The sequence below is a fragment of the Musa acuminata genome, chromosome BXJ3-11 (assembly GCF_036884655.1).
Source record: "Musa acuminata AAA Group cultivar baxijiao chromosome BXJ3-11, Cavendish_Baxijiao_AAA, whole genome shotgun sequence".
Classification (NCBI taxonomy): domain Eukaryota; kingdom Viridiplantae; phylum Streptophyta; class Magnoliopsida; order Zingiberales; family Musaceae; genus Musa; species Musa acuminata.
The window spans coordinates 5,191,962-5,334,257 of NC_088359.1; the positions used below are offsets into that span (position 1 = coordinate 5,191,962).

Sequence of the window (142,296 nt, forward strand, 5' to 3'; positions counted from 1 at the left end):
CATCAAGAGACATTTTCATAGAGGATAACTGATTAGTGATACTATGTATTTCATTTAAATGCTCAACAATAGAAGCACCCTCTCGATATTTTAGGTTCACAAGTTTTCTAATCAAAAAAGCTTTGTTACCAGTTGTTTTTCTTTCATAGAGACCTTCCAACTTTTTCCAAAGAGAATATGCAAAACTTTCAGTAGAAACATGGTGAAAGATACTATTATCAAGCCACTGTCGGATAAACCCAACTGTTTTTCGATCTAACCTCTTCCACTCATCATCTGTCATAGTTGTGGGTTTTACACTATCCCCTTGCAAAGGTCCATATAAATCTTTATAATATAAGAGATCTTCCATTCTTGATTTTTATATCATCCAATTGTTTTCATTCAAACTAATCATGCGAAAATGACCTCCATGTTCAAATATAAAAATTAAATCACCATAACCCTGCTCTGATACTAGTGATGGGATATAAAGATAAATAAACTTTTGTATATGAACAAATACTAGCAGGCCATAACACGCAGCGGAATTAAATGGAATCACAATAAAATAGAATACTAAGATATACGTGGAAAACTCCTCCAATGTGAAGGATAAAAATCACGAGGCAAACTAGAGATAATCCATTATGAGAATAATGAATATACAAATCTCAATCTCTTGCCCAAAACCCTAACAACAATTGCAAGAGAATAATTGGGATACAAGGATCACGTCACTATACACAATATCTAAATTCTTCCCAAATAATCAAAGTAAGAATCTACTATAGATATGATCTAACCTGAGATGAAAATACTGCTAGATGATTGAGAATAGTCTCTCTGCATTGTCCTTATCTTCTTCCCTTTCTTTTTCTTATTTTTCTACCTTGTTCTCCTCCTTTTCTTTTGAATCACATGGCTCTTTTTCTGCCTCTTTTTCGTAGCGACCACACCCCTCTAATATGATTTAGGGTTAGATATTAGAGGAGGTGGACTATTAAAGGCCCCCATGAGCTGAACCGGTTGTCAGCCCAACATCCACCGTCGTTAAGTCATGTTGATGCAATAGGAACCTACGGAGGGCAAGCGAGAATACGAGCGGTCTCGGTGTTTTGAATGAGCTTGTGATTGAGGTCATCGACGGTTAATGGCCTTTTGCTCAAGTGAGTGTTGCAGTGGTTCTTGATCTCGTTGTCTGTTCGTCCAGGTAATCTTGCGGCTTTGAGTGACCATCTGCAGCAAACAAGGAGATGGTTATGATTGAAGAAGGCATCTCAACGCCGCCAGACTCCAACCTTCTTTCCCGTCATGTACGTTTTGTAGGAGAAGCCTCTTTTTATTGGCAGCTGCGACCTATTTCTTCATTATTTTACAGTGATACTGTGATTCATATCACTGCTAACCATTGTCAACACCTATCTATGATGCTCTTTCTCTCTCCAAAATCGACATTTGCCTGCTTCTCTCACTTCCAGACAATCGACGTTAGGTTAACTTATTTATCACAGTGATGCATACGTGATTGAGGTCAGCTACTAATGTGGATGGCTACCCACCTTTCTACAAACACGCCAAAACAGTGAGCTGCGACTTGTAGTTAACGTTGTTATAGCAGCACTCAATGATTTAGGCTTCTATTAGTGGGGATGCCTTTGCCACACTTAGTTATTAGCGATGAGATGTTCGAAATGAATTGATTACTTACCGGAGGGGATAGGCCTTCGCCGGGTATTTGACTTCCGCTTAGCTGCTTAGCGAATGCCCTTGTGAAAGGATGAATGAACTCCTACCTGATAGTTACCGTTCCATCAACACTATGGTAATCTCTATTTACTCAGCTGCTCTTCCCCGATGTGTACTACTGACCTCCTCTCGTCATCAACTCTAGGACTGTCAATCAGATCTCGGATCTAGGTTCGAATCCTACCTGATGCTCTTCCTCCCTCGCCCTCGGGTAACTGAACTACCTATAGAGAAGACTCCAAAAGAAAGTGTCGAGTGGCAGAAATCGATGGTAAAGGTTCCTGTCCCACCTCCCACTGGAAAGTCAGCCTGTCTTTTTCGACTCAATGCCATTACGTCCAGTGGTCCTTGAAATTGTTGGCCAAACGCCGTTGGGTCGAGGGAAGGCAGGCAGGCCAAACAAAGAAGTATGAATGACCAGTAGCAGTGAGCTATCGATCCATCGAACAAACTGCTTACTTCTGTTTGTGTTTATGCATGCATGCATGTGTCCTCTCTCAGTACGCTGGAATGTCCAAGCAATTGCAGGAGGAGTTGAACTACCAGAGATCTTGAGGGAAGACGAAGAATCAGCTTCAACATCTCCTCCTGCTATTTGGTGATGATATGTATTATTTGAGACTCAATGTTCCTGAAAGAAACGTAGTTAACTCAAGCACATGTATGCACAATCATACCTTGGCTTTTTCCTTTTCACGCGTATGTCTATGTATACAAATCTGGAGCACAGCTCCCACAACACACTGTCGCGTACCCTCATCGTTCCGAAAGGAACCACAGTCCAGCTTTCGCACAACACATGTCAGTGTGCCCTCCGTAGTAGTAGTAATCCAAGTACATCACATGTAATTAATGGTAACAACCACGGTACTTTGCTTGTTAGATACATTGGACCTATCTTTTGACTTCACCAACCAGGCAATACAATGACATCGGCTGCTGGGAGGCTCAACTTCTTTATTATTATTATTATTATTATTATTATTAAGAGAGAGAAGAAAATTTTGATATTTACTGGATTTTGTAATGAGTTTGCATGTAAACTAAACATTGATCAGCACAGTAATATAGTCTTTGTAGTACACATCAACACACCACATGATGTGTTTGTGCTCCTGTATTAGAAAAGTGTCACTCCGGCTGTATCACCCATGTTTTGTTTATCTCTCAGCCATCGACCAAAACTGTTTGCATTCACCTGTGATCGCACTGGGCAACCCAAGCTTTACGCACCAGAACGTTCATTGCGTGACATCATCCGCAGATCTCTGATGCTTTCGCACCACGAAATCCCCCCCCCGGGCAGCAGAAGAGGCTGGGTGAAGACGTTCTGCTGCTTGTGCCAGTGGAAATGGAGAGGTGAAAGCAATCCTTCATGATGATATTACCGGGTTACTTGAGGGAAGAAAAATGCAGCTGCCAGCTTCGAGACAGGCCGAGGAAGATGACCTTGAAGTACAAATTATGTTACGTTGGAGATCAGTAAACATAGATGACCCAACAACATAATATTTAATCCAAACAAGGTCTTTCTTCTCTTCTTTAGTCGTTCCTCGAGTATTCAAAGCTTTGAAGCTTAAGAGGAAAGAGCTGAGGCCCCCGTCATCGCTGCAGCAATTCTGGGAAGCGCTGTCTTGTCTCATATCAAGCACGAGAGTTTTTCTGTGTTTTATCCGACAATTGATCTATAATATTTGCGTTCTTAAGAGCGACATCAAAGCTGTCCTCAGAGAACATCCATCTTGCAACATCTGTCACGATGTGCTCTAAGAACAGATCCCAACTCTTTTGTCGACTTCGGTTCTGATGATCATTGGATTCTATTGTTGTCTATGTTCAACACGACACAATGATGTAATCCTAATCCAACACGTCATGATCAATCATTTACGACTCAACGACACGTTGATTTGGGTTGATACGGAGTCAGTATAAGCGGTGATTGTTCACTAACTCCGGGTGCTGTTTTGACTTTACACGGACAGCTAACTTCTCGTGCAAGAGCAGGATCCACTGACGTGGTGTACACGTAACAAAAGCTCGAGAAAGACGGAAAGAAAAATTATGATCAACTCCTGCACTCAATCTATTGTTATTGATGCTTGCGACATCTCATCAAAACTGTCGTTGTTCCATTTCATTCGGTTGCTTTACGTGGCTATTTGTCTGTTCCTTCTACGTGGACAATTTGGCAGCAGATGAGCCAACAACGTCAGTCAGAACTGTCCTAGAAGGAGGATTCCCTGCTCTGGCTTCGCTGGCCCAACGCACAGAGAGGCTTGCAATGTGTGGAAATAGGAAGCAGGGGGCCCCTCGTCGTTCCATTGCTCCATACGCTTCTCCCTTTGCCAAACCCACTCTAAGACTCCATACTCATTGGTGAACTGCTGCTGCTATATAGTTGGAAGACGAGCTGCCTCATCTTCCTCACCCTCGTTTGCTGATGCTTTTCGGAGCAAACATGGGATCTCGATGGATCCTGTTCTTTAGGTGAGGAGACCCTTGTTGGAGAAGCAGGTCACGTGCAAAGCTTCGTTCCAAACCCCCCCCTCTCCATCTCTGCACGTGCTCCTCTTCTCCAACATGGATTCCTCACCTCTCCCCTGCACCTTTTCTCTCTGTGTCAATGTCATTGGAACTCGACAGCACGCAGTGCTCTCTCCCTCTCATTAAAATTGTTGATGTTGTGTTTTGGTCGGAGGTTAATTTACTGGCAGAGCTCTCATTTCGATTGTTGATCATGATCAATGCTTTGATTGTTTCTTTGTGCATGACCAGGCGGCGGCGGCGGCTATCGTCGAGCTAATGTTGCTAATGCATGCCCGCTCGATTCTCTGCTTCGGCAACTCATGAAGGTGCCAACTTTCCGACGTATTCTCTAACAGGATAATATTTCTTATATTTATCGATTATTTGTCATCAATTCTGCTTATGTTGCATGGACTCAATAGTCTGAACTAAATTCTGTTATTTATCGAATTTAGGAATAACATATCAAATAAATTAACAATCTTATTGCAATCAAACTTCTGTTCCTCTTTGACTTGAAAGGGAGTAAGAATGTGACTGACTTGACTTTTTTGGTTCGGCTTTCATATTGGAAGTCATACCTTTGAGGCGGGTTCAGGACCGAATCCTTCCCTCCCACCCCACCAATCATCTCTTCTCCGTTCCAATTTGATGTGGTCAAAGTTCCTGAGCCTGTCAGATCTAGTCAAACTGCATTACCATTTAATTGTGATGGTCAGAGAGTGAGTGTTGGATACGTTATGAATAGAAGATTACCGGTCTTCTATGGTGGGCTCGACTCGACCCACCCGATTGTATTAGAACCGTTGATCTTTGGATGTCAGGACTCATCCATCGGCTCAGCCACTCCCATTCGCTCGTCCTACTTGTATATATACATATTGCTCCGTCTCAAGAATACCGTTGGATCGGAGTGCACAGAGCTCAGAAACAAGCTCCGTCTCTTCGTGCCGTCCCAATTCTGTTCTCCCAACACTCGATGGCCTCTCCTCTGCTCCTCCTCCCCGTCTTGATGGCTCCCGTCGTCTTCGCCGCCGTCCTCGCCTTCCTAGTACGCCCACGCCCCGTGCGCGTTCCCATCAAGGGCCGCCATGTCTTCATCACCGGGGGTTCCAGCGGCATCGGCCTCGCCCTCGCCCGCCTCGCTGCCGCGGAGGGCGCCCACGTCTCCATCCTTGCTCGTAGAGCCGCCCAACTCCAGGAGGCCCGCGACGCCATCCGCCTCGCAACCGGCCTCGACGTTGCCATATTCAGTGCCGACGTTCGGGACGCCGACGCCGTCGCGAAGGCGGTGGAGGCGGCCGGGCCCGTCGACGTACTGGTGTGCAACCACGGCGTATTCACGCCGCAAGAGCTCGAGAAACAGGATTTGGAGGAAGTGCGGTTCATGGTGGAGGTCAATCTTATGGGTACCTTCAACCTCATCAAGGCTGCGCTGCCTACCATGAAGCAGAGAACCAAGGTCACGGGACTCCCTGCTTCCATCGCCATCATGTCCTCTCAGGCCGGCCAGGTACCGCCGCTAAATTGTTCGACGTTTGACCCCTTATAATGATTGAACTACTTTTTCGAGCATGCTTTTCTTAATGGCCGCCCAACTTGTTATCTACCGATCTGCAAGTATTTGGTCCCCTCGACGGTCTAATCTTTTAATCAGTATCATCGTTCTTCCCTAACATTCTTGGAACTCGAAGATTTGTGATCTTTTGGTTACCGTTCCGTGCTGTAGGTGGGTGTCTACGGTTACACAGCGTACTCCGCTAGCAAATTCGCACTTCGCGGCTTGGCGGAGGCTCTGCAGCATGAGGTCATTGCTGACGACATTCATGTGTCCATGATATTTCCTCCGGATACAGAGACTCCAGGTTTTGCCGAAGGTATGCAACGAGTCCCTTGTGATCTTCTTGCACTGTTCATTTGAAATGTCAGCAGAGTTCGAATTACCAATTGTGGACCACAGTGTTCATCAATATGAATTTGTGAAGTCAACACGTTTGACAAATTTGAAAAAAAGGGTGTTTGACCAGAAAAGCCTTACCTGAAAAAGTGTTCATCTCCTTCCTTTCAACTGCTGTGCATCATATCATATAAATGAAGAAAGCATGCTCACCTTAAGGTATCTTAGTTTCTGCTTTATACCAGTTTGATTGGTAGAAGAAATGTCAATGGGCTTTATCCGCAGAATAAGTACTAGAACAAGCATCATTATCATTGTTATGCTGAACCTTGTGGTATTTATTCAAATAAAAGCAGTAAAAGTTTGGGATGGTTCTTTCTACCTTTGTTGCTAGTTCATCTGCAATTACTAGTTTGAGCTATTATTCTCTTTATATAAATCATGTGTTGTGTCTTAACATATGACAATGGACTCGATGTTCTCTGACCCATTTAACCATTGTTAGCATTGCGACAATATCATAGCATTTGATCTCAAACGTTTTCCTAAAACAAGCTATTATGATTACATGACTTCTCTTGCTGAATACAGAGCACAGGAGGCGGCCAGATCTCACCAATATCATAGCAGGGTCTTCTGGTGGTATGAAGGCCGATGATGTCGCTAAAAAAGCTTTAGATGGCATCAAATCTTCAAGGTTTATTGTTCCCTGCAACTTCGAGGGGACTATGCTATCTATAGCAACAGCTGGTTTGTCCCCACAGAGCTCATTCTTGACTGCATTAGCTGAGGTGCTTGGTGCCGGATTCATGCGCTTCATGGGTTTATGTTTCCAGTGGAATTGGTTTAGTAGTATCGAAAACTGGCATTCCAAAAAGAAGGGCTTGTAATAAGCACCACCATTTTGGAGAAAATAAGGTGGTCCCCTTTCACAGCTCAAATTTACTTCTCAAGCAATCCTATTGTACGAATAAGCTTAAGCCTTTAGGTTTATGCTCTTTCTTGGTTACCTGTTTATTTACTAATTGGTTTATGTGACAATCTGCGCATGAATTGTTGTCGGAGCAATTTAGTTAATTTATTAATAAAATAAATTTAATTATTTTTTTAAAATATTTTGTATATATTATATTAATTTTTAAAATTAAATTAAATCAGAATTATTATCTTATTCAAAGAGAATCGCTATTGAAACTTTTAAATGTGGCGTGAGACACGTGTGAAACTCTCCATTCTCCAAAGTTCCCTAATACCTCAGCGAGTAAGTTTCTTTTAGTCGAGAATTTGTCGCAATAAAGAGCACATCACAAGATTTTGCGAATACTGTGTTCACCAAAAACAAAAAATTGCGAGCATTCCGGGTCGCTTTTGCGCCCGTGTCGAGCCAGCCATTCTGGTAAGCATTCCAAGGAATTGTTTGAATGCACATCGGACGATGACATGGCCGAAATGCCAATGCTTCCCCGGCTACAAGGGAACTAGTCGACGTGGCAGTCATCTGTTGGCACGTTCCCCTGTTGCTGTTCCATAAAGCACCAGCAGATCCCCACCACCCTGTAAGTCTCTGCCTCTGGTTGCGTATAATAATAACAAATAGTAAGTGTAACAGTGACAAAATGAGAGCGTCGTGGTGGCCAACTTGGCGCCACCGCAAAGTGCTGTACGCTCCGCGTTTCGAGATCCATTCCTGCATTTAAATGTTTTTAAATGGAAGGGCCGTAACAGCTCCCAGCAACCAAACAACAGTCATTAATTCTAAATCCGTCAACGAAACAAAAAGAACACTTTGCACTGGAACACCACGCGCTGCATCTCTCACCGTCACTCACTGATCTGACGGTCCTCATCCATCCGCCCACCCCCAATACCCTTTTAACATCGGAACAAATATATTCTCGTCGTTGTCATTATAAAGCGAGATATCGTAATAGCGAGAGGAGGGTTCGGCTTCGCTTCTGGATCGAGCTGTTTCTCTCCTTCGCTTCCTCTTCCCCTCCGGTTCTTCACTGTTCTTCTTCTTCTTTTGGGGTTTGGTTGTCGGAATGATGGGGATTTGGTTCGCATTGGGCGGATCTGAGTGGCGGCAGTAACATCGGATTGAGGGAGGAGGAGGTAACTGATGGGATCTGGCAGTAGCAAGAACGCGGCGGCGTCGTCTTCGTCGGGTGGCGTCCGGAAGCTGAGATCGACAGGAGTTAGGGTCTTCAACTCCTCCTTCTGCTTCGGTCTCTCCTCTATTCAGGTGGGCGATCGCTTCTTCCTTTCTCTGCCTTAGATCTGTTTAGATAATGGCTCTTGATCTGTGTTGCGAAACGCCGGATCTGCATTACTTGTTGGCGGATCAGGGCGCTTTTATCTATTTAATTTATTATCTTTCTTAGTTTGAGGCGATCTGTGCTTTACGAAAACCAATTCCAAGAGACACTGCAACAAAAATGCTCTTGAATTACTTACATTTTCCTTTCTTTTGCTTGAAATCACAAGAGAAGTACTTGCTGATTCTATTAGTGTATCAAGGCTGACAAGAATCTGTCACTGCTTCTCTTGTACACTATGAAAACGTGCTCTTCTATTCTGCTTCCGGTGGGAATGATCTAGGCAAACGTGCTCTCTATATTGACCTGCCTGCAATCGTTACGTGTTTGAACAAATCAAATTCTTCTATTCTTCTACGGCATTATGACATGATGGAGATCTTTTAACTTCATGAATGTGCGTCTTTTACTTGGCATATTTTGATTGTTTTTCCTCTAAAAATATGTACATTTTTCGGAAGTTTGTAGCATTACCAACTTATATTTTCTGTTCAAAATGCGTCAATTAACTATGGTAGTCAGGAAGTTGATACCTCTCTGGCTTTTTCCCCTTAACAAGATTCTGGAGCAGATACATTGCATCTTCATTATACTTGGTGCTGCCATTTGTCACTCAATGCTGGAAAATTTTCAGAAAGCTTTGGACATGGAGAATTATAATTCTAATTTTTGCCAGATTAACCTATTGTAATGTTTTTTTCCTAGATTTCCTCACCCTTGTCCTTTTTCTTTATTTTTTGGAAAGAGAAGCAGTGGAAGAGAGATTTTGGCACCATATTTCCATTATTTATGCCATGATTGTTAGGTAGCACATTTATGATTTGGTCCTTGCTTTTCTGGTGCAGATACCATTGTCCATTTTTGCCTCCCATTGAAGATATACTTCTAGTCAATGGTTTTTGCCCAATGCATTCTGTAATAAGCTAATCATGTGGTGTGTTAACTGGCGCATAATAAAAGTTCTTTGCAAAGCGAATCCCTGTGAGATCCTGCAGGACTTTCCTTGCTTGTTGATCTCAAATCTTGTAGAACATACTATTCATCTTCTTTTTTATTGTTTTACTCAATTTGGTATCTGAATTATTCTGTCATAATTATGTTATGCTATTCTAGAGTCTTTGTACATGTCTATAAGTTGTCACTTTTGGGTGCAGAAGATAGAAGAGAATGGGAGGCCTAAGCACACTGTTTGTGCTGAAGTAGCGAGCAAATCAAGCGGTGGAAATGATGATGGTTGTGACAAAGTTGAACTTGCTTGTCATGGTAAGTTGCCCTGCTCACATTCTTCTGATGGTGAACAATGTGGAGGAGATAATGGGGGTATAGAGCAGATTGATTTGGTTCCCAGCAGCAATTCTGAAACAAATGCTGTAGCTGATGCATCATCAAACACTTCAGTTAGGTCATGTTCTCATTTGAACTTTGTCCCAGATGATATCAACTTTAGGCTCAACAGAGCAGTCAGTTTGGGTTCATCCGAGTCCCATCCTCTGTTCTCTGCTGCTGTCTCTGACCTGAGAAGTGATGCAGGAGAACATGCTTTAGTAAATCTTCATAGTTCTATGAATAGAAATGATACACAATCTCTGGAACCAAGCTCTTCCCAAGATGCAGCTCGAATTAATGCAGGCAGAGATGCTACAATTAGTCTATATTCTAATAGGAGCTTTGTAGAATCCAGAAATACAAGGCATTCTCATAGAAGGTTTGGACCTGAAGAACCTTTGGAAGGTAGCATACGATTTAGTAGAACACTAAGTGTTGGAAGGCTCCGAAATAGAGTTCTAAGAAGGACTCCATTCTCTGATGGCTTGTTTGGTCCTGCTTTTCTGGAAGATAGGCCTGTGTGGTCCAGCGAGCAGGCTAGTGGAAGACAAACCTCTGGTGGTGCAGGAAGAGCACCTTCTTCTTCCCGGAGGACTAGTGAACTGTTGCCTGATTCCTCTAGTAGTGTACCTTATCAAATTGCTCGAACTATGGATACCAACGATGATGATGCCTCAGATACTCAACGGAGAGTTGGTAATCATGATGTGTTTGAGCACAGATCAGCTTTCCTCGAAAGGAGAAGAAGAATAAGATCTCAGGTGGGACAATTTTAATTATATCTTTGTACTTGTGCATATTTGTGTAGTAATCCCAGAGAGAATCAACTTTTCTTTGCAGGTTCGTGCTCTTCAACGACTTGGTAGCCGATTTGAGAGTTTGTTAGGTCATGATAGATCATGTATATTATCTGGTCAGCATCGAACAGGTCACTGCACATGCAGAACAAATAATCAAACTGCCAATCCTGATGATAACACAAGCACAAGGGCGAGCATATCAAGGATAGTTATGCTTGCTGAAGCATTGTTTGAGGTATAGTGGAATAGTGAATAAAACCATGGACAAAAAACATTTGTTGGTTTCTTGATTTTCCTTCTTGAGGGCAACATCAATTTCAGTTATGCATCTCTTTTAGGTTTTGGATGAAATCCACCAACAGTCTGTAGTTCTATCTTCTCGACCGTCTTTTTCGTCCATCGGATCAGTTCCTGCACCAAAGGAGGTTGTAGAGTGTTTTCCAGTAAAAATATATCGCAAGCCATCAAAAACCCAAAACGAGGAGGTTGCACAGTAAGAGTCACTCCCTTGCTTGCTCAGGCACCTTTTTTACTTTATCCCTGAAAATGTTCTACTGCTGCTGGTTTAAAAGGTTATGAGTTTACAGGTTTTTTCTTATTGTAATTGCTCAGTTGTATCCTCTATTTGGATCGATAGGTGATTGGTTAAAGGACTTGAATTTGCATTACTAAATATTGTCATCACGCTGACCCTGAAGCTTTTAGAAGCTTAGATGCAATGGCATACTTGTTCAGTTTATCAGCCTGTGAATAATACTGTATGTGTTCTCTGTCTTCAATCAGCAGTAGTTTGCAGTCCAAGCTGTTCATAATTTTTATTGTTAGTTAGTAGCTCCATATATACTTGTGTTTGAGCAATACTTGGTAGTTTGCACCTCTCATCAAATGCTAAATAATTGTACAACAAAATTTTCTCTATGTTTTTCTTTCAAAAATATATAACAAACAATTGTTGCTCTTAAAGTTTAAGCTATTATGCTTATTACATATTCTCCTGGTTGCTATTTGATTAATAGATGTTATATTTGCCTCGTGGAGTATGAAGAAGGGGATTGCATGCGGATGTTGCCTTGCAATCACGAATTTCATCGAACATGTATAGATAAATGGTTGAAAGAAATTCACAGGTATCCTTCTAATGTGTCTTTCTCTTGTTCATTTATAATTTATCTTTGACGAACAATGTTTAAGTTGATAGCATAACCTGTTTGCACAGATTTGGAATTTTCTTTAAGATACGTTGCTAGTACACATTCTTTCTATTACTGTGATCTCACAATATAGTATTATTTGAATATGGAGTTTAGTGTGCTAGCTAAAAGAGGAAAAATTCAAAAGGGAGAGTAATTAGAACAGTAAGAAAACCCTTACCTCTTTAATTTCCAGGAGACTAGATTGCTGTCCCTGATCGAGGTTAGAATGGTAGAATGAAAAGTAAAAAACATTCATCCATCTGTCGTCCAGTGTCCACCAGCAGTCAGGCAATAACAATAGTGAACAAATGGCAAGGAGTAGATACAGAAATAAAATGTCCCTTCTCAGAACCGTACATGCCATCGACATAACACCCAGAAGAAAAAAAAGGAGCAAAATTAAAATCCTGTTACCAATCATTCGTCGAGTCGGTTGCATATAAATTTATATATAAATATAATGTTTTCATAAGCTCACTGTTAAGCAGTCGACCGTGTCTAACCAGAGGCAGGATATATGTTTATGTTATGCGATTCATTTCCTGTGCAGGGTATGCCCCCTTTGTCGACGGGATGTTTGCACAATAGATGCATCAAGCAAGTAGATGCTCAGTTAAAGGAGTCTGAGTGTCCTTCATGCAACACCAATCCCTTCTCAGCTACAAATTTAAAGTGACCTCTATTTTTTCTGCCCCTTCACTGAACATTAGATTATATTCAGTGTGCATCACCTTCAACTTTGGATCTCCATTGGCTCTTGTTTTGGTCAAATCTGTATGAGTATCCAATTATGAGATGTACAACGGCACTGTCTGTATGTACAAACATTTTGTAGCCAGCAGACCAAGAGATTCATTGATTAGCGTTTTCTGTAAAACTCTCTCTACAAAGAGATTCCTTGTATATTATTCGTAATATTATGTGAAGGTAGCTTTTAATTTATCTAATTAGTGCGGAGCATAGGGGTTTTTAAACTCAATTAGAAATCTTTAAAGAACGTGAATTTTAGGAATTTTTTATAAATATGTTTTTCTGAGGTTAACTTTTTGGTGATTTTATAAGATGCTTCTGGGTCAGCTCAGAAGACATTTTGATAATGATTGGATTGAATTGAAGTTTATCTTTAGCCAAATTAAAGATGGATAGACTCCCGGTCAAGTCGGATTCAAGTAAAATACAGGTGTAATCAATTAAATGATTGGTTTTTTTGCTACTTCTTTTAATGAATTTTCACTTTATTTTTTATTAGCATTTTTGGAAATGTGAAGCTGCAGATTAAATTAGAATTTTAACATAAGTATTGATTTAGAATATATTAACGATGAATCAACATTCGACATATGCATTAAGAGACCATTCGGGGTTATCTCTCCTCTGTTGTTCACGGGGATAAAATGTCAAGAGGAGGATATTAAGGTGATTATAAATTGTCCCCTTCAAGATAAGGTATAAAAGCTAATCCTCGATATTATGAGTTTTTTTTTCAAAAAAAATTCACACTCATTAAGAGACCTTTCTTGGTCACTAACTTGAGCATCGGAGAGACCGAGTCAAAAAATTTCTCTCGACATTAGTCTTAATGCAAATGGCGCCTTGGGAGCTCGACACTTCTAGCTTGGAGCCATCACAGTCACCACCTTGGACACTCCTACACCTCGGGTTTAGACCATATTAAGTTGACTTAGATGTCGATGATGATTTCCCCTAATATTTTGGCTTTAGGAGTGTCTGATGTCTCAGGAACGTCTGCTCATTAATCCTCTCAACGAATGCTCCAGTGAGAAGGCCCTATCTTTGACCCATAACAGTTTTACTCAAGGAGGATAACTACCATTCTTCCCTCACGTGGATTCGTCCACTTTGACATAAACGCCAATGCAGTATTAACATTTGTTCAATGACCTAGGCCTTTCGTCCCGAGGGATGACATTGAGCTACATATTTGTCCTTATCGAGGTGTTCTTAAATCTCACCCAATAGGTGTAGACGCTAACAGACATTATGCAAGCTATCGCCCCACTCCTACCTTAGCTAGCTCAACAAGTAATACCATCATTTCAACCGCGATTAATACCTCAATTGCTAGTAGCATTGGTGCCCATTAAGATCCCCCTGCCCGACATGGTGATAGCATCTTAGGATCACCCAAGGTTCATGAAACTATTGGCTGAGAGAGTGTTGTTCCCTAACTATGGAATTCAGTACACTATTGCACCACCGCTTTGCTCTACCCGACTCTGAGACCCAGTTAGTAGATTCGATGGATAACTAACTCCTTGATGATATAGTTATGGTAAATGAACCAATGCTTAGAAGAGATGCGGCGAGAGTTCTAGCAATGTAGAGGGGAAAGTTTGGATGATCCCACTTCGGGCCGGTCCCCATTCACTTAAAACATCTAGAAGGAGCCAATCCCAACAAACTTTTGCCTCCTGTCTTTGGAGGTCTTTGACGATAGCACCAATCAATAGAGTATACTATTGCCTTCTATGCCTAGATGTCACTATATGACACCTCAAAAGCCTCAATGTGTTATGCCTTCCTGATAGTGTTAAGAGGCCCAACACGAGAATAATACACTCGCTTGGAGCCACTCTTGATTGACTCTTTTGCATAGCTCTCAAATGAGTTACTACTTCCTTGGAAATGTGCGTTACAGGCCATCGACGATAATGGTTCTTAGACTCAAGCAAGAGAAGGAAGAAATACTCTTCGACTTCATCGTTCGATTTACTAACGAGATCCAAGACATGCAGGTGCTTTAGAGGGCCAACTAATACATTATCGCGGAGCCAATAGTCTTAAGTAAACACAAGGAGATGTGCAACAGGCCGAGATAGGAGTGACAACCGTAAGGCCCAAACTTGAGTCACCATGACGAAGAAGAAATGACTGACATGAGTTGTCTCGCTTGAGTTTTGAGTTGACTCTCTTAAAGATAACTAGAATTGAAGTCTTTTCATAGATAAAAAAGGGACTCTTGAAACACCCTCAACTGATAAAGAAACTACTAGAAAGAAGGGATAAATCCAAGTATTATCACTTCCACCACAATTATGGTCATGACATGAAGGACCGTCACGATTTGAATGATCAAATCAAAGAGTTTATTCATTGGGGACGCCTTGGGAGGTTTGTCCAGAGGCATTGGGAATCTTCGCCTTGACCTAGGAGGCCGATGAAGAGGTAGATCGATGTCATTATTAATGGACCTACCTTGGGAGGAGACAAATCCTTAAGTCATAAAGCCTATGCCCGAGCTAATATTAAAAAGCTCCCAACGACTGAAGATGATTAAAAAATAATCTAAAAAAAAAAAGAGATAGAGTACCTTGACCCAAACTATGATGATGCTTTGATAGTCTCTGTAAGGATAATTAACACCCAAGTGAAGAGAGTCATAATTGACACAAGTAGCTCTGTCAATATCCTCTATTTTGATACTTTTTAAAAACTTGAGCTCTCGGCGAACAATCTCACCCCTATGACTTCTTTGTTGAGGGGGTTCACTAACAACTCCATCTCCCCTCTCGAGACTATGAGCTTACATGTCACATTTGGGAATGAGCTATGCTCCAAAACATTGACCTAATTCATGGTGGTTAACATCCCCTCAGTGTACAATGCGATCATAGGCCAACCCACACAACAATTTGAGGGCAGTGGTGTCGACCTATCACATGGTGATGAAATACCCAAGAAGGACCAGTATCAGAGAGCTGAGAAACAACCCGAGGGAGTCGTGCTAATGCTATATAATAACGATCTCCTTACCGAAGAAGGCTCAACTTGAGACACCGTCGATGGACCCTCAAAATTTTGCTAACTCCCTCCCACATCTGGAGATGATGGAGTCGCTAATCAAGGCATCCTTGAACAAAGCTCATCCTAATGAAGTTGTCAAGATGGCAGCAACATTTCCCGAGGAGAATCTAGTATAATTCATCAATTTTCCTAGGAAGAACACCTAAGTGTTTGCATAGTTGCCGAGAGACATGCCGGGAATCAACCCAGACATGGCCCAACACTACTTGAACATCTCTCTTGAGGCTTGACTAGTAAAGCAAAAGCCTCACAAGTTTGCTCTTGATCGTTAGTAAGTGATTAGCCATGAAGTAGACAAGCTTTTAGGAGCAAAGATTATTACCAAGTTACAGTATCCTCAATGACTTGCTAATGTTGTACTGGTTAAAAAGTCTATATATTACTATCGAGTCATGCCATTTGAATTAAAAAATACAGGGGTGATATCAACCTAGATAGAGTATCACATGTGTAGTGGAAGACCAGAAAAATAAAATCCTAGATTTTCCAAAGAAAAATGTTATTATCATCGTGCAAAGATTGGTACATAAAATAAAATGCAAAATCGAAATCGCACGTATCAAGTGAGATTTATTACCTAGGGAGGTTGTATATCCCTGTAAAATCCCAACTCTATATAAGTGGATGAAAGAGGCCAACTGTCCTCCTCCCTGGTTGTGATTCACATGATAGATATGGTGATGCTCCTCAAATTGTCGTATGATCTTCCTCTCTATGTGCACCACGTGATCAAGAAGGGGTTATCCCTTCTTGTTGTCCACATGCCCCAAACTGGGGCTGTCGACTAAGGAAGAGAGAGAAAGGGAGAAGAATAGGAGGTAGCAGTCAAAAGGGGTCTAGCCTATGCCCCTTTAGTTTCCTCCTATTTATAGAGGTCTCTATCAATTTAACTATAATGGATCATGTCCTATTGGATACTGTATCTCTATTCAACTACCAAAGACTCATGGATTAATAGATCTCTACCCAATAATCTCTCATTGACTCTTATTGGATTTTATCCATAAGATCCAATAATTCATAGGCTTATTGGATATCTAATAAAATAGGGGCTCCAACGGATATTTTATATCTGAACATTTACTCATCGCAACACTTATTATATGTGTGTGACTCTCTAGACTCAATATAGAACTGGTCATTAATCATACTTACTAGAATTCCTTCTGACTCAGTAAATTATCATCTCTTATAATAATTCACTAACTCATTGACTATGGACGTACTAGACCACTACGTCGTAATCCCTAAATGATATAGAGGAATCCAATCTATTGGACTTATTTATCCTTAGTTATCATGTATCTATCATTCTTCATCCATCTAATATCTCAAAGACTATATATCGGGCATGATGCTATCAGACATAAATGGAATCTACTCGAGTCTTGCTCTAATCAGATTCTCCCGGAGAACTCTTTCTCTCTCAATTTGAATGACCTTGGCCAGGGATTTGCTTGAACAAGAACATATAGGATATTCCTCTCATGACACTGAGAGCGGATGATCCTCTATCGATACTCAATTGTCATTCTAAGGTTGGTTTCCACTCTCAATTCATGTTGTGCTTAATCTAGAACTTCCAAACCTATAAGTTTAGTATCAAAGAGTAGAGTACTTATATAGGACATTCTTGATGTCTCAAATCTAAGGACCAAATATATAAATGGAATCACAGAATCGTTGTTTGACAATGAGGTATCATCAACCATTCAGCATTCTGTGAGCGACTCAATCAATGAACTCATTCTCTAATAAGCAACTGCACTATATCCTTAGTGCCCATACACGAGCAGCTATGAGACTAGTCATCTCCATTATATGGATATGTATATAACACACTAGTTTGTCCGGTCATCTTGATGCCCCTCTCGAGTAACCTATCACCGGAATTATTTAAGGTATGTGTTTAAATATGAATCGGTCTCATTATCGTGATCTTATCATGATCCAATTCTCATTGTATAAATCTATGGATATCACAATATATGTAACATGTAACATAAAGTAAGAAAATATCAATAATAATAATAAATAAAAAGACTACGTAGCGTGTCACACGTGTCATCACTCACATGATTGGCTTATAGAACACCTATGACTAGCACAATATACCAAAAGATGAAGAATAAAATATTCAAACGCTAGATCGAAAGGAATGTCAAAATGTAAATGGACGACATGATAATCAAAAGCAGAACAGTTGACTCATATCTAGCGGACTTAGTTGAGACATTTCAAGTTTTGAAAATGTTCAACATGCACCTTAATCCTACCAAGTGTACTTTTGGAGTCAACTCGAAAAAATTTCTCGGATTTATTATTCACCAGAGAGGAATAGATGCAAACCCTGAGAAGATGCGAGTCATATTGAAGATGTGCTCACCTCGGTCGGTAAAGGAAGTATAATAATTAAGAAGGCAAATAACAGTGCTTAGTCGAATCATCAAATGATAAGTGTCTATCCTTCTTCTAAGCATTGAAGAACATAAATGGCTTCCTATGGATTAAGGAGTGTTAGGAGACATTTGAAGAGCTGGAGCTCCATCTCGGCTATGTCTTGAATAGACATAAGCCTATTTGTTATGTTACTCATGTCTTGAACGGACCCAAGGAATGATACCTGCCTATCTAGAGGTTGGCATTTGCATTAGAAGTGGCATCAAGGAAGCTCCGTCCTTATTTTCAAGCATACACCATACAGGTGATCACCAATTAACCACTCATACATATTCTTTCTTGATTCGTTATCTCGGGGTGACTATTGAGGTGGTTAGTAGAGCTGGATGAGTTTGATATTCGATACATGCCGAGAACTGCCATAAAGGCTCAAGTGTTGATAGATTTTATCTCATACCTAACTCTCTTGCCCGAGGCCAAGGCCAACAGTCACACCCTCTCAACATGGACTCTATTCATATATGGTTCTACCATATTAGAAAGGGGCAACATCAGACTTGCCATAAAGGGTCCAAACAAATAGGTGTACAAATAAGCTCCTTGATTCAAATTCAAAATATCTAACAAGGAGGTCAAATATGAAATACTTCTTTCAGGTCTTCGACTCGCCCAAGAGCTTCAAGTTCAAGACCTAATGATGTTCAGTGACTCACAACTAGTTGTAAGCTAGGTAGAGGGGAGCTACAAAACCCAAGATGCGACTATAACAAAGTACCTCATTGAGGTGCGACGGTTAGCTCGCAGCTTCTTCTGACTCAACGTGTTATGGTCCCTCATATGAAAAATCCCTAGGTTGATGCACTCCCCAAGTTATCCTCCACTCGAGTTTTGAGGGAGGGCTGGTCATTGGTCAAGACGTTGCTGACCTAAACCATTGAAAAGCACAGCATATCCACCGTCGAGGAGGAACCAAGTTAGATGGATGAGATATTATGCTATAAAAGAGACAATGCTCCTGACTAACCCCATGATAGCCCAAGGAGTTGAACATTATTAAGTATGATATTACATAATTAACAACCAGCTATACTGCAAGTCCACCAGCTAACCATTCCTCAGATGCCTGACACCCCAAGAGGCTGAAAGGGTAGTTGTCAACATGCATGAAGGCGTTTGTGAGGAGCATATAGGTGGGTGGACTTTTGCATTCAAAGTATTTCAATAAGGTTTCTATTGGTCGATGTTGCAAAACGATGCAATCGCTTATGCCCAGAGGTGCCATAGGTGTTAGAAGTTTGCTTGAATATAACACCAATCGATGGTCTCTCTTAGCCCGATTGATTACACATGACCCTTCACCCAGTGGAACACATACCTCCGAGAACCCTTTCTAACAACCTTGGGCTAGCGGAGGTTTCTCATTATGGGAGTGGACTATTTTACAAAGTTGGTGGAGGTTGAGCCACTAGCATCGATCATCGAGAAGCAAGTTGAAGGATTCATGTGGAAGAACATCATTACCCGCTTTGAAATCCCAAGGGCCCTCATAGCCGATAATGAGACTCAATTCAACAATACAAAGTTCAAGGAGTTCTATCAATCTTACAAGATTCAAATAAGGCTCAACTTGATTGCTCATCCCCAAACTGTTAGTCATATGTGCCTTGCAAGCCAATCACGTTAGTGATGACACGTGTGACATGATATGTACTCTTTTTGCTTATTATTTTGATATTTTTCTTACTTTATATTGTCCGTTACATATATTGTGATGTCCATGTATCTATGTAATGGAAATCAGATCGTGATGTGATCACGATAATGAGATTTATTCGCATTTAAACATAGACCCTAAATAATCTCGATCATAGATTACTCGAGAGGGACATCGAGATAACTAGATAGACTAGTGTATTGTATACTCATCCATATGATGGAGGTCGTTGGTCTCATAGTTGCTCGTGTGGGGACATTAGAGATACAGTACGGGTGCTCATTAGAAAATGAGTTCATGCTTACGGAATGTTTGATGAGTGATGGTATCTCATTGTCAATCAATGATTTCGTCATCTCATTAGAAAATGAGTTCACTAATCGATTGACTTGAGATACCAAGAATGTCCTATATGAGTACTCTACTATTTGATACCAGACTAATAAGCCTAAAATTTTCAGATCTAGCATAACTAGTCATCGAAAGTGGTAACCAACCTTACGAGGACTATTGAGTGTCGATAAAAGATCATCCGCTCTCGGTGTCATGAGACGAATATCCTATGTGTTCTTGCTCAGGCAAATTCCTAGCCAGGGTCATTCGGATTGAGAGAGAATAGTTCTATAGGAGAATCCGATTAGAGCAAGACTTGAGTAGATTTTGTATGGGTCTGACAACACCATGCCCGGTATACATTCTCTGGAATATTGGATATATGAGAGACTATATATACATGGTAATCGAGGACAGACAGGTCTAATGAATTGGAGTCTTCTATATCATCTAGGGATTATGGTGTAGTGGCCTAGTACATCTATAGTCGATGAGTCGATTAAATTATTATAGAGATAATAATTCATTGAGCAAAAAAGAGTTTTGATAGGTATGACACGAGTTACACACATATAGTAGATGTTATGACGAGTAGAGGTTCGGATATGAGATATCCGTTGGAGCCCCTATCTTATTGGATATACATTAAACCCATAAATTATTGGATCTATGAATAAGATCCAATAAGAGTCAATAAAAGATTATTGGGTAGAGATCTACTAATATAAGAGGCTTAGATAGTTGGATGGAGATCTAGTACCCAATAGGTTAGGATCTATTAGTGTTAAGTTGATATGAGACCTCTATAAATAGAAGAGAACTAAAGGGCCATAGGCTAGACCCCTTTTGGTTGCCACCTCCTATTCTCCTCTCCTCCCTCTCTTCCTCAGCCAGCAACCCCTGTTTGGGATGTGTGGACAATAAGGGCCACCTGAGATAGTCTTCCTGACATCTCGAATTGAGAGCTTTGACGAAGAAACCTTCGAAGAGAGACTTCAAGCCGAGCTTGACTTGATCAGTGAAGTTATAGTTAAAGGAAACCTACAAGCATTAAGATACAAAAGGGTGATGGCCAAACTCTACAACTGAGGAGTCCGCTCTCGAGGGGTTAGACTAAGGGACTTGGTGCTTCAAAAAGCTGTGGTTAGTGACTCGATCATGTCCCAATGGAAGTTAGCACCAAACTGGAAAGGGTCTTATTGAGTCATCGAAGTCATCTGAGATGAAACATACTATCTCATGACAACATAGGGTATGGTGTTGCTAAAAACGTGGCACATTGAAAACTTTAAAAAGTTTTATCCTCAATGCCTCTCTCGGGATTAGGCTAGGGAGGACAATGCCTTTAGCATCGGATGTTGGCCTGCTAAAGCCTAGGGTGTTGGCTGTAGGATGTATATTTAAAGTGCTAGATGTGAATTAAGAAAAAAAAATTTCATTACTTCGAAAAGGATTACATCAACTAGGTCGGGCTTTTAAATTGAAGATGAAGTCTTGACCTATCAAAATAAAGCATTGATGAGGTAGTGAGTCAAGGCTATCATTAAAGAGCATCTTGGTCGGTATCGAGACATTCTAGTTCTCGAGGTAGTCTATGAATGGATCCTCCTTGAGCTCCAGCTTGGAGTACCTAATCTTGAAACGAGCCAAAGCGATTTGGTATTCGAATTAGTGTGAGGTGACCCTCATCCACTTTAGACCCCTCTTGAATTTGACAAATGCTTTGTAGTCAATGATCGCTTCCGCTCGATACACTAGTATCCAACATCGCTCGACCTCCAAAGGTAGTAGTGGATTTACTTCACCCCATCCCCAAAAATAGAGACTCGCAATAGTACTACTCCGTAGTTGTGCCCTCACCCATCACCTTCTACATCTCTTTTAAATCTTTCCACCTTCACTACAACATTACATTTGAGGGTCAAGTCTAGTAAATTAGCTATTTGTAAAGCTACGAAGGGCGGAGGCTTTTCCTTGCACAAGTCTAACATTGACCATGATATGCTCGTCATTTTCCCTAAGAAAGACCTGGAACTTCAACCTCCGGGAGGTATTAACGTTATAGTGGTTGGAAACTCCCTCTCCCGAGCTAACTCCTTAAGTGTGTCTTTCCTTTGAGGGTATAGGACTTTCCTCACAATGGCCTCATATTTCTTCCTTAGTTTATTGGCGTTGCTATGATGATCAAATCGAGGCGGGTCTATTGACTCTACCAATGGCTCACAAGTAGTAGTAGCTTAGGCTGAACAAAGCTCCGGTATGCCCGATGAGGAGCTAGGTGTAGGGAAATCTGGGGCAACATTACATGCATAATGGAAGAATATAAACACAAATCTTATATTTTCACAGAAAATTAATCTTTTATCGTTGTGCGAAGATTGGTGCGCAAAAACCCGCAAAATCGAAAACTACACGTATAAGAAAGTTATGTTACCTAAGGAGATCATATATCCATAAAATTCTCTAGATCTATGGTAGAGGAAGAAAGAGGTCAACTGTCATCCTCTCTAGCAGTGATCCACATGACAGGGGCTACGAAGATGCTCCTCAAATCTTCTCGATGCGCGCACCACGCAATCAAGAAGAGGTCAACCCTTCTTACTGTCCACATGCCCCAAATAGGGGCTACATGTTGAGGAGGAGAGTGAAAGATAAGAATAAAATGTGGCAGCCAAAAAGAGTCAGCCTATGACCCTTTAGTTCTCTCCTATTTATATAAATCTCATGTCAACTTAACCCTAATGAATCATGCCCTATTGGGTATTGGATCTTCATCCAACTACCCAAACCTCTTATATTAGTGAATCTCTATCCAATAATCTCTTATTGACTTTTATTGGATTTCATCCACAGAATTCAATAATCCAGTGGCATATTGGATATCTAATAAGATAGGAGCTCCAACGGATATCACATATCTGAACCTCTACTCGTCGTAACACCTACCATATCTATGTCTTTCTAGGCCCAATATCTAGCTAGTCATAAGTTATACTTATCAGAACTCTTTCTGGTTCAGTGAATTATTATCTCTATATTAATTCACTTGACTCATCGACTACGGACGTACTAGGCCACTACGTCGTATTCCCCAAATAATACAAGGGAATCCAATCCATTGGACTTGTCTGTCCTCTGTTACAGTATATATATAGTCCCTCATCTATCTAATATCTTAAAAACTATATACTGGGCATGATGCTATCAGGCTCATACGATTTCTACTCTAGTCTTTCTCTAATTGGATTCTCTTAGAGAACTCTTTCTCTCTCAATCCGAATGACCCTGACTAGGGATTTGTCTGAGCAATAACACATGAAATATTTTTCTTATGACACCAAGAGTGGATGATCCTCTATTGATACTCAATAGCCCTCGTAAGATTGACTGTCATTTTCGATGATCGATTATGCTATATTTGGAACTTCCCGGTCTATAAATTTAGTATAAAAAAGTAAAGTACTCATATAGGATATCCTTGGTATCTTAAGTCTAAAGACCAAATACACCACTGGAATGATAGAATCGCTATTTGACAATGAGGTATCATCAACCATCTAGTATTCTATGAGCGGATCGATCAGTGAACTCATTCTCTAATTAGCAAATCTAGTATATCCATAGTGTCTCCACATTAGCAACTATGAGACCAACCGCCTCTATTATATGAATGAGTATATAACACACTAGTCTATCTGGTTATCTCGATGTCTCTCTCGAGTAACTTATGATCGGGATTATTTAAGGTCTGTGTTTAAAGGCCAATCGGTCTTATTATCATGATCTTATAACGATCTGATTCCCATTGCATAGATCCATAGACATCACAATATATTCAACGTACAAGATAAAGTGATAAAATGTCAAATAATATAATAAGAAAAAAGCATGTGTATTATGTCACATGTGTCATCACTCACATAATTGACTTGTAAGACACATATCACTAGCACTAGGCACCTTCCTCTTCAAGAAGTGTAAATCCATGCTCGTAGAATATTCAAATTACAAGGCTGAGAACTAAAAAAAGAGGTGGAGTGAAGCGATGGGAGGTTCGATCGTACCCCATCAATTAACTAGTTCTTGTCTATCTTCCAAACTGTCTCGGAGGAAGAGAGTATGTACCTCAGTTGAAGCACTTATGCCAATTAGACAATGTTGAATCTCTAGCTTCAACTTGAACTCATAAGGAAGAAGCACTCCTTCCAATCTTTGTAGTTGGAAGAGGCACCATTAATCTTGAAATCTCCCCAAATGATTAGGTAGTAGCCACTTCTCCCCTTGCATAACAAAAAATAAGCGACGAAAAGGGTGTGAGTTGGAGTAATATCAACATATCGGCATTCTCTGATGAATACTATTAAGTAGCGACATTAGTTGGGCACCATTTAAAAAGGCGATGTCTCCCACTATTGGAGGTAGGACACTATCACCGGGTGGAGGGAAAGATGGAGTCCCAACTTAAGGGCATCGTAAGATGAGTAGAAAGATACGAGGATGGGTCAAAAGGGCATTGATCGGGTCGGGAGACTTGTGTAGGGAAATCTAGGGGCGATATCACATGCACAATGGAAGAACATAAAATAAAAATCCTAAATTTCCTAAAATGTGTTCATCGTTATATGAAGATTGATGCGTAAAAACCCATAAAATTGAAAATCACATGTGAGATAGTTGTATTACCTAGAGAGATCATATATCCTTGAATTCCTACAAATATGTGGGAGAGGACGAAGGTGATAAAGTGTCATCCTCTCTAGCAGTGATCCGACGATGATCCCAACAATGCTTAAATCAACAGGTTTTATTCGATGGATTTATAAAATAGAAAGATAGTATTTTACTCAAATAAAACCAAAGATGCATCGGAACCGTCTGATTGAAGTGGAGGTTAATTTACGAAAGAATTATACAAAATTATCAAACACGACCGCCAAGTGCGCTTGCACCGATAAGTGGAGGGTTAATTACGGGAGGATCATACGAAATTATCAGACACGACTTATTCTAACACCGCTAAATGCACTTGCACGGGTAAGTTCCTGCTCCAAAGTTGACACCATTGTAAAATGGTCATTTAGTTGACGTGTCAAACTAACTAAACGCAAACGCACACCAAGACATGACCATGTCGTTGGGTTGCCTGCATGTTAGAACCCAAGAATGTCGAATCTTGATTGCCTACATGTGGGACGGTCCAATTTGACTTGTGTGCCCTTTATAGAGGGCAGGTAACTCTGATTGCCTCCGGCTCTCACCCACCCACCCGACGTTTCTGGGCAATAAAGTGCCCGAAGCGACACCAGCAAATGGACGAGCTCTCTATCTATCTATCTATCTATCTAATAGGGGGAGGCTGAAACGAACACGAACGTCATCGGCGGCCACCACCACTTTGGTCAACCAAGGCAGCAAACAACCGGCCACAGAGGCTGTTCACAATACATAAGATTACGGAAACTTACTTTTATAGGTCGCCAGGTTGAAGCTCAGTTAAAATGAAATCCTGTCTAACGGTATAGTCCATCACGCCCCTAATCTGTTATAGCCGCCTCTTTGTCGCACCTGTCAGTGCAGGAAGAAAACTCAGATTATGTCAGACAAATCCATTTATACAATTAATCACCTATTATGCAATTTGGCAGCAAAAGTAAAGAGACAGTCGCATGGAGTTGAAACATCAAGGTCATATAAAATGCAATGTGTTCCCATGACCATAACATTATATATTTGTGAAAAGCACAGTGTATCAGCAACCCCATCAAGGACTGTCACAAGCAACACAAGCAAGGCAAGGCAGCTGGAATTGGAATTTCCAAGTAGAAATTTTCAGTTCCGGGCAAACGGATATGGTTGACAGCCTCAGATCTTTCCATAGTCCTTTTTCGAATGGGATGTCGGTAGGGTTGTCGCCATGGAATGTCCAACCCTTCCTCCTGTAGTCCAACCAGCCAACAAAAAAAAAAAGTTAATCGTCAATAGGAAAATCCAAATCAGAAGCGACTAAGAGGCACTGACATACAAAAGGGTACAAAAATGTCAGTAATAAAAGCTGTTTTCTAGCCATATGGATTAAAAATACATGTAAATTTCATTTCTAGTGATATCCTATTGGTGTCACCCGGACGAGGCAAAGAAAAACAGATCACACTGATTTAACATCAACATGGGCATATATAGCTAGTTGCTCCCAGTTTACAAGAATGGGAGATGAGATTCAAAGTGAACCATACAAAGAGGATGTACGTTGGACAACTTGATCGAATAATAAACTACGTCCTACTGTAATTAACATGCGCTAATGGTTACAATCCATAAATAATCCAACTCGCAATCGCTTCAATGACCAAAGTGTATCTAATTGTCAGGACTCTGTACAACTAAAATAATGCTCACTCTCAGACATGACATTAAAAAAAATTTTATAAGAGGCTTGGTTCATCCAAAAACTAAAGAACTCAACCATGTAGCCTACTGTCACATAAATCTTAAATGTGAAAACCCATATGTTATACAAAATATACAATTTTTAAACTAATATATATTTGCTAACAACTTTGCCAGCTGCAAAATTGTCATAATTCATTGCCTTATAGTAAATTAGTAAAAGATTAAGAAAAAGAAAAGGTCACTCATCTTTTTGTGACTATTTTCTCCAGAACATGACAATGCCCCATCATCTCAGAAAGATGCATATACCTGGTACAGTTCAAAGGATGACAAGCCCTCTAGTAATCAGAAAAAAGTCTGACAATCCATAGGCTTGACTGATGAAACAAAGATTGCCCTCTTCATGTAGACACCATCCTCATATGGATTGGCTATATGTAGCAAAATTTAAGATCAAGAAAGCTCCCGAAATTCTTTCCCAACATTAGGCAAAAGAGGATGGTCAAAGAAGCTTACCTTTTTGTTTTTAGTGATCAAGAAGCAACTCCTATAATTACTCTAGCCATGGTAAGAGTCTAGAAAGAAAATAATTACAAACAATTATAAAAAGCAATATTACAATGAAGGGTACACCCTGGGTACTGGTGGAACATCTAAAATTAGTTGCATTCATGCAAATACTGGCCATGTGTAAGATATGCATGAAAAGCCATGATGACTATATATGAAATAACCATCGTAATTTGTAATATCTAACTCTACTGTATTGATTAGAGGAGATGATTTTCTTGTAAGTTCCACACCGGACTTAAATCAAGGTTTATATAGACTTCCCAGGTGGCGATCAAAGGCTATAAGCTTCAAACATGGTTTTTTACTATCAAATAACAAAGCCAATGTAGTATAGACTTAGATGTGAAATATTATGTACCAAATGATGCGATGATAAATTTATACCTTACATTAGAAAATAATAGTGGTGTAAAGCAGGTCAGTATACATGCTTGAAGTTTTTGCCACCAAGATTATGGAATTCAAAACCCCTAACCAACTTCCATTAAGGTGCCTGAAGTTAATTGCTTACTCTGTATTATTTTCCTTCTATTAGACATGAAAATTTTCTTCTCATTTCATAGTGGATTAAAATTCATGAAGCATATGGGATCAGCTGCCTTGTTGAGAGTTCATCCACAGCAGAGGTCAGCAGTGATACAGTCTAACAGCTTGAAAATGCCAAAGGTGATATAACCAACAGACTGAAAATGCCAGTGTATTCTAAGTTAGTGTCACCTTTCCACCCTCCAAGAACAAAACATGGATCAAGTGTGGCAGCCTACCAACCAGATCCAATTTGGCTAGGTTTTGGTTGAAAGCAGATTCAGGCATTCCTTGCCATACTATGATTTTGTCAAGTTGGGTTAGATCATCAAGAAACTTTAATTAGACACTCACTATGATCCTTACCTACAATAGTACAGACTTTTCTATATATAACCTCCTTTCTTTGTGTACCAATTCTTTTATATCTAATACTATCAATCTTCCCATACTTCTTTGATACCTGCTTAGTTCATGTAAACAAATTGTGTTAATTCTCCTAATCATCATATCTAGTCCCTTCTCTGAAAGTGTTCCTATATCCAATTTGCTAGCGTAATCCTACAGTCAACAATATCCCACACCAATATATTGTTGCAGATATCTGCATGTTACATTTCCTATCTTCAGAAACAACAGAAGTATCCTGCTGCACTTTGAATGGCCAATTCTTCAAAGAAACCAACTGAGATGTATAGCAAATTGCACAAGAAGTTTCATTTATAAACAAGCAACATCAGAAAGCAAGAAACCAGTGGCAATGGTATCAACTTGAAAAGAGGAAAACTTTAGACTAAGCTGTATGATTACCCCATGGCATACTATTGCTAAACATAGCATTTGCAGAAGAATGAGAATCTGCTCTGTTGTAATTTGAATAAGCTGGCTGGCCATATTGATGACTTCTTTCACCATGCATAGTTGAATTCATGTAATTGTACCTATGAACAGATTGCTGGCCAAAACGGCTTGGAAAGTTTTGCAAGAATTGAGGTGGACGACCATTCCCACCTCGTATTTCATGGGAAGTAGAAGGGTAATTCTCAGCAAATGAATATGTCTGACGAAGACCATCTGTTCTGTAATCAAACAGGAAAAGACAGAAATGTATTTCATTTCATTGAGGAGAAAAATTAAAAGCAGATGGTGGAGAATATAAAACTATGATTATACCTAACAATTCATACCAACCATCAAATTACAAAAATAAGATACAGGTGCACTCTGACACAAGTGGCACATTGCACAGGATAGTGTTGTCGCACCCTTATGCAATGACACCAAATAATCAAATACATAATAAAATATGCACTAGTAGCATCTTAAGATTTAACATTTTTTCACTCCCCTAAGTCACCAGTAACTTTGCCACCAATTTTTCTACAAAGTGTAGCACAAATGATAAAATGACATGAAACTTGACATAGACCACTAGATGACAAATCTGAATCACATTATATTTTCAACATTTTTTAATTTTCAAACTTCCAGGACACTAATCCATGCTAGGACAAATGTCAAAATGGTTTGAATCATATCAAATGAAAAATGTTGATGGCTTACCTAAACCATGGGTTTTAGTAAACCAAAAATCAATGAGAATAGGTCCATTTCTGTATCTTAATTGGGGTTTCTATTCCTGCAATATTGAATTTGTAGAAGCATGGGAATGAAAATAAGATAGAACAAAGAACCAATAACGAAAATGTGTGCTAGTGAGCAAGTCTCAATCTCATCAAATTGTTTTGTAATTGGCTAAAGGCAGGAACTCATTACTCGGTGCCAGACGTTACAACAGATTTATTGAACGGGGATAATAGAAGGAAAACTAGAGTATACGTGGAAAAGAATATCTTCCTCCTAAAAAATCAAGAGCCATACAAGAAAAAAATCTGCCACTTAAAAATTAAGTTCATAACTTAGCAACTTCTTCCAAACAATAAATATTTTCTTCATAGATCTAAAATTTTAAATAATTTTACACATGAAATTGACTAGCCAAGATTCAATTACACTAGAGTCAGGCAGTGTCTACAAAGAACCAACATAAACCATTGCTAGGTGATGAGGCAACTTCAATCATGGACATGGTTTATCTGCATCTGAGCATCCCTACATGCAGTGACCAGTGACTAATACATATTTTGGTGCAGAGAAGTGTGGGAGCCACATGTGATGCTACTAGATAAAGCCAGGGAGCACGACCGTGTCAGGCATGACATGATGCAGTAGGGGTGGTACTGTGTGGCACATGTTGCCCTACTGAACTGCAAAAATCATCTGAATCCTTGCTTAATAATCAGAGATATTAAATTCAAGATACTAATCTTTCCAACTAAAATATCCTTAACTCCAAAAATGCATATAGATGACAACCAAGGGAAATAGATGGTGTTCATACCTTTGATTTGATGATAAGAATTTTGTGCTTGGATAAGCTTGGTTATGGGCATATCTGCCAATTCCACTAGTTAGTACGGCCTCATCTGATGGGTCAGTAAGACGTACACAATTTGCAAATTCTGAATTCAGGGAGCTGACTTCTGCATTATCCTCTTGCAAAAGGGATTCATCACTGGAATAAAAGAAAAGGGACATTGAAGTATATGAAATTAAAAGAAAAACATGCATAGGTTAACTGGATATGACAACATGCCAAGATTATTATAAACAAAGCAGACATAACTGAACAACAAGGCAATCTATTGACACGATGTTTGACATAAATACAAAAAATTGTTTGAAATGTATATATATAGAAGTTTGTAAAGTTAAACTTGTCCAGAAACATAAAATGAAACATAATATAATCAAGTTTATGAATAATATGGGTATGTTACAAATTCAGTCATACTAAAAGAACACCGACTATGCATTTTAACAAAAGAAGCCAGGAGACAGTCTTTAACTTAAAGAAAACAGTTTCTACAGAAAATAAAATAAGTAGGATTCTCTAAATCCTCAAAGATGAACTATCCAATTCTTGTACTCAGCAGCTGGTAACCATCTTGTCATAATGATTTTTCTTCTAAAGGTTCAGTGATACTATTATCTTCTAGTAAATTTTTTGTCATTTTTCTTCCATGCAACTTGCACATGTATTGAACCAAAGCTTACAAGCCAATGAGGAGGGTTAAGGAAGCAAATGCTCAAGTTCTGGAATGCACTGTAAGTAGGCAATACAAAACAGGCATCCAGGTTGCAACTTACCTATAATTGGGATCCCAATCTGCAGGATCAGGCAGCGATGAACTGCCTTCTGGTTTATCACATGGAACTTCCAAGCTGTGTGAAGAGACCACAAAGGAATTTTGAGCTTGAGGGGCTGGATAACTCTTCTGATTGGCTGAATTGAGGCTCGAAGACAAGCCATTCCCTCCACCCATCTGTTGCCACCAGTTAGAATGACTGGAAGATGAAATTGCAGAATGAGGAGAACCACCGTGTCCTCGGAACTGAGCATCAGGTTGGCTACAACTCATACCATCACCACAAAATCCTGGTCCATGATCGGCACTTCCAAAAGGCTGCATGCAGATTGTTGGGTAGCCCCAAGTTCTTTTATTGTACTGGCCAACCGCAGCTGCTTTACCCAAAGAGATACCACGAACACTGCCTCTCACAGGAGAAGTTGGACCATACTTTCCAGGAGAAGCAGATGAAATCTGCATCTGTGAGCTTGGAGGAGTGAATTGTGAGGGACTGGCTCCGAGAGACATTGGTCCCAGACCTCCGTAAGGACTAACACCAAACCCAGTTCCATGAGACAGCTGAGATCTATGTCTAGCATCTGGACTAGATCCAAGGAATGGTCCGCCAACTTGCACATGCATATTGAATCCACATGGACCTACCGGTGAATTATAGGCATGCACACTGTTAATGTCACCATAGCTTCCGTAACTGCTCCCAAGACCTGTATTATCATTATAGCTACCATGGCTCCCCAAGCTGCCATAGCTACTGCCATAAGACATGGGTACCTTGTGAAAGTGAGGGCTATTGAGTGGTAAATACTTGTTAACGCTCGAAACCTAAAAAGTGGAAAAATTGCAAGCTCAGACAGGACATCAAATGAAAACAAACAAATAGCATTCACAAATGACAAAATGGTTTTACAATGACCTGGGGTGAAAGACCAGCAGCCAGCCAATGACCACCTCCTGGATTGTGGTCTACTGTTACAGTATGAATGACAGGCTAAAAAAAAGAAAGCAAGGTATTAAGCTCAGTATCTGACAGTCAATTCCTGTAAAATGTCTCACATATATTTAGTAGCATGGAGAAGCTAGAAGCATCAGAGACTCATCACTAAGTTCCTAAAGATTAGTTACCATAGTCACATAGATAAACAGGTGAACATACTAAAAAGTGCTAATAAAACTCTAGCATCAAATTAATAGAGTACAAGCATCAGATCATGCAAAACTTTTATAAAGGAAAGCTAGGTGGCTTAACTTAAATATGCAGGGACCTCAACGAATGTAGATATCGTAAGGTTCTAAAAGAGTTCACTTACAATTCTTGGAGACTCAGGGGGAGGCTTATAAGGACATCTGAATGGTTCTCCAGTGACAAATGGGTGACCTGAAGCCTGAGGATGAGCATATAATATACATAATTGCATCAAATTGGAGTAGATAATTTAACTCTATAAGCTAAATGGCATAAGCAAATTAAATTTAGATTAAGAACCTGTAAGGGAGACCACCGTTTTCCCGGATCAAATTCAACAAGGCCCCTCAAAAAATCAACCAACGCCAAGCGAGTTAAACTTTCTGCAGAAAAGTTACTTATTTAGATAAAAGAAGATAATGCTATTCGGCATTTGCAAAAACTCTATGCAGTAATATAAATTGTGAAATTAAAAAAAAATCAAACCTCTTATGATTTCTTCCTCTGGCAAGTTTTTTCTGTAAGGGTAGTTGGCGATGATATCTTCCAGCTTTACATGATTAAAGTAGTTTTTTCCTATTGATGGCCTTTTTGATTCTCTCTTTAGAGATATCAGGAGACAAAAAGAAAGCATGAGAATAGAAAAGAAACACAACATTATTTATTATAAAATTTCCATAACTCACTGCTTCAAATTCCTCCTCAGTTAAAACTCGGTAAGCACTAGTAACTTCCTCGGATGTCTCTTCATGCTCCAAACGATAAATACTTCCAACATGCTTAAAAAACTTGCTGGTATTTTTTGCATCCCTAAGCAAATTATCAGGTGGTTGCCCACTGTGGAGATAGCAAAATACCAAATACACCATTAGCAACTTGAGGTCTTGAGATGATTTCAGCTATCAAACAAAAAACTACACAAAGAACAATTGCATATAAAGTTAAATGAATGTCTAACACCAATTTGTTACATCCTTTTTCAGATGTTCCCTATCTACAACAATCTTCAACATAGGTGATGATAGAGCTAAATGGCTGGGAGAAATCAGATTAAGAATGAGGAAAGATAATTAAAATACCTAAAACAGAAAAGAATTTTGAACCAAGAACTCATTCAATTTAATCTGAAGACTGAAAGAAACTAAACACAAAACTAAACCTGACACACTCAACTTAAACCTTAGCTGTCTTACTGTCACGGACAAACTTCGAAACAGGATGTTTGACGTAATGCTTATGTATGTCCGTGTCTTTTGGCATGTTCATGCCTTGTACAACATGTAGAGGGGCGGCCGAAGGCATAATAGTCCCATTTTAGTTGGGTTGGTGGCCTCTTTAGGCTTGTAAAAAAAGGTTGTGTCATGTGGACACGTGCGAGAGCTTTTCGGTCTGTAATGGACCATTTTACCCTTTGTTGTGCCACTGTTCAGAGCTTGTAAAGTCTGTTTGTAATTTGCATTGTCTATGAAGTGTTTTTCGGAGATGTTTGCTTGTGGATCCCGATTGAGGCGTTCTCTCTAACCCGTTCTCTCTTTTGGTGGTCCTAAGGGACAGTGGGAGGCTTCGGGGAGGCTGACCTTTGCGGACGGACACGCAAGGGTGCCGCACGACTTAGGCAAAACCAGCTAAGTCCGTGTCATATGGTATCAGAGCGGGACAAGCACTCATAGAAACACTTAGCATGCAAACGTGGGGGGCCTAGCGGGGCTGCGTTGAGGGCAGTCAGCACACGCGCGACCGTTTGGGGGAAAACGGACATGGAGATGTAGGGAAAAGAGTCGCTCCGAGGAGCGGGCATCTGAGATTGGCATTCAGAGGAATGGCCAACCCTTCGCGCAAGAGGTACCACGAGAACAGGCAAGCTTGGAAGAATGTGGAGCGCACAAAGGTTGGGATGGCCGAGTTTGAGCTACGGCTCAACGTTGACAACTATACTTGATGGTGCTCTAGGCAAGCGAGGCGCTTGGCAAGAATGAGACCATCCAAGGTGGAATGAGTTGCTCAACGACCAAAAGAGTTATGCAAAGCTCACCGAGGTGAGGGGAATTGCTAACTCGAAGAATTTGGTACTCATGCATGGGCATGTATGCGGACGATGGAATGTTCGTGGCCATCCCAAGGCGACCGAAACTCGGCGCCATGGAGCATTGAAACTTTCTCTTCGGCATGTGAAGGATACGTCCGTAGGAGGCTGAAGTGTGCAACGAGTTCAGCATGTTGCTAGGCCTTGAGGGGTGCAGCGGGGGCTGTATTGACGGGGAGTCGCAATCTAGCAAGTGCGTTTGCAGGAGGCAGAACAATGCACAGTTTGTTCAGCAGATCGGAGTAGTCCAAGGGGATGGTGGTCTCCGAAACGAAGAGAGATGTTGCTCCAATGGGACAGTTATCCAGGAGGGGTAAGTCCCGGCTCTCCAGAGGGAGAATCATGTGAGACGGACCTCACAAGTTGAGGAGGAGTACCTCAACAAACAACAACTCCATGAAGCTCGATGGACTGAGCAAGCGGCGAGGAGTCGTCGAATGATCTCGCTTGAGAGAATGCATTGGTGGATGCATTGCGAGATCAAGTGGGGGAGCGACCTAAAGCAACTTAAATGAAGGCACACTTGGAGTCGATATGGAGATCGGACTCAAGGGAGGGCTGACCCGTGGAATGGTGGGCGCAAGGGCCACCATCAACTCAATGTAAAAACGAGGAGCGGAACAACTTGGGTGTAACTTGGCGAAGTACTCAAGCCGCATAAAGGGAGCCAGCATAGAAGTTGGAACGTGGAGCAGAGGCACAGTGCTTTCCTTAGATAGAAGTCAAGGACATGAACTCTTGCAGAGGCAAGAGTAGGATCATGTTGTTCCATGGGTCCTTCATTCTGACGGAGCGGACTCATCTTGCATGGTGCCAAAGACGAAGGGAGCTTCGGGGCACATGCACCTTATCTCGGAAAAGCATTTGATGGAGGAACTAAGGCGACTCAATTTGCGGAGGTGAAGTTGGGTACAGAAGGCCTTAGCACGGGGCAAGAGGACGCAGAGGCGGGTACTCTTGAAGAATATGCCACAGTGTTGCCATTCAAGTTGCCATAAAGGAAGCAGTGCGCAGCGGAGATTGTGCTGGTAGGGGCAGAGGCTCAGGATCCAGACAATGGTGCACAAATTACAGTGAAGTCGGTGGACTTCGGGAGCTACTAGGTGACGGACTGTCCTAGAGCGGTGCTTCATCTAGGTGTGACCCAAGAGTGGGTAGATGAAGGTCGATTGCCAAAGGAGCGAACAAAATCGAAGGTGGAGGAGACCCTGCGATGTATTGGCAGAGGCCACACATGGAGGGTTCACAATTCGAGTTTATTCCACAAGGATCAGAATGCAATGGAGATGTCACCAGGAGGCGACATGGTGCAGCGGATCGTGGTGGAACAGTTCGTGGCAATGCGACACACACGACATAGTCCCGGGAGGGACTAGATCATATGGAGGTATGATCGGGAGCTACTGGGAGCTCCACTTCGGTGAACAACACGACGGCAAGAAGGGCTATGGATTCAAGGAGTGAAGGCCATGGTACCGCAGAGGCGGGTCTTCCGTGCGTGCATCGAATTTTGCTTCGGATGAAAGCCTTGGTCATCAGCATATGGGGGCTGGGTTCCACCAAGGGAAAAGTTCGAATGCAAGTACCAGTGAGTTCCATGGGAGGAACTTGATCATGCAGAGGTATGATCGAAGCAGCTGGAGAGTTGGACTGCTCCAGAGCTCATATTCGCTTAAGGGAGCCCGACAAGTCAGGGGACAAGGTCGAGTAAGCGAACATTGCTACCAAGGAAGCTAAGGAGAACAGAATCGGTGCAAACCCTACAATGTGATGGCAGAGGCCATGCATGGGAGTTGCAGTCTGTCTTTCCATCGACCAAACAGACTGCTTGGAGAACACAAAGGTGTTGAAGCAGGGGGTCGAAAGGGGCGAGGAAGCGACGACGAGTCCAGAGGGACTTAGCTACCCAAAATCAAGCATCAGTCAGAATGGAGGTGGACTCAGAGGAGTGCCACGGAGACATTTCTACTGATTGTGAAGAAAAGGGATTCAGAGGCGAGGCGACGGATAGTAGTGCCATGGGCATGGCAGCGCCATGGTACCGCAGAGGCGGGACTTCCGTAAAAGTCATTGATCCCTTGCTCTCATGGAGGGAGAGCGCTTGGTCGTGAAAGGGGCCGAGGAGGTGGAGTATACAGAGGCAATCTCCAAGTACCGAGACAAGGCTGAAGGGCAGAGGCCAAGAAACTTCGTAAGACCGGTGTCAACAAGTTTCTCATCAAGATAGCCGTAAGTGAAGGACTTCGGGTCATGCAAGAGTGCACGACCAAGGAACGAAGCAAGCAGTACGCGGTGCTGTACCTTTGCTACTCAGTGGAGTAGGCGGCAGGGTTGATGGAGAAGACGGTACAATCCCAGAGGCGACCTCATCTATCAGAGAATTACTCCAAGTTGGGGTGAAAACTTCCCGCATTCCAGAAGTTCGATGGCATTGAGAAGGTGAATCACAGTAGCTAACTCAACGCAAGGAGTGCAAACACTTCAAGTGCTTCAGAAGTGTGAGCAAAGAGCAGGCGAAGGCCAGTAACCAGCTCGATGCATGAAGTACAACCTCGAGCAGGCGGGCGAAGTCAAGTAACCTTTGCCTTCTCAACTCTTAAGAGAATGGGCGAAACCGAGTACCCCAATTCTCTTATCTATCCAGTAGAGGAGCTCTGCACAAGTTCAAAGACCCTTCGAAGATAATGGAAGACAATAGTTGTCAAATCCTCACCAACGGTGATCAGTACTATTGAGAGTAGATTGTCCGCTTCATTTCCCAACGAAATGCCAATCGAAAGCGGAAGTGATGCGAACCTACTTGGATGTGACAACTAACTGGAAGAAGAGTCAATGAGCAGATTTTGTGGAGGAAGAACCCAAAACTTCAGAAGTTTGCGAGGCGATGCTCGTTAAAGCTCCAACAAGCATCCACCCAGTTCAAGCAGCATGTGGAAATTTTGAGAAACTGGCGCAGTAAGGATGGTCTTTTCCTTCATTTGGTGGATCCGCAGGAATCAACGAGGATCAACACAACTCAGCCAACCCCACACCAGAGTCAGAGTCATTGGCGAGTTGAAGCAGCATGGCGGATCAAAGGTTCGACTACTCAAAAACAGCAGCGGAGAGCAACTGGGAGCCAGGAGGCGCATTGCAGCTGGAGCAGAAGATTGAAAACTCAGCAAAGGCGAAGAGTTGCAGTGTTCACAAAGGCTTCGACGAGGACGTCGAAGGAATAAGTGGGGGAGAATGTCACGGACAAACTTCGAAACAGGGTGTTTGACGTAATGCTTATGTATGTCCGTGTCTTTTGGCATGTTCATGCCTTGTACAACATGTAGAGGGGCGGCCGAAGGCATAATAGTCTCATTTTAGTTGGGTTGGTGGCCTCTTTAGGCTTGTAAATAAAGGTTGTGTCATGTGGACACGTGCGAGAGCTTTTCGGTCTGTAATGGACCATTTTACCCTTTGTTGTGCCACTGTTCAGAGCTTGTAAAGTCTGTTTGTAATTTGCATTGTCTATGAAGTGTTTTTCGGAGATGTTTGCTTGTGGATCCCGATTGAGGCGTTCTCTCTAACCCGTTCTCTCTTTTGGTGGTCCTAAGGGACAATGGGAGGCTTCGGGGAGGCTGACCTTTGCGGACGGACACGCAAGGGTGCCGCACGACTTAGGCAAAACCAGCTAAGTCCGTGTCATTACGTTGGATCATCAATGCACAAGACATGAGGTTTGATGTTGTTACCAGTTCCAACGTGAGAACAATGACTCATCAAGTGTCATGACAACCCACATCCAATATAAGGAACATGCTGATGTACACATGAACCTGTCAGCCTAATTTTATATTCTCAATCCATCCAGTATATACTTCAACCACCTAACTCAAAACTTAACTTGACAGAGTGTCATATTAGAATAATCAACTCAATTCTGTTCCGCACTTCAATAATCAAATTAATAAGACCAATTTAGGAGGATAATAACAACGCAAACTTGTTATAAGATCCTGCAAATTTGGCAATAACTTGTTATGACTTCCTATGAAGATAACAACCAGTAGTCCATATAAACCAAATATGAATTTAATCAGCTAATACATATGTGGGCTTGTTAATCGGTCTAAAAAGAATTGCCATTTGCAATCGAGGTGTAGTAAGTCTTTTTACTAATATGATTCATAATATATTCAAATTCCTCTCTATCATCACAATCATGAATCATGCACCACCGCCACAATAAATGAAAAAACAACAGTTGTCAAGATATTCTTATAACAGTGTGAAAATGTATTCAACATTGCGAAGAGTCCTACTGCTTAGCTACTAGATGCTTTAAACAAAGAACTTATAAGACCTACCCCAGTATCTGTATCATCCGCTTCAGTAGATCATATTCGGAAGCTCCAGGAAATAAAGGCAATCCTAGAAACAGTTCAGCAACAATACATCCGAACGACCACATATCAATCGAGCTTGTATATCTGACAGAAATGTTAAGCATGATACTTTTTACACAATGATTACAAGCAATTAACCAAGATGATATTGATGAAGAGCCACATACACTTTGTCAAATAGAATTCTACTGCCACCTACATATATCATGAATAATCCACAGAAGAATAACACTCACAATCTGGTATCATCACTCAATAAGAAAATTAAGCTCAATATTGTGATGCAAAAGGAACAAGGAGAAAACCGAAATGCAAGATCAAACAATTTTTTCCCAAAAATGAAAGAATAGTAACCAAATTAAGTAGTATGCCAGAAAGGATACGGATAACCCAGAAGAACTTCCGGAGACCTGTAGTAACGACTCTGCAATACACAGGAACAAGCCTTGCATGATAAGCACACATATACAGTACTTTTTATATCTGTAACTCTTCAGATAGAAAATTGCATGTAAGACTCTGATGAGGCAGCAAGAGCACCTGAATATATGAGTACACTGTCCGACCCTCCATACAGGCTGATCCAAAATCAATAACCTTTATTTCTGTTGGCTTCACACTGTGGAATTCAAGAATTAAGAGTCAAGGTTCAACAAACAAATAAAATCCAAAAAAATCCTGCCCTGGTGTTACAATTAGCAGCTCACCTTGTAGATATAAGTATGTTTTCTGGCTTCATGTCACAGTGTATTATGCCAGCATCTTTCATGACAACCAATGCGCGCAAAATCTAAGGATTGACATAAAAGGGCATGAATCAATAATGAGAAATGAATTTTATAAACCGAAGCTGGAAATGTTTGTACACTTGACTTGAAATCAGCTCACCTGTTTTGAGAACATCTGCACAATGTTTAATGATAAACCTTTGAAGTGGTTCATTTTAATTAGCTCATACCTACAGAGATGATAAGTGTATATCAGATTCATAAACATAGCAAAATCATTCATCATTAACACCAAAATTTGTTTGCTGTATATATATATATATATATATATATATATATATATATATATCAGAGACAGCTTACAGGTTTGAGCCAAGCATTTCAAAGGATATGCACAGGTGTCGCTGAAATACAAAATAATCAAGGATGCGGACAATGTGATGTTTATCATCAGGATCAAACTTCTGATTCAACTGCATGGAGCAATATAAAGAAGCATAGTGATTATGACTTTCCATGCACAAACTCAATATGCACACACCTACTGCCCCTCATATTATTTACCATGTGCAGAATAGAGACCTCAACCACTGCCTGCCGATAATAAGCAGGCTGGTTTTTTATTATCTTCACAGCAACATAATTGTTGGTCTCCCAATCCCAGCATTTGGCAACCTGTCCAAAGGTCCCTTGGCCAAGCATATCCTTGACAGTATACCTAAAATCCAGAAAGAAAACTATAACCAAGTTTATGAAAAAATCATTTGATAATGCATTACTTTAGATATCAACAAACTAACTGGAATGCAATCATAGTGAAGGCATTAATTGCAAACTCATTGCTTGTTGAATGTCAAACTCCAAGAACGGTTCAAATTTTAGGGATTCAATTGATGAGCTAGAATTTGCACAAAGTATAGTCCCTCCTTTCAAGTAATATTCAAAGCACCCAAACACTCATATGTCTTCATATTCTGAAAAGTAATTCCTTAATCAGATTCACTTTTGGACTAATTAATCCCCTATACAAGTTAGTTTCACAAAAAAGAACCTTGATCTTAAATTTCTTTTAGGTCTTAGGATCGACCATGTTATGAAGCACTTTCTATAAGTGATTATTTATAGTACAATATCGATATTCAAAGTAAAAAACAGATAGCTGGTGTTTTTCTTTTCACTATTCTTACAGCAATAAAAAATCTATCGTTCAGATTTGTGGAACACTACAACTACAAGTCGTACCTGCTGAAACCCCAAACATAACCAGAGTTGTTCAGGGCCTTCATGGTTTTAACATCAGAGAACCACAAAAACATCTTATGAGTGTATATCAAGAAGCAAAGTTTTAATTAATAAAAGAACCTAACCAAAAATGCTATAAAATCATAGTGGAGTCAAACCTTCGTTTTCTCTCTAAATTGACCAACTCAAAGTTCACATGTAAGATAAGATCTGAATTTGCATTATCGTAGCCATCATTCAGCACTCCGATTGAAGGATTTGTTAGGAAGCGCTTTGGATTCACTGCCTCTGAATATTTAAATGTGGGATTACAGATTTGATAAGTTTCAACTAGGCCCTTGGTCAGTCTTGTCACCAGCTGCATAAGCAAATTTGCTATCAGTACTTAAAAGTTCAAACATTGATATTTGTTAGAAAGAACCATAATCAACAGCTTGCACCAACATGGTTGTAAATGATGGGAAAGGTATGATAATTCAGTAGTTACAAGATGAGGGTGAGAAACAACAGTTAACTGTAAAAACTCATAAATTCACAAAATAGCTATTCATAATATGACCACACTTGCATCATATAAAATAACATAAATGAGGAAATTATGGTTGCATTCAGTAAAGTGAACATAATGATAACAATATAGACAGTTAGAAGAACAAGAGCAGCCACAGAAACAACTTGAATCATATGAGATAGCTCAGAGTTACCCATACATGGGGACTCTAGATACCAAGGTCCAAGGTTCAGGACATATTGTGCAGGCACTTAACAAGCATGTAGAAGTGTGCTGCACAATTGTGACATTGTCAAAAATCACTTGCGTCCATAATTGGAGGCACAGCATACTGCAGGATGGGCTGGCATTACCCAGTGCTCCATGGCAGCAACCAGCCAAAACATCTTTGGCAACTAGCACCTCCTTCCTTGCATATTACTCTGTTAAAGTTAAGATCACCTTGTAGGTAATTGCTAAGTTCAGTCTAGTGTACAACACAGATCACTACCACCCAACCATTTCTACAACCATTGTATTAATGACATTCAACTCTTAAAGCACAACAATTAAAGCAAAATTGCATTATTAGCTTCCAACTATTGCCAATCCTTTAAAATTAGTTCTCAAATTCTAGCCTATGAAGCATGAATATGAATGCTTATATTACAGACTAGATACAATACAGATATGCTGACATGACAAATCTCATGAAAGTAAGATATGACACAACATGAGCAGGACAACTTGTGCACGTATATTTTTTCTATATCATTATAATTGCATACTTTGTATAACATGGGTAATTTATGATTATCATATATGAAACTTAAAAGATTTGTCAGAGGTGTTCAAACAAAATATATAAACATTATAAGTACGTCAAACTTCCAAATTATACATACATATACCCAGAATCTGTTGTTTCATATATATATATATATATATATATATATATATATATATATATAAAACACATAATACAATAAACATAATAAAAATGTATTGAACAACTGGACATATGTTGGTATGTGTCCCAAATTGGCCCAGAACAAATTATGAAATGTTACTGATTCACGAGATATAGCCAACTACCAATAGCTGCCTAAACCGTGCCACACAACAACATATTTATCATAATTTGGAAATAGTTCACCTTTTTTGCTTCTAGGCTGGACTTAGCTTTCCTAATTTTGTTTTGTGTCCTGGTATTTGAAGCAGAGTTATTAAGAAAATAAGGGAAGATTTACTCACAATCTCATCACCAAAAACATAAGCTCTTCCCCCTTTCCCATCTTAATGGAAAATATGGTCTAGTTCATTAAGTAGATCTTTTTTAAACTGCCCAGACACCAAAGACAAGGTTCTTTGGGGTCTTTAAATGGATGCCTAATGTCCTTAGCTATCTGTATAGCCATCAAACAAGTCACATTTCCTTGCAGCAGGAACCGTTTTATCACTTGCCACAAACTATGGAAGTCCAACAATACTCATCAGATAATGATAGAGATTTCTTACAAGACATGGTTATCACATGCCACAACAATAGATAAATAGCTAATTTTAATAAGGCCATTATTTGATAAATGCATAGTTCAATCTGATTAAAGCAGCCTAGACACATGCATGGAAATGTCAGAAAGCTTATCTTAGCATAGAAAACCACTTCAAAGATTGAGAAAACAAGAGTCACAATTGAAAAAAAAAGCCAAAAAAAAAGCAACCTAACTTATGTTTTCACTGCTTAGGTTTTCGTCAAGTTTTCCATTATAGCAGATCTTCTTAGTGCTCATGGTATGTTAACAAGCGTGTTGCTCACCATGTTTAATTGCTTGAAGTCAATGTCATTAGGGTCAAATGGTCTTATTTAACCATGATGCTATTATGGACAGGATATGTAACAGGGTCGTATGCATTAACTACTAGAACCAAGGTACAGCAGAACAGTAGTAGTACATTTCATGTTTCTTTCTCCCACATTGTAAAATTAACTGGTCTCTTACGATCGACAATCTCTTGAAATGCACATGATTCTCCTGTCAATCAATGTAACCGATATATGCCTTTATTCTTACAAAACCTAAGATTAGTAATTGAAAAGCAAGAACTTCAAGGGTCAATCTAAATTGTACAAACAAGTTATTGTATTAAACACTCAGTAAACAGCACCACACCAGGTTGAATCATTTCTGATGGGAATGGATTGTTTATCTTTGATATAAATGCTGATACATTGCATTTAGTTGAAGTTAAATAAGGGTTTGTTTTAGGATCTGTTTTCATATAGGAGAAATCTCTCATATGCCTTTCTTCATGATGCAAATCTACCAGTATGGAAAGAAAGCATTGTTTCATATTGGTTTTGTTAAAAGAAGACATGGAAGAAATATTTGTTCTCAGTTTTAAGTATTATGGCAAAAAGCTAAACGAAGGTTATCGACAGTGGAAAGAAGTACAGGTCTCTTGACGATCACCCGAAGTGTGGTGCTGCTGCTGCTGCCGCTGCCGCTGCTGGATTGCGTTGAGCTCGCCGTAGAAGACTGGGAAGGAGAGACATACGGGCGGAATGCTTTCCGAAGCGGATTCCACGATGAGCTGGAGGGGGGCGGCTCATCACGAGATCCATCCTCCACCACCACCACCTTGCTGGCATCAACCTCCGCCATAGCCCCCGACCGACCAGCCCTACTACACCATCAGCACACGCGGCGCCACCCGACCTAAATCTACCACGCCGAAGCGCCGCCGAGATCCTGGATCGTGTCAGCTGTTCCCCGACTCAAACCCACTAGTCGCCGAATCCCTCCGGACGATTCCAGTCCCATCACCTCAATTCCGACGACGCATCGGGGCGGAGGAGGAGGCGCCGGCAATGACCGGATCGGGAGCTCAAAGGCGTGCAGAAATTATTCCGGAGCGGACGGGAAGATCGCAGCAACACGGAATCGAGGAGGGTTAGGGTTATCTATGGCGATGATATCAATAATTAATACAGAGGAGGAGAGGGTGGGCAACAACGAAATGGTAGAGGGGAGAGAGCGGAGGGGAGGGGAGGGGAGAAGAGTACAGAGAAGGAAACCTTCCTCCCCGGGATGAACGAGGACTGGATTTCGGAATTTTTACCCTTTTCGCCTTTTTCTATTGTTTTCCTTTCGAATAAAATAGAACTATTTAATTTTCCTCCTCCGTTCTTCGCCTCGCTCGTCCATCGGTCTCTCGTGTACCGAGACTCAATAAATTGGCCACAATTTTATCCATTATCATTATATTGTTATATATGTGGCCGAACTAACCGTGGTTAACAATACCCGACGCGCCGGTTTCGTCGATGCTTGCTCCTCTGGGGTGGGCCCCCAACTTTGTCTAGTGGGAGAGAGAGGGTTGGAGCGGGTGCGGGCGGGGGAAGTACGCTTTCTCTTTTGTCTCTCCTTTTACCCCCTTATCATCATCGTTATTATTGTATATTATTATTGTGGGATATTAGATGAACGGTGAGATGGACTTGCAATCGATCACCGGAGGACGGGATGATCTAAATCCTACGGTTGGCCGACTGTTTTGGACCGTTGGGACGTGGTCGTGCCTCCCAGCCTCCGCCGTGGGATCCCGTCCGTCAGCCTTCGTCGCTGGGTCCCACCGCCGACGCTAATAAGATAAGCTGGCGAACACGTGTCGGTCCCGAGCGCCCGTGTTTGGTTTCACGCAAGCGACGCGTACAGCGTGGACTACTGACCAATAGGTAAGCTTACCTTCCGCGCTCCGTTCCTCCTCTCTGTCACCGTTCATGACGTATGCAGTTCCAAATTTTGTTGGGAGGAAAGGAGAAAATTTCGAAAAAAAAAAAAAAAAAAAATCAAAGATCAATATATATCATAAATTGAAGATCAATTATAAGATCTTGAATTATCTTTACTTCAATTCCAATAATCCAGAGAGAATTAAATTTAAAAAATTTAAAAATATCTAAAATATTCCTCATGTCTTATTCTTCCTTCATCAAAACCAAATAATATATAAAATATTTATTAAAAATAAAATCTTAATTATCAATATTTTTTACCTTCACAAATATTCTTCCTTATCTTCCTCGGACATCAATTTCGGAAATCCTAAAATAATTGATAATCCCAACTGTTAGTCAAAGGAAAGAAAAACCTTTTGATGAAAAATAAAAGCTGAAACAACAGCAAAATAGGTTCAGATGTGACAGTCACCGTTCGGTGATCAATTCAGTCGACATATTTTGCTTGAGGATCCATCGCAACCCAGTCATAGGCACATTTAATGAACAAATATACAGAGCAAGCAAACACAGGAGCCATTACATGATCACATATTATAGTGCAGAGAAACAAGTAACACGTAAATATAAAGTAGGTAGAAAGGCCGGGCAGACGCATCATCGTTACAACGCATTTGTGTAAACACATGGCTTATCTCGAATATTGATTTGACTGGAATAGGACGCAGTGTGCATATTTTTGGAGTGACTGCCAGTTGGGCCTATCTATCTATTCCTATCATGTGTTCACTTGGAACTTATAATGAGATGATACCTGCTCACCGCTCATCTCTTGCTATATCAAGGAGTTGCACAGACTTCCCTTCCGTAGCACCAAGTTCGGCTTCTCAATGGGCTGGTTGGGACCACTGTGATTCTTTTGGCCTTGCCATCGAGAAAGTGCTCCTCTGAGGCCTTACCAATGTAGAAGCTGCTAAAACGCCCATCCACAGTGTTCATCTGGTCAATTAGAGACCGCTTTATATGACCAGGGGGTGTTTCTGCGATTCCAGCCAGATATACATTAGATGAGAAATCAAATTTGAGGTTGGCAATTGGAGTGGTGGGATTCTTCAAGTCATCCTCTTGAAAGATATCTCCTATCCTTGACAAGATACTGAATGCCAAACCTCCAAGAACCCTTGAATAGGCTTCGGTAATGGCATGTCCAACATCCTGCAACAAAAAGTTAAAAAGCATCAAGAACAAGGAGAACAGATCGCTTCACATGGCTGATGCACGTCATATAACCCTAAACAAGGTTCATAAGCTTTTGTTGATCCTAACACAGTTATGATTGAAATGGAAATATCAAACTATGTTTCTTCTTGCAGGTATGTGTTAAATTTAACAATGTTAGGAAACAGATCCTTTTGCAAAAATTATTTGCGGAAGAAATGAAATTACCTTGTTGTGGTGGACCTTGGTGACATCAATAAAGGATTGGGGGAGGTTAGGGAATCTGATTCTTAAAAGATGCAGAAGTGCTTCGGCCCTCTCCAAATTGACTACCCTCTTCTCAAGCTCTGATCCATTTTCTTTGACAAAAGACCATGGGTATCTTATCGGTGACTTTTTCATTGTTTCTTCAGTAATCCTCTGCTTCCAGGCAAAAACTGCACCTTCCAACTGGTTTACCATATCAAGAACACTGTGTTCAGTTTCCATGTTTAGAGAAAGCAAGACTTCCTCAACTGGAATTGATTCTGCAGCAATAGCATGGTAGATATCTACACCCAAGCTAGCCTTTCCTGACTGTTTGAAAAAGAAAAAAAAGAAGACAAAAATACAATAATAATGAAAAACAAATTACACTTTAATGTCTCCAGCAGTACACTAATTAGATTGGAAGCTTGCCTTTGGAAGAGCATCCTTGATGGCAGAGGGAATAGGCATTTGGACCAAGACCTGTTCATTTATGGATTTGGCAGCTTTCAGGATTTGATGGACAAATTTAGCCTGGAAACCAAGCTTTCTTCTTTGGGAAGGGGAGAGTCCAGACTCTGGAACCCGAGGAGCAGGAAGCCACCATTTCTTGCTCTTTGTACCATTGTGCAGGCTGGATCCATCATCTCTGCCACCTACTTCCGCGTACCAAAACTCCATGTCCACCATTGAATCTAACACTTCCTGGAAACAAGTCATTCTTCAATGGTGCACATGTAGCTTAATATACATACATGGAAAGAAGATTTTATAGAGAATTATAAGGCACAATTATATTTGCAATGCCCAATATGTAGCTAATCATCTAATCTTCATTAATTTATGTTAAAAAAAATAGACATCAAGCATACAATGAGCATCGAGTCTAGTTTTCGAAGGGCAGGAAGTGTCACATGAACATCTGCACGAGCTTTTGGGGTCATTATCTGCAAAAGGTAGAGAGAAAATAAAATTTTGTCGATGTCAACATATAAATCTACATAATGTGTGTTTAGCCACCAAGAATGCACCTCTAGCATCCCACCATCAGTGCCATTCTGCTTTGCAGGAACCAGCTCAACCATGTAGTTGGTAGGGGAAAGCAACCAGTCCATTTCTCTGCGCCATCTGCTCTTTTTTCCTTCAGATAAGGGTTCCAATTTCCAAAGTTCCCCAAATATTGATGCTAAAACGGAAAGAAAAATCAGAACCAACAGATAATATCAAAGTACCCATTGCATGAAAATATTAGGCTTTTCTTATTCTGATAATGACCTAAAACTACTTGGCCAAGTCTGCATTAATGACCAAATAATTTTGGATAACATATACTTGACCTTGATATTCAATCACTGGACACAACTTAACATAATCTATATCTTTAAAAATATTACAAAGATACTTCAGAAGATGATGTTCATCTAAGAAATACAACAGTTTTTGGACTGTCAGCAAACTTATAATTTCCCAATAGCATTTGGATCTAGAAAGTGGAGAAGTTGCTCTCCATGTATAAACTCAACAAGTCTCATGGATAATGATTATTATCTCACAACGAAATGTGAACTTAGCTTTATGGAGAAACTAGATAATTAGCATCTTAAAGGCAAATACGTAATATCTTCAAGCTCATTGTCTTTACACCACAAACCTAGATTTTTCTATCCTCCAGATTTCAAAAAGCTGGCACTAGAAAAAAATAGTTCTGATATGATGCAGCCTCATTAATTTTTAAGAAGCAAGTTGGATGTGTGACACTCCAACCACAGTGTAGGCCAGTAAACAAAAAAGACAAGCTCAACAATCTGCAGCCCATAAGCCAATAAACCGAGTTGCATAAGGTCCAAATAGTGGTCAGAAGGTCCAAACTCCAAACAAATGTCTCATTTCATTTATTAAGTGAAATAACATCATTACCTGCAAGATTGGTAATGGCATGAGATAACCCAAGAGCAGTACTGATCCCTTTGGCCCCCCCTGAAACATCCTCACCAAGCAACAGCTTTGCAAACTTTTCCTTCATTACCTCAACATCTGAGACTTCCATTGAGTATGCGGCAGGTGCCTTTCCTTTAGTGCAGAAATGATGCAGGGTGTTAAGATTATCCAACTCATCTAGCAAGTGCTCCTGCTTGCTCGAGGGCAAGCACTGTGAAGAGAAGGAAGAGCCGAGGGCATCCTTGCTGGAGAAGCAACTTGAAGCATCCTCATCAGGGGAGTCAATGACTACAGATCCATTAGTTCCACTCGTTCCATCGCCAGCACTCTCATCGTCGTAGGTGCAGCTGTTGAGGATGCAGCTCTCAAGGCCATTATATGTCATCACTCCTGCAGAAACATTTGTTCATGGTTCTAATTTCATAGAGAAAATGGTTGATAGAGCTGCCTTGCAATTCAGAAAATAAGCAATCTACGGCATCATCTAGTACCAAAGATCTGAAGCTCTAAATGTTACCTAACAATTCAGGTAACACGTTTTCACACTTTTGCTTACTAGATGCAAAATCTAGTAAGCAAATCTTCAGATGCACTACCAGATTCGTGACATCAGGAGGATAAAGAGCCATTTATTATCTTTACAGTATGGTGACCTGAAAGATCATCTAGACGTCAGGAATAGTCTGGGCAACCGTAGACCAACACGGCTCATCACGTAACCTACGGGCCATTGGTGTGTACAGAAGACTCGTTTACCAGATGCCTACAAAGTGTAAGTGCAACTATGGTCCACAGCAACCTCAATTACCTAGCGACTTGAGGCCTACGGTAGACATCTCCCCCACATTTCCCTTGCGACGCACACCACCATCGTTCACGTGAACGGCCGCAAGAAAAGGAGGAAGACAGGAATCTCTCTCCACCAGTAGAATAACTGTTCCAACACCAGTTTGAATTCCCAAACCGAATTGACCAATCCTGATCGGCCAGATAAGCTATGCTGGCTCTAAAATTCAAAGATTGGAAATGAATTCAAGCTTTAATTTGTAATCCAACGGGTGCCCCGCTCCCCCCTTCATGTCCGCTATTACTGCCATGAATCCTTGGTTTAAATCATCTCAATAATTCAGTAAATGAATACTCCACATGACTGACACGTACGGGAGGAGCTACGCGTCGGACAGCCATTATCGGCACCGAACACGGTCGGATAAGCATATTGTATTACTTGCTACGGTGCGACCACCCGGCGCTCCTCTCACCATCGGTGCACTGTTTTGCTCAGCAGTCTTGTCAATTAGAATGCAGTGATGGACCACTATCCCTCCCGTCCTTCTACCCAACAAAACCCCACAGGAGGAATGGGAAAACGACTTAGGGATCCACCGAAGGGCAAAAGCTAAATTGCAGAAAGTAAACTCGTAACCGGCGGAAGGTAAGAAGAAAGAAGAGAAACATACTGTTTTCCTTCTCCTCAAAATCAAGGCTCAAGTCTTTGGTACGGCGGCGACAGCAAGCTAATCTCTTCATGACTATGAGCCGCCTGCACAAGAGATATCAAAAATCAAAAGATTGCGTTTGCTGAAACCATAAGTAGTACAGATTAATTTCAGCTTCACTCTAAGGAAGGAAGAAAAAGGGATCCGGCGCTTGTTATTTTTTGCTCTGGGCTTTTGGGTAATCGTGCACCTGCCACTTTATTAAGTCATTAAGCTGCTGCCATCAATAGGTTTGACGTAATTGAAAAGCTGCCAATCGATTTGAAAGTAATCAAAAGCTGCAGATGGGGAATTTTGAATCTTAAAACCGATGATGATGCGAACTTTCGAAGACATAATAAAATCGAAAGCCGAAATGAAAGAATAACTAAATCAGGACTTGGCCTCATCGAATCGCCACCGTTTTCCTCCTTCGAAGAAGAGGAGGAAGAATGTGGAGTGTTCACTACTCGAATCCGTCTGGAGAACCCACAATGTCGAGAAAATAGCACAAGAGAGCAAACCTTCTTCTTCTTCTTCTTCTTCTTCAAGCGGAGCAGGACGGAATGCTAATCGAGGACCCCGAAGGACGGCCAGATCTGCACCAAACAAGCGATGATGGAACAAAGAAGGAACAGAACACAAAAGGGAAACAATACAGAAGACGATGGAGGGGGAGAAACAAGTCACCTGAGCTTGCCCCAGTCAGCGACGCATCTCCTTCGATGGAAAGTAGTTCAGTTCGGTTACTTCCGTGTAGGAGGAGGGGCGACACCGTCGGCGGAGGAAAGGAGAAGAGGACAGAGGTTGTTTTCTCTCGGGGTTTGGAAGAATGAATGCCCCACTACCATCACCACCACCATCTCGTTTTCTCCATCTTCATTTTTCATTTGATTTATTGAATAAATTGATGTTTTAATTTATAGGTTGCAAGCAGTACACAGCCTTCTCATTGGATCCTACGCCGTCCATCTTCACGTTTGCACCAACCTCAATGCTACTATATATTAAATATATAGCCGCGTAGGGAATTGGTTTGGCCTGACCGGACATAAGCCTTCGACAAATAAATAAAAACAAACCATGTTACACGAAAATACCGAGGCTAGCTGGTGGCTTCTACTACTAATCTGCAACTTCACGATGGCAGCCTTTTGTTTAGCTAATTTCTACGTAATAAATAAAACTTCAAGTTCGATCTCCTGGCAATAAAAAAATGTTCTTTCCAAAGAGGGAGAGATTTGTTCACACTTTTTCTCAGTGGTATCTATGAAGAGTGAGAAATCAAGCCACAATCATGAAACCAGTGCAAAACAGAGCGCAGGCAGTGACAAGAAACAAGATGGGTGTAGTAGATCCGGAGGCAAGAGGGACCACAGTGTGATATTTGGTTGTAGGTATTGTGCTATTATTGTCATCACCATCATCATCATCATCAGAACCCCCCCCCTGGAAGCTGTCTTGCATAGGGCCATTGATCAACAACGCACTAACTGGTAAGGATCATGGAAACCAGTGCCTTGATCACCATCCATGGCAAACAATGCATTGTAGCATCATATCAGTAGTCGGCCGAACGTTGCTCAATTAGTTGACATCCACAGTCCGAACAGAGCACTCCCTATATATACACAATTCTACTCGTACTATGGACATGCTGAGTTATCTTTCGCGACATTCCAATTGCTATCGTAGATCTCATCAGCATTTTACTAACACTAAAAGGATTGTACGTCCTACTTGTGACGATTTAATAGATCTTAAATCTAGAATCTCCAGCAAGAACGACACACGGCTAGTAGCAACAAATCCAGCTAAGAAATCTCTTGCCTTTCCAACTTGCAATTTTAACTCTTCTTTTATGATAGGTAAGACAAGGCAAAACGATGTAGAGAAAAGGCATCTTTGTCACAAACAAATACTGCCTTGACAGGTCATCAACTTTACAAGCTCAGTCATGTAGTAAATATTTTTTTTATTGTGTCTAGAATGATACAGAATGTACTGAGCGCATCTAGTGATACTTTTTATTGTTAACCACTAAAAGGTTAGTAATGCATTTTTCCTTTTGGGAAAAGAACATCATATGCATTAGCAGAACCCCATATACTTTTATTTTTAACGTCCTTTTATGATAATAACTTGAGCTTATTCAAATGCTTTTCATTTAAAAAATACATATTGAAGACAGATTTTCCCCGCCATTTACTTTCTCTCTCCATTCTGATTTCTGATTGAAGCAGCCAACTCAATGAAAGCTGGTTTCATTCTATCTCATGCTTGACTTCTCTCTCATATTCTCACTTCAATTCTTGGATGTGGTTGTATCATGTCTTGTACAATCTGAATCTAGTAAGAGCGAAGGAATGAAACATATTTTTCATTCAAATGGATCAACAAAGACTTATTTTCAAGAATGTCAGGGCAATGATGCATCTGAAAAATGATTTTGCTAATAATCGACAGGAGCCATTTTCAGGAATAAGTCAAAATCCAGATAAAAGATTTAGTGCAATGCAGAGGTGAACAACCACATTGTGCGCATAATCGAATCATCCCAAAAACCAGAAAAACCTGTGATATTACAAGTATTGACTGCGATCCTTAATCAGACCAAACTGAGTTTCAACGAAAAGATTTACATAATCCAACAGAGTGATGTAAAAGCTCTTAAATATAAAAAAAAAGAGACGTTTGAAACGGGAAGAAAATTTGTGCATTGATGTTAAAGAGTGATGTAAAAGCTCTTACACTGGGCATTACATAAGTGAGGTCCACAATGCACTGCACCGAAACGGGAAGAAAATTTGTGCATTGATGTTATACACATCTATTTTACACATCCAGCAAATAGTAGAGCTGAATGGCTAACTTATCAAACAACAAATAGGTTCTGTCTGGAGTATGATCACTGCATAAGTTTTGGAAGGAGATTTTTCATAGTTGTCAAGAGTCATAAGCAACTATTTGTATTGCTTCCATGGTAACCAGACTGATAAAAATAATAAGTTGCTAAAGTATCACAACATTCTTTACACGCATTCCTCTGAAATGGTTAGTACGAATAAGCAAATGCATAATAATGAATTTTGGTAAGCAATATCTAGCTATCCTAAATAAAAATTCACAGCACCACTGACATGCCTAGTGCATAATAATGAATATCGGGAAGCAATATACAGGCCAATGCAAGCAAAGTATCAAGAATCTGGCATAAATAGGCTAGGCATGTGCCACCACACACTACCATGAGCACAACATTTGCTCCAGCTTGTGCTTGGCATGGGCATGTCATGCTAGATCATAATCCTAATCTCAAAGACATACATCCACTAGAAGTGGAGACTTAAGAATCATAGGACATAGAAGAATAAGAACCTAAGGCCATGTTTAAAAGTTAAAACGAGTTATGTTGTTACATGCCAGCATATTTGTTCCTCCGAAATGAAGATAGCTTAATATTGTGAAGCCTGAAATTTCTCTAACACCTAGACTCTTACAAGATCTACAGAATTAGGAGGATTGCCTTTTCTTTTATGAATTTAAGCTGCAACTAATAAGAATGATCACTATATCCATCATTTGTCCTATCAAAATCCCTACCTTGCCTAAATTCCCATTTGTTTAACCTCACTATGTGGAAGTTACAGTAAAAATAATCAGGATTAATCACAATACCCATAAACAAGGGCAATCCTACTAGGTCAAAACTTTACAAAGTAGATCCTTTTGCATAGTAAATTTTTTGTAATTAAAAAAATACAAGATTCTATTGGTGAATCTTTACAAATAAAAAACACCCACTGCATGTGTCATCCATTATTCCTCATTTTAATTCTTTTATTATGTTTCTGTTATCCCCAAAGACAAAAGATTTCCTCAAGTTTACTTCTACTCTGCTGTTTTCCTTTTGCCATTGGACTCAATTTCCAGCATTCCACTAGCGATAGCAGGTTGCTTAGTTATAATCCTTGTGACATGGAACAGTAAAAAGAAGATCTTTGAAACTGAAACAAGGCATGCAAAAGTCAACTCCAATACAAGGCATCAGGGCAGAGGAGTGTAAATTGCTCCTTTTGCTTTCAGGAAAGTGATGCAGGATACATGCATGAAGGGTTTACTAAGGAAATTTTTTTTCTTTTTTTTTTGAAGGATTTGATATTTATGGAAGATAATATATTAAGTGATTTTGAGAAAATAATAAAAAGGATAATCTCAGACTCAATTTGACACAGAAGACCAAATGATGACAACATATTGTACATCTCAAACATCTAAGTCGGAACAACATCAATAGGTGAAGGCTTTTTATTAATCATCCTACTCCATACATCATAGCACTTGAGAATAAAAATAAAAGAAATCAATTACTGATCTGTTAAAGGAATAAGAAATGTGAATATGACAACCAATCTCAAATTTGATTCATTTATCTTTTTACCAACTTCCTAAACTCATCAAAATGTCAATCGGTCATTTATCTCCTTTTTTTGGAAAAAAGTAAACTTCTAAATGTGTTTGCGAGATAATCTTCCTTATTTTCTTGATTTTTGGTTAGGATTGACTTATTTTCTAATGCCCAATCTTTAATCAAGTAGTTTACTCCTAATCATGGATTATAAACTTGGTACAGTACCAACATTGGTTTGTGCCTGAACTGATAAGTTACCGTACAACATGGCGACAATATGCATGGGTCAGCATCTAATACTGCCAAGACCAAAGACAGACAGAGAGAGAGAGAAGGGGAGGAGGAGAAGGGAGGAAGAAGGCAGCAATGTGAAGTTGAGGAGGCAAAGGAGGGGAGAGAGTGAGATTAGCAGAAGAAGTTAGAGAGAAGAAGAAAAAAGATAATATTGTCACATTAAAGAAAATGCATCAGATGGCTCGGTACCGATCTACTTACCGATTGGAGGATGAGGAAAAGTAAGAGGAGACAATGGAGGAATAGGAGGAGGTGGCAGAAAATTTCGGATGGCAATGAGACAATTGCGATGTGACGAGACAGAGAAGACGAAAAAAAGAGAGAGATAGCCTAACATAAGAAGAGAGAGAGAAGAAAGAAAAAAAAAGGACAGTTCATAGCTATCAGAAATTAAAAAGAAACACTACTAGACAACTCATCATCAGTCTGTTTATTTGTCAGACTGATGAAGGCAGGAGATAGCAGAGGAGAAGGGAGGAAGAAGGCAGCAATGTGATGTTAAGGAGGCAAAGGAGGGGAGAGAGTGAGATTAGCAGAAAAAGTTAGAGAGAAGAAGAAAAAAGACAATATTTGTCACATTAAAGAAAATGCATCAGATGGCTGGGTACGGATCTACTTACCAATTGGAGGATAAGGCAAAGAAAGAGGAGACAATGAAGGAGGAATAGGAGGAGGTGGCAGAAAATTTCAGATGGCAATGAGACAATTGCGATGTGATGAGACAGAGAAGACGAAAAAAAGAGAGAGATAGCCTAACATAAGAAGAGAGAGAGAAGAAAGAAAAAAAAAGGACAGTTCATAGCTATCAGAAATTAAAAAGAAACACTACTAGACAACTCATCATCGGTCTGTTTATCGTCCAATAAGCCTTTCAGTGAGCTCACGATATTAACCAACCTGATATAGGATCAATTGAGCAGCATCATCTGGTTTACTAAGTTGATTGTCGAACCAATATACACCAACCCATATTAACCAGTACAGCCGAGATACTAATCCATGATCCTGGTCTTCTTTTTTTATTTATTTACTTCTTTGTCAAGCCTAATGAACTATGTAAAGACTTCTTATATTCATAAAATAACAAAATGGCTCCCACATAATATGCGTTCACATGTAGGAACTCTTCCTCAAGCTCAAATGCTCAAAACTCGGAAATCCTCAATTCAACAATTCACGATGAATGTCTATTTTGTGATGTCCTATATTGATGTTATAGCCTTCAAATCAACCTCAATGACAGAATATCTTAGTTAAACCAAAAAATCAAATACCAATCTGGTGTACGATATATGCATAGAGGGACTCTTAAAACCAGAAAACACCCTGTTTGGGACTTTATAATCGTGAAAGAAAAAAGTAAGTGGGCAATTTGGAAAAAGAAAAGTATAAATACCAAACTTACTTCTGAAAAAATCACTTGAAAGTCTCACACTTCTGCGTGCTTCGTGTCTCAACACATTCATGATGGAATCACACCATCAGAGAAGACAATTTTTTATGTTTCATAACTCTAATACATTATAGCATAGCATGATGCCATACAGAACTGTCGGCACATTAAAAAAAACAGCTAGTTTCAAATTTGAATTAGTCATCTTTTCATTAAATTTCCATGCCCATTAGGATCCCAATCAATCATATATCTTTGTTTTCAAGGAGAGATATACTTCCAAATTGGGGATTGACTTCTTTAGGCATGATCTTACATATCTTCTATTTTAGCTAATTTCTTATCTATTACTTAAAGAAATCTTGGTAAGTCCAGAGATTGTGCCCAAAATAGCAAAACTATTCCAAAGGCAACAAAATGGCTCCAAATTCACTTATTTACTCCTCTACTCTGGCTACTAATGGCCCACTTGTATTTCCTTGTAAACAATTAATCCTAAAGAAGCAGCAAATATATGGCCTAGGATTAGGTTGGTGCAACAACCAAAACATATTTATATTCAAAGTTCACAAATTAAGTTCAAGGATGGCTTTTCTTAAGAAACACTACCGATGCCTATCCGAAGCCCATGTGAAAAACGTTGAGGGTTGCGTTAGGTCACTGACAATCAACATAAAACTATGTCAAATCTCATGAACATGAATCTTAATCGATTTCAATATAGAGCTAAGTCATCACCCGAAAGTGACGCGAGACACCTTCACTACCTAGGTGTCCCAAATTGCAAACGGTGGGCTAGGAAGTAGTCGGAAGCAGCCCATCACGTCAGTACCCAGATGTGCCAAGTAAGCAAGACTCTCACTTTGTTTTGGACAAATGGGAGTAAAGAAGTTAGTCCGAGAACAAAGGGTTTGATTAGCAACTTGGAATATATGAACACTTTTAGGGAAGAGATTAGAATTAGTAGACACTATGATCAGAAGAAGATTAAATATTATTTACTTACAAGAGACTAAATAGGTAAGGGAAAAATCTAGAGAGATTGATAATATTGGATTTAAAATTTAGTAGTAAGAAAATTAAACACAGAAATTGTGTGGGAATTGTTATTGATAAGGATCTTAAAAACAATGTTGTAGATGTAAAAAAATTTGAAAATAAAATTATAATTTTAAAATTTGTGAAATGACAAGATGTTTTGAATGTCATTAGTGCTTATACCCCTTAAGTCGGATTAGATGATCAAACCAAAAGAGAATTTTCGAAAAGAATAGATGGTGTCATTCATGGAATGCTTATAACTGAGATATCTATAATTGGAGGAGGTTTAAATAGCTATATAGGGCAAACATATGGTGAATATAAAGAAGTGCATGGGGGCTTGGTTATGGGAAAAGAAATGAAGATGGTGGCATGTTTTTGAATTTTGTAATTTCATATGATCTTATGATTGTAAATACTCACTTTAAGAAGAGAGATAAACATTTAGTTACTTATAACAGTAGTTACAATTGTAGTTAAATAAACTTTTTTCTCACTAGAAGGGTAGATAAAGTTATTTGTAAGAATTATAAAGTTACACCTAATGAAAGTTCGACGAATCAACATAGGTTGATGGCATTAGATATTCATTGCAGAAAATGGAAGAAGAAAAAGATAGTAGAAAAATTTACCAAGACTAGATGGTGGAATTTTAAAGATGAAAATGTAAAAAATTTTAAGAATATGATGGAAAGGGAGACTATTTGAAACTCAAATGAGGATAATATTAATATTATTTAGACTACGATGGCTAATAAGACTAGGAGCTTAGCAAAGGAGATTCTTAATGAAATTAATGATAGAGGTTTAACTTTAAGAGAGAATTGATGATGGTGCGAGAAAATTAAAAAATTAATTTTTACTAAAAAAATCATGTTTTAAAGATTCACAAATTATAAAAATAAGGAGAATATTAAAAGATATAAAGAATCTAAAAAAGAGACTAAAAAAACAGCTAGTATGACAATATATAAAGCTTATGATAATTTTTATAATAAATTAGATACTAAAGACTGTGAAAAAGATATATATCAAATTGCTAAAGCTAGGAAAATAAAGTGTAAGGATTTAGGTAATATTAGATGCATTAAAGATGAAGATCAAATAATACTTGTTAATGATAATGAGATTATGAAAAGATTAAAAAAATATTTTTATAAATTATTTAATGAATATTTCATGCAAGACTAAGATTTAATGATAAATAGTAGTGATAGATTTAATAATCATAGAATTGTTCGTAAAATTAAAGCCAGTGAAGTAACAAACGTATTAAAGAAGAAAATAGCTAAGAATGTGAGACCTAATGGTATCCTCATTGAGGTTTGGAAAAACTTAGAGGACAAGGGAATATCTTGATTAACTAGCTTATTTAATAAAATCATAAGATTTAGAATGATGCATGACGAATGGAGAAAAAAAATTTTGGTGCCAATTTACAAAAATAAGGGTGACATACGAAATTATGCAAATTATAAAGAAATTAATATCATCTACCATACTATGAAATATTAGACAAGAGATATCGAAAGTAGAATAAGACTTGAAACAAATATCTTAGAAAATCAATTTAGATTTATGCTTGGAAGATCAACCATATAAGCTATTTATTTATTAAGACAATTAATGAAAAAAAATATATTAAAAAATATTTGCATATGATTTTTATTGACCTAGAAAAAGCCTATGATTGAGTTTCTAAAGATTTATTACAGTGAGTCTTAGTAAAAAAAGGTATATCCATTAATTATATTGATGTTATTAAAAGTATGTATGATAATATAGCTACTAGTGTTAGAAATATATGGAATGTGTCTAGTGAGTTTCGATTAGCATAAGATTACATCAAGAATCCGCATTAAGCCTCTACATTTTCACATTGATAATGGATGAATTTACTAGTCATTTACATAATATACCTCCTTAGTGTATGTTATTTGTTGATGATATTATCATAATTGATGAGAGAGTAAGTGGAATTAACTATAAACCTCAGCTATGGAAGTAATCCTTAGAAACTAAAATTTTTTTATCAAGTAGGACTAAAAATGAATACAAGATATGCAATTTTAGTAATTCTAGGAATAGACAAGAGAATATAGTTAAGTTGGATAGACAAGAAATCCTATAAGTCATAAAGTTTTAGACAAGAAATCCTATAGACAAGAGAATATAGTTTTAGACATCTTGGATCAATTATTCAACAAAACAGAGAGATCGATGAAAATATTATTCATAAAATAAAAGCATAATGGTTAAAATGGCAGGGACATTAAAAATCTTGTGTGATCATCGAATAGCATTGAGATTAAAAGAAAATTTATAAGACATTTGTGAAACCAACAATGCCTTATGAATCAAAGTGTTGGACAGTTAAGAAACAATATATACAAAAGGTTATATCACCAAAATGAGAATATTAAAATGGATGTGTGAAGTTGTTAGAAAAAAAAGAAAAAAAAAGTTTTATTCATGAACAATTAGGTATCGTTTCGATAGAAGATAAGATGTGAGAAAATCGTTTAAAATGGTATATGCATGTGCTTAGGAAGCCTTCGGATACAGTAGTCAAAAGAGATGAAATGAATAATATTGGTGATATGAGAAGAGGTAGAGGAAGACCTAAAAGGCATTAATAGAAACTATAAATAAAGATCTAAGTACTCTAAACTTAACTAAGCATATGATTTTTTATAAATCTCAATGGCGACAAAAGATCCATCTAGTCGATCCCAAGTAGTTGGGACTTACGATTTTATTGTTGTTGTTGTTGATGGTGGTGGCTTTTTTTTAGACTAGACAAATTACAACGAGATACGACAAGTTCCTACTAAAGATCAATTAAGCCTTTCAATACTGAAAATGAATTTTATGGACATTATCTTATAATGAGTTGTGAGCCAACCGCAAATAATTGAGACTTTGCTTCCTGTTATTGTCCTATTGTCATATAATCCAAATCATAAATACACTATGATCGTCATTATAGAAAAGTCACTATTTACACTAGAAGAGTAAATATTTGATTACTCATTCACGGACAAGGGTCATGTGGTTTTGCATTCAGATGATGGCAAGTATGGTATTAGTAGAAACCTAAATCAAATTGCAAATCATACATACTGTTAGGGCCTAGTCACAAGGTGGATATTGGTGTAGGCAATGAAAAGTATGCAAATTCCAGTCAAATCAAATTGCAAAGTTCAAATCCTATGAGATTACAATGTAGATGTAACAGAATTGAAGTGAATAGATTTGTTATGAACTTGATTTTAGCTGAGGCTGGTGCAAAGCAAAAGCATAACATATTAATAATTCCACAAGGTCTTTAAGTTCCACATTCATTTAAATAAAAGCAAAACCAAATGGTGGAAACAAAAAATAAATAGATTATAGAATCATATTAAATATCATTTGTGTAATTACACACAAAAAGATAGAGAAGTATTAAAGAAATAGAAAGAAAACGAAACTGAACCAATTAGGCTCAATAAAACAGACAAAACCTGCAAGAAAACACACTATGCAGAATGGGATAAAAATTTGAGGAGTATTCTGCATGTAATATATATGAACAAGATAAAATAGAAATATAATGTTTACTGTCCTGGAAGCTTTGTGAATTAAGTCATGGAAGTCATGTAATCTAGCCGACCCCAATCATGAGTTTTCAGCATCTAATATATATGAACAAGAGAAATAGAAACATAGTGTTTACTGTCATGGAAGCTTTGTGAAATAATATGCTATCCACTAATATGTAAGTCATGGAAGTATCAAATCTATGTAGATAGACCTCTTGATGCTTCAGGAATGACTAAAGCAGCCAAGCCCCTCAATCGAACTTATGATGGGTCTTGCAGCAAAATGAAATCCCCTGTTCTGTTTGGAACAAGCAAATATAATCACAATAAGTACTTCAATTTCGATCAAGGAAACAAGATCTGGTGGAAGAGCGTCAAGCCACTGCCAGATCCTTGTTCATATATATGCACCTCCAACCCACAGCCTTCTTATCAGAAAGATCTTAGAAAAGATTGTCGATATAGACCCAGAATTAAAGGAGTGAGACATACCCGTCCAACCACCATTCTAGATATCCTAATGCTGCTTTAACCTCCTCAGAATCCGATCATAAGCATCCTGCCGTCCAGCCTTGTAAAAGGCAGTCTTCAACTTCTCCACAGTGGATGCCCGCAATTCTACGCCCCTGTCAAGCATTTCATCAGCATACCTTCTCAACTCGCTCAACCGCCCAAGTTCTCGGAACCCGAGGAGCAGCTCATTGGCACACTCGTTGTCCGGTGAGACAAACACCTCCGTCACAAAACCCCACACCTCCACAGCTGCAGATGGGTTGTACTGGTCGAAGAACATTCTAATGGCAGCTGCACAATTTTTGGGAGACGGCAGCTGCTCATTCTTCCGCATCTCTGTGAAGAATGACTCTGCTTCACGGGCCCTCTTGTTCCTAATCATACAATCAAAGATGGTGTTATAAGTTAAGGGGTCAGGGAAGACCCCATAGTATGGCATTTCATCGAGTAAGCAATAGGCAGCGTCAAGGTTGCCATTGTTGCAGAGAAGAGTGATCATCGAATTGCACATGGAGAGACTGGGGATGAGGCCACTGTCGGTGACCATTATGTTCCACAGAGCGAGGGCGTGGACGTGATCGTTCTGCTGGATGAGGATGTGGAGGGCATTGCCGAAGAACTTGAGCCCAGGCAGGCAGTTTTTGCCCTTCATCACCTTGAGGAACTTGACGGCCTCATCGGGTTGGGAACCGCGGACGAGGGTGATGAGGAAAGCGTCGTAGGCAGACATGTTCTTGGCGTTCCAGCCGACGCGGATCACCATCTCGCCGAAGGTATTTTTGGCGCGGGTGACGTTGCCCTCTTTTTCCCAGCCCTCAAGGAGGATGGCGAAGGTGTCGGCGTCCGGGGCAACGGTGGCCTTGACGCGGTCGAAGAAATCGGCGGCGTCGGCCATGCGGCCGTCCTCACGGCAGATGGCGCTGAGGAGGGAGTTGACGACAACGACATCCTGAGGGATGCCGTAACGGTCCATGACGTCGAAGGTCATGACGGCCTCCTTGATCAGGCCGGCGGCGCAATAGGAGCCGAAGGCGGAGGCGAAGGTGGCGATGGAGAGAGCGCCTTCCTGCTTCATGGAGCGGATAGCGTCCCACATGGGCTCGAACATGCGGTTCTTGCCGAGAATGTCGACCATCAGGTTCCAGGCGTAATGGGTGTGCTTCAGAGAGAGGCCGGACCAGCGAAAAAACTTGACGGCAGCGGCCGGGAAAGCGTAGCAGAGGCGGAGGACAACGTCCACGTGCTCGGGGAGCGGGGTGATGCCGCAGCGGGAGAGGACCGACTCCACCTCCGCCGGAGGCACCCGCGAGAGGATCTCGTAAAAGGCACGGACACGGGAGTCCTTGACCGCGAGGCCCGAAGCCGACGACGATGGGGTCGCCAGCAGAGGAGGTTCCGGGATGGGAGAACGCTGATGGGGCATCGCTGCCGCAGACGCGGCAGTGTAGGTATGACTCCGAGCGAGTTCGGGTTTTGGTTCGACCATGGCTCTACCTTGTACCGCTTGCCATCAGTAATACGCTGCTAGTTAGGGTTTCCGCCCGACCGAGGAGAGAAGAAAGGAAGAACGCACGGCGACAAATTGAATGATGACGAGATATTAATATGCTTTTGCGAGGGAAAATATATGGGTTTTATTACCACTAACGTCATTTTTGCGGCGCTTCGGAGCTTCATCGGCCTCAGTTGATCAGTGTCTCATCCGAAGCGGAAACCATAAAGAAATTTTAGATCTAAAATAAATTTCAGGAATCTTTAAAATTAGGATCAAAATAATAGAATGCATTTTCCGTTGACAACAAATGACTTCAGAAGTGATTTCAATATCAAAGTAAGCAATACTAATTGACGAGGAAAGAATGCGTCCTGTATTGAGATACTATAGTGGTTAGGGTATTGTTTCACAGCTAATAGATGTTGTATTCGACTGCATGCAATAGTATCTTAATATAATAAATAAAAATTAATTTTAAATTAAAACATATGTGTTTGTATATATTCTCGTAGCAACATTGCATTCTCTGCACCATGGCTCATATGTGACTGTCATCAACGTGGATGACAATACCACATCATTTTAGCCTTTGACTCTGTTCATCATCAGAATATACCCGTATGGAACTCCAACACAACCTCACTCACTAATGAAATATCCTCAAAAATCATTCCTTTTATCAACCTCAAGAACTACGCTAACCCAATCATCTCCCGGGGTCAGAGGGGAGTGCGAATGGTCCCTGGTTGCAGGGTAAGAACGTCAACATTGGGAAGGTTGAGTGCAGTTTATCTAACGCGGAGCACAGTACTTGAGGCGCCGCAGTTCAAAGGCTAATACGTAGTTAATCCAGTGAATTCTCCCAAAAGACAAAGTTGGGGATCTATCAAAATCCCAATGCTGCTGTCTCCGAAACCTAACGATCACACTCTGTGATGGCCCGCCGCATATGTCGCCACTGATCCATCTCACGGTAACTACTCAGTGCCTCTGATTCGCCTTTGCTGATGGAAGAAGTTGATGGACTTGTACTTCTATTTCGTGTCGTCGTGTACATCTTAGGACACTCACCCTACCCTAACCCATTCCTCTCTGCTTTCTTTGACCTCTGAGGATTTATAAAGGCTCCTACGGTACATGGAAAAGGAGCAGCGAGCGGCAACCACATGGCCTCTAATCACCTCTCTCCCTTCTTCTTCCTCCTATTGCTTGCCGTTCCGAGCTTACCATGTGAAGCTTCCATCTACAGAGTTCGTTCAGCGGCGATGCGTGAAGGCGTCGAGCGACGGCGACCGGTGTTCCCCTCCTACAAGATCGAAGGTTTTCCAACACTTAACTTCCTTCCCAGAGGCACGCCTATCCCTCCATCGGGCCCCTCGATGCGGCACAACAGCATCGGTGCCTCTGCTTCCCCCAGACATCACTGAGTTACTGTGGCCGTTCGAATGTGTAACTGTCATGCTTCCACTAATCATCCACTCTCTTTATTTCTGTTGTTCGTGGAACTTAAAGATAGAACTACACTTTTCGCACTTCACATAGCTTCGCAAAGATTATCCACGCGTCGATCTTGTTGAACCAGAAGAACAAGTCCGATCTCCCTCTTACCCGCAACTTGACTTTGAAGACCGGTTGCCAACCACCCCATCCTATAGTCGATTAGCTTGCTTAAACAAAGCTCCTTCTGCACCTTCTGCACTGCAAAATACCATTAAAGACTTCGGTTTACCGTCTTCAAATTAGGGGGTGAGACGACAGTTCAACTCAAACCAAAACCGAATCGGTCGAAACCGAACTAGGTCAATGATTTGATAGTTCCGAACCAAACCAGAACCGGGGTCACACGATTTGGGTTTGGTTCCTGAAATACTTTAGCTTTTTATCAATCAAAATCAATGAGTCAAATCAAAATCAAAACTAAACCGATGGTTTTCGTAACTGGACCAAAGCTGAGTTCCAGAACCAAAATCAAACGGAAACGACGGTTCCATGGTCAACCTCTACTTGTCCACCTACTTCAGATGTTGCCCCCTTTTCTACCGTGTCCAAACCGCAAGTTCGGCTACCAAACAACTCGAATTCAACTGAGAGAAAACAGGGGGGGTTGGGGGTGGGTTTCGTGGGGAGGAACTCACTGCGTTTGGATGGCCAATAGACAGGGAAAGAAGTCCTCGAGGATCAGATAATAGATACTTAATTTTGACTTCAATCAAACTCTAGAATAGTGGGGTACAACAAGTTTATCTCTAGTGAGAGGAATTTGGGATAACGTACATGAACAATCTCTCAAAAAGCTGAAAAGGACACCGGAACTACACGGACACTGGTCGCTATATTGTGCAATTGGTGGGCAGAAACTTCGACTCACCAAAGAATGTATCTTCTCTCAGATGCAATTACGTAGCAGCATCCAATACCGACGTTGAAAAGTGCAGGTCTTATAGCAATCAAGGAGACAAAAAGCAGGAAAATATGCTGATAAGTAGATTCGTTTAGATATTGAGAGCTTACCAGCAGGTCACAATGACAGACTTAACAATGCCAATGTCGAAAAGAGTAAAGAGTAAGCATTGATGGAAAAAGGGAGAAACTCCCTCCAAGCCAAATATTTAATAATGACAAAAAGAAGAAATGAAACTTAAAATGAGCTCAGAAGAACTCACGTCCAGGGTTCATCGGTAGCTTATTTTTCTGCATTGACCTCTGCAGGAGTTTTTGTAGTCATTTGATCGACGGCATGCACTATGCTCTGAAGCTCCTCCCATATAGCTTTGTACACCATTCTCTGCCTATTCACCATGGATTGGCCTTCAAATGCCTTTGAGACTACATCAATGCTGCAACAGAAAGAACGAACTTAATGAGATACTCCTAAAGAGAATTTGATGGAAAAACTAAATCAATCTTTTATTCATCATAACCCCACATCATCGGCAATGGTAACACCTCTGGAATGCATATAAGCTAACAAGATATCATCAAGCATTCAGGGTAAATTATGACATTCAGGAAAGTTACTGAGACCAAAGTCATGACTGATGAGTCGGACAAACTGGGTTGTGTGATTTCATTGCAACATAAGATATTTCAAAGAATCTATATCATGTAACACCAATACATTCAGCCACATACCCAGTTTACAGGCTACTGGAACTGGCATCTACTTAAAACCCAACTCCACAGCACTGGGTGCATGACTCAAGCCTCAAACGGTGGGCACTCTATATAACAGTTCAGACATTCCACTGTCATGACTGAATTCATTACAAGAATATTAAGGAACAGACAGTATAGCATAACTGTTACTGTTCAAGTTTGCCGAAATATGTTAAACTGAAAGAAAACTTAGATAGCGAATAACGGTACGCGTACTTAGAACCTGGGAGGACAGAAACAATTATGTCTGAGATCGGGGAAGATATCAAGGACATATCTTGCCCACTCAAGTTTCCCTACATGGGAATGGTCCTGTAACTCCTGTTCAATCCACTCAAGTTTGCCTATATGAAAATTGAAAGTCAAATTTAGAAGATATATTGAAGCTTAGTAAGAGGGTTCATGGAGAAAAAAGGCCTTCTCTTTTTTTGTGTATAATATAAGGAGTGAACCCCTGCCTAGTTAAATGGGTCAATTATTTGGGAATCTAGTTTGAGCAGATCAAATACTCAGGCACACCTTCTCAAGAATTTGAACCTAAGTTATCCTCAAGATGACAAGGGGCACCTGTTCTCTCATTCATTCACACTCAATTCCCTCTAGCCATTGTGCCCCCTCTCATCCTACCAGCGCTACATTTGCATGTCTATGAACCTTCATCTCAATCGCCACATCCCTTTCACTACCTTCTGCCTGCTCCCCTCTAATGGTCACACTCGTCACCACTCCACTGCCCCTCTTGCAACCTTGGAGTTGCTTGCCGAGTTCAAGATTGGTGTCAACCACAGAGGATGGTATCAAGTCAATCCTTGACACCTTTGATTTTGTCTAAAAAGAAAGATGACCCAGGTGACATCCTCGCAAGGTTATAAAGCAGAAGCAGTATCATAATTGCAGCTTTACAAGTTGGACAAGGATGGCAAAAGTAGATATGTGCTAGTGCAGACACTAAATCAGCACAAAAGTCTCCATGGAGCTTTATGCATGATGACCTTTATATCATGTTAATTATGTGCCTCCAGTGGCACTATCTTTATGCTCTTGTTTTATCTACTTCAATTTCGGATGAAGTTTTGGAAAATGCAACCTACTTTAAGAAAAGGATGATCATCTTGGTTTAGTTTTCCCTAAGACTGTTCTTGGAAAGAATGTCATGCTCTAAATTGGTCTATGTGAAACAAGAACTTCATCAAGATGCTTTGTAGTCTGTTATTCTAAATGAACTTATAATCTCCTTTCTAACTCATGCATGGTAGGTTTAGATGTCTTAGAAACCCTTTGCTACTAGGTTCTCTTTTTCATGAACATATGTGTGGTCCAGGCATTGACATACATCTACCTTTTGATGACTGAATGTAATAAAAGAACATCTAGGATATCTAGAAAACAATGTTTTAACAGGATCCATCTGTTGGATAGGAGGATGTGGAAATAGATACATAAACATTGACCTGTAAAGAGGATGGACTGATACTGATATTTCAACTCAGAAGTGCTTGAGTGAAAAAGGCTTTCATCAAGTGGGCTTTCTAAGTGGATATCCATCATGGTTCATTTCTGTGCATACTATTTTGAGATAACATGAAAAGGAAGTTGATTGAGCAAACTCATTCCACCAATTGTGCAGCAAAACAGACTAACCACTTTCTATACAAGTCCAGGAATAAGAAGTGCTCTCTAATCTGCAAAGAGCCAAAGCTTCTTATTCTTGTTAACCTTATTACCTACTTATAAGGAAACTTCCTTGTGATGATATTGTTTTACGTGACTATGTTTTTCATTTAAAACTTGTGTTGTCCAGAGTTTTTAGAATTTAGATGGGAAGGAAACTGCAGAACTCGGCATCTGATTCTTCAGGAGGCACACAGAAAATGATTTTGCAGTGTAGTGATAGTGAAGAAAAGTAGAAGGCACCTTTAAGATGTCAGCGTCACAGACAATGAGGCCCTAAGTGCCTTGAGGAGCTTGCTTAAAGAAAGCAATGCTGTTATAGGAAAAAGTACCCAAACAATGCATTAGTAGTTAAATAATTTCATATCTAGTTTTCTAATAACACAGTATATTATAAGTTAAAATCATCTTGAGCTGTGGTGTGGCCATACTTGAGCAACAACACATCGAATAAATCTTGAAATTTTACTTAACGACACTACTCACAATATTATACCCAAACCTTCAGCAGACTATTTGCTGTGACACTGAAATGGGAAATAAGAAAAGTTCAAGAATATTTTGGTTGCTTTAACAATCAGGTTTAGAACATCAGAATTCTAGTAACTACCATCATCGCTGGACATTTCTCACTAGATTGATAGGCCAAAGAATCTGGGCAGCTGACATACCCTTCAAATGAATCAGTCCTTGACAACAGAAGGCCTAGAGGCTTGCCTTGATGCTGTTTAGTAATGATACCTTACTGGCCAGTATGGTGCTCAGAAAACCTTTAAACATCACTCGATGATTATCCTTCTCAAGGACACCCATTAGGCCTTTTGGTATGATTTGATTAAGCTGGACACAGAAATTTTTTCGGGATTGAAATAGAAATTGAGAGGGTGGACCTTGGTTCAACAGTATGGTTGCTCCTTTGTAACTTAGGACACTAAGGTTCAAGTCACGGAAATAATCTCTACATTTAGAGGTAAGACTACGTAGATTGACCCTCCCTAAACAACTACATAAATTGCATTGTTATGTCCTTTTTCATTGAAATAGAAATCGACTTGTAGCAACCCATACATGAACCACCCAGTTTCTATTATTTTACATAATATTACGTATGCTACAAAATTTCGTTACTTGGACATTGTAGGGAACAGGTACCAGTTCTACATGGTGATGTGTCGATAATTATATATGACGAATAACAAGGCTTCAACGAATAACAAGGCTAATCATCAGATCATATCAAATACTGCTTGGACATCAGTTTTTGAATAATGGTAATATTATTTCATAGCAACATAATTAAGAACAAAGAAAATATTAATACATATAGGGTTTTTCTACAACTGATAAGACAATGTTTTCAAGTGAATTAGTAGAAAATCAATTCATGATACGGGCCCAAAGCAAGATACCTTACATGCCGACCATCTCCAGAGGCATCCTTCACAATGACAAGATCTGCATCCAATTGCTCCTTAATCTGCTCAAGGTTATGTAGGAAAAAGGTACATACATTCAGTCAGATATACTCTCCAAGTGTTTTTTTTTTCTAGTGATCGCTATCTTAGCATGACAATTACATCAATAAATGCACGTGTCCACTTCATCAAAGAATGAAGCAACAATGAAGAAAGCAGAACTAAAGACGGAAGATAAATATGTTTTATATTTATGTGGTAGACACATGGTTATCTGAAGAACAGGTTCTTCTGGACCTTTAAGAATAATGATATATCTTCTCTCCGATTAAATAAAGCTATAACTCTTTGAGCAAAAATGTAATTTACCATAAATCTTCTTAGGATATGACACTAAATGATACAATATGAAAACTATCAAGAGTTTAGGCAAAGATTGACACATGCTGTCAGTTCCTTCAGCTGCTATTAGTTCAACTTGCAATATGGAAGAAAACTTCCTACCATATTTGGTGTTCTCTGTGATGGCTTAGTATGTTCTCAGCTCTCACAAGCACTGTCATGGCAAGATATTTTAAAAATATAAAGCTTTTGTAGTAAAGTTCTTCAAACTGTCAATCACAAAAGAGGTTCCTGTTTACAAAGTTGATTACCTGACCCTCAAACAATAATGACAAGATCAATAATTGGAATCTTCATCCAGTGGAAGTGTCCCCACAACAAGAGCAGCAATAAGTTTGACTGTATCACTGTTTGATTAAAGGCAATGTTCATTTTCAATCTTAATGTAGTCTTTTTAAATATTGAAAAATGTTTACTGTTTGGAAGACCAGGGTTTGAATCATGGAAACAGTCTCCTTAAATATTTAAAGGTAAGACTATGTACATGAACCCACCCCAAACCCTGCATTGGAGGGGGCCACGTGCACTAGGTACACCATTTTTTAACGCAGTCTTGCTATATGAGTGCTACCCTTATAGTGTGGCTTTTAACCAAATTAGTTTGAAAACTGATTTAGACTGAATAAACATGACCTTAGTTCTGAAGCTGGGCAATCAAAGCAAGTCAATGTACACATGCCCTAAATATTTGTTTTGGGACTATGAAAGACAAACTGAGTTTTTGCCATTGACATTTATGTCCAGTTGACAAGTCGATTTCTTTTCTGCAACCAGGTTAGGCATTTCAACAAGGTTTATGAACAAAAATTGATGGTAAGACCTGACTGCAACTTTAGGTAAAGTTTAGGAAGACGAGCAACTTAAAGTTCATGGATCTAACTGACATTTTCTCAAGATTCAAGGACTAATGTTGTAGGTTAATTCAAGGTTCGTAATTTTATATCGTACCGAAGTATCGAGCTCGGCTCGGTACGGTACGAGTATACCGAATGGTACATTCTGATGTACCGTTCTATCACAGCCTTAGCTGGAATTGCCTAAGGCGTGAGGCACCCTTGCGGCTAAGACGCGAACTTAGCTTGCGTTGCCTAAGTCGCGCTTCGCCCTTGCGATATTGCTCCGCAAAGATCAGCCCACTTGTAACCTCTCGCAGGTCCCGAAGGACCTGTAAAAGAGAAAGTTGATTAGTTCGAAAGAACGAGCAACGGACAAGTCCTGACGTCTCGCGAAAAGAGGGGAAGCTTTACAAGCAATTCAACGATCATCTTGCGTGCACAAGAGAAAAGAGGGAGAGGGGGAAAACAAGGGCTTTAGAAGGTTGAACGAACAGCTGCAAGCCCACAAACAGCTACTCACCGAGTCCCGGGCGCGACAACAAGTTCCCGTCAAGGCAAACGTGCGAACTTACGAATGAGTGTTCAACGCCTGGTACTATACCGAAGCCCCATCCAGCCCTGTGCCACCCGGGGGGTTCCAAGGGGCTGAGATGGCTGACGTTTTGGTGAGCGGAGGCAGATTCCAGAAATCAGCCCGCGGCACACGAAAACGGAGCTGTTTTGGGTTGTTTTGGGGCTGTTTTGCTCGGTTCGGTGAGCGATCGCTTTGTAACGCTGCAGCTTGTTCGAACTTACATTTTTACAAGTAAAATGACCCAAACCAAGAGAAAACATGATGTCAAGCAGCTTTACATGTAGGTGTGAGTGACGAACGGTTCGTTGAATGGAGTTGTTGCGAGTGCGCGACGACCGTTCGTGACATTCTCCCCCACTTAAACTGTCGACGCCCTCGTCGACGCTTGTTGGTAGTTGTTAATGATTGCTTCTTCATGTCGTAGGGCATCTTCAGGCTCCCAACTGGCTTCAGTTCGGGGAAGCTTTCGCCACTTCACCAAGTACTATGTCTGCTCAACTCCATTAGGTAGCTTTATCTTACGGTCCGCCAGAATGGTTTCAACTCGCTTCTCGTAGGAGGCAGTGGTGGGAGGTAGCCGAGTTGGAACACTTCGGAAAGCATCTTACGGATCCGAGTGGTAGGCTTTTAGGTTGCTGGCGTAAAGAACGTTGTGAATTTTGAACCACACCGGCAGCTGCAACTTGTAGGAGACGTTGCCTACCCTGCTGACAATTGAGAAGGGCCCTTCATACTTGCGCACCAATCCTTTGTGGATTTTGTTCCTGAAGAATTGGAGTAATGTTGGTTGGAGCTTTACCAACACCAAATCGCCGACCTTGAACTCTTGCGATCGCCTTCCCAAGTCTGCCCACTTCTTCATTCTTCTTGCCGCCTTCTCCAAGTAAGCCCGCGCAATATCTGCATTTCGGTGCCACTCTTTTGCGAAGTGGTAAGCTGACGGACTACTCCCAGTATATCCAATTGCCATGGTGTGAGGAGTTGACGGTTGTTGTCCTGTAATAATCTCGAAGGGGCTCTTGTTGGACGCAGAGCTCCGCTGCAAGTTGTAGGAGAATTGGGCAATGTCCAACAACTTCACCCAATCCCGTTGGTTGGCACTCACATAGTGCCGAAGATATTGCTCCAAGAGCGAGTTTATTCTTTCAGTCTGGCCATCCGTCTGGGGGTGGAGGCTTGTGGAGAAGTATAACTTTGACCCCAACAATTTGAATAGCTCGATCCAGAATCGTCCCAGGAACCGAGTGTCTCGATCACTGATGATATTGTGCGGGACTCCCCAATACTTCACCACATCCTTCATCATCAGCTTGGCCGCCTCTTCTGCTGAACAGTGTAGGGGAGCAGCAATGAAAGTTGCATACTGATAAGACCCTAAAGGTCTTATCGTCGCTCTGATACCAAATGATAAGACCCTAAAGTCTAATTGTGGAAGAAAGAGGAGAAAAGGAAATGGGGATGCTCTGATACCAATTGATAAGACCCTAAAGTCGTATCGTAAAAAAGAAGAAGAGAAAGGGGAGAAATGAGGATGATAATGATCACTTCGAGGGGATCGACCTCCTTGATCGCTTCGAGGGGATCGACCCTCCTTGATCACTTCGAGGGGATCGACCCTCCTTGATCGCTTCGAGGGGATCGGCCCTCCTTGATCGCTTCGAGGGGATCGGCCTCCTAGGGTTTGTCCAAAGACAGAATAGTATTTTTCATAGATTACTGAAAAGAAGCAGTTACATCCCTATTTATAGAGTTCCACCCAGAGTCCATCAGGACTTGAACTCTAATAATAAATAAATATTAAATAAACCTCTACTTGACTCTAGCTGAACCAAACTGACTCAATAAACAACTAGACTAAACAAACTCAATAAACATTATTCAAAAGCTCAGAAAAAGGGTCCTAACAGTTCCTCCCTCTTCAAATCAGCCTTGTCCTCAAGGCTGAGCAGCATCAATCTCGGGGAGCTTCTCTTTCAGCACTTCAATCATAGGCTATCTGCAACGCATCACAACCCGTTGATCAAGTAAGTATGGTCTCCACTTTTTGACAGTGTAAGCAACAGGTCGATCTTTTAGTATAGTAATCATTGCAAGAAACTCCTGGTCTTTGCTATCACAAGTTAAAATCCGTCCATCAGTAATCTTTACTTTGAATCTGTCACAGCCTTCAATGCGGTAAGCTAATCGGGCTGCAACTTTCCTGTCCATAAAATTATTAGTGCTGCACGTATCAATCAACATAGTGATAGGTTGATGCTTCAAAGTTCCTTTGATTTTCATAGTTTGTAAGTCCAACTCTTCTGCTTTCGGTTCCTCTCCAATTGGCTCAATCATCATATGTTGCCCTTGTTTACATTGGTGCTCCATACTCCATTTTTCATCATAATACAAACCCCTTGCTAATCTTTCCTTGCTAATTTTTTTCTCATGTAGATTTGCAAATGAGATCGCAGCTATCATAGTACGGGGTTGACGAGCCTTAACTTCACACCGGATCTCTGGAATAAGCCCTTCAATAAATGTATCCAGAAGTTGTCGGTCCGACCAATCTCTAGCTTGATTTGACAATCTTTCAAACCTACTCTGATATTCTAGCACTGTAGAAGTCTGATGAATTTTGGCGAGTTGGCAATCAACATTCTCATATTCGGATGGGCCAAAGCGAACAAGAAGCCCTCTTTTGAACTGCTCCCACGAAGGAACTCCGTGGAAAGTTTCATACCAATCGTACCACTGGAGTGCATCTCCCTCGAGCTGGATTGAGACCACTTCTACCTTGGATTCTTCTGGGGTTCTGTGAAAACGGAAAAATTTTCTGCCTTAGAGATCCAATTGGTCGGATCTTCATCTTTCCATCTTGAAAATTTCATCTTCATGTGTGAGTAATTTGTGTCACAATCTTGGGACTCTTTTCCTGTATTTTCAGATCTGTGCAACGTAGAACTTGAGCCCCCAGTTTGTTGAAATTTGCTGAGGCTCTCCAGTAGGCTCTTTTTGAAATCATTAAGTGTTTATTGCAGTCGGTTCTCAATTCTAATTTACAATGCTTCCATTTGTGCTTTCACCGAGTTATCAGTGGTCATTGCGTAAGACTGCAAATCTGAAATCTCAACTCCTGTTTTTGGTGTCAGTCAAGGGCATCAACACTGTCGATGCGAAGTTGCCGAGGAGGTGGACGCCAAGGGCAGTGCTGCGGTCTCTGCGTTGGAGGAAGAGTAGCTGCCCTGTTTCTATCGCTGCGTGAGGTGAGAGCGCCGGGGTTGGAAGGCGACTGCGTTGATGTGGCTGTAGCTGCTGCGACCCAAGGGGCGATCGCCGAGCAACGGGGTTGAGGCTGCGATGAAGGCAACCTATAGTGATGGCAACATGTGGTTGTGGCAGAATATGCTAAGCAAGGGAGAGGCGGCGTTGATGCGGCCGAGGTTGAGAAGAGGAATCGGTGTTGCGTGCGCTGCTGGGGTTGAGGCAAGGCAGCGTACTTGCTGCGGTTGCTGCATTCGCTATTGGAGGGCGGCTGCTGCAGAACGAGGGGTTGGTCGTTGGCCGGGAGCGACGATGGTGGTTACAATCGGCGGCTACGGCAGCGCCACTGTTTTTGTTGCTGCGTAGTGGTTGCTGCGTACTCTGTTTTTGTCGCACCACCGAAGGAGTTGGCCGGAAGGATCACGAGCGGTTGAGGAGAAGGCTGCGGTGGCTGGCAGCAGCGATGGTCGCTGGCCGGAGCGCAGCGTTGGCAGCGAGCGTCGTTGCTGGTCGGGAAGTTGCGATGCTGGAGATGGGAAACAGGGTGCTCTGTTTCTATCGCACCACAGCCGGAGCCGCTGGCGATGCTGGCAACGGCGGTGCGGCGGTGATCGGGCGGCCGAGAAGCAGCGGCAACGGTGGAGAAGGAGGAGTCGGCGGTGTCACAGTTGGGAACAAGGGCAACCGGTGAGTTGCCCTGTTTCTGGCACTACGGATGCAGAGCGAGGAGGATCGGCTGCTGGGAGGCGTGCGGCGGTCGTCACACGGTGGCCCGCAGCGGTGATGGGTCGGTTGGGCGGCGACGGCGTTGGAGGCGAAGAGGAGTGCTGGAGGCGGCGCGACTGGTGGAGGCGCGGTTGTGATCGATGAGGGGCTGCGGCAACAAAGGAACTCTGTTTCTGCAACCGTTGCAACGAGGGGCTGCGGCAACCGGCGACTGCGGCTGCGACCCAAGGGGGGGGGGGGGGGGGGGCACGGCTAGGGTTGCGGTTGGGAGGCGGACGGCGGTGATCGATCGGCCGGGAAGCAGCGGCGGCGATAGAGGAGTTGCCCTGCAGCGACGGTAGAGGAGGAGCAGGGCTGCGACGGAGTGGGACGCTGGCAGCGTCGTCTCCTGGCAGCGGTGGTGGCTCGGGTAGGAGGCAGCGGTGGACTCTGGCCGGAAGTGGGGCAAAGTCGGTTGCTGGCCGGAGAGTAGCGACGGGCGGCGGGTGGGCTGGCCGGAAGCAGGGGAAGCAGGGGTGCGTGGCTGCGGTTGCTGCTTCTTCTTCTCTCTTCTTTCTTTCTTTCATTCCTTCGTTTCTTTTCTTCTTTTTTTTATAGCTTTGTTGCAGCGAGAACGCCAAGGATCGCTGCTCTGATACCAAATTATAAGACCCTAAAGTCTTATCATGGCTCTGATACCAATTGATAAGACCCTAAAGGTCTTATCGTCGCTCTGATACCAAATAATAAGACCCTAAAGTCTTATCGTGGAAGAAAGAGGAGAAAAGGAAATGGGGATGCTCTGATACCAATTGATAAGACCCTAAAGTCGTATCGTAAAAAAGATGAAGAGAAAGGGGAGAAATGAGGATGATAATGATCACTTCGAGGGGATCGACCTCCTTAATTGCTTCGAGGGGATCGACCCTCCTTGATCACTTCGAGGGGATCGGCCCTCCTTGATCGCTTCGTGAGGATCGGCCTCATAAGGTTTGTCCAAAGACAGAATAGTATTTTTCATAGATTACTGAAAAGAAGCAGTTGCATCCCTATTTATAGAGTTCCACCCAGAGTCCATCAGGACTTGAACTCTAATAATAAATAAATATTAAATAAACCTCTACTTGACTCTAGCTGAACCAAACTGACTCAATAACAACTAGACTAAACAAACTCAATAAACATTATTCAAAAGCTCAGAAAAAGGGTCCTAACACATACTTTGAAAACCGGCCGACCACCACGAGTATCGATCCGAGTCTCCCTACAAGTGGCAAGCTTGATATGAAATCCAAGGAAATGCTCTCCCACGGCCTTTCTGGTACGGGCAACGGCTCCAAAAGTCCCACCGGCTTCCGTTGTTCCGCCTTATCTTGTTGGCAAGTGAGGCACATTCGAACATATTCCTCCACATCAATCCCCATCTTCGGCCAGTAGAAGGCCCTCTCCACGAGAGCCAATGTTCGGTGAATGCCTAGGTGTCCAGCCCAAAGGGAATCGTGACACTCTTTTAGGAGTTCACGCCTCAAATTGTCCACCCGAGGAACATAAACCCTATTCCCTTTTGTGTACACGAGTCCCTCCTGGACCCAAAATCGTCGGGCCTTGCCTTCTTTGATGAGCTGCATCAGGATGACTGCCTGGGGGTCACTATACAATCCATCCTTGATCCTAGAAAGGAAGTTGGAGTGCAACTGACTTGCTTGGCCTCTGCCCTCCAGTAGTACGGCATTCACGCATTCCACTTTCTGACTCAGCGCATCGGCCACGACATTCGCTTTCCCGGGCTTATACTCCATTGCCATATCAAATTCAGCTAGGAAGTCCTGCCATCGCGTCTGCTTTGGGGAGAGCTTCTTCTGAGTTTGGAAATAGCTCAGAGCGATGTTCTCCGTCCTCAGCACAAATCGCGACCCGAGGAGGTAGTGTCGCCAAACTCGTAGACAGTGGATCACTGCTGTCATCTCCTTCTCATGCACCGGATACTGCCGCTCGATCTCGTTGAGTTTGCGGCTCTCGTAGGCCACCGGATGACCCTCCTGCATGAGTACTCCCCCAATAACGAAGTCTGAAGCATCTGTATGGACTTCAAATGGCTCTCCATAGTCCGGCAATTTGAGCACCGGTTCTTCCAGAACAACCTTCAGATCTTGGAATGCTATTTCACATTTGTCATACCACTTCCAAGGCTGCTCCTTCTTCAGCAACTCTGTCAGTAGAGTTGCACGCTTCGAATATCCCGCTATGAAGCGTCGATAGTAGTTGACGAAACCAAGGAAGGATCTTAACTCTGGCACCTTCTTTGGAGTTCGCCATTCCGCAACCGCTTGCACCTTCGACTTATCCATTCAAATGGAACCATCACCGATTCGATGCCCCAAGAATAAGATCTCCGTTTGGGCGAAGTAGCATTTCTCCCTTTTTACGAACAAAGTGTTCTCCCTGAGAACCTTGAAAATTGTCCGAAGGTGCTGAACATGCTCCTCGAGCGTTTGGTTGTATACGACGATATCGTCTAAGTAGACGACCACGAACTTGTCCAAATACTCCTTGAATAGTTGGTTCATGAGAGTGCAGAATGTGGCCGGAGCGTTGGTTAAGTCGAAAGGCATCACCAAGAACTTAAACGCTCCATACCTGGTTACACAGGTAGTCTTCGCTTCGTCGCCTTCAGCAATGCGCACTTGCCAATACCCCGACCGAAGGTCGAGTTTTGAGAAATACTTAGCTTTGCCCAACTGGTCGAACAAGTCCGCGATGAGCGGGATGGGATACTTGTTCTTCACTGTCACTTTGTTAAGGGCTCGGTAATCGACGCATAGTCGGAGGCTCCCATCTTGTTTCTTCTGGAAGAGAACTGGAGCTCCGAAAGGTGCTTTAGAGCTGCGGATGAGACCACCGCTTAGCAGTTCACCTAACTGCTTCCTGAGTTCTGCCAACTCTGGCAGGGGCATGCGGTAGGGTGATCTCGCTGGAGGCTTCACTCCTAGCTCTAGCTCGATGTTGTGATCCACGCCCCTGCGTGGTGGAAGAGTCTTCAGCAGCTCGGGTGGCATAACGTCATTGAACTCTTTCAAGACGTTTGCCACCACAGCAGGTTCTTGAATGGCCTTCTCGTCAAGTGGCTCTAGCTTCATCGCAGCCACGAAGGTTAATTCACCTTTTAGCACCCCTTTCTTTAGTTGCAACGCCGATATATGTTGCGGTTCCTTGGTTCCTCTCCGAGAGACAGGAACCACGCAGGGATCGTCGCCTCCCATCATACACAGGGAGTTCAAGAACGGCATTGGCACCAACTTCGTCGCGTGCATAAACTCCATTCCAAGAATCACTTGGAAGTCATCCAATGGCATTGCCATCATGTTGGTGTTCCCGCTCCATGTCCCGATTTTGATGGGGACTCCCTTCGTCAACCCGGAGATTCGCCTGGCCTCCGAGTTCACCGCCTTCATTCGACTTGGGCTCTTCTCCAAGATCAACCCAAGTCGCTTTGCTTCTCGATCGGCTATAAAGTTGTGGGTAGCGCCCGTGTCCACCATTGCACGAGTTGTTTGGCCATTGAGCTTAATGTCAACATACATTAGCTCGCCAATTCCTGCTTTTTGTTGCCTTGTCTTTGGGTTCTCCCCCACTTGACCCTGCATGGCGTTCAACAAATGCATGGCTCCCATCCGGGGTCCTTGCGACTCCTCATCGTCGCTGCTGGCTTCAGAACTACTCGAACTAAGGGCGACAGCCTTGCCCTTGTCCGATTTGGGAGGGTGGATGGAAGTTGTTAGCGCATTGAGTGCCTGTTTTTGTGGGCACTCCCTCACCATGTGTGGCCCTCCACACAAGAAGCATCCGCCAGGTTTCGGGGCCTTGCCTTTCGGGCTTGGCCCTTTGTGGGAACTCTTCTTCTTTTGTTCGCCCCCGAGCTCCTTCCCTCGAGAATGTTTTGGAGGGCGATTGCCTGAAGATTGTTTCCTTCTCCCTGGGTCTTCGGAGAAAACAAAGTCGGTGAGCCTTTCTGCAGCAGCAATTGCCCCGACCACATCGATGACATTCCTTCGATTTAGTTCCTGTTGAGCCCATGGCTTCAAACCATCGAGGAAGCTGAACAACTTGTCCTTCTCGGACATGTCCTATATGTCCAGCATTAGTGCAGAAAATTGTTTCACATAGTCTCGAATGGTGGAACTCTGGCGGAGTTGTCTTAACTTCCTTCTTGCGACGAACTCTGTGTTCTCAGGTAAGAACTAAGTTCTCAACTCCCGCTTCAAGTCTTCCCATGTGTCAACCCGACACCAACCTTGTTGGATCTCCTCCCAACGGGTTCGCCACCAAAGTTTCGCATCTCCGTTCAGATACATTGTTGCTATAGAAACTTTGGTATCTTCAGAATCGGGCCTCGTAGCTCGAAAGTATTATTCCATGTCAAATAGAAAATTTTCGAGCTCTTTGGCATCTCTGACCCCTCCATAACCATGAGGCTCGGGTGCCCTCAAGTTTTGTGGTGGTGCAACGCGTGTGTTGCTTCCTCCCGCATTTAATGCTCTTGTGAGCATGACCACCTTTGAAGTGAGTTCCGCCACAACATCCTGTAAGGGTTGCATTGAGTCTTTGGTGTCATCAGACAGTCGGTCGACTAGGGCCTCAGCCTTGTCGATCCTGGACTCCGCTTCCTCTTGCGAGCTCTCTACCCCAACAAGCCATTGTTGGCCATGGTAGAGTTCCTCCACGCTCGCTTCAAGAACATCCAGGCGGGTTTCTGCCATTGTGAGTCTCTCCTTGTGACTCTTTTTCCCAGTTGGCGCTCCAGATTGCGCCTCCTCCGCTCGCGGAGAGTAGCCAACTTCTCGCTCATCATGTTCGCTGTCGCGCTCCTCTTGAGCGGCTCCAACAGCATGAGAGCGAGTGTGCACATGTAGCCCACCTACGGCTGCTCGGCTTGCCCCGTCTTGCTGGATTCGCCACGATGCTTAGCCATGGCGAAGTTGCGAAGTTCCTTCGCTGCTCGCTCGAAGTGCTTGCCCGCTCTGATACCACAATGTCACGGCCTTAGCTGGAATTGCCTAAGGCGTGAGGCACCCTTGCGGCCAAGACGCGAACATAGCTTGCGTTGCCTAAGTCACGCTTCGCCCTTGCGATATTGCTCCGCAAAGATCAGCCCACTTGTAACCTCTCGCAGGTCCCGAAGGACCTGTAAAAGAGAAAGTTGATTAGTTCGAAAGAACGAGCGACGGACAAGTCCCGACGTCTCACGAAAAGAGGGGAAGCTTTACAAGCAATTCAGCGAGCACCTTGCGTGCACAAGAGAAAAGAGGGAGAGGGGGAAAACAAGGGTTTTAGAAGGTTGAACGAACAGCTGCAAGCCCACAAACAGCTGCTCACCGAGTCCCGGGCGCGACAACAAGTTCCCGTCAAGGCAAACGTGCGAACTTGCGAATGAGTGTTCAACGCCCGGTACTATACCGAAGCCCCATCCAGCCCTGTGCCACCCGGGGGGTTCCAAGGGGCTGAGACGGCTGACGTTTTGTTGAGCGGAGGCAGATTCCGGAAATCAGCCCGCGGCACACGAAAACGGAACTGTTTTGGGCTGTTTTGGGGTTGTTTTGCTCGGTTCGATGAGCGGTAGCTTTGTAATGCTGCAACTTGTTCGAACATACATTTTTACAAGTAAAATGACCCAAAACCAAGAGAAAACATGTTGTCAAGCAGCTGTACATGTAGGTGTGAGCGACGAACGGTTTGTTGAATACATATACATATACATATACATATACATATACATATACATATAAAGAAAAAAAGGCGATGTCACCTCATTTTTCTGCCCACATGGGAAGAAGCACCAAGGGAAACTGTAATGGAATCTTGAGATGAGAGTGCCGAGTATAGAAAGAATTTCGTAAAGTATAACTGGTCAGATAGTCTGCCTCGACCTCGTCTCTCCTATTAACTATATTATGGATTTATTACTACATCATATATACCCCGGCCCTTGTATACGCTTCTTCCATTATGATTCCTACCCCTTAACTCCTTATTCAACTGAAACAATACTTTGGCTTGCTTGCTAGTCAAAGAAGGTTATCATGTATAGGGATGAGGCAAAATAACAAAAGGCAAGACGACCTTCAATGTCATCGAAATCAAGTACCTAGGCTTCCGGATCATACATCAACCTAAAAGAAAAAGGGCGGGTCTTGCTCGTTGCATCGTCTTCTCCCCGCGCAAAAAAGGGCGACGAGGTGATGTCACCGCCTCGTCGCCTCATTTCTTCTGCTCGCGTGAGGAGAAGAAACATCACCTCGACGACGCTTGGTTTCTTTCCCCCGCACGGATGAGGAGAAGTTGTCGACGACGTTGAGGCCTCGTCGCCTCAGACGAGGAGGCAACATCTCATTTACGACGTCCGACGAGGGGGGGCGGCAACAGATTGGGATCGTCGAGGGAGAGCGACGCTGGATCTCCAGGTTCTCCCTTTTCTTCTCCCTCTTCTTCCCTTCTCCCCGTGCAAAAAAGGGCAACGAGGCGCCATCGCCGCCTCGTCGCCTCATTTCTTCTACTTACATGGGGAGAAGAAACGTCGACAACGCTCGGTTTCTTCTCCCTATGACATCGTCGAGGCTTGTTCCCCCCGCGCAGATGAGAAGTCACCGACAAGATTGAGGCCTCATCGCCTCGGACGAGGAGGAGGCGACATCTCATTTGCGACATCCGGCGAGGGAGGGCGACGACGGATCGGGATCGTCAAGGGAGAGCAACGCTGGATCTCCAAGTTCTCTCTTTTCTTCTCCCTCTTCTTTCTTCTCCCTCGGCTAATACCACCCGGTAGCGGGCGGCGACGATCGACCGACCGATTTAGGGTGGTAACGGGGAGAAAACAGCCTCAATCGACGATACCGCTCAGTAGCGGGCAGTCCGCGTACTGGTCTGCCAGCGGACCGGTACGTACCGCCCAGTACGAGCGATATTATTAGAAATTAAAATCCTTGGGTTAATTCCTTTTTTCCTTTTTTGTGTTTCTTAGTTCTTACAATAAAAACTAAGTAATAACTAATTACCACCAAGATATGGAAACACACTCCACTAAACAAATGTGATTCCTTAATTGGCACTTCCAGCTGCTTGTCACCAATATTAGAAACCTGCAATTTTGATCAATTACAGCAGCTAGCAATTTATTAGCATGACCTTCTCAAGAGGTAACACTAGTAGCGTGAACTCCAGTCATATCAATTATGGGACTGGTTTAGGAAAACAGACCATTTACCCAAAAGAAGTAATAACAAAGCTAACTAGATGTAAAAGAGAATATATGAGAGGACAGACACTGCAGCTAGCAGAAGAAAATTATTTTCACAATATAATCACATGATATCCACTTTCATTCCCCTTTATAGATAAAGAATAAAGAACACTTGTACCTAGACTAACAAGAATTCTAAGACTGCAAAAAAGAGAGTAGCTAACTGTGAGAATTCCTTCTTGGTCCTAAGATTTGTTGGCATAAGTAGTCAAAAACCTGAGTTCATGTATGCAGCATTTTCAGTCAACTTTTCCCAACTTGATACCTCTTGTGAAAATATGATTCATAAAAAAACCACCATTAGTTAAAAAATAATTTCCTTAAAGAATATGTATCCTCACCCTGGGCTTGACCTAATCTACTATGACTCAAGCTTCAGACTAATTAGGCTTTAAAATTGAATTGACCTAATCCTACTTTAGCCCTCTTATATAAACATTTAACTAGTTATTTAAGAGAAGATGTATTGTCACTTGTTCATTTGCAAAGTAGAGCATAACATAAAATTGATTTAACAGATGAAATAAATTTAATCAAAATCCATTGTAGTCTTCCCTTTTTCCTTAATTACACACAACCCTCATACTATAGTACTGTGACCTGTACAGAAACATTGATTTAAGGCTAACAAGCAGGGGAAAACATGAAGATGCAGGTAAGTCCATTCCTGTTCATGATGAAAAATTCCATATAGTAAAGACCTTTATCATGTGAATTTGGTCACAGTGACTATGTGGATTGCCAATTTTCAATTAAAAAAAAATACAATACTCAAACTTCAACTTTAAGACTGCATTAACATACAAGGTAAAAATCACAACGGGAGGTCAGAAGCTACTTAGATTGTCAAGGTATTCATTTGTGCTGCTCTCATCAGCTTGAGACACACACAACAAACCCAAAAACGACTGAATGACATTTGATGTGCTATGTTCAGACAGATACATATAATAATACTTCATTCCGACAACATCAAGTTGATATTTCTGGAGGTAATTTTCTTGGTGTTGCTTCTTATTTTATACTAATTCCCAAGACTCCAACCTTTGGCCTCGATACTATTACCTAGTTGATCATTCATGGTGCTTTAATAAAAAGCGAAGGATGTAGGAAAAGTAAGAACAACAATAAACTATGAATTTGCAGTTTACTGACAGCTTCAATGTATCTAAAACTAAGCTAGAGGATGAAGTTGTGGATGATGAGCTTTGCTCGGTTTGCCGCTTTGACAATAGATCAAACACATCAAATACAAAAGCACAAACACTTCGTTATCCTAAATGGCATTCCGAACCCCAAGATACATATGTGAAATCGAGCGAGCATAAGCAGAAGAGTAGGAGAGAAATAAAGAGCGGTATATGTTAGGACAAGACCTTCTTCTCCATTGACTGCATCATTGGGGAGTCGATGGAGCCCGGATCGGACACCTCCGAGGCTCGCACTCCGCAGAACCTCCTCCTATGAGAAACTCCGTATCCGAACGCAGCAAGCTGAAAATCCAGCCTCGCTACGGCCGGATTCGCGAGCGGAAAGCCCCTCCTAAGCTCGACAGCATGGTTGGAGAGGGACGGTGAGGATGAGGTAACGGTCGGCTTCCTTCCAAGATAAGAGAAGGCGGAGGAGACAACGGCGGCGGACGGAGTTCTTGGCGCCCAAACAGCAGGAATAGAATAGGAATTGGGAGAACGAGAGATGCGACGGAGGAAAAGAGAAGCAAGCGGAAGTGAGGAGGAGGGGGAAGAGGGGGACATCATCACCGCCATGGCCGGAGCTGCCCTCATTCTTGGGATGCCTCTCGCCCTATACTACCCTGCCCAGCCAGATTCGACTGCTGCTGCTCGTGTCGCTCCCAAATTTTAGTGGGGAGGTAGCGTTGATTCCATCATCAAGCTCTGAAGTAGCGGCCGCTACAAACCCATTATGTCATATACGTATATAACGGAAGAAGATAATAATATGATTTTAACTTACATTGTTAATTATAATGTCGATTGCATAACAGTCGCTCTAGTAGCATCCACGTGGCGCCTATTTGCCACTGTGTGATTGCCACGTATCATACGAAAATATCAATTTAGTTTTTATCGACTACACTAAATGTTATACATGAACACTATAAAATATCATGTTAGTGTGAATTTTGATTGTCACATTAAAATTATAAATGGTCTAAAGATTCTAATTCAGAATCAGGAAGAATTGTGGTTGAAGTTCAACTAAGATTGAGTCGATAAATGCTCACATTCATGCTAAATTGGCATGCCATGTTACCATGACATCTAAAAAAATAATTTATTGGTGTATTTAATCCATCATAATCTAGGTTAACTATAATTTTTTTATAATTAGTTATATTTAGTATTTTAATTTTTATATTTTTAAAAATTATATTACGATTTGTATACTTACGAAAATAAAATATTAAGATCCCTATATAAGATTAAAAAGATAATCTTAGAGAAAAATCAAGAATGAGAAAAATATTTTGTTGAAGCGGTGTTAAATATTTCATTTCGTAGGTACGAAGATTTTAAATTTTAAAAGTATAGGGATCGAAATATTAAAGATTATTAATTATAAAAAATAATTTATAATTAGTCAATCATAACCTATAATGATTATAGATCATGTAAAATACGAATCTCTTTATGTAATTTTATTGGATTATTCTGGATGTAATTTTGTATGACTCGATATAACTCTTTTGGGACTAGAAGAACTTGTCTTATAAAATATCAAATAAGTTACACTTGTTGATCACACTTTAAGTCACACCATCGTGAAACAAATATTTTTATTTCAAATACGATAATATTTAAAATAAAAAAAGGAAGGATCAGAAGGGAACGAACTTAAATTAACACCTAAGAGGTTCAAAAAATAGAAAGACTAATCGAACACTTGCAATTGAATGCTATTTGTGCCTAACTAAGATCACGAACGAGTTGAAACCTAACCGTCTTAGAGTAACGTGCGAGGATCAAATGAATTAGATAAAAGGTTTAAATCGCTCCTTATAAGAACAACAGTACCAACATACCAAAATGTCAACGATCCATCCCATTGGATCTTTGCATTTATTGCTCTTTCTTTTATTTTTAAAATATTTTAATTTTTTTAAAATAATTGGATGGGATTGATAAATATTTTTAGATTGTTATAACTAGTTTTCAATGGGATAATGAATCTCAATAAAAAAAAATTATCGTAAAGAAAAATATTGATAATTAAGATTCATTTTTTTTAATATCTCATATATCTTTAAGTTTTTGTAAAGTAAAAAATACATTTAATGTTTTCGAGTGTATAAAAAAATTTATAGGGATAACTCAAGATTTTGAAAATCGTGTGAATGTAGATAAGGATTTATCAAATCATGTTATTCTTATATCAAATTTTCTATATATTTTTTTATTATTGGTCTTTGTATATTTTTATTTTGATATTAAAAGTCTTATCTTCCTCCCCGACAAAATGGTATCAGAGTCCAAAATATTTAATGGTAAAAAAATCAATGAAAATAAGTTGGAACGAGCATTAATAAAAAAATAATTCCTTTTCGAGAGATATAAAAGTGGATAAAATATGAGAGATTGTTCTGATTAATAAGTATTTTAATATTTCTGAAGTTAGTGTCTAAGTATTAAAAGGAATTATTAAGATTTTTTTTTTATAAATAGGATTTGATTTTTCTATAAATATCTCATGTATCTTATATTTTGATGAGGAAAAGACAAGATATAAGAAATATTTTTTGGACTAAACAAATTTATCAAAATCTTCCCTCCCTCTCAAAATTAAAAAAAAAAGGATCATCATTTCTTTTAACCATTCCTTCAATCTTTTTTCTCCCTCCCACTTTATATTTTATTCTCCCACTATCATTCATATATATATATATATATATATATATATATATATATATATATATATATATATATATATATATATATATATATATATATTATTTTTTATTTTTATTTATCATTTAAGAAGTCATTTTATTTTAGCATTGTTTCATTCTTTTACCATCTTACATGAGACACTGTTAGCCCGTTTTTCCATTATCCAACTCATGTTCATCGGAGCCCCATGTCAGCTTTCTATTTATAAAGTATTGATTATTCATAATATTATCTGATATGTGTTATATATATATATATATATATATATATATTAGTCTAATAATGATGATGTATCATACATAATTATCAAAGATTGGCAGTGCTAACTATATTAATCGATAAAAACTTTGTTATATTATTGAAGAGTCTTGAGTTAAAAAAAAAAATTATTATTATCATAATAAATTTGGTTGTCTGATTCAAAGTCAATTGAGGTCACTTCCAAATTCAACACAGGGTTGACATGTTGATAGTTTGGATGATAGGTTGAAATCTTACATAATTACATTGGGGAATATCTGGTAAATTTTTTTTCTAATGCTTAACTTATTCCGGATTCAAAAAAAATATCAAATCAAATCGGTTCGGTTGATTCATGGGCATCTTTATTTGGTTTAGTTAACCGATTCTGAATTGACATGATTTTTATTTAAAAGATGTCAATCTAACTAAGTTTATTATTCTATGTCCTTATTTGATTCAAACCAATTAATTAAATTGGCTAAAAGACCCAAATCAAAATTCTATTTGAAATATATATTAAATTATTTAAAATTATAAACTAATTAATCAGTTAATCAAACACGATTAACCGATTTTGAATCAGTTTAGTTAGGTAGCTTCAAAAAATGATCTAGTTTGATTCGATCCTTGATGATTTGGTTCAAATCGATTGGAACAACCCTAAGTGAAAGCAATTACGTATTATTCGACTATCAATGACGTATCGACAGTTGCCTGCATGTCATGCCCACAAATTAATTTTATATCAATAAAATATTTTCAAATAATCTATACTTTTTATTATATAAATAAAAACATGTATGTATAGAAAGTAAAATTATTTCAAGAACAGTCCCAGTGAATTAAGTAAGATTCACACTTTGGTCCAATTTGGTAACTATGATGCAGGTGAGTTGAACCAGAGTCATTTTAGGGGGGCCCCAATCTCCTCAAGATTTGCCGCTCCCGCTCCTATCAAATTTGTAATGCAACATTCGATTTAAGCTGCTGATATCGTCGTGTTTGCTTAATAGTCGCCTATAATTTGTGGTATCGCCATCGGTGTTCGATTTTGTGAGGGCTTCCGACGAAGCGAAACGAGCGTCGAGCGTTTAGTGCCGTTGCAGACAATAACAGTGTAAAGGCGAAACGCATATCGTTATCCCACCGTGTTGTTCGACAACGGAGGACAAGGCATGATGGATGCCGTCGCCGAGAGACGAGAGAGTCGGGCGGGGGATTGTACGAGTAAGAAAAGGAGGCTACCAGATGAGAAATTAAGCCGTCTGATCTACCTACCTTCACGCATTCTTCCTCTTCGAACGGCGACGTGCAATCCGCTCGCGGAGGGGAAAACCGTGCTTTTGGCTGTCTATGCTGCGGCTGTTGCTGGCATCATCTTCTCTACTCTTCTCATTCTCTCCTCGGTCTACACTTCGTCACCCACTGCCGGCACTGGCGACGGAGGAAACGGAAAATCCATACACCTTGTCGGAACATCGTTCTTCTCGTCGTCTTCTCCTCCCTCGACATCTCCTCCACTTCCTTCTCCGTCGCCGAAGGGTAACCAGTCAAATTCTTCTTCTTTTTCTTCTCTTCTTCAATTAGAACATTCTTGTTGTTTCGATGCTGTCTTTTTGTATGTATCTTTGTTCCGCAATATTAGGATAGTCTTGGTTCTGCTCAGGGTCAACCTCTTCTGCTCATAGCTTTTCTTCTTTTTCCGGTTCATTGCTCCTCGATTCCGAGGCGCGCAGATCTGTTTTGTCCCTCTTCATATCATGCTTTGAACACCAATTTGTTCGTCTCTCGGTCTAAGTTTCGCGATATGACGGCTTTGGAATGTTACTAAAGGGTCTCTTCAACATGCTGAATTGGCAGAGAAGAAAATAAATATATGGCCTAGTAAAGGCATAAAAAATCACAAAAACTTTACCTTCACCACTGGTTTCAAGTGTAGTTCCAACCGAAGATGAAAGTTTGTAGGGCATGTAATATGTTAGGAAACGGTCGTTTAGTTACTTCTACCTTTTCTGTAACAAATGCTGTTGAAATACAAGCATAGGTTTCTGCGAACCCATGAATGGATCTTCAGTGGCTTTATTGAATACGTACTCAATAAGAAATCACGTCCCCTGAAATGTCCCTGTTGTTGCTAAGCATCACTCTAAAGAGTGAATACTCTACAGTTGGCATTTTTTGCTTATTCAATGGGGCTCAGATGCTATTATGATCAATAAAGCTTCACTTGGATAAATATATGTTGTTAATTTACAATGGCAAGCACTTGATTAAATTAGTATAAAATTAATAATTTCTGCTACCTCTACTTTGATTGTCACCATTCTATTGAAGCTGTTTTGTTGTCAAAAGAAAGGCTGAAGAGGAGCTATGCTGTAATTATATGTTAGGCTCTTATTAGATTTGTCTTAACATACTAATTTTGAATTCTTTTGCTTTTTTGGATTTCGGTAGCAATCTGAGGAAACCTAAGAATTTTTTTTTTTTTTGACAGTAACTAGAACACTAAAGCTGCAAAGAGAGCCTTTAGACATGTTCACAAGAGCCGTATGGGATGTGCCTGTTGACAGTAAAATGCCTGATCTGAAGTTATTTCAGCTAACCAAGGAGATGGTGAAGCACCGTGCGAAAGATAATTTCATCTTTGTGACATTTGGGAACCATGCATTCCTGGACTTTATTTTGAATTGGGTCAAACACCTAACAGATCTTAATCTTTTTAACATTCTTGTTGGTAAGTCAGGCACCTCATAAGCAACCTTAGATTCATATGTACAAAAAGTTCACATAACACTTATCTGAGTTGTCTTTTCGGATATAGGTGCTATGGATACCAAATTATTGGAGGCTTTGTATTGGAAAGGCATTCCTGTTTTTGACATGGGCAGCAAAATGATAGCAGAAGATATTGGCTGGGGATCGTCCAAATTTCACAAACTGGGAAGGGACAAAGCATTGTTGATAAATGCTTTCCTACCTTTTGGCTACGAGTTCATATTGTGTGATACAGATACTGTTTGGTTAAAGGTATACACCAGTTTCAATTCTGTTATTTTTGATCTGATAGTCCATAGGTGTAGAATGTCACAACAATATAACCTTTCTTGGATCTCATCAATAGTTCATGTTTTACTTATTCTGCTTATGCTAAAATTTAGATTTTGATGTCTCTCTTTGTCAGATGAACTAATAGATGTTCTCTTTTACCTTCTTGTATGTAGCACCTAGTGCACCTGATAATAGTTTCACCATTATAACCTTGTGCAACCTAATATAAGCAAATGTTCCTGCACATGTGAAGTTTTATACCTTGGAGACTGTATATGTGTTCTGGGGTTCAGACCATATATAAGTCCTGCATGTTTAATCTATACTTATCTTTTCTATATTACAGACCATTTTCATATATAAATATGTTTTCCATTTCCAAATTTATGGTAGTTAATTTTGGAAACTTGAAATCTTCACCATGCTACAAGAAATTAGCGTCATCCAGGCCAATTCTGACTATTTTATGATATTAACATAATTAAAATTGATAAAGTTAGAAATAACTTGAAATGTGATATGGAATATGTTTGATAGAAGCTTCAAATTACCATGTATATGTACAATTCCTTTTAAGATAACCAAGAGTGTTTAGACCAATTTTGATATAGCAAAAACAATAGGATGTCGTGCCTTTTAATCTTCAACCGAGTGAAAAGAAGTGACGGAGTAAGGATATGAATAAACATATGAACGTAGAAAATACCATGGAATGTGCACCTTGTCTACGTCACAAAAGCTTCTTGTAGGATGGTAGGTCTCCTCCAAATAAACACTTTAATAGGTGTCCTTAGTAATGCAAATTGTAGTTTTGGATTAAAAATAATTAGTGCAATGCACCATTTCTAGTTTGGAATGTTGGATTCCTCTAGAGGATGCAAGATGATTTCAAATGGAATTACATGTCAATATCAGGAAAACTGGCTTTCCAAAGGCCAATCTATATCTTTTGCTCAATTCTTGTTCTTGTCTGTAATACAGTTAGAATAAGAATGTAATTCTCTCAATGTTTATCAAGCTTTAGTAGAATTAAATCTTTCCTGGGACTTAACAGGAATATAAGCAAATTTCTTTTGTTGATTTGCATGGCCCAACCGGTCCTTGAATTATATCTATTGAATTGGATAGTTCCCTCAAAGCATTCTTTACTGTTTTTTCTCGTTTCATGTTGTAAATGATTTAGTATGTGTTTTTTGCTTCGAGCAGAACCCACTTCCATATTTTGCTCGTTTTCCTGAAGCAGATATATTAACATCAAGCGATCAGCTTAGACCAACAACAACTGATGACAGTTTGGAAGTCTGGCAGAATGGTATTTTCTACTAATGTCAATAAATCTTAGTAATAAGTAATAACCACACTAGCTGGTACAGATATGTTAAACATTCTTGAATGTTTTTTTTAATATGCCAAGTTGTACTGGTATAATAAGATTCTGGTATAGATACCATTACTTGTATTAGTATCTAAAATGTTGGACCTTATTATGTACAAAAAAAATTTAAATTCTTATTTCCTGTAGCAAAAATGATCTCAATAAATTACTTGGTAGGTCCTTTATAATTGGGCAAAAGTAATAAAACTGACATTCTGTTTATGACTCATTTCACAGTCAAGTGAGTCTTTGTTAGTATTATCAAATATATCATCTTAGTTACTTTATTAATTGTTAGTGATAAAGGTTATTCAAAGATATCCAACAATGTTGCTGTTGTCAGGTTCTGTGAAGGAGCCTATAAACTAGACTGTAGAAAACTTGGTGTTTAAGTTTGCATATGTCCACATGGCTGACACATGTAGTGAAATGGCACTTGTCTTGGTGCCATGCAAAGTGGAAGCCAAAACATAGTAAGGCTAATAGAGAGCATCTGCACTTTCTTTTCTTTCCTTGACCCTTTCTTAAAGTTCTTTAAAGTTTTCTTTAATCAAAATTTGACTTTGATAGTTCTAGGATCATTAACTAATATTTTCCCCTTCTATTGTGTGTAGTCTATGATGCCTACAATATTGGGATGTTTCATTGGCGTCCCACTGATTCTGCGAAAAGACTAGCTAAGGAGTGGAAAGATATACTTTTAGGTGATGACAAGAAATGGGACCAGGCTGCCTTTAATGATCTTGTCCGCCAAGATTTAGGACCATCACTTGAAGGAGAAAGCGGACTTTTTTATGCTTACAATGGGACCCTTAAGCTGGGTATTTTGCCAGCAAGTATATTTTGCAGTGGGCACACATACTTTGTCCAGGTAGTTCCTTTTGATTGTTGGTTATGGTATAGTATGCCGTATGTTATTTTATGTTTTTAATCATACAATATGAATCCTAAGCAATAATTCTTTTTCTTCTGATTGTTCTTGGAACTGTTATCTTGATAAATGGAGAAAGAATTTTTTTTAGTATTAATTTACAAAAATAAGGGTGACATATAAATTTATTTAAATTATAAAATAATTAAAATCATGAGTCATATTACGAAACTTTGGGAAAAATTTATCGAAAGTAGGATAAGGTTTGAAACAAATATCTCTGAAAATCAATTTGATTTTATACCTAGAAGATCAACCTTATAAGCTGTTTATTTATTAATATAATTAATGAAAAAACCTAGGGAGAAAAGAAATATTTGCATATAATTTTTATTTACTTAGAGAAAGCCTATTATAGAATTCCTAAAGATTTATTATGTTGGGTTTTTCAAAAGAAATATATATCGACTAATTATATTGATGTTATTAAAGTTACATATGATAATATAGTTACTAGTGTTAGAACTATAGGGAGAGTGTCTATTGAGTTTCCTATTAGCATAGAATTACATCAAGGATCCGCAATAAGTCTTTATCATCTCATATTGATAATGGATGAACTGACTAGTCATTTACATGATAAATATTCTTGATGTATATTATTTGCTTATGATATTGTCTTAGTTGATAAGAGTCAAAGTGAAATTAATTATAAACTTGAGCTATAGAAGCAAGCTTTAGAAATTAAAGGTTTTAGATTAAGTAGAACTAAAACTTAATATTTAAAATATAATTTTAGTGATAGACAAGAAAATATAGTTAAATTTGATGGACTGGAATTCTGTTTAAGTATAAGTTTTAGGTATCTTGGATCAATTATTCAATTTGATGAAGAGATTAATGGAGATATTATTCATAGAATAAAAATATGATGGCTAAATATGTGATTATTGGATACCTCTGAGATTAAAAGAAAAAAAATTATAAGACAGTTGTGTGATCAACAATGCTTTATAGATTGAGTATTGGGCAGTTTTAAAACAACATATACAACAAGTTTGTGTTGCCGAGATGAGAATGTTGAGATGGATGTGTGGAGTTATTAGGAAATATAGAAAAAAATATACTCTTATTCGTGAACAACTAGGTACCGTCTCGATAAAGGATAAAATGAGAGAAAATCGTTTAAGATGGTATGAGCATATGCTTAGAAGACCTCTGGATATGATCGTCAAAATAAATTAAATAATTAATGTTAGTGGTATGAGAAGGGGTAGAGGAAGACCTAAAATGACTTTAACAGAAACTATGAATAAAGATTGAAGTACTATGAACTTAATTAAATATATGACTTTTTACATATCTCAGTAGCGGTAAAAGATTCATGTAGTCGACCCCAAATAGTTGGGACTTACGGTTTTGTTGTTGATCTTGGAGTTATTAGTTTATTGTTGCTCATCCAATTGTGGTTATTGTATAGTTTGTTGTATGGTATTCTCTCTCTTTAAACCAAATAAATGTGAATGACCATGCAACAATTCTTTTAAATGAACTAGCAGTCAATGCCCCAGCAGCTCAAACTGGAACCATATGCTGTGCATGCTACCTTCCAGTTTGTAGATGCTAATGCAAAGCGCCATAGGTTACGTGAGGCTATGCTTTTCTATGACCAACCTGCATATTATGATACACCAGGTATTCTTTCTTCTCATCTCATTTGGTAAAATTCATCTTTTTCATACTAAGCTAAATGTCTTCGCTGGTTGACAACTTTTTTTTTTGGTACTTGACTTTTGCTGCACAATTCAAAAGTGAGTTGTAATATTGATAGGTAATAAGTGAAATATTTCCCCAAATACTGAAAACCAGGACTAGTGCTATGTGATTTTTGAGATGCTAGGCTGTGTTGAGCGCTTTAATTTTTGAGAAATTATCTATTAAAAAACTTACATATGGAGTATGCAAGGAATACAATACTATGTATCGGACCCTACCAGTCCAAGTCTCGATTTGAATTGGTTTGGTTTGTACCAGCATACAATGCCTGGACTAGTTTGACTCTTGTCTGTATCAGCCTATCAATACATGTTCTGTCGACATGTACCATGATACTAGAAAAGTACTAAAAAATCAATAAAAAATAAAAAAAAACTTAATTTAGGGTTCTTTCTCACATATAAGTGAGCCTAGTATAATCAATATTGATAACAATAAAGTGATGTTAGTATAGAATACAATAAAAATATCAAATCGAAACATATATCGAATAAAAATTGAAAGTAGTATATAAAGAATACATACAACGAAAAGGTGAGAAAGAAATTCTAACATGTAAACACAATAATTAGATGTAAAATGCTAAAAATATATCGCTGTATGGCTGTACCTACCACGAATATGCCAGAAATCTATGGGATTCATATATATGGACAGTGTTCATTTTGGAAAGTTCTGTAATACCTAATCTTTGGTATGACTGTATTTAATTGAGGTCTGGAGCAAGAACTAGAGCATCACAATCAACGAAATGATGATAGAAAATTCAGGACACCCCACACATCCCAGAGTCTAGTGTCTATCTCATCAGGCTTACTTGCTCGCCCACTGGACTCTTATGTTTAATTCTTCCAAAAACTATGTTATGTTGTCATGCTTGTTATCCTTCTGACTCGGTTTGCGTCTTTGCAGGAGGTTTCTTATCATTCAAACCTGGTATTCCTAAGAGTTTGTTGCTGGATGGGCCACATACCTTACAATCACACTTCTCATTGGTTAATTACCAGGTAAGATAATGTTACAAAATGTTGGCATTTCTTATTGAGATTTGGAGAGATGTCCAAGTAATTAACTGGTCAAGTGACATTCTTATTTGCATGTTTCAGTTGAGGCAGATAAGGACTGCACTTGCTGTTGCTTCTCTGTTGAACCGAACACTGGTGAGTGAGGCTTCACCAATTAAAAAATTAAACTTGACCAGCTGAGATTTTATAAAATATATCTTATATGCATAGTTTAAACTTTAAAGGGATCTTTTTCCTTGATATTCTGGTATGGTGATTTTTGAAATAAATAGCTTCAGAAGATAGGATCTTTCAAAGATCCCTTCTCTTTTCACAAATTGTGCTCTTTTGAAAACAATGGATGCACATGTTGGCAAAACTTTTTGTCCATGCAGATGCTGATAAACATTTCATTAAATTGTGCAATTAATTTATCATCTAATCAAATTCCAAATGGCCATTGAGCTGAGAACCATTTACTTCTCAAAATCCTTATTTTTATGGAGTTTATTATTCATTAGTTGTTGCTCAAGAATTGTAATGTTAACGTGAGTTGCTTCCTGGAAATTCATGGAGTATTAAATACTTGAACTTTGTGTCTAATTTTTGAGATCCTGATTCCAGCATAGAATAATGATGGAAAATCAACTTTGTTCTCATCAGAACAATGAGCTTAGTCTTCTGCAGTATACGATATGAGGCTTGTTACACTTTAGGAACATAAAACACAGAGAATTGACACATTAACAGTTTACGGGACATTGTTGTGAAATTATTATTCAATGTGCTTGACTGCTGTGGTTGCAATAATTCTGACTCATATTCCTTGTCTATGTTTAGGTAATGCCTCGATTATGGTGCAGGTTTGAAAGAATGTGGTTTGCACATCCTGGAATTTTGGAGGGGACAATGACCAAGCAACCTTTTGTATGCCCGATGGACCAGCTGTTTGAGGTAATTAGAATTTTAGATTAGTATGTAGATTGTGCACTCTCTTGCTAGTTTCCTAACACATTATCCATGGATGGGCATTATCCTTCATTATCTGTCCTTGCCATTTACTTGCTAACTTGGATCATAAAATTATGGGTTCTATTTGCTCTTTTCCATTGAGTTCAACATTCTGAAGGATCAGCAAAATGGTAAGTCATTTGGGATGAACCTTATAATTGTACGAAACTCGCCCTCAAATAGTACTTAGACCAGGACTTTAACTATGAGAAAAGATCTTAGCATGAGTTTTGTCCTTACAAATAGACCAAAGTTAATTTTCTTGCATCTTCAATTTTAAGATGATTTTTTAGGTGGTCTGAATTATTTTATCATGTTGCTCCTGGCTTACTTGAATTATTTGTACCTGCACATTCTCCATTTATGCATTGATATGGTTATTAAAATACTCGGAACAATGTGGGATCTTCTTGCTCATTCATGATGTATGGAATCAGATTTTACCTGCTAATGAATCACTATGGTTTGGGTGAATAGACTCTTTCCTTTTAGGCAGTTTTTGAAGTTTATGGCTATATGCTTTAAGCCTTTAATACTGTAAACTTAATTTTCGTAGTGTTCCGTTTTGCCACTTGCCATGCACAGTTTTATCTTGGAATTCCAATGATCTTAAAGAAGGTTTTCAATTTTGGGTATTGGGCCATGCTATTCTATGGACAGATTGGTACAAGTCTGATCTGTTCCAACATATGGAGACACACGGAATGCCATTCTATTGGGGAAGGTGGGGAAGGAGGGGGAGGAGGAAGTGGTAAGAAACAAGGTTCATTGTACCATTGCGTATTGCCAGTATGAGCAGTACATACCGGTCCGATAGAAGACTGGTATAGACGATACATACCGATCTATCAATATGTTCCACCATACCATGTGTCGATATATCAATACATACTATACCGACGACCGATCGACACACCGGTATGGACTGGTAAGACGAACCATACTACGGAAAATAAGACAAAAGAAGGAAGAAGGAAGAGGAAGTCCATGGAAGAGGAGGAGACATCAAATATGAGGCGGGTGGCAGGGCAGTTGAGCGACAAACAGTAAAGAGACACTCATGAGTTGTGAGCCATAATGCATCAGGCAATGGTGTTTAAAGAAAAAACAGCCACTTAAATAAGAAAATAAACAGAGGACACCACCCTCTTTTGGGTGTTCAGCATCCCGGTTCAAGCACAGACTGATCAATACTGTTTGGAATTTACGGTAAAAGATTAAGTACAAATGTCATGATAAATAATGGTCAGTTCAGATAGATCCATTGAAAATTAAATTCCTTGATATAAGTACATGAGAAAAAAAGATGATGCAAGAGGAATGGGGAATTTTAACTCTCAACAGATGAAGTAGGATGGGCAGATGAAGAGATGAGGTGGGATGGAAGATATGCAACATCCAAGTGCTCTAACAGCCAAGGAACTAAAAGTTGGACACCTGCCTTGTGTCATTATCCACTTGGTACAGTAGTATGAGCTGAAGTGTTGGTCAACAAAATAAGGTACTACACATTTTGCAAAATTAAGCAGTTGGCCTGATATGGTACACTTTGTAAGGATATGCTGTGATATTTGGATCCATGCAGAAAATTGATTGACCAATCACTGAGATAGTTTAAACAATTCCCTATTCTGAAAAATCAGAGAACTTTTTTTCAATAAATGAATGGGTATTCATCTGATCCGGCAATTGATGAACAAACTTTAGTTTGATTTTAGGGAGAACAAGAATTGTCCTATCTTGACTATTTGATGAATCACTCAAGCAAGTTAAAATTTTATACTAAAAATTTTTAAAAATTAAGTCAGACTATCAAACATGGTTCTTTCGTTGGTTGTCATTTTTCTTACTTTTGAGAGTTGAAACAATATGCATTCATGAAACCAAATATGACCTTGGCAAAATTAGATGAGAAGCTCAAGTATGTTTGACAATCATCAACAAGTACGATAAATAAGAGCTTTAGTCTCCTTAATTCATGTTTTCTATAAGTGGATATTGAAATGAGTGCTCGCACAGTAGAAGGATGGTGTTGAGAGAGAAAATAAATAATAATTAATTAAGGTCAGAATATGATAGTGGTAATATTGTTTAATGTGGCTTGTATTAGTTTAAATATAACTTAGATTAGAGAGGGGCAAGTTGGAATAAGTGTGAGTCTGGGTACAGAAATAAGATTGATATGGAAGACCATGTTCAAGTTATAAGAAAATACCTCTTTAGCTCTAGGGATTAGGTTGCATACATTAACTCTTTTCAAATCCTGCATTAGCGGAAGCCTTGTGCACAGCTTTTGTTGGAATACTAGAAAGCAAGTAGACAGGCAAGAGTAGACTTGATTGGAAGTAAGGGCATATTGTTCTTAAATTTAAATTTTAACATACACTCGTTATTTCAAGTGCATCTTCTTTTACATTCTCATTTGTTATATACTGTGGGCTTGCTGAGAGTTGATTCATGATGAGCTTTCCTGTTACAGAAGGGGTAGAGGTAGTTGTTCTACTAAATATCATACTCCATAATTCCGGTAATTAAAAATTATTTTCTTGACGTTAATCCAAAACAGAACTGATCCTTAGCATTGAAACTTAAATACTAATATGCATTATTGTCTCCTTAGTTTCGTTTGACTTAAAAGGATAACCAATTTATTGGAAATTGTAATTATTGAAAAAATATTTTGCTTTGCTACAATTAACTTCTAAGAAAACATATGTTGACTAAATCTCTTTAAATTGCTATAATTTTGCAGGTAGGTCTCTTATTCCATGTGGAAATTATCTTATAACATTACATTTACCATGATTTTGAAGTTTGTCATATCATTTTTAACTCAAGGGTTCAAATTAAGCTTATTGCACAAGCTCAACTTATTGATTGTGTACTATATTTTCCCGAAATATTTCATCCATTCTCCTTCAACCAATAGATTCTGATACCAATTTCTGTTCGTTCTTTGATTGTAGAGTGTGGTTTTATCTTCTTTAGATTCGATAAAATAGGTATTCTCTAATCTCTATGCTTTATCCATTTTTACGTTGCTTTTGCGCTTGGATAGTTTCTTCTTTGCATTTGGTAACAAAGAATATACTGCTCAATATACCAGTACCATAGTGGGCTGATCAAATGTTGAAACTTGTATTGGACCAGTATTGAAAATCTTGATACCGAGCGTAGCAACAAAGAGGAGATCCATTAGCAATCCCATCTATAATTATTGGGAATACAGTTTTTTTAGTCTTTGTTGTCATTATTAATTAATTACTTTAAAAGGACAGTCTTTTGCAGTATGAATGGAAGTATATGCTTGATTATATTGACAGCCTCTCACTGCTTGTTTTTTTCTTCTTCCATTGCATGTGAACTGTTTTTGCATGTTATAATTGTTATGCCTGCTGCCACATTTTCAATGATTAGAGTTGATTCACCTTTGCAGATTCATACCATGGTCCGTGGCCTTTCTGAAGAAGAATTTGGCCCACAAATTCATTTCAGGGAGTACTCATTCCTGCAGAATCCATCAATGTCCAAACATGTAAAGATATTGTTGTATCAATTTGCAATACTTAGCTGCTCATACATATCTTTCAATTCAAATAACTTTTTTTATTATGGATTCAGGTGAAGGAATCATTACTTAATGTTCAACTTTGTGATGCGCATTCCAAAGGATGCAATATATCCAATGAAACAACTAGCCGTGGTTTCATCCAATTTCCTAGAAATAGCACTGAGCAGATGGTACGTACATCTAATGATTAAATTTTTATTATTTAAGGGTTTAAGATCATAATAATGGTGGTAGGATGAGATTGTCTGTTCATTTGGTGAGAGCACATTTTCTAATGGTATCAACTAAGGAAAGTTCAGTCACAAAGCAGACCACTAAGTATTCTAGTCTTGGAACCTTAAACCTTAAGACTTTATCTTGTTGTCCATATTCTCTGTGTTCTTCTAAGGCCTCTTGATATAATGCAAGAAAACAGAGCAAAGATCCGGCTTCTCCCTGCAAGCTCTTGAAACATATATTTGTGTTTTAACGGACTTTGTTACTTTTTTGTCTTATAGTTAGTTAATCAGAGAGTCATGACATATGAATCTGATTATTTTGTTTTTTTTTTCCATGAAATAGGTAGATACTTGAAGCTTTTACTGATGTATGTACTCTAGAAGAGTTCAGAAGCTTTACTAAATAGTTTGCCAATTTGTCTTATAGTACATGCAAGTATTCTCCCAGTACAAAAATATAAAAGTCTTGCACTTTTCATCCATGGCGAATGCCTTCAAAGGGTTCAGTGATGAGGTAAGCATTATCATACCCTTTGTTTTATCGGTGGCTAAAAATTATTTCTCTATATCACTATTTTGTTTTAGATGATAATGTGATGAGTTGATTTAGGCAAGGGAAGCAAAATTTAGAAGTCGCGTGAAGAGATACGTTGGAAAGTGGTGCTGCTTGGAGAATCGTGACCTTGGCCACGTATACTATGATATGTACTGGGATGAGAAACCAGGATGGAAGCCTGAACCGCCTCGAACTAGTGAAGATGATCATCCACCTTGGGATTGAAATATTATATTTACTTGTCATGAAAGACTATTGTACGATTTCAGGCATAATTATATATGTTGAAAACGTTATCCATCATATAAATGAGAATTTTTTAATATTATTTTTTTTTTCAAAGTTCTCTTTATACGGAATAAAATTCGACGGGTTTATTTCCCTAGGGGAACAATTTTGAATGTGCATGATTTTAACAGACAACTTTTCTCTTTTTATTTATTTGTTCACTCTCTCAAAGAAGTTGACAATTCAATTTAACATTTTTGGGAGGTTTCCTACATCGTGTGTTTGTTTCTCTCACATACTTACTTTTTGTATATATATTATTAGTGATTGGTCATTCATTACCTCCTACTAATGAATCCTCCTTTTCTCATGTAGAGGCGATTTATAATAACATTATTTTTTATTTTAATTTTAAAAATCTTTTCTCTCTCCCCAAAAAAAAAATTGGATTATCAATTCTTTTGACCATCCCTTCAATCTTTTTTCTTCCTCCATCATCATTGATAGTTGATTGTTTATTATTATTATTATTATTATTATTATTTTTATTATTCTCCTACTTTTATTCTTATATTTTTTTGTTCGTTTTTATGTTTAATCGTCCATCATCATTTATGAAGTCATTTTATTTTAACATAATTTCATTCTTTTACCATCTTACATGAGACACTGTTAGCCCGTTTTTCTATCATCCACCTCATGTTCATCAGATATGATGAATCATATCCGTTAATAAAGTATTGGCCATTCATATTATTATCTGATATATTTTTCTAATATCTAAATAGTAGTATGTATCATACACAATTATCACGGTGCTAGCTATATTAGTTGACAAATACCTTATTATATTATTGTAGAGCCTTCATATCAAAATCCACCTTTATCATTTATCTTTTAAAAAATAATAAATTAATTATTATCATAATAGGTTGCGATGTTGAAAGCTTGGGTGATTCAAGCTGAAACCTTAATCTACATAGGGGTATACCCAATAAAAAGCCTTTCTAATGCTTAACTTAGTGTCGATTCAAAGAACTTCATAGTTAAAGATGATTAGCAAAAGTAAGAGCCTCTCAATGAACGAACATTATGTGAAAATTACGACAAATGTTAAGAGTAGAGTTGTTCCCGAATTGAACCTGAACCAAATCTGAACCAAATCGATTCATCAATGGTTTGGTTTTGAATGCTATAAACAGTTTTGATTCGAAAATTAATTTTAATTTAAAAGATATCGATCTAATTGAGTTTATTGTCCGAATTGAATCAAGATTTCGGTTCGGCTTAATTGAATTGAAACGAAATACTTATATATATATATATTATAAGTTATTTAAAATTAAAGATTAGTTAAACGGTTAGCCAAACATGATGAATCGGTTCGGAATTAGTTCGAGTCGGTAGCTCGGAAAAAATGATTTGGTTTAGTTAGACCCTTGACGTTTTAGTTCAAACCGATTTGAACACCCTTAATCGAGAGCAAATACATGCATCATTGGACTATCAGTGATTCATACATTGAATCTGTGAACGTCGAGTGACAAATCCATGGCACCAAACTAAATCATCAGTCTGTTGGCGCCACACGACTAATCATTCCTATAGAACTCAAGTAAATATAATGTTGGCCGAACGAGAGTTCCATGCATGCCATGCCCACATACATACTAATTTTATATCAATAAAATATTTTCAAATAATGTATTCTCTTTATTATATAAATAAAATGCATGTATGTATAGAAAGGTTTTAATGACACTCTACAGCACACGTAGTCCCAGTGAATCAGTAGGATCCACGTTTGGTCCGATTTGGTAACTACGATGCAGGTGAGTTGAACCAGAGTCATTTTAGGGGGGCCCCAATCTCCTCAAGATTTGGTGATGCCGCTCCTATCAATTTTGTAATGCAACGTTCGATTCAAGCCGCAGCAGAACCCAACTAAAACAAACAACAACGGCGACGGTTTAATTCCCTCACTATATATATTCATATACCATACACACTAAATTAAGCCACCAGATGACCTGATATCGTTGCGGTGTTCGATTTTGTGAGGGCTTTGGACAAAGCAAAACGAGTGTGGAGGGTTTTGGACAACGGAAGTCGAGGCATGGATGCGATCGCCGAGAGGAGGAGAGAGTAGGGCGGGGGATTGTACGAGTAAGGAAAGGAGGCGACCAGATGAGCAATTCGGGCGTCTGATATACCTACCCTCTCGCATTTTTCCTCTTCGAATGGCGACGCGCAATCCTTTCCCGGACGGGAAAACCGTGTTTTTGACGATCTATGCTGCGGTTGTTGCCAGCGTCGTATTTTCTGCTCTTGTCATTCTCTCCTCATTCTACACCTCACCCGCTGCCGACGTCGGCGACGGAGGAAATGGAAAACCCTTACAGCTTTTCGGAACGTCGTCGCTCTTCTTGTCGTCTTCTCCTCCCTCGACATCTCCTCCTCCTCCATCGCCGATAGGTAACCGGTCAAATTCTTCTTCTTTTTCTTCTTCAATCAGCGCGTTCTTGTTCTTTCGATGCTGTCTTTATGTGTGTATCTTTGTTGCGCAATATTAGGATAGTCTTGATTCTGCTCATAGCTTTTCTTCTTTTTATGGTTCATTGCTCCTCGATTCCCAAGTGCGCAGATCTGTTTTGTCCCTCTTCGTATCATGCTTTGAGCACCAATTTGTTCGTCTCTCGGTCTAAGTTTTGTGATATGACGGCTTCGGAATGTTACTAAAGAGTCTCTTCAACATGCTGAATTGGCAAAGAAGAAAATAAATATATGGTCTAGTAAATGCATCAAAAATCACAAAAACTTTGCCTTCTCTACTGGCTACAAGTCGAGTTCCAACTGAAGATGAAAGTCTGTAGGGCACGTAATATGTTAGGAAACGGTCGTTTAGTTGCTTCTACCTTTTCTGTAACAAATACTGTTGAAATACAAGCATAGATTTCTGCGAACTTGATTGACTGCGTGCTCAATAAGAAATCACTTCCCCTGAAATGTCCCTGTTGTTGCTAAGCATCACTCTAAAGAGTGAATGTTCTACAGTTGCCAATTTTTTGCTTATTCAATGGGTTTCAGATGCTCTTATGATCAAGATATGTTGTTAATTTACAATGAAAAGCACTTGATTAAATTAGTAAAAAATTAATAATTTCTGCTACCTCTACCTTGATTGTCACCATTCTATTGAAGCTGTTTTGTTGTCAAAAGAAAGGCTGAAGAGGAGCTATGCTGTAATTAGATGTTAGGCTCTTATTAGATTTGTTGTAACATACTAATTTTGAATTCTTATGCCTTTTCAGTAGCAATCTGAGTAAACCTAAGAAAGTTTTTTTTTTTTTGACAGTAACTAGAACACCTAAGCTGCAAAGAGAGCCTTTAGACATGTTCACAAGAGCGATATGGGATGTGCCTATTGATAGGAGAATGCCTGATCCGAAGTCATTTCAGCTAACCAAGGAGATGGTGAAGCACCGTGCAAAAGATAATATCATCATTGTGACATTTGGGAACCATGCATTCCTGGACTTTATATTGAATTGGGTCAAACACCTAACGGATCTTAATATTTTTAACATTCTTGTCGGTAAGTTAGGCACCTCTAAAGCAACGTTAGATTCATATGTACAAAAAGTTCACATAACACTTATCTGAGTTCTCTTTTCGGATATAGGTGCTATGGATACCAGATTATTGGAGGCTTTGTATTGGAAAGGCATTCCTGTTTTTGACATGGGCAGCAAAATGGTAACAGTAGATGTTGGCTGGGGATCGACCAAATTTCACAAAATGGGAAGGGAAAAAGTATTGTTGATAAATGCTCTCCTACCGTTTGGTTATGAGTTGTTAATGTGTGATACAGATATGGTTTGGTTAAAGGTATACACCAGTTTCAATTCTGTTATTTTTGATCTGATAGTCCATAGGTGTAGAATGTCACAACATTATAACCTTTCTTGGATCTCATCAATAGTTCATGTTTTGCTTATTCTGGATATGCTAAAATTTAGATCTTGATGTCTGTCTTTGTTAGCTGAACTTATAGATGTTCTCTTGTACGTTTTTGTATGTAGCACCTAGTGCACCTGATAACAGTTTGATCATTATAACCTTGTGTAACCTGATATAAGCAAATGTTCCTGCACATGTGAAGTTTTATACCTTGGAGGCTGTATACATGTTCTGGGGATCAGACCATATATAAGGCCTGCATGTTTAATCTATGTTTATCTTTTCTATATTACAGACCATTTTTTTTTTAATGGATTGTTACTGGAGAAATGATTTAAATATGCTTGCCATTTCCAAATTTATGGTACCTAATTTTGGAAACTCGAAATTTTCACCATGCTACAAGAACTTAGCGTCACCCAGGCCAATTGTGACTATTTTATGATATCAACATAATTAAAATTGACAAAGAAATAACTTGAAATGTGATATGGAATATGTTTGATAGAAACTTCAAATTGCCATGTTTATGTAGAATTCCTTTTAAGATAACCAAGAGGGTTTAGACCAATCTTGATATAGCAAAAACTTTAGGATATCGTGCCTTGTAATCTTCAACTGAGTGAAAAGAAGTGACGGAGTGAGGATATGGATGAACATATGAATGTAGAAAATACTATGGAATGTGCACCTTGTCTACGTCACAAAAGCTTCTTGTAGCTTGGTAGGTCTCCTCGTAATGCACACTTTAATAAGTGTTCTTAATAATGTAAATTGTAGTTTTGGATTAAAAATAATTAGTGCAATGCACCGGTTCTAGTTTGGAATGTTGGATTCCTCTTGACGATGCAAGATGATTTCAAATGGAATTACATGTCAGTATCAGGCAAAACTGGCTTTCCAAAGCCCAAGCTATATCTTTTGCTCAATTCTTGCTCTTGTATGTAATGCAGTTAGAATAAGAATGAAATTCTCTCAATTTTTATCAAGCTTTGCCAGAGTTAAATATTTCCTGGGACTTACCAGGATATAAGCAAATTTCTTTTGTTGATTTGCTTGGCCCAAGCAGTTCTTGAATTATATCTATTAAATTGGATAGTTCACTCAAAGCATTCTTTACTGTTTATTCTCGTCTCATATTATAAATGATTTAGTTTGTGTTTTTGCTTGGAACAGAATCCACTTCCATATTTTGCTCGTTTTCCTGAGGCAGATTTGTTAACATCAACCGATCATCTTAGACCAACAAGAACTGATGACAGTTTGGAAGACTGGCATAAGGGTATTTTCTACTAATGTCAATGAATCTTGGTAATAAGTAATAACCACACTAGCTGGTACAGATATATTAAACATTCTTGAATTTTTTTTAACATGCCAAGTTGTACTGATATAATAAGATTGTGGTATAGGTACCGTTACTTGTATTAGTATCTAAAATGTTGGACCTTATCACGTACAAAATTTTTGACCCAGAATCTTATTTCCTGTAGAAAATATAACCTCAAAAAATTACTCAGTAGGTCCTATATAGTTGAGTGAATCTTAGTATTATCAAATATATCATCTGAGTTACTTTTTTAGTTGTTAGTGATAAAGTTTATTCAAAGATATCAAACAATGTTGCTGATGTCAGGTTCTATGAAGGAGCCTATAAACTAGACTGTAGAAAACTTAGTGTTTAAGTTTGCATATGTCCACATGGCTGACACATGTTGTAGTGAAATGGCACTTGTTTTGGTGCCATGCAAAGTGCAAGCCAAAACATAGTAAGGCTAATACAGAGCATCTGCACTTTCGTTTCTTTCCTTAACCCTTTCTTAAGGTTTTTTAAAGTTTTCTTTCATCAAAATTTGACTTTGATTGTTCGAGGATCATTAACTAATATTTTTCCCTTCTATTGTTTGTAGTAATTACTGCCTACAATATTGGAATGTTTCACTGGCGTCCCACTGACTCTGCGAAAAGGCTAGCTAAGGAGTGGAAAGATTTACTTTTGGGTGATGATGAGAAATGGGACCAGGCTGGCTTTAATGATATTGTCCACCAAGTTTTAGGGCCATCACTTAAAGGAGAAAGTGGACTTTTTTATGCTTATGATGGGACTCTTAAGGTCGGTCTTTTGCCAGCGAGCATATTTTGCAGTGGGCACACATACTTTGTCCAGGTAGTTCTTTTTTATTGTCTTTGTAGCTGCTAATTCATTTGCTCATCCAATTGTGGTTATTGTAAAGTTTATGGTATGTTATTCTATGTTTTTAACTATATAATATAAATCCTAAGCAACAATTCTTTTTTTTCTAATTGTCCTTGGATCTGTTATCCTGATAAATGGAGAAAAAGTTTTTAGTATCAATTCACAAAAATAAGTGAGACATAAAATTGTTCAAATTATAGAGGAGTTAAAATCAAGACTCATATTATGAAACTTTAAAAAAGATTTATTGAAAGTAGGATAAGGTTTGAAACAAATATCTCTAAAATCAATTTTGTTTTATACTTGGAAGATCAATCATAGAAGTTATTTATTTATTAAGATAATTAACGAAAAAGTATAGGGAGAAAAAAAAAAGATTTGCATATGAATTTTATTGACTCAAAGAAAACCTATGATAGGGTTCCTAACGATTTATTATGGTGGGTTTCAGAAAAGAACGGTGTATCCACTAATTATATTGATGTTATTAAAGATATATATGATACTATAGTTACTAGTGTCAAAACTATAGGGGGAGTGTCTAGGGAGTTTCCTATTAGCATAGGATTACTTCAAGGATCTGCATCAAGTCCCTATTTTTTCACATTGATAATGGAAGAACTAATTAGTCACCTACAAGATAGACCTCCTTGATGTATATTATTTGCTGATGATATTGTCTTAATTGATGAGATCCTATTTGAAATTAATTATAAACTTGATCTACGAAGACAAACTTTAGAAAGTAAAGGTTTTAGATTATATAGGACTAAAACTGAATATATAAAATATAATTTTAGTGCTTCTAGAAATAGATAAGAGAATATAGTTAAATTAGATGGACTTGAATTCCCTTTAAGCAAAAGCTTTAAGGATCAATTATTCAATAAGATGGAGAGACTGATAAAGATATTATTTATAAAGTAAAAACAGGATGATTAAAATGGTGAGGGGTGTAAAGAGTCTTGTGTGATCATCAGATACCTTTAAGATTAAAAGAAAATTTTTATAAGATAGTTGTGAGACCAACAATGCTTTATAGATATGAGTATTAGGCAGTCAAGAATGTTGAGATAAATGTGTGGAGTTACTAGAAAGTATAGAAAAAAATATTTTTATTCGTGAATAACTATGCATAAAAAATGTTTGTCAGAGGATAAGATGAGAGAAAGTCGTTTAAAATGATGTGAGCATGTACTTAAGAGACATTTGGATATGGTTGTCAAAAGAGATGAAATAATTAATGTTAGTGGTGCAAGAATTTTTACATATAAATTTTTACATATCTCAATGACAACAAAAGATTCATGTAGCTGATCCCAAATAGTTGGGACTTACAGCTTTGATGTTGTTGTTGTTCTTGGAACTGTTAGTTCATTGTTGCTTATCTAATTATGGTTATTGTATAATTTGTTGTATGGTATTCTCTCCTTTAAACCAAATAAATGTGAATGACCATGCAACAATTCTTTTAAATGAACTGGCAGGCAATGCCCCAGCAACTCAAACTGGAACCATACGCTGTGCATACTACCTTCCAGTATTCAGGTTCTGATGGAAAGCGCCATAGATTACGTGAGGCTATGCTTTTCTATGACCAACCTGCATATTACGATACACCAGGTATTCTTTCTTCTCATCTCATGTGGTAAAATTCAACTTTTTCATACTAAGCTAAATGTCTTAGCTGGTTGACAACTTTTTTTTTGTACTTGACTTTTACTGCACAATTCAAAAGTGAGTTGTAATATTGATAGGTAATAAGTGAAAAATATTTCCCCAAATACTGAAAACCAGTACTAGTGCTATGTGATTTTTGAGATGCTAGGCTGTGTTGAGTGCTTTAATTTTTGAGAATTTATCTATTGAAAAGCTTACATAAGCTATAGATTCATGTGGAGTATGCAAGGAATACAATACCGTGTATCGGACCCCGACAGTCCAAGTCTCGATCTGAATTGGTTTGGTTTGTACCAGCATACAGGGCCTAGACTAGTATGACTCTTGTTGTATCAGTGTATCAATACATGTTATGTTGGCGTGTACCATGATACTAGAAAAGTACTAAAAAATCTGAGAAAAATAAAAGAAATCTTAATTTAGGGTTCTTTCTCACATATAAATGAGCCTAGTATAATCAATATTGATAACAATGAAGTGATCTTAATATAGAATACAATAAAAATACCAAATAGAAACATATATCGAATAAAAATTGAAAGTAGTATGTATTCTAGGTGACAAAGAAATTCTAACTAACATGTAAACACAATAATTAGATGTAAAATGCCAAAAATATGTACCTGTACCTACCACAAATATGCGAAAAAATTATGATATTCATGTATTTGGATGGTGTTCATTTTGGAAAGTTCAGTAATACCCAATCTTTGGTATGACTGTATTTAGTTGAGGTCTGGAGCAAGAACTAGAGCATTGCAACCAACAAAATGTTGGTAGAAAATTCAGCACACCCTACACATTCCAGAGTCTAGTGTCTATCTCATCAGGCTTGCTTGCTCGGTTACTGGACTCTTATGTTTAATTATTCCAAAAACTATGTTATGTTGTCATGCTTTGTTATCCTTCTGACTCGGTTTGTGTCTTTGCAGGAGGTTTCTTATCATTCAAACCTGGTATTCCTAAAAGTTTGTTGCTGGATGGGCCACATACCGTACAATCACACTTCTCATTGGTTAATTACCAGGTAAGATAATATTATAAAATGTTTGCATTTCTTATTGAGATTTGGAGAGATGTCCAAGGAATGAACTGGTCAAGTGACATTCTTATTTGCATGTTTCAGTTGAGGCAGATAAGAACTGCACTTGCTGTTGCTTCTCTGTTGAACCGAACACTGGTGAGTGAGGTTTCACCAATTAAAAAATTAAACTTGACCTGCTGAGATTTTGTAAAAGATATCTTATATGCATAGTTTAAACTTTAAAGGGATCTTTTTCCTTGATATTCTGGTATGGTGATTTTTGAAATAAATAGCTTCAGAAGATAGGATCTTTCGAAAATCCCTTCTCTTTTCACAAATTGTGCACTTTTGAAAACAATGTATGTACATGTCGGCAAAACTTTTTGTCCATGCAGATACTGATAAACATTTCATTAAATTGTGCAATTAATTTATCATCTAATTAAATTCCAAATGGCCATTGAGCTGAGAACCATTTACTTCTCAAAATCCTTATTTTTAAGGAGCTTATTATTCATTAGTTGTTGGTTGAGAATTGTAATGTTAATGGGTGTTGCTTTAACTAAAATTCATGGAGTATCAGATAATTGATTTTTGTGTCTAATTTTTGAGATTCTGATTCCATCATAGAATAATGATGGAAGGTCAACTTTGTTCTCATCACACAATGAGCGTAGTCTTCTGCAGTATGCAATATGAGGCTTGTTATACATTAGCAACATAAAACACAGAATTGACACATTAACAGTTGACAGGACATTGTTGTGAAATTATTATTCAACGAGCTTGCCTGCTGTGGTTGCAATAATTCTGACTCATATTCCTTGTCTATGTTTAGGTAATGCCTCGATTATGGTGCAGGTTTGACAGATTGTGGTATTTGCATCATGGAATTTTGATAGGGACACTGACCAAGCAACCTTTTGTATGCCCTATGGACCACTTGTTTGAGGTAATTAGATTTGTTTGATTAGTGTGCACTCTCTTGCTAGTTTCCTAAAAATTATCCATGAATGGGCATTTTCCTTCATTATCTTTTCTTGCCATTTACTTGCTAACTTGGATCATAAAATTATGGGTTTTATTTGCTCTTTTCCATTGAGTTTAAAATTCCAAAGGATCAGCAAAATGGTAGGTCATTTGGGACGAACCTTATCTTTGTATGAAAGCTCGCCCTCAAATAGCGTATATGCCCGGACTTTAACTATGAGGACAAAGTTTTAGCATGAGTTGTGTTCTTACAAATAGATCAAAGTTAATTTTCTTGCATCTTCAATTTTAAGATGATTGTTTAGGTGGTCTGAATTATTTTATCTTGTTGCTCTTGGCTTCCTTGAATTATTTGTACCTGCACATTCTCCATTAGACTGCATTGATTTGGTTATTAAAATTCTCGGAACAATGAGGGATCTTCCTGCTCATTCATGATGTATGGAATCAGATTTTCCCTGCTGATGAATCACTATGGTTTGGGGGAATGGACTAATTTCCATTTTGCTAGTTTTCGAAGTTTATGGCTATATGCTTTTAGCCTTTAATCCTGTAAACTTAATTTCCATAGTGTTCCATTTTGCCACTTGCCATGCACAGTTTTATCTAGGAATTCCAATGATCTTGAACAAGGTTTTCAATTTTGGGTATTGGGTCCATGCTAGTCTATGGACAGATTGGTACAAGTCTGGTCTCTTCCGATGTATCGCCACTTGGAATGTCATTCTATGGGGGGAAGGAGGGGGAGGAGGAAGGAAGTGGTAGGGAGCATGGTTCGTCATACCGTGACGTACTGCCCGATATGGGCGGTACATGCCAGTCTGATATAGGACCGGTATAGGTGGTACATACCGGTCTATTTGCATGTTCCACCGTACCGTGTATCGATACATTGGTATATATTATCGATTGCCGATCGATATATCGGTACAAATCGAGAAGTCGAACCATACTAGAGAGAATAAGAAGGAAGAGGATGTCACAAGAAGAGGTAGTCCATTGAAGAGGAGGAGACATCAAGGATGAGATGGGTGATAGGGCAGTTGCGAAAGACAGCAGAGAGACACTCGCGAGTTGTGAGCCATTACGCATCGGGCAATGGTGTTTAAATGAAAATAAGCCACTTAAATAAGAAAATAAACAGAGGACACCACCCTATTTTGGGTGTTCAGCATCCCTGTTCAAGCACAGACTAGTCAATACTATCCGAAATTTATGGTAAAAGATTAAGTACAAATGTTTTGGTAAATAACATTCAGTTTGGACCGAGCCATAGGAAATTAAATTCCCTGATGCAAGTACAAATGGGAACAAAAGATGGTGTAAGAGGAATGAGGAATTTAAACTCTCAACAGATGAAGTAGTATGGGCAGATGAAAAGATGTGGTGGGATGGAAGATATGCAATATCCAAGTGCTCTAACAGCCAAGGAACTAAAAGTTGGATACCTGCCTTGTGTCATTATCCACTTGGTACAGTAGTATGAGCTGAAGTGTTGGTACACCAGAATAAGGTACTACACATTTTGTAAAATTAAGCAGTTGGCCTGATATGGTACACTTTGTAAGGATATGGTGATATTTGGATCCATACAGAAAATTGATTGACCAATCACTGAGATAGTTTAAACAATTCCTTATTCTAAAAAATTAGAGATCTTTTTTTAATAAATGACTGGGTGTTCATCTGATCTGGCAATTGATTGAATAAACTTTAGTCTGGTCATATAGAGAACAAGAATTGTCCTATCTTGACTATTTGGTGAATCACTCAAGCAAATTAAAATTTTCTACTCGAATTTTTTGAAATTAAGTCTATCAGACTATCAAACATGGTTCTTTCCTTGGTTGTCATATTTCTTACTTTTGAGAGTTGAAACAATATGTATTCATGATACCAAATATGACCTTGGCAACATTAGATGAGAAGATCAAGTATGTTTGACAATCATCAACAAGTACGATAGATGAGCTTTAGTCTCCTTAATTCGTGTTTTCTGTAAGTGGACATTGAAATGAGTGCTCGCAGAGTAGGAGGATGGTGTTGAGAGAGAAAAGACAAATAATAATTAATTAAGGTCAGAATATGATAGTGGTAATATTGTTTAATGTGGATTGTATCAGTTTAAAAATAACTTAGATTAGAGAGGGGCAAGTTGGAATAAGGGTGAGTCTGAGTATGGAAATAAGATTGCACCGGTGACATGGAAGACCAGGTTCAAGTTATAAGAAAATACCTCTTTAGATCTAGGGATTAGGTTGCATACATTAACTCTTTTCAAACCCTGCATTAGCAGAAGCCTTGTGCACCGGTTTTTTTGGAATACTAGAAAGCAAGTAGAGGGGCAAGAGTAGCCTTGATCGGAAGTAAGGGCATATTGTTCTTCAATTAAAATTTGAACATACACATTATTTCAAGAGCATCTTCTTTTACATTTGCATTTGTTCTATACTGTGGGCCTGCCAAGAGTTGAATCATGATGAGCTTTCCTGTTACAGAAGGGATAGAGGTAGTTGGTCTACTAAATGCCATACTCCATAATTCCAGTAATTAGAAATTATTTTCTTGATGTTATTCCCAAGCAGAACTGATCCTTAGCATTGAAATTGAAATATTAATATGCATTTACTTTGCTACAATTAAATTCTAAGAAAACCTATGTTGACTAAATCTCCTTCAATTGCTCTAATATTACAGGTAGGTCTCTTAGTCCATGTGGAAATTGGAAATTATCTTATAAAATTTCATTTGCCATGACTTTGCAGTTTGTCATATCATTTTTTACTCACCGGTTCAAATTAAGTTGATTGCACATGCTCAACTTATTGATCGTGTACTAAATTTTCCCAAAACATTTCATCCATTCTCCTTCAACCAATAGATTCTTATACCAATTTCTGTTCGTTCTTTGATCATAGAGTGTGGTTTTATCTTCTTTAGATTCGATAAAATAGGTATTCTCTAATCTCTAAGCTTTATCCATTTTTACATTGCTTTTGCGCTTGGATAATTTCTTCTTTGCATTTGGTAACAAAGAATATACCGTTTGATATATTAGTACCGTAGTGGTCTGATCAAATGTTGAAACTTGTATTGGACCAGCATTTAAAATCTTGATACCGTCCATAGCAACAAAGAGGAGATCCATTGGCAATCCCATCTATAATAGTTGGGAATAAAGTTTCTTTACTCTTTGTTGTCATTATTAATTAGTTATTTTAAAAGGACAGTCTTTTGCAGTCTGAATGGAAGTATATCCATTGGCAATCCCATCTCACTGCTTGTTTTTTTCTACTTGCACTACATGTAAACTGTTTTTGCATGTTATAATTGTTATGCCTGCTGCCACATTTTTTATCATCTAATTAGAGTTGATTCACCCTTGCAGATTCCTACCATGCTCCGTGGTCTTTCTGAAGAAGTATTTGGCCCACAAATTCATTTCAGGGAATACTCATTCCTGCAGAATCCATCAGTGCCCAAACATGTAAAGCTATTGTTGTATCAGTTTGCAATACTTAGCTGCTCATACATATCTTTCAATTCAAATAATTTTTTTTATTATGGATTCAGGTGAAGGAATCATTACTTAATGTTCAACTTTGTGATGCACATTCTGAAGAATGCAATATATCCAATGAAACAAGTAGCCATGGTTTCATCCAATTTCCTAGAAATAGCACTGAACAGATGGTACGTTCGTCTAATGATTAAATTTTGATTCTGTAAGGGTTTAAGATCATAATAATGGTGGTAGGATAAGATTGTCTGTTTATATGGCGAGAGCACATTTTCTAATGGTATCAACTAAGCAAAGTTCAGTGATAAAGCAGACCACTCAGTATTCTAGTCTTCGAACTTTAAACCTTAGACTTTCCATTGTTCATTTTCTCTGTGTTCTTTGAAGGCCTCTTCATACAATGCAAGAAAACAGAGCAAAGATCCGGCTTCTCCTTACAAGCTCTAGAAACATATATTTGTGTTTTAACGGACTTTGTTACTTTTTTGTCTTATAGTTTGTTAATCAGAGAGTCATGACACATGAATCTGATTATTTTATATTTTTTTCCATGAAACAGGTAGATACTTGAAGCTTTTATTGATGTACTCTAAAAGAGTTCAGAAGCTTTACTAAATAGTTTGTCAATTTGTCTTACAGTACATGCAAGTATTCTCCCAGTACAAAGATATCAAAGTCTTGCACTTTTCATCCATGACGAATGCCTTCCAAGGGTTCAGTGATGAGGTAAGCATTATCATACCTTTTTTTATTGGTGGCTAAAAATTGTTTCTCTATATCACTATTTTGTTCTAGATGATATCGTGATGAGTTGATTTAGGTAAGAGAAGCAAAATTTAGAAGTCGTGTGAAGAGATACGTCGGAAATTGGTGCTGCATGAAGAATCATAACCCTGGCCACATATACTATGACATGTACTGGGATGAAAAACCAGGATGGAAACCTAAACCGCCTCGAACTAGACATGATGATCATCCACCTTGGTAAACAGATTGAAATATTATTTTTACTTCTCATGAAAGATCATCATCATGTCTATGACTTTAGAAAAACCTCTTGAAAGTGTTACCATCTTATAAATGAAAATTTTCTGATATATTTTCTTTCTCAAAAGTTTCTCCTTTGTACGGAATAAAATTTCATAGGTTCAGTTCCCTAGGGGAACAATTTTGAGTGTGCATCATTGTGTTTTTATTTATTTGTTCTCTCTCAAAGAAGTTGACAACTCTGTGTGGTACTTTTGGAACTATGTCTATATTTTAGACAGGATGTTTTCAACATCCTATGTTTTCTCTCTCTCTCTCTCTCTCTTTCTCTCTTCCTCACTCATTCTCTAGAGCCGATTTTTAACAATGTTAGATGGATTCATGTAAATGATATTGTGTCTAAGAAGAGAGATCTCTTTAGATCTTCATCAATCTTATCTAACACATTTTTGAGTCATTATTATTATTATTATTATTTATTTTTTAATATCTCAATTTTTTGTTAAAAAAATCAATGTGTTGATTGTCGTTTTATTTCTTAATAGAAGTTTAATTTTTTTAAGAAAAAAAAGTCCTCCTTTTAGTACGGGAGTAGAAGGGCTCCCTAATTTAGCAGATCAATGCTCTAATACTTAGTCCTGATAATGATCCGATTCATCCAACTCCTATCACCGGAAGGGCTTATTATATGTTTTCTCCGAAGTCGAATTCGAGTCATCTCGCAACGTAAGACACGACTCGAGTCGGGACAGTAAAGCAGCGGCTCGAATTCACGTCTCTCGTCTCTCGTCTCTCGTCTCTCGTGCCTTCCCTTCCTTTGTATCTGAACGATCATACGGCGAGTGCCGTCGCCTGCCGCTCTCCGTCGCACTTCGTTCCCCCTCACCCCGAATCCGATCCGTCTATTCCGCGCGACGGTTCAGCCCCGGTCTGGGTCTAGGTCGCAGTCTGAGATGGAGGAGGCGTCAACTACACCTTCGGCCCGTACAAGATCCACTGTACCGAGGTCTTCCACTCGACCGTGCACTCCTTTGCCACGGTCAACCTGCGGCCTCTCCTACCGGGTATGCCTTCCGTTGATTCCCATCCTCTCTCATATTATTTTGGATTGTTGCTACTTATGAAATATTAGGGTTATGGTCACAATTGTGGGTGTAGATTTCGATAGGTTGTTTAGAGTAATTTTGGATGGATATCTTTTGATGCTTCTGCTTATGCTGAGTTTGGAGAGATACATGATTACCGTTACTATTATCTTCCTTTATTGTATTTGTTTTTTGTATGGTTGACGGTCAATGTGAGGGCTAGCTTAAGCTCTTATGTTGTGTTACTCGCTCTTTTCTTTGTCTTAGCAATGTAGGATTACTTTTAGCCCTATCTCAATCTCTATCTCAAACATGACTTTTTTTGATTAACAATCTTCCACTTTTATGTGTTGCTATATCAGGTTTGGTTATTTCCCCTTCTATTTTCAATTTTTGATTTTAAATTTTGATCTTTTCTGGATCTTTGATCCTGGTAGGGTCCATCGACCTAGTCGATCTTTACTCTACTCATCTGGATGTTGATAATTTCAAAGGAATTCAAGTTTGAGTGGGACTATCTTAAGGCTACCGTACATGGTGGTTGGACACCAATACAACCTAAAAACTTAAGTATATGACAATATGTGTAGCTGATTCTTCTTTATCACTTGTCACTTTGGGACTTTTCTAAATGCTATCTCAATCTTAATCTGTATTATCTTGTCTTGTAATAATTAAATCCATGATCATTCCTAGGTCCCATGCTTGTCCTGTTCATTCATAGGTTGCGTTGTTATTTCCTGTACTCAATTTCAATCTATAAAATTGCATCATTGGACTAATTTCTCATGGTCTTTATTACCCTTCCTACACTACACATTCCCCTTTGCCTTTCTCCCTTGTCCTTTTATAGCCATGAGATTCTACTTTTGGACTTACCAAGAATGCTTAGCTTAGGAATGCAAAAGCAAGTGCATTCTTTATAATACCAAAATTGGAACTTGCTTTGTCCGGTATAATGCAAGTTTCTTTCCTCTTAGTATCACCTTTTGTCTTTAACAATTCCAATATTGTATCTTCTTCATCTTTAAATGCTAAGAGAACTGCCAAAGGATACTTGAGAGTGGGACTTCTATCTTTCCCAAATTTCTTAGGTGACTTCATTTACACAAAAGCAGCTATTGATGATTGGATCCAGGTTATAAAATGATGCATCATAAAGAGGGGCATTCTACTGAGAAAGTCTCTACTGCATGCATGAAAAGCTCATGGTAGACATTGTTACATATATAATCTCCAATAAATAGGGTGGACGTAGATGACATGAATTTGTATCACTGCATGAAGGAATTTTTGGGACAAGAACACTTTGAATTGCTTGCATTTTTGAACCTGTCACACACAAGGCATTTCTCCAATTGATGATTGTTTGAGATAAGGATTTTAATTTCGAATAATACCACTTGTACTGGGCAGTACATATCGATCGACTAGCAAATCGATACGCGGACCATCTACTATCGGACGGTATCAGCTTGGATGCGATGAGGGAAGAAGAAGCGTCAAGGGAGAAGAGGAAGAAGAAGAGGAAGAATCGAGAGAACCTCGATGCTTTCTGATACGACGTCACCCACCCTCAACGATCTCGATCCAGAAGGTAACGAAGAGGTGGTGGCTTGGCTTCTTCATTGCATCCTTCACTGAAGGCCAGAGGCGTCTACGACCTTCGACACCTTCGCCAAACGTCACAGATGAGGAGAATTCTTCTTCTCGTCTGACGTGATGAGGAGAAGAAAAGGAGACGATGTCGCTGGGGCAACATATGCCTCCTTATATATATATATATATATACACACACACACACGTACTAAGCGGTACACCCTAGCATACCGTTTAGTATGTCTATACTGCACCGTACCAAACAAAGCTCGAAATATTGATACGATACGAAATTACGAACTTTGGTTTGAGAGGTTTCATGTAAAAATTAAGTATGAACATACAATCTGATATAACCAAAATTTTAAGTAAATAATAACTTTAGTGCCTTTGCTCAGTTGAGCTTAGGAAAGGTTAGTGACTGCCACGTGAATCGTATGTTACACTTACATCCTCGGACCGTTAGTTTATTGTTGAAGGTTGATTATGCTTATACCAAAAATGTTTTGTGAAAAACAAATGCTTTGTGGTACTAGCTTCTCTAACTTGAAGTGCTTTATCACATGTTTATTAATTCTGTCTTTGAATGAAGCATATCGATCTGATCAATTTGATCAGTTAACCATAATTATTGTTTAACGTTAAAGTCTTTTTCCCTGTAAAAGGGTAGGTCTATGTATCACATTCATTGTATAGCAAAGTATTTACCTTCCATTCATGGGCATACAAAGCAAATTGTGAGACTCTATTGTATAACTATCTCTTTTATTAAAGCTTTGCTGCCATCTTCCCTCATTTCTGTTGATTGCTACATAGATCTAATATACCTTTTCTAAAATTTTGCAGGTCATATCCTTTCGACGAAGGCACTAATTCATCTTATTGATATCATTTTACTTGATGATATATGCATGCAATGTTCAGTTCCTCTGTTGTGCATCTATGTTAAAATGCACAGATCTCTTTGGTGGCATCTTTCTCTCTATTCACTTCATTTGTACACTTTTTATTTTGCATGCATAATTTCGCCATAAGTTGAACCTTGACATTATCTACATGTGCTTGTATGTCCAAGGCGGGAAGTAAAATGTTTTATTGATCTCACTGCTGATGTGGTTTGTGACTTATGGCCTACTGCCAAGGAAGTTGGTGGTTGTCTTGAGCGTCATCATGAAGCATCTTCACTGACATTTGCTATTCAAGTAAGATTATTAGAATTTATTTTGGTCACTGTTTTATGTTATGTAATTTCACTATATCTAATTAATGAATGATTCAATTATTGCTACCTGCCTTTATTTTTTTGTAGAATAATCTCAAGAATATAGTGCTGTGTGGATAATCTCTTCACTGGTTGATTTAATCTGTCTTTGGTTGAAGATCCCAATGATTAACCTGTTTTGAGTAGCTGTGAATAGGTGATCAAGTTCTGGCATGCTTAGCTTGATTACCATGTCAGCAACCCGATTTGACCTTTTTGAATGATATGGTTATGGTTAATTCATCAACCACTACATGGTTGTTTCACTACTTCTAGTTGGATTGTCGAATGGTTCAATTCCATTTAAGTTCAGGTTCTTATATTTGAAACTGATGTGCTTGTTGGTAGGGTTGAATGGGTTGATCTGTGGTATCTTAAACTTTTGAACCTGGTATCCCACCAATTTCATTCTGAGCTTGAGAGTCTGGTTCATGGGTCATGTTACTGTTTAGCATCGAGTCAAAAGTTGCTCTTGGCCTCAGCACCTGTCTTGTATGAAGAACAAGATTGCAATGGAACCCTCAGCATCTTAGAGAAAAGTACCTTCAATTAGCCTTGCTGAAGACTGACCTGTCTTTGTAAAATGCATAGAGGCATTGAAATTTGAGTTTTTCATACGACAAATAACTTAGTTGTCTGTCAAATTTATTCTTGCTTGCGTCCTTTTGGAATTGCCATTAAGGTACGTACTGGCAATGCCCCCTTTGATTCATGTTCCTCTGCTGTCTTGCTATGTAGGAAGTCTGCAACTGTTAATTTGACTCAAATCACTTAGGTGTCTTGATATGTATGAACCATTGAATTATGTTTGGTACATAAAAAAGGGAATGTTCCATATAGCTGATATAGAGATGACATTATTTGATGTTCCATATAACTGACGATAATCTATGGTTGGCGTTTGTATTCCCTTGCTAAGTTCCAAGGTATCCTTTTGTTGACTATCCAGGATGAACCTCAGGCTGGGCAGACAGTTCCTCATGTGCACATTTTCATTCTACCTAGGAAAAAGGGAGATTTCGAGAAAAATGATGAGATCCATTATGCCGTAAGTGATAGTCTTATTTTAATATGAAAAGATTATTTCAGTGAATGTTGTACTAAATTTGGCAATGCCCCCTTTGATTCATGTTCCTCTGCTGTCTTGCTATGTAGGAAGTCTGCAACTGTTAATTTGACTCAAATCACTTAGGTGTCTTGATATGTATGAACCATTGAATTATGTTTGGTACATAAAAAAGGGAATGTTCCATATAGCTGATATAGAGATGACATTATTTGATGTTCCATATAACTGACGATAATCTATGGTTGGCGTTTGTATTCCCTTGCTAAGTTCCAAGGCATCCTTTTGTTGACTATCCAGGATGAACCTCAGGCTGGGCAGACAGTTCCTCATGTGCACATTTTCATTCTACCTAGGAAAAAGGGAGATTTCGAGAAAAATGATGAGATCCATTATGCCGTAAGTGATAGTCTTATTTTAATATAAAAAGATTATTTCAGTGAATGTTGTACTAAATTATCTTCTTATTGGTCTGCTATTAGATTGATTTGAAAGAGAAGGAACTCAAGGAGAAGCTCGACTTGGACAGAGAAAGGAGGGACAGAACACCAGAGGAAATGGACCTAGAGGCCGATGAGTATCGAGCTCTATTCTCATAGATAATGTACCTACCATGTTCAATCTTCTACACTACAATGCATATAAAACATTGAGTCAGGCTGACTGCTGCTTTGAGCTTAAGAATTCTCTAGTGTTTATTCCTTTTGTGATTCGCATGGTTGTTTGCTGCTTTCAATTGTCCATGCTACTCCCTCTGCATGATGGATCTCATCTTCACCGACTTCTGAAAAATCAATGAAGGTATTTCATATTTTTTTTGTCTAGCATCGCTATATAAAGAATTTGTCTTTTCCATGGATATAGGTAGGGATTTGACTTACTTTTACGTTGGTTATTTTTTATGCTTTTGGTTGTTGATCTCTATATATTTTGATTTTGAAAGTTTTCTTTTCCTTCTTTGCAAGTGGTATCAGAGTCCAAAAACCTAGTGGTCAAAAATTCAAGAAGCATAAGTGAAGGAGAATGAAGTAAAAATATCCCTTGATAAAATACTCATCAAGGGAGAGAGAAATTGTTCAAATTAACAAGTATTTTGAGATTTCTAAAATTAGTATTCAGGTAGTATAATGAATCATAGTATAAAAAGGTGTTATCATGAGAAAAAAAATCTTGATAAGTAGGGTTTGATTTTTCTATAAATATCTCATGTATTTTTAGGTTTTGATGGGGGAAAGACAAGATGTGAGAAATATTTTTGGTACTCCTAGACACAAAAAAATTTATGTTTCAGTGGGGATAACTTAAGGTCTTATAATTGAAGATGAAAATTTTAAGTTTTTTAAAAAATATAGATAAAAATGTATATAATCATATGAATCTTAAATTATTTTTTTAATATTTTTTATTGTTCATCTCTTTAGATTTTTTATTTTTATTTTAAAAATCTTCTCTCCCTCCCAAAATAAAAAAAATTTGGATCATCAATTCTTTTAACCATCCCTTCAATCTTTTGTCCCCTGCATCATCGATTGTTGATTGTTCATTATTATTATATTTTATTCTCCCACTTTTATTCTTATATTTTTTAAGTTTTTATGTTTGATTTTTTATCATCATTTATGAAGTCATTTTATTTTAGCATATTTTCATTCTTTTATCATCTTACATGAGACATTGTCAGCCCGTTTTTCTATCATCCAACTCATGTTCATCGGAGCTCTATCTGTAGCTTTCTCATAATAGATTTTTGTTGTCTGATTTAGAATCAATTGAAGTGTATTTCAAAATTCAACACAGGTTGAGATGTTAAGAGTGTTTGGGTGATTCAAGCTGAAACCTTAATCTACGTAGGGATATACCCGATAAAAAGCCTCTGTAATGCTTAACTTAGTGTGGATTCAAAGAATTTTAATGGAAAAGATGATTAATAAAAGTAAGAGCCTCTCAATGAACATAATTGACCATTATATAGAAATCATGACAAATGTGAGAGAAGAGTTGCTTAAATCGAATCGAAAAGCTGAATTGAACCGAAACCGAACGTGAACCAAATCGGTTCGATCCAAATCGATTCATCAATGATTTGGTTCAGGTAGCTTCTTTGGTTGGGTTAATCGATTCAAACTGAATTGAATCGATTTTAATTATAAATATATATATATATTATAAATTTGAAATATATATATATTATAAATTATTTGAATATATATATATATATATATTATAAATTATTTAAAATTAGAAATTAGTTAACCGGTTAGTCAAACATGATGAATCGGTTTCGAATCAATTCGATTAGGTAATTCTGAAAAAATGATTCAATTTAATTCGATTTTAGTTCAAATCAATTTAAATACATGCATCATCGACTGTCAATGATTCATTAATTGAATCTGTGGACGTCGAGTGACAAATCCATGGTACCAAACTAAGGCGTCACATGACTAATCATTCCTATAGGACTTAAGTAAAGTCGATGTTGGCCGAACGAGAGTAGCGTCTCGAGAGTTCCATACATGCCATGCCCACATACTAATTTTATATCAATAAAATATTTTCAAATAATGTATTCTTTTTATTATACAAATAAAATGCATGTATGTGTAGAATGGTTTTAGTGACACTCTACAGAACACGTAGTCCCAGTGAATCAGTAGGATCCACGTTTGGTCCCATTTGGTAACTATGATGCAGGTGAGTTGAACCAGAGTCATTTTAGGGGGGCCCCAATCTCCTCAAGATTTGGTGATGCCGCTCCTATCAATTTTGTAATGCAACATTCGATTTAAGCCGCAGCAGAACCCAACTAAAACAACCAACAACGACGACGGTTTAATTCCCTCACTATATATATTCATATACCATACACACTAAATTAAGCCACCAGATGACATGATATCGTTGTCGGTGTTCGATTTTGGGAGGGTTTTGGACAAAGCAAAACGAGTGTGGAGGGTTTTGGACAACGGAAGCCGAGGCATGGATGCGATCGCCGAGAGGAGGAGAGAGTAGGGCGGGGGATTGTACGAGTAAGGAAAGGAGGCGACCAGATGAGCAATTCGGGCGTCTGATATACCTACCTTCTCGCATTTTTCTTCTTCGAATGGCGACGCGCAATCCTTTCCCGGACGGGAAAACCGTGTTTTTGACGATCTATGCTGCGGTTGTTGCCAGCGTCGTATTTTCTGCTCTTGTCATTCTCTCCTCCTTCTACACCTCACCCGCTGCCGGCGTCGGCGACGGAGTAACGTCGCTCTTCTCGTTGTCTTCTCCTCCCTCAACATCTCCTCCTCCTCCATCGCCGATAGGTAATGGTCAAATACTTCTTCTTTTTCTTCTTCAATCAGCGCGTTCTTGTTTTTTCGATGCTGTCTTTATGTGTGTATCTTTGTTACGCAATATAAGGATAGTCTTGATTCTGCTCATAGCTTTTCTTCTTTTTATGGTTCATTGCTCCTCGATTCCCAAGTGCGCAGATCTGTTTTGTCCCTCTTCGTATCATGCTTTGAGCACCAATTTGTTCGTCTCTCGGTCTAAGTTTTGTGATATGACGGCTTCGGAATGTTACTAAAGAGTCTCTTCAACATGCTGAATTGGCAAAGAAGAAAATAAATATATGGTCTAGTAAATGCATCAAAAATCACAAAAACTTTGCCTTCTCTACTGGCTACAAGTCGAGTTCCAACTGAAGATGAAAGTCTGTAGGGCACGTAATATGTTAGGAAACGGTCGTTTAGTTGCTTCTACCTTTTCTGTAACAAATACTGTTGAAATACAAGCATAGATTTCTGCGAACTTGATTGACTGCGTGCTCAATAAGAAATCACTTCCCCTGAAATGTCCCTGTTGTTGCTAAGCATCACTCTAAAGAGTGAATGTTCTACAGTTGCCAATTTTTTGCTTATTCAATGGGTTTCAGATGCTCTTATGATCAAGATATGTTGTTAATTTACAATGAAAAGCACTTGATTAAATTAGTACAAAATTAATAATTTCTGCTACCTCTACTTTGATTGTCACCATTCTATTGAAGCTGTTTTGTTGTCAAAAGAAAGGCTGAAGAGGAGCTATGCTGTAATTAGATGTTAGGCTCTTATTAGATTTGTTGTAGCATACTAATTTTGAATTCTTATGCCTTTTCAGTAGCAATCTGAGTAAACCAAAGAAAGTTTTTTTTTTTGACAGTAACTAGAACACCTAAGCTGCAAAGAGAGCCTTCAGACATGTTCACAAGAGCGATATGGGATGTGCCTATTGATAGGAGAATGCCTGATCCGAAGTCATTTCAGCTAACCAAGGAGATGGTGAAGCACCGTGCAAAAGATAATATCATCATTGTGACATTTGGGAACCATGCATTCCTGGACTTTATATTGAATTGGGTCAAACACCTAACGGATCTTAATATTTTTAACATTCTTGTTGGTAAGTTAGCCACCTCTTAAGCAACGTTAGATTCATATGTACAAAAAGTTCACATAACACTTATCTGAGTTCTCTTTTCGGATATAGGTGCTATGGATACCAGATTATTGGAGGCTTTGTATTGGAAAGGCATTCCTGTTTTTGACATGGGCAGCAAAATGGTAACAGTAGATGTTGGCTGGGGATCGGCCAAATTTCACAAAATGGGAAGGGAAAAAGTATTGTTGATAAATGCTCTCCTACTGTTTGGTTATGAGTTGCTAATGTGTGATACAGATATGGTTTGGTTAAAGGTATACACCAGTTTCAATTCTGTTATTTTTGATCTGATAGTCCATAGGTGTAGAATGTCACAACATTATAACCTTTCTTGGATCTCATCAATAGTTCATGTTTTACTTATTCTGGATATGCTAAAATTTAGATCTTGATGTCTGTCTTTGTTAGCTGAACTTATAGATGTTCTCTTGTACCTTTTTGTATTTATCACCTAGTGCACCTGATAACAGTTTGATCATTATAACCTTGTGTAACCTGATATAAGCAAATGTTCCTGCACATGTCAAGTTTTATACCTTGGAGGCTGTATACATGTTCTGGGGATTAGACCATATATAAGGCCTGCATGTTTAATCTATGCTTATCTTTTCTATATTACAGACCATTTTTTTTTTTATGGATTGTTACTGGAGAAATGATTTAAATATGCTTGCCATTTCCAAATTTATGGTACCTAATTTTGGAAACTCGAAATTTTCACCATGCTACAAGAACTTAGCGTCACCCAGGCCAATTGTGACTATTTTATGATATCAACATAATTAAAATTGACAAAGAAATAACTTGAAATGTGATATGGAACATGTTTGATAGAAACTTCAAATTGCCATGTTTATGTACAATTCCTTTTAGGATAACCAAGATGGTTTAGACCAATCTTGATATAGCAAAAACTTTAGGATATCATGCCTTGTAATCTTCAACTGAGTGAAAAGAAGTGACGGAGTAAGGATATGGATGAACATATGAATGTAGAAAATACTATGGAATGTGCACCTTGTCTACGTCACAAAAGCTTCTTGTAGCTTGGTAGGTCTCCTCGGAATGCACACTTTAATAAGTGTTCTTAATAATGTAAATTGTAGTTTTGGATTAAAAATAATTAGTGCAATGCATCGGTTCTAGTTTGGAATGTTGGATTCCTCTTGACGATGCAAGATGATTTCAAATGGAATTACATGTCAGTATCAGGCAAAACTGGCTTTCCAAAGCCCAAGCTATATCTTTTGCTCAATTCTTGCTCTTGTATGTAATGCAGTTAGAATAAGAATGAAATTCTCTCAATTTTTATCAAGCTTTGCCAGAGTTAAATATTTCCTGGGACTTACCAGGATATAAGCAAATTTCTTTTGTTGATTTGCTTGGCCCAAGCAGTTCTTGAATTATATCTATTAAATTGGATAGTTCACTCAAAGCATTCTTTACTGTTTATTCTCGTCTCATATTATAAATGATTTAGTATGTGTTTTTGTTTGGAACAGAATCCACTTCCATATTTTGCTCGTTTTCCTGAGGCAGATTTGTTAACATCAACCGATCATCTTAGACCAACAACAACTGATGACAGTTTGGAAGTCTGGCATAATGGTATTTTCTACTAATGTCAATGAATCTTGGTAATAAGTAATAACCACACTAGCTGGTACAGATATATTAAACATTCTTGAATTTTTTTTAATATGCCAAGTTGTACTGATATAATAAGATTGTGGTATAGGTACCGTTACTTGTATTAGTATCTAAAATGTTGGACCTTATCACATACAAAATTTTTGACCCAGAATCTTATTTCCTGTAGCAAATATAACCTAAAAAAATTACTCAGTAGGTGCTATATAGTTGAGTGAATCTTAGTATTATCTAATATATCATCTGAGTTACTTTTTTAGTTGTTAGTGATAAAGTTTATTCAAAGATATCAAACAATGTTGCTGATGTCAGGTTCTATGAAGGAGCCTATAAACTAGACTGTAGAAAACTTAGTGTTTAAGTTTGCATATGTCCACATGGCTGACACATGTTGTAGTGAAATGACACTTGTTTTGGTGCCATGCAAAGTGCAAGCGAAAACATAGTAAGGCTAATACAGAGCATCTGCACTTTCGTTTCTTTCCTTAACCCTTTCTTAAGGTTCTTTAAAGTTTTCTTTCATCAAAATTTGACTTTGATAGTTCGAGGATCATTAACTATTATTTTTCCCTTCTATTGTTTGTAGTAACTACTGCCTACAATATTGGAATGTTTCACTGGCGTCCCACTGATTCTGCGAAGAGGCTAGCTAAGGAGTGGAAAGATTTACTTCTTGGTGATGAAGAGAAATGGGACCAGGCTGTCTTTAATGATCTTGTCCGCCATGTTTTAGGACCATCACTTAAAGGAGAAAGTGGACTTTTTTATGCTTATGATGGGACTCTTAAGGTCGGCCTTTTGCCAGCAAGCATATTTTGCAGTGGGCATACATACTTTATCCAGGTAGTTCTTTTCGATTGTCTTTGTAGCTGTTAATTCATTTGCTCATCCAACTATGGTTATTGTAAAGTTTGCGGTATGTTATTCTATGTTTTTAACCATATAATATAAATCCTAAGCAACAATTCTTTTTCTTCTAATTATTCTTGGAGCTGTTATCCTGATAAATGGAGAAAAAGTTTTTAGTACCAATTTATAAAAACAAGGGTGATATATAAAATTGTTCAAATTATAAAGGAGTTCAAATCATGAGCAATATTATGAAACTTTGGAAAAGAGTTATTGAAAGTAGGATATGGTTTGAAACAAATATCTCTGAAAATCAATTTTGTTTTATACTTGAAAGATCAATCATAGAAGTTATTTATTTATTAAGATAATTAATGAAAAAATATAGGGAGAAAAAAAAAGATTTGCACATGAATTTTATTGACTCAGAGAAAACCTATGACAGGGTTTCTAAAGATAATTATATTGATGTTATTAAAGATATATATGATAATATAGTTATTAGTGTCAAAACTATAGGAAGAGTGTCTAGTGAGTTTCCTATTAGTATAGGATTACTTCAAGGATCTGGTTCAAGTCTTTATTTTTTCACATTGATAATCGAAGAATTGACTAGTCGTCTATCTGATAGACCTCCATGATATATATTATTTGCTGATGATATTATCTTAATTGATGAGAGCTTAAGTGAAATTAATTATAAGCTTGAGTTGTGGAGGCAAACTTTAGAATATAAAGGTTTTAGATTATTTAGGACCAAAACTGAATATATAAAATATAATTTTAGTGTTTTGAGAAATAGATAATAGAATATAATTAAATTGGATGGACTAGAATTCCCTCTAAGCAAAATCTTTAGGTATCTTAGATCAATTATTTAATAAGATGGATAGATTGATGAAGATATTATTTATAAAGGAAAAACAGGATGACTAAAATGGTGAGGGACATCAGGAGTCTTATGTGATTATCGGATACCTTACCATTAAAAGAAAAATTTTCTAAGATAGTTGTGAGACCCACAATGCTTTATAGATATGAGTATTGTTGGGAAATCTTGGGGGCGACATCACATGCGCAGCGGAATAACAAGAAAACAAAATCCCCTATTCCTAAAGAGATGTTCGTTGTCGTGCGAAGATTGGTACGTAAAATCCGTGAAACTTAAAACTGCGTATAGAGTAGATTGTGTTACCTAGGGAGATCGTATATCCCTGTTTCCTTGCAGATCTTTAGGAGAGGGTGAAGGAGGTCAAGCGTCCTCTTCTCTAGCGGTGATCCACACAGCAGGGCTGTGACTACGCTCCTCAAAACTCCAAGCCTGCTCTAAGGTGGAGAGGGGGAGGAGAATAGGAGAGGCAAGCAAAGGCTCTAGCTTATGAGGCTCTTAATCCCTCCTATTTATAGAAGACCCCTGTCAAAACCTAATGGATCCTCCCCTAGTGGGTATTCGATATGCATCCAATTACCTAAGCCTTTTAGATTAGTGGATCTCTATCCAATAATCTCTCATGGGCTCTTATTGGATCTCGTCCATGGGATCTAATAATTCAGGGGCTTATTGGATATCCAATAAGACAAGGGCTCCGGCGGATATCTCATATCCGAACCTCTACTCATCGCAATGCCTACCATATGTGTGTGACCCTCTAGGCCCAATATCGAGCTAGCCATGAGTCATACCTGTCAGAACTCCTTTTAACTTAGTGAATTATTATCCCTGTAATAATTCACTCGACTCATCGATTACGGACGTACTAGGCCACTATGCCATAGTCCCCAGACGATACAGGGGAATCCAATCCATTGGACCTGTCTATCCTCAGTTACCGTGTACATATAGTCCCTCATCCATCTAATATCCCAGAGACCGTATATCGAGCATGGTGTTGTCAGACCTATACGGTTTCTACTCGAGTCTCGCTCTAATCGGATTCTCCCGGAGAACTCTTTTTCTCTCAACCCTAATGACCTTGGCCAGGGATTTGTTTGAGCAAGAACACATGGGATATTCCTCTCATGACGCCGAGAGTGGATGATCCTCTATCGACACTCAATAGCCCTCGTAAGGTCGACTACCACTCCCAATGACCAACTGTACTAGATCTGGGACATCCAAACCTATAAGTCTGGTATCAAAGAGTGGAGCACTCATACAGGACATTCTTAGTGTCTCAAGTCTAAGGACCAGATACACCACTAGGACTACGAAATTGTTGTCTAACAATAAGGCATCATCAACCATCCAACATTCCGTAAGCGGATCAATCAGTGAACTCATTCTCCAATGAGCACCTGTACTGTATCCCTAGTGTCCCCACACGAGCAGTTATGAGATCAGCTACATCCATCATATAGACGGGTATATAGCACACCAGTTTGTCCGGTTATCACGATGTCCCTCTCGAGTAACCTATGACCGGGATTATTTAGGATATGTGTTTAAAGGTGAATAGATCTCATTATTGTGATCTCATCACGATCCGATTCCCATTGCACGGATCCAAGGACATCACAATATATACATTGCACGGATCCAAGGACATCACAATATATACATGCATATATGCAATAATCAATATAAGGTGATAAATGTCAAAATATAATAAGTAAAAAGATTCCGTATCAAATCACACGTGCCATCACTCACGTGATTGGCTTGCTAGACACCTATAACTAGCAAGTATTAGGCAGTCAAGAATGTTGAGATGGATGTGTGGAGTTACTAGAAAATATAGAAAAAAATATTTTTATTCGTGAATAACTATGTATTAAAAATGTTTGTCAAAGGATAAGATGAAAGAAAATCCTTTAAAATGATGTGAGCATATACTTAATAGACGTTTGGATATGGTTGTCAAAAGAGATAAAATAATTAATATTAGTGGTGCAAGGATTTTTATATATAAATTTTTACAGACCTCAATGACAACAAAAGATTCATGTAGCTGACCCCAAATAGTTGGGACTTACAGCTTTATTGTTATTGTTGTTCTTGGAGCTGTTAGTTTATTGTTGCTCATCTAACTATGGTTATTGTATAGTTTGTTGTATGGTATTCTCTCTCTTTAAACCAAATAAATGTGAATGACCATACAACAATTCTTTTAAATGAACTGGCAGGCAATGCCCCAGCAACTCAAACTGGAACCATATGCTGTGCATACTACCTTCCAGTTTTCAGGTTCTGATGGAAAGCGCCATAGGTTACGTGAGGCTATGCTTTTCTATGACCAACCTGCATATTACGATACACCAGGTATTCTTTCTTCTCATCTCATCTGGTAAAATTCAACTTTTTCCTACTAAGCTAAATGTCTTTGCTGGTTGACAACTTTTTTTTTTTGTACTTGACTTTTACTGCACAATTCAAAAGTGAGTTGTAATATTGATAGGTAATAAGTGAAAAATATTTCCCCAAATACTGAAAACCAGTACTAGTGCTATGTGATTTTTGAGATGCTAGGCTGTGTTGAGTGCTTTAATTTTTGAGAAATTATCTATTGAAGAGCTTCCATAAGCTATAGATTCATGTGGATTATGCAAGGAATAAAATACCGTGTATCGGACCCCACCAGTCCAAGTCTCGATCTGACTTGGTTTGGTTTGTACCAGCATACAGGGCCTAGACTAGTATGACTCTTGTTGTATCAGTGTATCAATACATGTTATGTTGGCGTGTACCATGATACTAGAAAAGTACTAAAAAAATTGAGAAAAATAAAAGAAATCTTAATTTAGGGTTCTTTCTCACATATAAATGAGCCTAGTATAATCAATATTGATAACAATAAAGTGATCTTAATATAGAATACAATAAAAAAACCAAATCGAAACATATATCAAATAAAAATTGAAAGTAGTATATAAAGAATACATATACCGAGAAGGTGAGAAAGAAATTCTAACTAACATGCAAACACAATAATTAGATGTAAAATGCCAGAAGTATATACCTGTACCTACCACAAATATGCCAAAAATTTATGAGATTCATGTATATGGACGGTGTTCATTTTGGAAAGTTCAGTAATACCCAATCTTTGGTATGACTGTATTTAGTTGAGGTCTGGAGCAAGAACTAGAGCATCACAATCAACAAAATGATGGTAGAAAATTCAGCAAACCCTACACATCCCAGAGTCTAGTGTCTATCTCATCAGGCTTGCTTGCTCGGTTACTGGATTCTTATGTTTAATTCTTCCAAAAACTATGTTATGTTGTCTTGCTTGTTATCCTTCTGACTCGGTTTGTGTCTTTGCAGGAGGTTTCTTATCATTCAAACCTGGTATTCCTAAGAGTTTGTTGCTGGATGGGCCACATACCGTACAATCACACTTCTCATTGGTTAATTACCAGGTAAGATAATGTTATAAAATGTTTGCATTTCTTATTGAGATTTGGAGAGATGTCCAAGGAATTAACTGGTCAAGTGACATTCTTATTTGCATGTTTCAGTTGAGGCAGATAAGAACTGCACTTGCTGTTGCTTCTCTGTTGAACCGAACACTGGTGAGTGAGGTTTCACCAATTAAAAAATTAAACTTGATCTGCTGAGATTTTGTAAAAGATATCTTATATGCATAGTTTAAACTTTAAAGGGATCTTTTTCCTTGATATTCTGGTAAGGTTATTTTTGAATTAAATAGCTTCAGAAGATAGGATCTTTCGAAGATCCCTTCTCTTTTCACAAATTGTGCACTTTTGAAAACAATGTATGTACTTGTCGGCAAAACTTTTTGTCCATGCAGATGCTAATAAACATTTCATTAAAGTGTGCAATTAATTTATCATCTAATCAAATTCCAAATGGCCATTGAGCTGAGAACCATTTACTTCTCAAAATCCTTATTTTTAAGGAGCTTATTATTCATTAGTTGTTGCTTGAGAATTGTAATGTTAATGGGTGTTGCTTTAACGAAAATTCATGGAGTATCAAATAATTGATTTTTGTGTCTAATTTTTTAGATTCTGATTCCATCATAGAATAATGATGGAAGGTCAACTTTGTTCTCATCACACAACGAGCGTAGTCTTCTGTAGTATGCAATATGAGGCTTGTTATACATTAGCAACATAAAACACACAGAATTGACACATTAACAGTTGACAGGACATTGTTGTGAAATTATTATTCAACGAGCTTGACTGCTGTGGTTGCAATAATTCTGACTCATATTCCTTGTCTATGTTTAGGTAATGCCTCGATTATGGTGCAGGTTTGAAAGATTGTGGTCTGGACATCTTGGAATTTTGAAAGGGACACTGACCACGCAACCTTTTGTATGCCCTATGGACCACTTGTTTGAGGTAATTATATTTGTTAGATTAGTGTGTATATTGTGCACTCTCTTGCTAGTTTCCTAACACATTATCCATGGATGGGCATTTTCCTTCATTATCTTTTCTTGTCATTTACTTGCTAACTTGGATCATAAAATTATGGGTTTTATTTGCTCTTTTCCATTAAGTTCAAAATTCCAAAGGATCAGCAAAATGGTAGGTCGTTTGGGATGAACCTTATCTTTGTATGAAAGCTCGCCCTCAAATAGCACATATACCCGGACTTTAACTATGAGGAAAAAGTATTAGCATGAGTTGTGTGCTTACAAATAGATCAAAGTCTTGCATCTTCAATTTTAAGATGATTGTTTAGATGGTCTGAATTATTTTATCTTGTTGCTCTTGGCTTACTTGAATTATTTGTACCTGCACATTCTCCATTATACTGCATTGATATGGTTATTAAAATTCTCAGAACATTTTGGGATCTTCCTGCTCATTCATGATGTATGGAATCAGATGTTCCCTGCTGATGAATCACTATGGTTTGGGGGAATAGACTAATTTCCGTTTAGCTAGTTTTCAAAGTTTATGGATATATGCTTTTAGCCTTTAATCCTGTAAACTTAATTTCCATAGTGTTCCATTTTGCAACTTGCCATGCACAGTTTTATCTAGGAATTCCAATGATCTTAAACAAGGTTTTCAATTTTGGGTATTGGGCCCATGCTAGTCTATGGACAGATGGTACAAGTCTGGTCTGTTCCAATGTATCGCCACATGGAATGCCATTCTGTTGGGGGAGGTGGGGAAGGAGGGGGAGGAGGAAGGAAGTGGTAGGGAGCATGGTTCGTCATACCGTGACGTACTGTCCGATATGGGCGGTACACCAGTCCGATAGAGGACCGGTATAGGTGGTATATACCGGTCTATCAATATGTCCCATCGTATCGTGTATCGATACTTTGATATATACCGTATCGATGGCCAATTGATACATCGGTACAGACCGATAAGACGAACCATACTAGGGAGAATAAGAAAGAAGAGGATGTCAAAGGAAGAGGAAGTCCATTGAAGAGGAGGAGACATCAAAGATGAGATGAGTGGTAGGGCAATTGAGCGACAGACAGCAGAGAGACACTCGCGAGTTGTGAGCCATTACGCATTGGACAATGGTGTTTAAAGAAAAAATAGCCACTTAAATAAGAAAATAAACAGGGGACACCACCCTATTTTGGGTGTTCAGCATCCCTGTTCAAGCACAGACTAGTCAATACTGTCTGAAATTTACGGTAAAAGATTAAGTACAAATGTTATGGTAAATAACAGTTAGTTTGGACCGAGCCATAGGAAATTAAATTCCCTGATGTAAGTACAAATGGGAACAAAAGATGGTGTAAGAGGAATGGGGAATTTGAACTCTCAACAGATGAAGTAGTATGGGCAGATGAAAAGATGTGGTGGGATGGAAGATATGCAATATCCAAGTGCTCTAACAGCCAAGGAACTAAAAGTCGGACACCTGCCTTGTGTCATTATCCACTTGGTACAGTAGTATGAGCCGAAGTGTTGGTACAACAGAATCAGGTACTACACATTTATGTAAAATTAAGCAGTTGGCCTGATATGGTACACTTTGTAAGGATATGGTGATATTTGGATCCATGCAGAAAATTGATTGACCAATCACTGAGATAGTTTAAACAATTCCTTATTCTAAAAAATCAGAGAACTTTTTTTCAATAAATGACTGGGTGTTTATCTGATCTGGCAATTGATTGAACAAACTTTTGTTTGGTCATATAGAGAACAAGAATTGTCCTATCTTGACTATTTGGTGAATCACTCAAGCAAATTAAAATTTTCTACTCGAAGTTTTTGAAATTAAGTCTATCAGACTATCAAACATGGTTCTTTCCTTGGTTGTCATATTTCTTACTTTTGAGAGTTGAAACAATATGTATTCGTGATACCAAATATGACCTTGGCAACATTAGATGAGAAGATCAAGTATGTTTGATTATCATCAACATGTCCGATAGACAAGAGCTTTAGTCTCCTTAATTCATGTTTTCTGTAAGTGGACATTGAAATGAGTGCTCGCAGAGTAGGAGGATGGTGTTGAGAGAGAAAAGACAAATAATAATTACTTAAGGTCAGAATATGATAGTGGTAATATTGTTTAATGTGGCTTCTATCAGTTTAAATATAACTTAGATTAGAGAGGGGCAAGTTGGAATAAGGGTGAGTCTGAGTATGGAAATAAGATTGCTCCGGTGACATGGAAGACCAGGTTCAAGTTATAAGAAAATACCTCTTTAGATCTAGGGATTAGGTTGCATACATTAACTCTTTTCAAACCCTGCATTAGCAGAAGCCTTGTGCACCGGTTTTTTTGGAATACTAGAAAGCAAGTAGAGGGGCAAGAGTAGCCTTGATCGGAAGTAAGGGCATATTGTTCTTCAATTAAAATTTGAACATACACATTATTTCAAGAGCATCTTCTTTTACATTTGCATTTGTTCTATACTGTGGGCTTGCCAAGAGTTGAATCATGAAGAGCTTTCCTGTTACAGAAGGGATAGAGGTAGTTGGTCTACTAAATGCCATACTCCATAATTCCAGTAATTAGAAATTATTTTCTTGATGTTATTCCCAAGCAGAACTGATCCTTAGCATTGAAATTGAAATATTAATATGCATTTACTTTGCTACAATTAAATTCTAAGAAAACCTATGTTGACTAAATCTCCTTCAATTGCTCTAATATTGCAGGTAGGTCTCTTAGTCCATGTGGAAACTGGAAATTATCTTATAAAATTTTATTTGCCATGACTTTGCAGTTTGTCATATCATTTTTAACTCACCGGTTCAAATTAAGTTGATTGCACATGCTCAACTTATTGATCGTGTACTATATTTTCCCAAAACATTTCATCCATTCTCCTTCAACCAATAGATTCTTATACCAATTTTTGTTCATTCTTTGATCATAGAGTGTGGTTTTATCTTCTTTAGATTCGATAAAATAGGTATTCTCTAATCTCTATGCTTTATCCATTTTTACATTGCTTTTGCACTTGGATAATTTTTTCTTTGCATTTGGTAATAAAGAATATACTGCTCGATATACTAGTACTGTAGTGGTCTGATCAAATGTTGAAACTTGTATTGGACCAGTATTGAAAATCTTGATACCGAGTGTAGCAACAAAGAGGAGATCCATTAGCAATCCCATCTATAATCATTGGGAATAAAGTTTTTTTAGTCTTTGTTGTCATTATTAATTAATTATTTTAAAAGGACAGTCTTGTGCAGTCTGAATGGAAGTATATGCTTGATTATATTGACAGCCTCTCACTGCTCGCTTTTTTCTTCTTCCATTGCATGTGAACTGTTTTTGTATGTTATAATTGTTATGCCTGATGCCACATTTTCAATCATATGATTAGAGTTGATTCACCTTTGCAGATTCATACCATGGTCCGTGGCCTTTCTGAAGAAGAATTTGGCCCACAAATTCATTTCAGGGAGTACTCGTTCCTGCAGAATCCATCAGTGCCCAAACATGTAAAGATATTGTTGTATCAATTTGCATTACTTAGCTGCTCATACATATCTTTCAATTCAAATAACTTTTTTTATTATGGATTCAGGTGAAGGAATCATTACTTAATGTTCAACTTTATGATGCACATTCCAAAGGATGCAATATATCCAATGAAACAACTAGCCGTGGTTTCATCCAATTTCCTAGAAATAGCACTGAGCAGATGGTATGCACATCTAATGATTAAATTTTTATTATTTAAGGGTTTAAGATCATAATAATGGTGGTAGGATGAGATTGTCTGTTCATTTGGTGAGAGCACATTTTCTAATGGTATCAACTAAGCAAAGTTCAGTCACAAAACTGACCACTCAGTATTCTAGTCTTGGAACCTTAAACCTTAGACTTTCTATTGTTGTCCATATTCTGTGTTCTTCTTAGGCCTCTTGATACAATGCAAGAAAACAGAGCAAAGAACCGGCTTCTCCTTGCAAGCTCTAGAAACATGTATTTGTGTTTTTTGTCTTATAGTTAGTTAATCAGACAGTCATGACACATGAATCTGATTATTTTGTATTTTTTTTCCATGAAATAGGTAAATGCTTGAAGCATTTACTGATGTACTCTAGAAGAGTTCAAATGCTTTACTAAATAGTTTGCCAATTTGTCTTACAGTACATGCAAGTATTCTCCCAGTACAAAGATATCAAAGTCTTGCACTTTTTATCCATGGCAAATGCCTTCCTAGGGTTCAGTGATGAGGTAAGCATTATCATAGTTTTTTTGTTGGTGACTAAAAATTTTAATTCTATATAACTATTTTGTTCTAGATGATAACGTGATGAGTTGATTTAGGCAAGGGAAGCAACATTTAGAAATCGCGTGAAGAGATACGTCGGAACATGGTGTTGCGTGCGGAACCAAAGTCCTGGCCACATATACTATGACATGTACTGGGATGAGAAACCAGGATGGAAACCTGAACCATCTCAAACTATAGATGATGATCATCCATTTTGATAAACAGATTGAAATATTATATTTACTTGTCACGAAAGATCATCATCATCTTATGACTTTATACAAACCTCTTGAAAGTGATACCAACCTATAAATGAGAATTTTCTGATATATTTTCTTCCTCAAAAGCTTCTCCTCCTTGTATGGAATAAAATTTCATAGGTTCAGTTTCCTGGTGGAACAATTTTGAGTGTGCATTTTCAGCATTGTGTTTTTATTTATTTGTTCTCTCTCTCAGAGAAGTTGACAACTCGATGTGAAACTTTTTTTTGGAACGATGTGTATATTTTAGATAGACGAGGTTTCTAACATCCTGTGTTTTGTACTCTCTGTATGTATACTATCATTCATTGGTCATTACATCCTGCTTTCTCATGTAAAGACAATTTTTAACAATTCATATAAATGATATTGTGTCAAAGAAGAGAGACCTTTTTGTATCTTCATCAATCTTATCTAACACATTTTTTAGTCATTATTATTATTATTATTATTTAGTATCTCATTTTTTTTAAAGAAAATTCATGTGTTGATTGTTGTTATATTTCTTAATAGAAATTTAATTTTTTTAAGAAGAAAAAAAAAATCCTCCTTTTAGTACTGGAGAAGAAGGGCTCCATAATTTAGCATACCAATGCTCTAATACTGAGTCCAGGTAATGATCCGATTCATCCATCTCCTATCACCGGAAGGGCTTATTATACGTATTCTACGAAGTCGGACTCGAGTCATGTCGCACCGTAAAACGCAGCGGCTCGAAGTCACGTGTCTCGTCTATCGATGCCTTCCCTTCCTTTGTACCCGAACAATCATATGGCGAGTGCCTCTCACTCGCTGTTTGGTCTGCTGTTAAGAGGGGTTCGCGACCGCGCGGCTCGTCCGCCGTATTCCCTCTTTCGGTCGTCGCCTGCCGCTCTCCGCCGCACTTCGTGCCTTCTCACCCCGAATCCGATCCGTCTATTCCGCGGAACGGTTCAGCCTCGGTCTGAGTCTAGGTCGCAGTCTGAGATGGAGGAGGTCGTCAGCTACACCTTCGGCCCGTACAAGATCCACCGTACCGAGGTCTTCCACTCCACCTTGCACTCCTTTGCCATGGTCAACCTGCGGCCTCTCCTACCGGGTATGCCTTCCGTTGATTCCCATTCTCTCTTATATTATTTTGGATTGTTGCTACTTATGAAATATTAGGGTTATGGTCACAATTGTGGGTATAGATTTCGATAGGTTGTTTAAAGTAATTTTGGATGCATATCTATTGATGCTTCTGTTTATGCTGAGTTTGGAGAGATATATGATTACTGTTACTATTATCTTCCTTTATTGTATTGTTTTTTGTATGGTTGACGGTCAATGTGAGGGCTAGCTTAAGCTCTTATGTTGTGTAACTCGCTCTTTTCTTTATGTCTTAGCAATGTAGGATTACTTTTAGCCCTATCTCAATATCTATCACAAACATGAATTTTTTTGGTTAACAATCTTCCACTTTTATGTGTTGCTATATCAGGTTTGGTCATTTCCCCTTCTATTTTCAATTTTTGATTTTAAATCTTGATCCTTTCTGGATCTTTGATCCTGGTAGGGTCCATCGACCTAGTCGATCTTTACTCTACTCATCTGGATGTTGATAATTTCAAAGGAATTCAAGTTTGAGTGGGACTATCTTAAGCCTACCATACATGGTGGTTGGACACCAATACAACCTAAAAACTTAAGTATATGACAATGTGTGTTGCTGATTCTTCTTTATCACTTGGCACTTTGGGACTTTTCTAAATGCTATCTCAATCTTAATCTGTATTATCTTGTCTTGTAATAATTAAATCCATCATCATTCCTAGGTCCCATGCTTGTCCTGTTCATTAGGTTGCGTTGTTATTTCCGGTACTCAATTTCAATCTATAAAATTGCACCATTGGACTAATTTCTCATGATCTTGATTACCCTTGCTACACTACACATTCCCCTTTGCCTTTCTCCCTTGTCCTTTTATAGCCATGAGATTCTACTTTTGGACTTACCAAGAATGCTTAGCTTAGGAATGCAAAAGCAAGTGCATTCTTTATAATACCAAAATTGGAACTCGCTTTGTCCGGTATAATGCAAGTTTCTTTCCTCTTAGGATCACCTTTTGTGTTTAACAATTCCAATATTGTATCTTCTTCATCTTTAAATGCTAACAGAACTGCCAAAGGATACTTGAGAGTGGGACTTCTATCTTTCCCAAATTTCTTAGGTGACTTCATTTACACAAAAGCACCTATTGATGATTTGGTCCAGGTTATAAAATGATGCATCATGAAGAGGGGCATTCTACTAAGAAATTCTCTATTGCATGCACGAAAAGCTTATCGTGGACATTGTTACATATATGATCTCCAATAAATAGGGTGGACGTAGATAACTTGAATTTGTATCATTACGAGAAGGAATTTTTGAGATAAGAACACTTTGAACTGCTTGCATTTTTGAACCTGTGGCATACAAGGAATTTCCCCATTTGATGATTGTTTGAGAGGTTTGATATAAAAATTAAAGTATGAACATACAACCTGATATTACCTAAATTTTATGTAAAGAAAAACTTTTGTGCCTTGACTCAGTTGAAATTGATTGCTTGATTTTTACAACTGATTGAGCTTTAGGAAAGGTTAGCGACTGCCACTTGAATCGTACTTTAAATTCCTGGGACTGCTAGTTTATTATTGAAGGTTGATTATGCTTATACTAAAAATGTTTTGTGAACAACAAATGCTTTGTGGTACTAGCTTCTCTAACTTGAAGTGCTTTATCACATGTTTATTAATTCTGTCTTTGAATGAAGCATATTGATCTGATCAATTTGATCAGTTAACCATAATTATTGTTTAACGTTAAAGTTTTTCCCCTGTAAAAGGGTAGGTCTATGTAGCACATTCATTGTATAGCAATAGTATTTACCTTCCATTCATGGGCATACAAAGCAAATTGTGAGACCCTATTGTATAACTATCTCTTTTATTAAAGCTTTGCTGCCATCTTCCCTCATTTCTGTTGATTGCTACATAGATCTAATATACCTTTTCTAAAATTTTGCAGGTCATATCCTTTCGATGAAGTCACTAATTCATCTTATTGATATCATTTTACTTGATGATATATGCATGCGATGTTCAGTTCCTCTGTTGTGCATCTATGTTAAAATGCACAGATATCTTTGGTGGCATCTTTCTCTCTATTCACTTCATCTGTACACTTTTATTTTGCATGCATAATTTCGCCATAAGTTGAACCTTGACATTATCTACATGTGCTTGTATGTCCAAGGCGGGAAGTAAAACGTTTTATTGATCTCACTGCTGATGAGGTTTGTGACTTATGGCTTACTGCCAAGGAAGTTGGTGGTCGTCTTGAGCGTCATCATGAAGCATCTTCACTGACATTTGCTATTCAAGTAAGATTATTAGAATTTATTTTAGTCACTGTTTTTTGTTATGTAATTTCACTATATCTAATTAATGAGAAGGTTCTCTCAACAATATAGTGCCGTGTGAATAATTCAATTATTGCTACCAGCCTTTATTTTTTTGTTGAATAATCTCAAGAATATAATGCCATGTGGATAATCTCTTCACTGATTGATTTAATCTGTTTTTGGTTGAAGATCCCAATGATTAACCTGTTTTGAGTAGCTGTGCATAGGTGATCAAGTTCTGACATGCTTAGCTTGATTACCTTGTCAGCAACCCGATTTGACCTTTTTGAATGATATGGGTATGGTTAATTCATCAACCACTACATGATTGTTTCACTACTTCTAGTTGGATTGTTGAATGGTTCAATTCCATTTAAGGTCTGGTTCTTAAATTTGAAACTGGAGTGCTTGTCGGTAGGGTTGAATGGATTGATCTGATATCTTAAACTTTTGTACCTGGTCAACCCTATGCCACCAATTTCATTCTGAACTTGTGTTACTGTTAAGCATCGAGTCAAAAGTTGCAAAACTAGGAACGAGTATTGCAAGCAAAGACTTCATGTTTGTGATTTCCATGGGCTTCGCTCAGGGAGCCATATATCATGTCCTGGCAAGTGTTTTATCGGGATCAGGCCAATTTGCTCTTGGCCTCAGCGGACTGTCTTATACGAAGGACGAGATTGCACTGGAACCCTCAGCATCTTAGAGACAAGTACTTTCAGTTAGCCTTGCTGAAGACTGATCAGTCTTTGTAAAATGCGTGATGCATTGAAATTGAGTTTTTCAGACAACAAATAACTTAGTAGTCAGTCAAATTTATTCTTGTTTGTGTCCTTATGGAATTACCCTTACGGTGCTGACAATGCCCCTTTGATTTATGTTCGTCTGCTGTCTTGCTATGTAGGAAGTCTGCAACTGTTAATTTGACTCGAATCGTTTAGGTGTCTTGATATGTATGAGCCATTGAATTATGTTTGGTACATGAATTATGTTCCATGTAGCTGATAAAGAGATGATATTATTTGACGTTCCATATAACTGACGATAATCTATGGTTGATGTTTGTATTACCTTGCTAAGTTCTAAGGCATCCTTTTGTTGACGATCCAGGATGGACCTCAGGCGGGGCAGACAGTTCCTCATGTGCACATTCACATTCTACCCAGGAAAAAGGGTGATTTCGAGAAAAATGATGAGATCTATGATGCGGTAAGTGATAGTCTTATTTTAATTTGAAAAGCTTATTTCAATGAATGTTGTACATGATGATATTCTTATGGCTGTCCATGCCGTTTCTTTCATTTATTTCAAATATTATCTTCTTATTATTAGATTGATTTGAAAGAGAAGGAACTCAAGGAGAAGCTTGACTTGGACAAAGAAAGGAAGGACAGAACACCAGAGGAAATGGCCCGAGAGGCCGATGAGTATCGAGCTCTATTCTCATAGATAATGTACGTACCATGTTCAATCTTCTATGCTACATTGCATATAAAACATTGATTCAGGCTGACTGCTGCACTGAGCTTAAGAATGCTCCAGTATTTATTCCTGTTGTGATTCAATTGTCCAGGCTACTTACTTCTGCCCAATGGATCTCATCTTCACCGACTTATTAAAAATCAGTGAAGGTATTATTATACGTCTTTTTCTGCCTGGCATCACTATGGGTTTTCTCTATTCCTATTACTAAGAACAGAAGAAACAATGAGAAAAAATGAATGCATTTTGTTCTTGACTGCATCAGTTTGTCGCACTAGTCATTGAATCATGCCACTGGTAGATCCAAACACCATGTCGCAGAAAGGCAACTATATCTGATAGTTCATCGTTTAACATCAAACGCATACAAGAGGCGCTGCTTCAGCCAAGAACATAATATACTGAGGCTTTTGGCAAATGCGGTCCCAGACGACCACATGTGCCATTGTAATTAGGTGGAACAGGTCACCTAAAATGACCAATGTTCCCTTTCATTTCCTTTTCCCAGAAGAGGATTTAATCAGATCATGAGAAAATGACACTTCAAATGGTTCAATGGGAATTACACTAATATAATGTAGAAGTTAAAATGAGAAAAAGCTTAAGTTTTCACATGGGATGATACCTATATAAACTGTGCTATCTGAAGATTTGTATATCAAGAAAACTGTGCAATAAACGCACTTATAAATTGATTCATCCGTAGTTTGTTTGTTCATATTTGTAATCAGTTACTGACATTTGATATTCAGAAATTTAACCCTTTTTTTTTTGTTTGCTTATAACCACACAATTATAATGGCAAGAAAAAGAACAAAAAACACAATGGGTTACTGCCATCATCCGTGACCTTCCCATCAAAACTTGGGGTTTCACTGTAAGAGCACAACTCAATCAAGAGAGCACCATCAGGAGTTTTGATAATTTTCCGAAACAGTAGAGTAAAGAAAAAAAGGAAGCTATTATTCAAGTGCATTACCTGAGTGGAAGCTTTATGAGAATTCATGTGAAGCAAGCAGTTCCAATCATTTCCTATTCTTTTCTCTTCTCCCGATTCAGATACACACACTTGGAATGGATTTGAAAGTAGTAGTTCGATGCCAACAAAGGAAACCATTCTGTCATGCTATTTTACTTTCTAATCTGAAGTTCCATAACTCCGCTGAACCCTTGGAAAGTTTCCTAAAAGTATCAACCTCATGTAAGTCTTGCACCTTCCGTCTTCATCCTTCAACTTGTATTCTGCTTAGAAGTGCCAGAGATAGATCCACATGTTTGATCAAAAAGTACCATAAGCAAAAGATTAGAAGTTTGATGTGGTTATGACAACAATAAGCATGTATTCAAATGCCGTAGTTGTTATGAAAGAAGTTGAGGTTCAACAAAAGTGAAGCGATGAGAAAAAAGAACACATAACCGAAGCCCAAGAAAGCAAAAATGCCATAAACAAAGAAACAAGAGTAATTGTTTGCACAATATGATGATGGACCAATTGCAGGTAGTTATCGACACGATTTATGATGGGCCTGATCCTAGGCTTGTAATGGCTAGAAGGAATCAACTTAAAGGCATTCAACCATGTGTGCATATGGATTAAACATTGATTGAGCCATATAGCAGCAGCCCACTGGATCCTTATGCCGGGTATGCTCGAAATAGCCAGTTCCCTTACAAGATACAATAGATAACAGATTAAAGCCAAATCGTTTGTGGTTGCTTATTGGAGGAACTCCATAGACAGAAAATTAGGGGGTTGATTAAACAAGAGATCCATTGATTGAGCATGTCAACCTTCGATCAGTGCCATCTGAGCTTCAAGATATTGGGATGGGTTTGAGCCTAGGAGTTGAGGACT

General features: G+C 38.7%; 12 protein-coding genes across 24 annotated transcripts in view; 7 read left to right on the forward strand and 5 right to left on the reverse strand.

Moving 5' to 3' along the window:
- Positions 1-4,175: 4,175 nt before the first annotated feature.
- LOC103970548 (3-dehydrosphinganine reductase TSC10A) lies at positions 4,176-7,222 on the forward strand. 2 transcript variants are annotated; one of them, XM_018820226.2, is made up of 5 exons: positions 4,176-4,429; positions 4,507-4,583; positions 4,833-5,770; positions 5,987-6,134; positions 6,746-7,222. In XM_018820226.2, exons 3-5 carry the CDS (start codon positions 5,075-5,077, stop codon positions 7,042-7,044), a joined length of 1,143 nt encoding a protein of 380 aa, XP_018675771.2. In that variant the 5' UTR covers positions 4,176-4,429; positions 4,507-4,583; positions 4,833-5,074; the 3' UTR covers positions 7,045-7,222. The 2 variants fall into 2 exon arrangements, with proteins under 2 accessions (XP_018675771.2, XP_018675770.2); XM_018820225.2 differs by having other exon boundaries at positions 4,507-5,770.
- An 838-nt stretch (positions 7,223-8,060) lies between these two features.
- Positions 8,061-12,735, forward strand: LOC103970549 (uncharacterized RING finger protein C4G3.12c). Of its 2 annotated transcripts, none has more exons than XM_018820153.2 (6): positions 8,061-8,396; positions 9,627-10,556; positions 10,636-10,830; positions 10,934-11,088; positions 11,612-11,722; positions 12,339-12,735. In XM_018820153.2, exons 1-6 carry the CDS (start codon positions 8,274-8,276, stop codon positions 12,391-12,393), a joined length of 1,569 nt encoding a protein of 522 aa, XP_018675698.1. In that variant the 5' UTR covers positions 8,061-8,273; the 3' UTR covers positions 12,394-12,735. The 2 variants fall into 2 exon arrangements, with proteins under 2 accessions (XP_018675698.1, XP_009382631.1); XM_009384356.3 differs by having other exon boundaries at positions 8,062-8,396; positions 9,624-10,556.
- A 12,992-nt stretch (positions 12,736-25,727) lies between these two features.
- On the reverse strand, positions 25,728-44,082 carry LOC135585545 (dual specificity protein kinase YAK1 homolog). 5 transcript variants are annotated; one of them, XM_065173961.1, is made up of 19 exons: positions 43,337-44,082; positions 40,531-40,730; positions 39,695-39,848; positions 39,494-39,603; positions 39,291-39,360; positions 39,110-39,192; positions 38,943-39,021; positions 38,786-38,826; positions 38,364-38,486; positions 32,630-32,780; positions 32,430-32,544; positions 32,244-32,326; positions 32,068-32,142; positions 31,674-31,748; positions 30,759-31,582; positions 29,950-30,123; positions 28,359-28,627; positions 26,760-26,881; positions 25,728-25,996 (listed from the first exon to the last, which is right to left on the reverse strand). In XM_065173961.1, exons 1-18 carry the CDS (start codon positions 43,526-43,528, stop codon positions 26,796-26,798), a joined length of 2,904 nt encoding a protein of 967 aa, XP_065030033.1. In that variant the 5' UTR covers positions 43,529-44,082; the 3' UTR covers positions 25,728-25,996; positions 26,760-26,795. The 5 variants fall into 5 exon arrangements, 4 of the variants coding, with proteins under 4 accessions (XP_065030033.1, XP_065030031.1, XP_065030032.1 ...); XM_065173959.1 differs by having other exon boundaries at positions 43,319-44,082; XM_065173962.1 differs by lacking the exon at positions 25,728-25,996 and adding an exon at positions 26,967-27,025 and having other exon boundaries at positions 26,794-26,881; positions 43,319-44,081.
- A 1,075-nt stretch (positions 44,083-45,157) lies between these two features.
- On the reverse strand, positions 45,158-50,349 carry LOC103970551 (rop guanine nucleotide exchange factor 14). Of its 5 annotated transcripts, none has more exons than XM_018821051.2 (10): positions 50,175-50,349; positions 50,009-50,083; positions 49,696-49,754; positions 49,467-49,549; positions 47,986-48,396; positions 47,100-47,254; positions 46,941-47,015; positions 46,501-46,773; positions 46,051-46,398; positions 45,158-45,819 (listed from the first exon to the last, which is right to left on the reverse strand). In XM_018821051.2, exons 4-10 carry the CDS (start codon positions 49,534-49,536, stop codon positions 45,445-45,447), a joined length of 1,707 nt encoding a protein of 568 aa, XP_018676596.1. In that variant the 5' UTR covers positions 49,537-49,549; positions 49,696-49,754; positions 50,009-50,083; positions 50,175-50,349; the 3' UTR covers positions 45,158-45,444. The 5 variants fall into 5 exon arrangements, with proteins under 5 accessions (XP_018676596.1, XP_009382639.1, XP_009382636.1 ...); XM_009384364.3 differs by having other exon boundaries at positions 49,696-49,783; XM_009384361.3 differs by lacking the exon at positions 49,696-49,754.
- Positions 50,350-60,154: 9,805 nt separating this feature from the next.
- Positions 60,155-62,379, reverse strand: LOC135582105 (pentatricopeptide repeat-containing protein At1g77360, mitochondrial-like). Its single transcript, XM_065174296.1, has 2 exons — positions 60,700-62,379; positions 60,155-60,505 (listed from the first exon to the last, which is right to left on the reverse strand). The coding sequence occupies exon 1, from the start codon at positions 62,204-62,206 to the stop codon at positions 60,725-60,727; it is 1,482 nt and encodes a 493-aa protein (XP_065030368.1). The 5' UTR covers positions 62,207-62,379; the 3' UTR covers positions 60,155-60,505; positions 60,700-60,724.
- Positions 62,380-63,786: 1,407 nt separating this feature from the next.
- On the reverse strand, positions 63,787-83,384 carry LOC135652940 (uncharacterized). Of its 3 annotated transcripts, none has more exons than XM_065174298.1 (4): positions 82,888-83,384; positions 68,452-68,519; positions 64,879-65,052; positions 63,787-63,913 (listed from the first exon to the last, which is right to left on the reverse strand). In XM_065174298.1, the coding sequence occupies exons 1-3, from the start codon at positions 83,293-83,295 to the stop codon at positions 64,899-64,901; spliced, it is 630 nt and encodes a 209-aa protein (XP_065030370.1). In that variant the 5' UTR covers positions 83,296-83,384; the 3' UTR covers positions 63,787-63,913; positions 64,879-64,898. The 3 variants fall into 3 exon arrangements, with proteins under 3 accessions (XP_065030370.1, XP_065030369.1, XP_065030371.1); XM_065174299.1 differs by lacking the exon at positions 63,787-63,913 and adding an exon at positions 67,286-67,355 and having other exon boundaries at positions 64,969-65,052; XM_065174297.1 differs by lacking the exon at positions 63,787-63,913 and having other exon boundaries at positions 64,689-65,052.
- A 4,778-nt stretch (positions 83,385-88,162) lies between these two features.
- Positions 88,163-99,317, forward strand: LOC135652332 (arabinosyltransferase XEG113-like). Its single transcript, XM_065173174.1, has 12 exons — positions 88,163-88,396; positions 88,484-88,689; positions 89,917-90,022; positions 90,700-90,956; positions 92,516-92,651; positions 93,645-93,739; positions 93,839-93,892; positions 94,577-94,690; positions 98,184-98,282; positions 98,369-98,488; positions 98,964-99,050; positions 99,147-99,317. Exons 1-12 carry the CDS (start codon positions 88,195-88,197, stop codon positions 99,315-99,317), a joined length of 1,647 nt encoding a protein of 548 aa, XP_065029246.1. The 5' UTR covers positions 88,163-88,194.
- A 2,036-nt stretch (positions 99,318-101,353) lies between these two features.
- LOC135586129 (arabinosyltransferase XEG113-like) lies at positions 101,354-114,043 on the forward strand. The gene is made up of 13 exons (XM_065173419.1): positions 101,354-101,795; positions 102,676-102,915; positions 103,003-103,208; positions 104,457-104,562; positions 105,191-105,447; positions 106,965-107,100; positions 108,090-108,184; positions 108,284-108,337; positions 109,020-109,133; positions 112,560-112,658; positions 112,745-112,864; positions 113,331-113,417; positions 113,512-114,043. Exons 1-13 carry the CDS (start codon positions 101,441-101,443, stop codon positions 113,677-113,679), a joined length of 2,037 nt encoding a protein of 678 aa, XP_065029491.1. The 5' UTR covers positions 101,354-101,440; the 3' UTR covers positions 113,680-114,043.
- A 279-nt stretch (positions 114,044-114,322) lies between these two features.
- Positions 114,323-119,513, forward strand: LOC103970916 (bifunctional bis(5'-adenosyl)-triphosphatase/adenylylsulfatase FHIT). The gene is made up of 6 exons (XM_065173175.1): positions 114,323-114,404; positions 114,638-114,744; positions 117,418-117,564; positions 118,573-118,671; positions 118,990-119,088; positions 119,172-119,513. The coding sequence occupies exons 1-6, from the start codon at positions 114,323-114,325 to the stop codon at positions 119,286-119,288; spliced, it is 651 nt and encodes a 216-aa protein (XP_065029247.1). The 3' UTR covers positions 119,289-119,513.
- A 2,067-nt stretch (positions 119,514-121,580) lies between these two features.
- LOC103970917 (arabinosyltransferase XEG113-like) lies at positions 121,581-135,628 on the forward strand. The gene is made up of 13 exons (XM_065173354.1): positions 121,581-121,997; positions 122,875-123,114; positions 123,202-123,407; positions 124,656-124,761; positions 125,390-125,646; positions 128,776-128,911; positions 129,917-130,011; positions 130,111-130,164; positions 130,849-130,962; positions 134,410-134,508; positions 134,595-134,714; positions 135,164-135,250; positions 135,344-135,628. The coding sequence occupies exons 1-13, from the start codon at positions 121,673-121,675 to the stop codon at positions 135,506-135,508; spliced, it is 2,004 nt and encodes a 667-aa protein (XP_065029426.1). The 5' UTR covers positions 121,581-121,672; the 3' UTR covers positions 135,509-135,628.
- Positions 135,629-136,303: 675 nt separating this feature from the next.
- On the forward strand, positions 136,304-140,702 carry LOC135652271 (bifunctional bis(5'-adenosyl)-triphosphatase/adenylylsulfatase FHIT-like). The gene is made up of 5 exons (XM_065173104.1): positions 136,304-136,630; positions 138,792-138,938; positions 140,070-140,168; positions 140,292-140,413; positions 140,533-140,702. Exons 1-4 carry the CDS (start codon positions 136,322-136,324, stop codon positions 140,406-140,408), a joined length of 672 nt encoding a protein of 223 aa, XP_065029176.1. The 5' UTR covers positions 136,304-136,321; the 3' UTR covers positions 140,409-140,413; positions 140,533-140,702.
- Positions 140,703-141,383: 681 nt separating this feature from the next.
- Positions 141,384-142,296, reverse strand: part of LOC103970556 (uncharacterized) — a 5,765-nt gene continuing 4,852 nt past the window's right edge. The window contains exon 2 of the mRNA XM_009384371.3: positions 141,384-141,683. The gene's annotated coding sequence lies outside the window, so the exon portion shown is untranslated. The remainder of the gene's footprint in view (positions 141,684-142,296) is intronic.

Excerpts from the sequence above, each read along its gene's own strand:
- LOC135586129 (XM_065173419.1), top strand. The coding sequence starts at position 101,441 with ATGCGATCGCCGAGAGGAGGAGAGAGTAGGGCGGGGGATTGTACGAGT. Across the intron at positions 107,101-108,089 it reads TGCATATTACGATACACCAG|GAGGTTTCTTATCATTCAAA; the intron begins GTATTCTTTCTT and ends GTGTCTTTGCAG. Across the intron at positions 112,865-113,330 it reads GAAATAGCACTGAACAGATG|TACATGCAAGTATTCTCCCA; the intron begins GTACGTTCGTCT and ends TTTGTCTTACAG.
- LOC103970917 (XM_065173354.1), top strand. The coding sequence starts at position 121,673 with ATGCGATCGCCGAGAGGAGGAGAGAGTAGGGCGGGGGATTGTACGAGT. Across the intron at positions 123,408-124,655 it reads CAGATATGGTTTGGTTAAAG|AATCCACTTCCATATTTTGC; the intron begins GTATACACCAGT and ends TGTTTGGAACAG. Across the intron at positions 130,012-130,110 it reads TCTCATTGGTTAATTACCAG|TTGAGGCAGATAAGAACTGC; the intron begins GTAAGATAATGT and ends TGCATGTTTCAG.
- LOC135652940 (XM_065174298.1), bottom strand. The coding sequence starts at position 83,295 with ATGAGGGCAGCTCCGGCCATGGCGGTGATGATGTCCCCCTCTTCCCCC. Across the intron at positions 68,520-82,887 it reads TGCAGTCAATGGAGAAGAAG|ATTAAGGAGCAATTGGATGC; the intron begins GTCTTGTCCTAA and ends AACCTTGAGCAG. Across the intron at positions 65,053-68,451 it reads GGAGATGGTCGGCATGTAAG|CATTGATGTAGTCTCAAAGG; the intron begins GTATCTTGCTTT and ends TTTCTGTTGCAG.
- LOC135582105 (XM_065174296.1), bottom strand. The coding sequence starts at position 62,206 with ATGGTCGAACCAAAACCCGAACTCGCTCGGAGTCATACCTACACTGCC.
- LOC135585545 (XM_065173959.1), bottom strand. The coding sequence starts at position 43,528 with ATGGCGGAGGTTGATGCCAGCAAGGTGGTGGTGGTGGAGGATGGATCT. Across the intron at positions 39,849-40,530 it reads AATTTAGAGAGAAAACGAAG|GTATACTGTCAAGGATATGC; the intron begins GTTTGACTCCAC and ends TCTGGATTTTAG. Across the intron at positions 31,749-32,067 it reads CCCCTGAGTCTCCAAGAATT|CCTGTCATTCATACTGTAAC; the intron begins GTAAGTGAACTC and ends TCTTTTTTTTAG.
- LOC103970916 (XM_065173175.1), top strand. The coding sequence starts at position 114,323 with ATGATCCGATTCATCCAACTCCTATCACCGGAAGGGCTTATTATATGT. Across the intron at positions 118,672-118,989 it reads ATGATGAGATCCATTATGCC|GATGAACCTCAGGCTGGGCA; the intron begins GTAAGTGATAGT and ends TTGACTATCCAG. Across the intron at positions 119,089-119,171 it reads ATGATGAGATCCATTATGCC|ATTGATTTGAAAGAGAAGGA; the intron begins GTAAGTGATAGT and ends GTCTGCTATTAG.
- LOC103970548 (XM_018820225.2), top strand. The coding sequence starts at position 5,075 with ATGTCAGGACTCATCCATCGGCTCAGCCACTCCCATTCGCTCGTCCTA. Across the intron at positions 5,771-5,986 it reads TGTCCTCTCAGGCCGGCCAG|GTGGGTGTCTACGGTTACAC; the intron begins GTACCGCCGCTA and ends TCCGTGCTGTAG. Across the intron at positions 6,135-6,745 it reads GACTCCAGGTTTTGCCGAAG|AGCACAGGAGGCGGCCAGAT; the intron begins GTATGCAACGAG and ends TGCTGAATACAG.
- LOC103970551 (XM_065175410.1), bottom strand. The coding sequence starts at position 48,635 with ATGGCTCTTTATCCTCCTGATGTCACGAATCTGGTAGTGCATCTGAAG. Across the intron at positions 47,255-47,985 it reads TGCCATTACCAATCTTGCAG|CATCAATATTTGGGGAACTT; the intron begins GTAATGATGTTA and ends TTTCCGTTTTAG. Across the intron at positions 45,820-46,050 it reads CCAAGGTCCACCACAACAAG|GATGTTGGACATGCCATTAC; the intron begins GTAATTTCATTT and ends TTTTTGTTGCAG.
- LOC135652332 (XM_065173174.1), top strand. The coding sequence starts at position 88,195 with ATGTTCACAAGAGCCGTATGGGATGTGCCTGTTGACAGTAAAATGCCT. Across the intron at positions 92,652-93,644 it reads TGCATATTATGATACACCAG|GAGGTTTCTTATCATTCAAA; the intron begins GTATTCTTTCTT and ends GCGTCTTTGCAG. Across the intron at positions 93,893-94,576 it reads CTCTGTTGAACCGAACACTG|GTAATGCCTCGATTATGGTG; the intron begins GTGAGTGAGGCT and ends GTCTATGTTTAG.
- LOC135652271 (XM_065173104.1), top strand. The coding sequence starts at position 136,322 with ATGGCGAGTGCCTCTCACTCGCTGTTTGGTCTGCTGTTAAGAGGGGTT. Across the intron at positions 136,631-138,791 it reads TGCGGCCTCTCCTACCGGGT|CATGTGCTTGTATGTCCAAG; the intron begins ATGCCTTCCGTT and ends TGACATTATCTA. Across the intron at positions 140,169-140,291 it reads ATGATGAGATCTATGATGCG|ATTGATTTGAAAGAGAAGGA; the intron begins GTAAGTGATAGT and ends TCTTATTATTAG.
- LOC103970549 (XM_009384356.3), top strand. The coding sequence starts at position 8,274 with ATGGGATCTGGCAGTAGCAAGAACGCGGCGGCGTCGTCTTCGTCGGGT. Across the intron at positions 10,557-10,635 it reads GAAGAAGAATAAGATCTCAG|GTTCGTGCTCTTCAACGACT; the intron begins GTGGGACAATTT and ends TTTTCTTTGCAG. Across the intron at positions 11,723-12,338 it reads TGGTTGAAAGAAATTCACAG|GGTATGCCCCCTTTGTCGAC; the intron begins GTATCCTTCTAA and ends TTTCCTGTGCAG.